Source organism: Aotus nancymaae, unplaced genomic scaffold, assembly GCF_030222135.1.
Source record: "Aotus nancymaae isolate 86718 unplaced genomic scaffold, 86718_ANA_hifiasm-v0.15.2.pri h1tg000040l, whole genome shotgun sequence".
NCBI classification, from domain to species: Eukaryota; Metazoa; Chordata; class Mammalia; order Primates; family Aotidae; genus Aotus; species Aotus nancymaae.
The window spans coordinates 41,380,248-41,503,150 of record NW_026988454.1 but is presented as its reverse complement, the minus strand read 5'-3'; the positions used below and the strand labels follow the sequence as shown (position 1 = coordinate 41,503,150).

At 38.1% G+C, this 122,903-nt stretch overlaps 2 protein-coding genes across 4 annotated transcripts; both read left to right on the top strand.

Moving 5' to 3' along the window:
- Positions 1-6,902: 6,902 nt before the first annotated feature.
- Positions 6,903-35,978, top strand: HINT3 (histidine triad nucleotide binding protein 3). 2 transcript variants are annotated; one of them, XM_012475727.2, is made up of 5 exons: positions 6,903-7,278; positions 16,981-17,098; positions 21,951-22,020; positions 24,526-24,652; positions 35,895-35,978. In XM_012475727.2, exons 1-5 carry the CDS (start codon positions 7,078-7,080, stop codon positions 35,934-35,936), a joined length of 558 nt encoding a protein of 185 aa, XP_012331150.2. In that variant the 5' UTR covers positions 6,903-7,077; the 3' UTR covers positions 35,937-35,978. The 2 variants fall into 2 exon arrangements, with proteins under 2 accessions (XP_012331150.2, XP_012331151.2); XM_012475728.2 differs by lacking the exon at positions 35,895-35,978 and adding an exon at positions 27,620-29,916.
- A 148-nt stretch (positions 35,979-36,126) lies between these two features.
- Positions 36,127-86,247, top strand: TRMT11 (tRNA methyltransferase 11 homolog). 2 transcript variants are annotated; one of them, XM_012475722.2, is made up of 13 exons: positions 36,127-36,230; positions 42,786-42,851; positions 44,979-45,052; positions 47,185-47,266; positions 47,349-47,441; positions 47,674-47,808; positions 48,565-48,721; positions 57,462-57,542; positions 60,336-60,500; positions 62,175-62,247; positions 62,362-62,493; positions 68,951-69,071; positions 85,678-86,247. In XM_012475722.2, the coding sequence occupies exons 1-13, from the start codon at positions 36,159-36,161 to the stop codon at positions 85,807-85,809; spliced, it is 1,383 nt and encodes a 460-aa protein (XP_012331145.1). In that variant the 5' UTR covers positions 36,127-36,158; the 3' UTR covers positions 85,810-86,247. The 2 variants fall into 2 exon arrangements, with proteins under 2 accessions (XP_012331145.1, XP_021531408.1); XM_021675733.2 differs by lacking the exon at positions 36,127-36,230 and adding an exon at positions 36,370-36,384.
- The last annotated feature ends 36,656 nt before the right edge of the window (positions 86,248-122,903 follow it).

Sequence of the window (122,903 nt, the reverse complement as noted above, 5' to 3'; positions counted from 1 at the left end):
ATGGTTGAGGATCTTTTCGGTAATTGGAATGAAATCTTCTTTATATGTGACAACTGTTTCCATATAAAACCCTTTTGGGGGCTCAGATAGTTCACTGGGTAGTTCACTTGTTGAGACATCCTTTTGTTCTACTTCAATACCTGGAGGCTTCTCCTTTTTCTGGCCAAAGTAAAACATTGAACCCTCCAGAGTCCAGGTGCTGATCGCCTAGACCACAGACATCTGACAGTACCAGGCCGTGAACTGGTTTTGATACATGGGGATGCCAGGGAGGGCCTCGATCTTCCTGAAGTTGTTTACTGCAAGAGACTTCGCCTAAACAGAATGCTACAGCATCTCAGATTAACATACCCCAAACTGAATGCCTGATCTTCCCTGCCCAACCCTCAAACTGCTCTTCCCACAGAGTTCCCCATCTTGGTGAAGAGCAGCTTCAACCTTCCAGTTTTCAGATTAAGAATGTTAGAATTGTCCTTGATTACTCTCTGAATCTCACACTCCACATAGAGGCACTGAAAATACGTTGATGAACACAGTAGACACAACAGATAAAAATTCCTGTTGTGATTCCGTTCAATAGGGATGAAGCAGACAATAATGAAAATGAATAAGCATAGTAAGATGAATATGAGGACTTCAATATATGTAATACATATTACTATATAATATTAAATATTTAAATATGTAGAAGTTAATGCACGAGTTGGAAAAAACAGAGCCAGTTAAAGGGGAAGGGAGTACCTGGGGTGAGAGTGAGGGTATAGGTTGTGAGGGTTGTCAGATTCACCTGATTGAGACAAACATTTTAGCAAAGACTTGAGAGCTGCGGAACTTTTGGCATGTAATGATTCTACCCAAACCTCTACACTGAGAGACGACTAAACTGCAGCTTTGCTTCTAGCAGCATAAGACCATGTCCCTAACATGACCCCACCACCCCAATTCTCCTCACAAATGCCTGAATTACCAAGCCCAGTGCTTCCAGAAGAATTTACTGTGTGTTCTAGTCCACTCCTAACGATAGGCCCTTGGCCTTTCTTTTTAGAGCATTTACTTTAAAGGGCTCACAATGGTGAATCTGTATCTCCTGTAACTCAGAAGTGTCTTTTTCAAGGACTTGACAGCCATTTCTTTGCAATGTAATTATCAGGAGGGATAGGGTCTGATATGGTTTTGTTGTGCCCCCACCCAAGTCTCAACTTGAATTGTATCTCCCAGAATTCCCATGTGTTGTGGGAAGGATCCAGGGGGAGGTAATCGAATCATGAGGGCTGGTCTTTCCTGTCCTATTCTTGTGATAGTGAATAAGTCTCACGAGATCTGATGGGTTTATCAAGGGTTTCCACTTCTGCTTCCTCCTCATTTTCTCTTACCACCACCATGTAAGAAGTGCATTTCGCCTCCCACCATGATTCTGAGACCTCCCTGGCCATGTGGAATTGTAAGTCCAATTAAACCTCTTTTTCTTCCCAGTCTCGGGTATGTCTTTATCAGCAGCATGAAAACAGACTGATACAGGGCCCCTGTCTCCCAAGTCTCTGTGAGGGATAGAACTGAATTTTGATAATTGTCAGCCAGCAGGCACAGTTGGCCTAATCCCATTTACACTGACCAACCCTTTGTAATTTTTCTCTTCTCTGACTCTTCTTTAACCCTCCCATTCCCCCCATTCTCTCTTCTAAACACCCAATCCCCTCTGCATAAATCAGAATGGAGCTCAACTCTATCCCTTTCTGTCAGTAGTTACTGAATAAAATCTGTTTTTACCAATTTGGCTAATGTCCAGTTGTGCTTTATCTTTCACAGACTTGAAAAAGATGAGAGGAGTAAGCCATATGACTAGTGGTAGAAAGAGTGTTCCAAGCAGAGGGACAGCCAGAGGGAGCCCTCTGCAGAAGCTCAAATACAGGAGCATGCCTGGCCTATACAAATAACAACAAAGAGACTAGTGTTGCTGCAGCAGGGTTAGCGATGGAAATGCTGGTGGCAGCTGATGTCAGAATGTAAAGGGTGGGCAGGTGGCATACACAGTAGGGACTTAATAGGCCCTCATAGGTAAGTACTTCGGCTTTTACCCTTGTGGGCTAGGGAACTATTGGAGGATGTTGAGCAGGAAAATGACATGATCTGGCTTACATTTTAAAAGGATCACCCCAGCTGCTGTGCTGAGACTAGATAGTAACGGCGTGTGGAGGGTAAGGTTGGAAGTAGTAAGACTAATTAGGAGGTTGACAAAATGATTCATGTGAGAGGAGACGGTGGCTCAGTCAAAAGTGATAGTAGCGATAACAGCAATGCCTAAATGTACTTTACAGAATTTCTTTATGGATTGGCTAGTAGTTAAAGAGAAGTGTCAGGAATGATTTCAAAGTTTTTGTCCTGAGCATTTGGAAGAATGGTTTCCCTCAGCTGAGATGGCAGCAGGTTTTGGTGGGGTGAGAGAGGAGCTCTCCCCATAGTAGCTCATTCAGGCTCATTCACGACATTTACTAAACATGTGTATGGGGTGGTTGAATAGACAGTTGGATATTTAAATCTGAAGTTCAGGGGAGAGATCTGTACTAGAGATTTAAATTTGGGAGTTATTGGCAAATATTTGGTCTTTAAAGCCACTGACTGCATGAGACAACCAAGGAAGTGAGTGTAGCTAAAGAGAAGAAAACCGGCGGGCAAGATGGCTCATGCCTGTAATCCCAGCACTTTGGGAGGCTGAGGCAGGCACATCACAAGGTCAGGAGATCGAGACCATCTTGGCCAACACGGTGAAACCCCCGTCTCTACTAAAATACAAAAAATTAGCTGGGCATGGTGGTGGGCACCTGTAGTCCCAGCTACTTGGGAGGCTGAGGTAAGAGAATCACTTGATCCCAGGAGCGGGGAGGTTGCCGTGAGTGGAGATTGTGCCATTGCGCTCCAGCCTGGTGACAGAGAGAGTCCATAGCACAGGAATCTCAGAAGGAACAGCCAGTGAAATAGGAGGAAAGCCAAAAAACAAAAAAAGTGTGATGCCCAGGAAACCAAGAGAGGAAAAGTTCGTCAAGGGAGAGGGCATGACCAACTGTTGCTGAAAAGAAAAGACGAGGACTTGGAAGTGACCATTAGATTTAGTAATATAGTCACTGATGACAATAGTAGTTTGGACCAAGTAGTGGCACTAAAAGTCTGATAGGAGGCAGTGTGAGAGAGAAAGAAGACAGATTGGGAAGCAAACAGATACCTTTTTTGAGGAGTTTTGTTGCAAAGAGGAGCAGAGAAATAGATCCATGAGTGATGGAAAAAAGCGATGTTCGAATTTGGCCCTTAAGAGTTTGTTACTGATAACAATAAGATTTATATACATATTCTAAATTACTTTCAAACAAGGTGATATCTTGATGTGTCATTCTGATGGTGGCAGGAGGCAGACAGGTTTCTAGGCAGGAAGGGGCGGGTCCCGGGTGAAACCTCAACTTATAACCAGTGACAAGCCAGCTGGGGCTTGGACTGCCAGCTCTGGGTGAAATCCATGACTTGGAGTAAGGGCTACTCACTACAACGCTTTCTGCTGAAAGCTGTTCAGTTGCCCAATAAAGTTCTTCTCCACCTTGCTCACCCTCCAGTTGTCCACGTGCCTCATTCTTCCTGGACATGGTACAAGAACTTGGGACGCTCCGAATGGCAGGAGCAAAAGGAACTGGAACACTTTCCTGGCCAGCTCACTGAGCTGTGGGTGGGAGCTAAAGGGGCTACAACACTTCCTGGCTGGCTTGCTGAGCTGCGGGCAGTGGCATGGTACTGGCTGTGAGAGTGAAGCATAGCAACTCTTCTGGGGGCCCAGACCTTGAAAGTCCCTGTGCCAGAGCTGTAACACTATAGCCTTCCTGCCCTCTGCTGGCACCAGGTGGCCACTCCATGCAACAAGAAGCAGTGGCTGGGCGGGGCCAGCCCAGGAGCCATGGGACTGAAAGAGCCTTTATACAAATGGACTGAAACACACCCCACCTGAAACATGAACCCCTGCTTGCTGCACTGTAGTGGACGAGGAGAGAAGAGCTGTGGCCCTTCTTGGAGCATGGACCTTGGGGCTCCCTGAGCCAGGGCTGTGACACACTATAATGCCCTCTTTGGGGCTTTGTGGTTCCTGGCATCTCCAAGATTTCTGGTGCCACCATGTTCCCCACATCCAGATGCTGGTGCCTAGAGCAGAAGCCACTTGCAGTACGTCTGGTCCAGCTGCAGCCTTATATGGAGTCAGCACCTGTGCAGGTGCCTGGAGCTGCCTGCCCCACTGCAGCAGCCAGCATGCCTAGCTGTGTGCAGTGGTCGAACCCTGCACTCTCTCACACACCCCTTGCGGCTTTGCACCTGGCTTGCCTTTGGCAGACGTGGGATCCAGGCCGGTTGTGTGAGCCGAGCACAGCCTGCTGGTCTGAGTGGGTGGAACAAGCCCAGTGGGCATGAGCAAAACTCAAGCAGAGGGGCCGCTGGCCACAGAGGTTTCCAGATGGCGAAGCGCTACCTAAAGGATCCTGTGACAATTCTACTTGCAACACGATCATGCATTAGGCATCATTATTATCCCCATTTTATAGACGAATGAACAGAAAACCTCAGCACAGGAAGATAAATAATTTGTCTCAGCAGAGAAAGAAAAATAACATAGCCCAAGTTTTCACAGATGGTAAATTGTAGTCTGACTCCAGAGCCTGCTCCGAAGCAGGGCTCCTGCTAGCCCATATGGTACTCCTGTGAAATTAGCAAACAGCACTTGATTTCACAAACAGATTTAAGTTAGTATATTGTTATGGAACTGGAATGGCTGTCCCCCAGGAGGGTTATCCAGAATACCCATTGGCAGTAGTCCTGCCTGCTTCCAAAAAGAACACATCGTCTACACAATTTTCAAGTACTTCATGTTCCTCCCCTCACTTCCAAGGTGGGCAACGATATCAAGTTCAAAGTTGAGGAATGAGAAGCAAGCCTTGGAAAGTGCCAGGTAAGTGAGAAAAGCAATCCCAGGTGTCACTAGGAGTGCAGCCAGAAGATGCAACTTATGCAGGTGTGTGTCCTAGTATGTAGGCGAATGGTCTCCTAAGTGTGTGTGGCCATATGTACACAATGGGGGTTTATATACACATCATTTCTCCACTGCTCCAGAATTTAGCCTGGAATCTTCAGTTCTGTCTGTGCTTTTCTGCAAGTTAATATATGTGTATGATATGAATCAGCACACTCTTATCTGGGGTATCCTTGCACATTGTGCAACCTGAACACTCTCATGCAGTGACCTTGCTACTAACCATTCTTCATTAGAAAATGGTTAAACATCTACCTACATGCACAACACTGTACTAGGCATTATGGAAGATGCACACACCCATTCTTGTTGTCAAGAAACATAATTTCTAGCAGGATAAATATGTACATAAATAGCTATAAGACACAAAGAGACAAATTCTACAAGAGAATATACAAATTCTATAAGAGAAGATCCAAAGAGACAAATTCTACAACAGAACCTGTTATATGAATTCTTCAGAGGATGTGCTTATTTCAGCTTGGCTAATTAAATAAAATTTCATGAAGGAGGTAGCATTGGAGGGGTGTCTGGGAAGGTAAAATTTGAAGTGAAGAGGTGAAACAGACTATTTTAGAGGGAACTGTGTGAATAAAAGCAGAGTGGTGTAATGGTGCAGTAAAGGCATGGAAATTGTGAATACTAAAATTTGGCAAAGGTCTAATGTATTGATTCTGAACTCTGCCTTGGGCAGCTGAGGGTCAGTGAAGCTATTGTAATGGTTCCACAAACTAGTGGCCAACTATAAAAAGGAATTAAAAATGTCTTGAATGAATAGGTACAACAATTCAAAAACATATAAACCACTTTTTATTACTATATACATTCATTAAAAATCATCACTGAATTCCCAATTGGTTTGTTATGTATTTTCCAAATCAGCAAATACCAAGGGTAAAATTACTATGGAGAGCTAGTCCAAGAAATTTTTCGGTATTAAAAAAGGAGTTCTGTGTGTCAAAAGGTTGGTGGGTTTTGGAGTTAGACAAATCTTGATCTTAAACTCTGTCACTATTAATTAGTTGTGTGGGACTGGGCAAGTCTGAATTTGTTTCTTCATCTCTAAAAGGGGGGTTATAAAGCCACCCTTGCTTGTTTTGACCATTAGAGAAGTATATGGCATGTTTTAGATGCTCAGCAAGTGTGAATGAAGAATCACAAAATGAAAAGCTGAGGTCAGACAAGAAACTGGTAATTTTTCTTTGAGCACATAGTTACTGAAGGTTTTTTCTGAGTGACAGGAAAATCAAGAAATAGTTAGAAGGTGATTGCGTTGGTCTAGGCATTGAATTTCAGGGGTATTTCAGACTATTAACTATAGGACTCCACATTTACTTGTATATAATGAATGTGAGATTTTTAAAAAGGTCACTATTTTGATCTAGCTGTGCTGTTAAATACAATAAAAAGTCCAGAGATGTAAAGGTCAGTTTTGGACATTTGCAGCAAAAACGCCTACAATTACCATGGTTGAAAATGCAGCAAACATGATGTCTGCTGAAAACAAGGCTCTAGGAATTTTCTTCATTCTTTAAAAACATACGAATTTTAAACATCAAACTTTTAAAAACTTTTTTTTTTAAAACGGCAGCGTAATACAATATTTGGATACGCTGTGCTTGCGTAATACAATATTTGGATACACTGTGCTACGGACTTTGAAGAAAGCCTGTCCGGAATACCCAACATCCTCCATTAAGCCGGACGCTCCCGCGCCTCGGTTATGTCACCACGACGCGCGACGCACTCTGCGTCTCGGCGAACGTTGTGCAACATTACCAACGAGGCGCAGGGGGCGGGACGACTCTCGGCAGCGCCATCGCGCGCCTTCTAGTGGCAGCCGGTTTCGAGGCCAGCCTCAGGCTTTGAAGCTCAGCACCGCGTCTCCTTCCCCGCTCCCCTCAGCCTGGCTCACTGCACCGCGCCAGGCGAGAGGCGACGCCTCGAGGTAAAACGGAGGAGGTGCAGGACACGGAGCCTGCGAGGAGAGGCCGAGGCTCTAGGCTGCGAGGGCGGGTGCGATGGCGGATGAACAGGTGAACCGCAGCACCGGCCTGGCCCCAGACTTTAAGGCCTCGGAGACTACAGAATGTACGGCTTCTTCTGTGGGGACCTGCGAAGCCGCCGCCAAGTCACCGGAGCCCAAGGACAACGACAGCACCTGCGTGTTCTGCCGGATCGCAGGGCGGCAGGACCCGGGCACCGAACTCCTGCACTGCGAGGTGAGCGGCGGCGACGCGCGGCCGGGGGTGGGTGAGGACCTGGCGGTCCCTCGGAGCTCAGGCAGAGAGGCCTCGCCGGGCTGGACCGGGTGCGGAGGATCCCGACCGCTTCTCCGCTGGCCGAGGCAGGGCTGCTCTGTGAATGGAGGTCGGTGAAGCGGGGGATACGCCCACCCCAAGCCTTTCTGCGGGGGCCGGGTGCTGAGCACAGACGCTCTGCCAGGGGACGGACGGGCCGTTGCTCCAGCGGTGTCTTTGCTGTGCCGGGGTCAAAGAGTGAATGACAGGGCTGAATACTTCGGCCTGTATTTGCAGGTACTCAGGTACTTGGTATAAATAGCATTTTGTGGCCTCTGCTTTTATTACAAGGATTCTCGCCCACCTTCAAGATATTGATTTGAAATCCTGCACACTCTAATACCGTTACTGATGAGAGAACTAGTAGAAAATAGGTAATGATAATTGTGAAAAGCTGTTTGTTAGATTGGCGGAAGATAGTCTGGAGGGAGAGGGTCTGAGGTCAAACTATTACTGAATTGCCTCTGAATTTCACTGTCAGGTCGGATGCGTGCACATTTTCAGAGCATGAAAACTTTGCCCAGATATTTTTAAACGGGTAACTGGTACACACTTTATTATGCTCGTTCTACTTGTCCATGTAGAAACAACTTTTTGAGAGAATTAGCTCCAAAGATTGTGTCTTTTGTAGTAATCATTCCTTTATTTGTTAAAAATAAATAGAATTCCTTCTAAGCACCTTGTTTGGGAGGTTGGTGAGCAAGATAAGGGCCAGACTGTGTCCAGATTTTACAGTCCAAAGGGCGGAATGTATACAGAGGAGGTAGTCAATTACAATGCCTCCTGCTGTGGTCGGGTGGTTCTACAGTATTTTGCAAGCTGGTGGTAGGGGCATCTAATCCAGATGTGAGGCATTAGGGAAGGCTTCCCAGAGGAAATGAGACATGAAGAAATAAGTAGCAGTTGATCAGATGAGGAGTTGGAGAGAATAGTGTCCCAGGTAGAGAGACACCCCCACACCGCCCAGAGGTTCAGTTTGTGCAATACAAAAACTAACAGAAATTGTCTAACTGGTACATAGAGTTTGAGAGGATGATTAGTGAAAGACAAGGCTGGAGAGGTAAACAAAGGGCCAGATTATTAAGTGTAATGGAATTCACAGGAAGAAATTTTGTCTTTATCTGAAGAGCAAAGTGAAGCTTCACAATGTTTAATGGTGGGTTGGGAGGATGATGTTGTGGAGTTACAGGAAGGGGTTTGATTTTTGAAAGGTCATTGTGGCACCGTTGTGGAGAATGATTTGGAGGAAACCAGTCTGGAGGTATGGAGACCTGTTAGGAGGCTATTGGCATAATCTACCCTGATGATGGCCTGAAATGAGAATGTGGTAGAGGAGATTATGAAAAGTGTATCAATTTAAGAGATATAGTATGCAAGAAGTAAAACTGGCAGGACTTGTTAGTGGATATAGGTCAGTGATTCTCAACTGGGGGCAATTTTGCCCTCCCAGGGTACATTTTGCAATGTCTTAAGATACTTTTGATTGTAACAACTCTGTGTGGGATGTTGCTTCTGGCACCTTACTAATGAATAAAAGCCAGAGTTGCTATTAACATGGTATGGTGCACAGGACAGCCCCCGCTCCGACACACACACACACACACACACACACACACAACAGATTTACGCAGCCCCCAAAATATCAGAAGTGCCAAGGTTTAGAAACCCTGATTTAGATATAAGAGAATAAAGAAAAGAAAGAGGGGGAAGTCAAAGATGATTTCTAGGTTTCTGGCTAGGGTAAACTGGTAGAGGTGATATCATTTCATTAAGACTGGGAACATGGGAGGAGAAAAGATGGCCAGGGGAGTAGCAGAATGATGAGCTCAGCTATGGAGTCGTGGAGTTTGAGGTGAGTTCGAGGCATCTAAGCAGAGATGTCCTTTAAATGGTTGAATGGTCTAGCGCTCTGTAGAGGGATCTGTATCTCTAACCCAGATTACAGGAACTGTCAGTTTATAGATGGAAACTGAAAAAGAAGGGAAGCAGTGGGAACACCCAGGAGGTAAAAAATGAAGCGGAGGTCTATACAGAACTCTAAAGAACACTAACATCATAAGGGACAGGCAGAGGAAGAGGACCTGAAAAGGGAACAGAGAAGGAACAGAGAAATGGAAAGATGGGAAAGCTAAGAGAAGGGAGTATGTCAGGAAGAAAGGAATTGTCAGCAGCAATATCAGCCTGCCTTCATCCCCAAATCTGGGTTAGGTGACCCTTGTATGTCCTTGCAGAGAGGCCAAGTCAGCTCAGGACTGGTTGTGTCCCCAAAGTGATGTTCACTGACCTTGAGTACAGCAATTTCATGAAGCTGTGAAGCAAAAGGCAGATAGCAGTTGATTGAGAAGAACTTGGGGAAGGAAGGAGTGAAGACAGCAAATACAGACAACTCTCGCAGGAATTTGGCAATCTAGAGGAGAAGGGAAAGGGAATGGTGGCTACAGGAAAAGTTGAGGATTAAGACAAAGCTTTTTAAAACAGTGAAGACTTTCGTGTGTTCAAATCCCAATGGGAAGATGCCTATGGTGAGAGGTTTAAGATGGCCCAGGGGGTAGAACGTTGCTCCTGGGAAAAAGGAAACTCATTCCTCAGTGGATGTTTGAATGAGTCTGTGTGCCAGGCACTGTTGGAAGCATGGGGATACAGCAGTAAATAAAACATGCAAAACTCCTTGGCCTTATGGAGCTTACATTGTAGTTGCAGAAAAGGATAATAAGCAAAATAAGTAAAATTTATAGTTTATTAGATGGCAGAAAATAAAGGGAAAGGGGATGTAGTTTTAAAATTTTAGTCAGGAAAATCCACACTAAGCAGATGACATTTGGGTTAAGCTTTGAAGGAGGAGAAGGAGCAGTCATGTGGTTATTTACAAGTAAAAGGTTTGAAGTAGCTCCTCTGAAGTCTGGTAGAGAGAATTAGGGAAACAAGGATTATTGTACAGTGGGTCAGGTGAGGTTGAGGACATTCAATTTAAGGTCATAGTGGTCTGCTCGGTTGTGTGATTTTTCTGTCCCCTTTCCAGCAGCAGCTTAAGGCTGAGAGATTACACAAGGTAGGCATTTGGACCCAGAGTTGGGGTCTTGCCATGTGGGTGTTATAGAAGTGTAGTGGGACATAGGTAAGAAGTTATGGCAAGCAAGTGGCTGAAGTGATAGACCATGGAATATATGCTGAATAGGAGAAGGCAGTAAAGACAGCACCCGATAGAGAGAAAGAATACGCACATCAGTTGTCTGTTTGCGGACCTCTGTTGGACTGACCCAGAGTCAGAAGGGACCTAGTTCTGCCTCTTCAGTCTCCCTTTATTATACTAAGTATAAAAGTAGGCTAAAGAGAGGTAAAGTTCATTTTTAAACTCAGAGTTCAGTATCTGGTAGATCCTTAGAAACTGCTTTTAAATTTTACATTCTGCAATTCCAATAATGAAACTAATAGAAAGTAGATGCTAGTAGCTGTAGAAAGCTTTGTCTAAAAATAGTCATCAAAAGGGATGAGATCCAGACTTCTATCACATCCAAGGTGAGAGTTTTTCTTGGTTAAGAACAAAGCAAACAATATGAAGAGCCTGTGGATATTTTTATGGTGGAAATAAGACATGTTCAGTACTTTTGACTAATTTACATCTAAATTAGGGAAACAGGATGAATATATACAATAGCCCATTGTCAGTGGAAAAACACAAACTGTGCTTTTTTTTTTTTTTTTCCTCATTCAACAACAGCAATCAACACAGAAGACTTCTGTGACCAAATGTATGGAGGTTTTCCCACACACACCAAGCAAACAATAAGTTTTGCAGGGGACACCAGCTGCCTGTCCTCCATTTCAATTCTTTCACTATCTACCTGGAGATAGCATCAGATCCCACAGGTTGAGGACTCAGTCCCCAAGACTGGCCTGCCCTTCCCACCAGTTGCAAGTCTAGGCCTCTGGAACTTCTGACCGACCAGCTTGAAGTTCAGGATCCTATGACCCCGTCTTTGGATTCAAAAATTTGCTAGAGTGGCTTACAGAACTCAGGGAAACACTTAGGCTTACTGGTTTATTATAGAGGATATTCCCAAGGATGCTGATGAAGAGAGGCATAGCCCAAAGTATGGGGAAAAGGGTGCAGAGCTTCCATGTCGTCCGCGGGCATGTCATCTCCCAGGAACCTCCATGAGTTCAGCTAGCCAGAAGCTCTCTACGCTCTATTCTCTTGGGCTGTTTATGGAGTCTTCATTGAATAGGCTTGACTGACAACTCTGTATTAATGTGACTGGACAAAAAGGGTATGATCTAATATTAGTAGACTAAGTGTGGAAACCCAGCAAGGCCTGTCCAGATTCTTCTTGGCTTCTCTGTGCAGCATTCCTTCCTCCAAGTTATAAGGCAGAATCCCTTCAGAAACGAAGGTCTCATGACCCACAGTCAGAAAGGTCGGGAAAATTACAGTCCTTCCTTGGGCAGGTGAGGGGAGGACAAGAGAAAGTCAGAGAGATTGAGAGAGAGATTCTTTTTCTGAGACCTGAAGTGCCCCAATATGAAAACAAAAGATTGTAACAAGGACGTTGGGAGTTATGAGCCAGGAATCGTGGATGGAGACATATATATATATATATATATATATGTGTGTGTGTGTTATATATATAATCACATCCATATAATACAGAACATAAGATACATATGGATGTATAATAGTGCTCCCAAAAGTTGTGTATCTTTTTCAAATTGAATTAAAGATGACTTGATATACAAGAGCTCACTCATTAAAGGGTAAAGATTAATCTTTTTAAAACAAATAGTTACATAACCTAATTTGATGGTTTACATTATACATTCACATGTTCATTTATATATTTTAATTGTAAACATTTTGAAACTGTTGGGTTTATATAAAGCATAATTCAAGTACAAAAGATAAAAATTTCCGTTTTGAATAATTGGCGTTAACAGCATCATGAGGGGTAGGTCTGGAAAACCTTTCCAGCAAAAGCTATAGAAGATTCTTCACTCCATAAACGTCCATATGGTGTTGTCTAATTGTATGCTGCAGATTTAAAACTAAGCAAAGACTGACGCATGCCTTCTCAGTGGGGCAGATGACACTCCCAAGGGGGTGAAAATTCGTTCTGGGTTGTGGGGGGACAATATCTTACTCTTTTCATGTATAGGCAGAGATATATATAGAGTAAACAGAGTATAACTGTGGTATTAAAATCTCTTGGAAATGGGATTAGGGAAAAAAAGTCTTAAAAGCCTCATTAGATAAGCAATAATGAAAACGTATTTGAGAAACACTGGACTAGAACTTACCTTGCTTGGGACTATACTGAGGAAGTAACTCAGTGCCAATTGAACTTGAACGTTGTCCCCCTTTTTAATCAAATTTTGCCTAATGACTTAGATGACATGATGCTGAAATGTTTTTTCAAATGTTATTCTAAAAATTTGCTTTAGATATCAGTCAGGGTTCAGTTGCTGGAAAAAAAAATTCTAGTTATTGAAAGCAGAAATTGATTTAATGTAGGGAATCATTTGCTTAAAAAAAAAATCATTAGAAGTCCTGGTGGAGCAGGTTCTAGAATATCCTTCAGGAATGACACCCAGACCAGCACTGCAGAACTGGTTTCTGGGAGGACTGCTTTCCCTGACGCAATGAGGAAGGCAGGAGTCAGGTAGCTGCCATTAGAACTTTAGCCTCAGAAAGGTGCTTCTTTAGGTGTGATTCAGAGATGAAGAAGCAATGTGACTGCTATTTTTTAAGTGATGTTTCCAGTGAAAATGCTATTGGCATTTTGTATAGGACTTTTGTGGGACTGTTTCTCCCTTTGCAGGATGGTTAGCATCCCTGATCTCTGTGCACTAAATTCCAGTAGTATCCATGATCAAAAGAGCACCTACATATTTCCACCTCTGGTTGAGAAACACTGCTTCAGAGCCACACTCTGTCTGCTGGGTCCATGCTGACAGCTTTGTTCCAATAAAAAAATGGATATCTCACCATGCTTTGATATTTGTGAAGCTAATGATAAGGTATTCAACAGGGGGAGGGGGAGAAAGATACAAGAAAGAAAAGAAAAACTTGTCTTTGTAGTCTTAGAGCTGGCCAAGTTTGCTACATGGATAACAGAAGCAGCAAAATCATGGCTTTTTGATTGGCAAAATCTAAATTCTGTCTGAGATTTTTAGCTTTTTTAGTTCTGCATTACAGAAAGCACAGAAATAGTTAGAATGGAGGTTGAGTGCCAATCTGCCCTATTTGGGTTTTCAGATTTAAAGAAATCTGAAACAGTTTTACGTTGTATTTAAATTGATGGTTAGAGTCAGTGGTGATAATGAAGTCAGGATAGTCTAGCTCTTCCTCTAATCTACATTTTACCAAAAGGGATAAAAGTTGGTTCTTGCCTGGAGCGGAGCAGAGGTGGCAGGAGAAAAACAATTTTTATTCTTTTAATCTGTAAAGCATAGATATACCATACAGAACATAAACATATATACAGTATATATGTGACATTAAAACATCATGGGAAGGGGCAATCAGAAAACATCTATAAAAGGCTCCTTAGGGAGGTGATAATGAGAAAAGGTTGAGAAATACTGATCTAATTCAAAAATGGCCACAATTCCAATTTAAGATGGGGTTTTGCAAGGAGAAACTGAAAGATCATGGAAAACCCATCTCTGTTCCTGGAAAAAGCCTGAAAACCCAAATGACACAAAAACATTTTTAAGGGGTAGAGGAGGGTGTATCAGTAACTTTTATCTTCTATCAAGTGTCTGTCATTTATTTATTCAGCAGTTTTGCAGGCATACTTTGTGTTACTCACTTGGAGTTCAGAGATGAATATGGCATGCCCCATACTTGAGGAGGTTTCCTATGATCTGAATTGAGTGCAGGAATGAAAATGCTCTTTTAGTTGATGTCATTAGAGATAGATAGTCAAAATACTGTATCTTTAAGTCACTTGAAATCATTCTTTTCTTTGAATGGAATGATTATGCTACCAACATGACATATAGTTAGGTTCATTTATTTTTGTTTGTTTTTGATTTTTAGGGACTGTTCTTTTTTTCTTGTAAAGTGTGAAATATACACGTTAAATATTTACATGTTTTCAGAATCAAAATTGTAAAGTAAGGTACATTTGGAGAAATCTGACATCCATTCTCTTGTCATCTCTTTCTCCATATTCTCTTTCTCCATAAGAAACTTAAAATCTTTTTGTGTATCCTTCTATTTTGAGTAAATAGGTATTCATATGTCTGTATTTGTATTCTTTTTTCTTACACACAAAAGATAACCTAACCACTCTCTTGCTCCTTGCTATTTCTTTTTTAAAGTTGAATATATCATAGAAATAATTTCATACATAGATGAAGATCATCCTCACTCCTTTTTACAGCCACACAGTACTTCATTGTGTGGATTTGCCATAATTTATTAAACCAGTCTTCCAGATGCATTATGAAGATTTGGTTTATTTTTCAGTCTTTTGCTATCATGAATTATGTTGCACAGAATATATATATAATTTTATGTTTTTTTTGCCTGTGTTTTATGGAATAAGGATCATTTTTCTTAAGATGAAGCATGTAAAAGATGCCTAGATCAACAGGAATGGGAGAGAGAGTGACATCAGAGCTAGTTTCAATATTTCAGAAAGCTTAGTGAAAATCTAATTCAGTCAGGGTGTAGGCTAACTAAAACTTCAAGTTTCTTTATTTTTCACAGGAATTTTATCTATTTCTGGTGATGAGAGTCATGTTGATTGGTAGTTTTTATTAGGATTAGGATTGGGAAATTAATTAAGATTGGGAAAATAAATTATTTATATGTGACAGTAAACAAAACCTTTTAATATAGAGGTTAGAAGACAAAACTAAGCATTTTGGTTCATTCTTATGGCTAAGTTTAGTATGAGAGAGCAGATTTTTAGGAACCTCTTTAGCTCCTGCTAGCCATTAGATTGGCACTTGCTAGTTTTATTAATCTAAAGAAGCTTCATTCCTGCTGTGAGGTAGAGTTCAACTACGTCATCTCAAACTAGTTCTAACCAGGTTGTATTCTGTACCAGAAAGAATTACATCTGGATTTTAAAAATTTAATGTCATAACTGAGGGGAAATACAGATATATAACATTGTTGTGTTATGAATCAGTCTGGGAAGTATGATTGTGGCAATTTTCTTGTACTAGATTTGACCCCCAATTTTAATTGCTTCTGAGCTGGAAGCATTAAAGAAATAATGGTAATCCCAGCACTTTGGGAGACTGAGGCAGGAGGATTGCCTAAGTCCAGGAGTTTGAGATCTGCCTGGGCAGCATAGGGAGACCCCATCTCTACGAAAAATATACATATACATGGCCTGGCCTGGTGGTGTGCATCTATAGTCCCAGCTACTTGGGAGGCTGAGGTGGGAGGATCGACTGAGCTCAGGAATTTGAGGCTGCAGTAAGCCTTGAATGTGCCACTGCATTCCAGCCTGGGCTACAGAGAGAGACCCTGTCTCAAAGAAAGAAAAAAAGGAAAATTTTAAACAATCAAAAACATTGTAGTCCTTGACCTTATCCTTTTCTAAAACATTCCATGGATATCAATTTTTAATTTTACTACTAGACAGAAAAAATCATAATAAAAATGATAAAAATGGATTCAAATTGATATGTAATTGTCATGTTTATTATCTTAGATAACAAGAATTACGGGAATGGATGTGAGGCACTTGTTTGAATTAAATCTTAGCTCTTGGAATAGAGAACTATTGAGCAGCATTGCATTCAGGGATTTTTTTCTAAGGGTAATTCTGCTTCTACTGATTTTAATTCATTTTTACTTTAAATTAAATAAAAATGAATTAAAATCAGATACTGAATAATTTATTCACTAGTAGATATTTAATAGGGTTATTTAGAGAATATAGATTTTCTCTTAGGAAAGTTTGAAACTCAAATGTTAATAAGGTTGAAACACTCTCTTCTTCCTTTCCTTTCCTTTCCTTTTTTCTGTAGATTACTGTGTGGAGTAATATAAACCGGAAAATGCCATACATGTATTATAGTGGGCCCATAAATTAGTACAATATACTGGAATTTGATTCAGCATTTCAGTCTTTTTAATACTGTAAAGTGGCAAGTAAAAAGTATTTGGATACAATTACTTTTAAAATGTTTAAAAAATGCAGTCCCTGGACATGTACATGCTAGCTGATGTTCTTTTTATAATTGAGGAAAATGCTGCTTTGAGAAAAAAATTAAATGTAGAAAAGAATTTATCTTGCTGTGATTCTGCAGCCAAACCTTTAAAAATATGTATTAACAGTGAAAAAAAACCTTAGAGTAGGGATGGAGAAATGTGTAATGAAATAATAAACTCTAAGATTATTGGTAATGAAGTTTTAGTGAACTTTACTCATAATTGTTTCCCTGAAATTGCCTTTTGTGTCTTTTTATTCTCTAGAATAAATGAGCATCTCATGAAGGAAGCATTATGAACTTAATGCATAATTATAAAATTGCCCAGTCGAGCTTAGTTGTAACATACGTATCATTTCTCTGTCAGACTGAGATTAATGCTATTTAAGTCATGCCAGAACACCATTAAGAAATTCTTTTTAAAAATTCACTAACAAATGTTTTTCTCTTTAGAATGAGGACCTAGTTTGCTTCAAAGATATCAAACCAGCAGCGACTCATCATTATCTTGTGGTGCCAAAGAAACATATTGGAAACTGCAGATCTCTAAGGAAAGATCAAGTAGAACTGGGTAAGATGGTGGCAGTATTCTTCATGTTTATGTCATCTTTAGTTGGTATCAGTGAGGTAGTGAAGATTAAAAAGAAAAAGTCTAGTTAAGTACTGTGAAAAAGGAGCACTATGACTTTTTGAAATTTTCACTATAAAGAATTTTAAATTCATACAAAAATAAATAGTATAATACTCATGTATTCATTACACAGCTTCCACATTTAGTAACTCATGGAAAATTTTTAAAAATATATTAACCTTCTCTCACAGTGATTTTGAAGCAAACACCAGACGTCATGCTATTTAACCTTTAAACTCTCCAAAAGAGAATATATTTTCATGACTTTTTTTTTTTTTAGATGGAATCTCGCTGTCACCCAAGCTGGAATGCAGTGGCGTGATCTTGGCTCACTGCAGCCTCTGCCTCCTGGGTTCACGTGATTCTCCTGCCTCAGCCTTCCAAGTAGCTGGGATTACAGGCACGCACTACCGTGCCTGGCTAATTTTTGTATTTTTAGTAGAAACAGAGTTTCACCATGTTAGCCAGGCTGGTCTTGAACTCCTGACCTCAGGTGATCCGCCCACCTGGGCCTCCCAAAGTGCTGGGATTACAGATGTGAGCCACCAGGCCTGGCCTATTTTTATGATTTTTTTAAACTGATAGACTTTCTTGACTCTGAAATGAAAGATACTATGAAAAATGATAAACAACTTATAACATGACAAATTAGCTCATATTGCCTTATAGTGAGATCATGTTGGTACCCGCCTTATAATCTCCTATGAAGATGAATTAGCACCAAAATTTAATTATGAGTTTTTAGTGATGAACTTCTAGCTTCTGAAAAGGAGATTCTGAATCTTGTCTATTGAGGGTGATCCTTTATTTTCCTACTCATGCCTTCTGTGACTTGTCACTTATCATTTTCTAAGATATTTCTAACCTCACTTCAAATCTGCCTTAAAAAATAATTTCAACTTATATCTTAGATTTGGGGGTATATGAGCAGGTTTATTACGTGGGTATATTGCATGGTGCTGAGGTTTGGGATGCAAATGATCTGTTACCCAGGCAGTGAGCATAGTACCCAACAGTTAGGTTTTCAACTCTTGCCCCCATTTCTCTCTACCACTTTTAGTAGTCCCCAGTGTGTATTGTTGCCATCTTTTTGTCCATGAGTACCCAATGTCTAGACTCTCCTTATAAGTGAAAACATGGAGTATTTGGTTTGCTGTTCTTGTGTAATTCACTTAGGATAATGTCCACCAGCTGCATCTGTGCTTCTGCAAAGATGACTTCATTCTCTTTTATAGCTGCATAGTATACATGGTATATATGTACCACATTTTCTTTAGTCTACTGCTGATGGGCACCTAGGTTGATTCCATGCCTTTGCTATTGTGAATAGTGCTGTGATTCACTTACAAGTGGATGTGTCTTTTTGGTAGAATAATTTGTTTTCTTTTGGTTATATACCTAGTAATGGGACTGCTGGGTCGAATGATAGTTCTATTTTAATTTTTTTGAGAAATCTCCAAACTGCTTTTTATAGTGGCTGACCTAATTTACATTCTCGCCAACAGTGTATAAGTGTTATATTTTCTCCTCAGCCTCACCAGCATCTGTTATTTTTTTACTTTTTAAAAATAGCCATTCTGATTGGTGTTGAGATAGTATCTTATTGTGGGGTTGATTTGCATTTTCTGATGATTAGTGGAGCATTTTTTCATGTATTTGCTGTTCTCTTGTACATCTTCTTTTGAGAAGTATCTGTTTATGTCTTTCACCCATTATTTCATGGTGTTTTTTGGTTGTTTAATAAGTTATTTACAGATTTAGGATTTGCACCTTTGTCAGATACAAAGTTTGCAAATACTTTTTCCCATTCTGTAGGTTATGTATTTTCTCTGTTGATAGTTTCTTTTGCCATACAAAAGCTCTGTAATTGGGTCCCACTTGTCAGTTTGTGTTTTTATTGCAGTTGCTCTTGAGGACTTAGTCATAAATTATTTCCCAAGGCTGATATCCAGAATGGTGTTTCCTAGGGTTTCTTCTAGGATTCTTACAGTTTGAGGTCTGACATTTAAATCTTTAATCCGTCTTGTGTTAATGTTTGTATATGGGAAAAGGTAGGGGTCCAGTTTCATTCTTCTCCATATAGCTAACTGGCTATCCCAACACCATTTATTGAATATGGCGTCTTTTCCCCATTGCTTATTTTTGTCAACTTTGAATATCAGATGGCTTTAGATGTGCAACTTTATTTCTGGGTTCTCTATTGTGTTCTGTTGGTCTGTGGGTCTGTTTTTGTACCACTATCATGATGTTTTGGTTACACAGACTTATAGTATAGTTTGAAGTTGGGTAATGTGATGCCTCCAGCTTTGTTCTTTTTGCTTAGGACTGTCTTGGCTACGTGGGCTCTTTTTTGGTTCCATATGAATTTTAAAATAGTTTTCTCTAGTTGTGTGAAAAATGGTGTTGGTAGTGTTGAATCTGTAGATTGCTTTGGGAAGTATGACCATTTTAACTATTGATTCTTCAAATCCATGAGCATAGGATGTTTTTCCATTTGTTTGTATCATCTACGATTTCTTTCAGTGTTTTGTAGTTCTCTTTGTAGAGTTCTTTCACCTCCTTGACCAGCTGTATTGCTAGATATTTGTGTGTGTGTGGCTATTGTAAATGGGATTGTGTTCTTGATTTGAGACTCTCAGTTTGAATGTTTTTGTGTTTGGAAATGCTACTGATTTTTTTTACATTGATTTTGTATCCTGAAACTTTACTAAAGTCGTTTATCAGTTCCAGGAGCCTATTGGTCTTTAGGGTTTTCTAGGTATAGACTTATATTGTTGGTGAAGAGAGATAGTTGGACTTCTTTTCCTATTTGGATGCCTTTTATTTCTTTCTCTTGCCCGATTGCTCTGGCTGGGACTTCTGATATCTGGAAAGCCTTTGTTATGAGGGTCTGGGATTAGTTTGATCAATATTTTAAGGTAGCCTACATGATAGATCAATTGGGCTAGATTTTTAAAAGATGAGTAAGAAACCACTTTGATGGAAAACCTTCATGTGTAGTTCATTAATGTTTAGGCTAGTGAATTAGCCTTCAAATGACTACAGCAAAGCGCTTTAGTCATTTGAAGTTCTATCAGTACATTTCAGAACATACATGATTTATAACTACAGGGTAGCATTTGAGCTTGTAGCAGTTAGATCCAATTTAGATTTACCTGATTGAAACATTTCATTTGCTTATTAAAAGTTTCTATTTTCATTCTTGTAGTTATTTCTTAGATTTCACACTTTAGCTTTTTAGGAATTTTTCAATTTATCTTCAACAAGGTAAAGAATAGAGGCTGTTGTTATAACTAGTTTTTATAACTGTTGCAAATCAAATGTTGCTAATTTTGAAGCAGCTGGTAGGTATTTAGGATTCCATTACATTTTTCTATTTGCTTTTGTGTTATATTTGAATATTTACATACTAAAAGTTGTTACAAATTAATAATTTTGATATAATCTATAAAGCTGAGAAAACAATAAGCATATGGAAGAGTTCAATAACACTATTGAGGAATATGACTGTAGTTTACATTTATAGATCTTTTCTTAAATACAGCATACATGTTTTTTAAAAAGCATATGTTCACCAAAGTTGACCATATTCTGAGCAATAAAATGTGGCTCAAGACATATCAAATGATTGAAATCTTATAAATATGTTTTCTAAAGACAGTGGAATTAAATTAGAAAAATAACAGATTACAAAAAAATATATAGTCTGGCTTGAAACAGTTTGGAGCTTTTTTTTGGACTCTTTGGTACTGGCCTAGTCATGGAAGGCTGGCAATCTCCTAGCTCAAGCCTGAGTTAAAGAAGTAAACTTAACAATGATTTTGTAAGTTTTAATATATCATCTATCCTTTGTAGATTTTTTTACTTCTTTCTCTTTCAAACACATGATTACACCATTTAGAAACTACAGAGGCCTAACGTTTGGCATTGAGCTTTGAGGATCCCAGGTTACCAAAATTTTTCTGATGGGGAGGTTTATTCCCACCTGAAGGCCATAAAACACCAAGAGAAGAGAGATGATAAAGCAAATGGAATTTGGAAGACAGAATCGTTACACAAATCTTTGGCTAGTCAAGGATAGGCTGTCTGGAAGGGATACCATATCCTTAATTTGGGCTCAAAGACAAATTCAGAATTTTCTTGTCTTACTGAATAAAACAATTTCTGTTTAATTACTTGGTCTTCTTACAATCAGAGTTAGTCCTCATATGATCAGATGTCCTAAACAGCCACTTGATAATACTTTTAAACAGCTGTCCCAAAATCTCCCTATTTGTGAAATTTTGTAATAGTGATGTTGCACTGGGGCTCAATTTGAAACTTTATTTGAGTTGCTGATAAGCAGACTTCTTAGTGACTTAAAGCTACAGAATGTCTTTATTTTATTTATTTATTTATTTTTGAGACAGAGTCTCACTCTGTTAACCTAGGCCTGAGTGCAGTGGCACAATCAGCTCAGTGCAGCCTCAACCTCCTGGGCTCAAGAAATTCTGCCTCCACTTCTCAAGTAGCTAGGACCATAGGTGTGCACCACCATGCTTGGCTACTTTTTAAAAATTTTTTTTGTAGAGACAAGGTCTTGCTTTTTTGCCCAGGCTGGTCTCAAACTCCTAGGCTCAAGTGATCCTCCTGCCTCAGCCTCCCAAAGTGTTGTGATTACAGGGGTGAGTCACTGTGCCTGGCCTGAATGTGTCTTTAAATGTTTACCCATTTGCCACTGAGTGAAGATCAATGGCAGTTTGTGAACTTAATATCTCCTCTAGTGTAATGTTGTGTCTTTTCTGTTTTACAGTTGAGAACATGGTAACTGTTGGAAAAACGATTCTTGAAAGGAATAATTTCACTGACTTCACAAATGTGAGGTGTGTATACTTCCAGATGGAAACCAATATTATACATTATTGACTTTTTTTGAAATGTTATTTCTTCATGGAAAATGGAAACAGAGGTAGCAGTTTGTGATAAATATAGTATTCCTGAAAGTGAGAATATAGTTCATTGGTAGTATAAATTTAATGAAACTTCCTCTTGTGTCTCAATATCTTCCAATAATTTCCACTTATAGTTTGGACAGACAAGTCTATATGAGCAGTGGGGTAGGTAAAATCATTACAAGTCTACTTTTCAAAACAATTTTTTTGAGACAGGATCTCATTCTGTTGCCCAGGCTAGAGGGCAGTGGTATGATCATGGCTCATTGCAGCCTCAACCTCCCAAACTACTATATCCTTCTACCTCAGCCTCCAGAGTAGCTGGGACCACAGGCGAGTATTACCACACCCAGCTAATTTTTAAATTTTTTATGTATAGACAGGGTCTCCCTATGTTGCCCAGGCTTGTCTCAAACTCCTGGGCTCAAGTGATACTCCTGCCTCAGCCTCACAAAGTTCTGGGATTACGGGTGTGAGTCACCACAGCCAGCATGCCTACTTTTCTTTGTTCAATATGTGCATTCCTATAAAACTGTGTGCAAGTTGAATTTTCTTGTAAATTTTTATATGATTTAAAAACATTATTATAATTCTAACATTAAATTAACTTGAATTTGTTGTCTGCTAAACTCTGGCGCAAGTACATGATGTTCAAATTATCAACTTTTTTTTTTTTTTTTGAGACAGTGTCTTGCAATGTCCTTCAGGCTGGAGTGCAGTGGTGTGATCTCAGCTTACTGTATCCTCCGCCTCCCAAGTTAAAGTGATTCTCCTGCCTCAGCCTCCCACATAGCTGGGATTACAGGCACATGCCACCATGTCTGGCTAGTTTTTGTATTTATAGTAGAGACAGAGTTTCTCTATGTTGGCCAGGCTGGTCTCAAACTCTGGAGCTCAAGTGATCCACCCGCCTCGGCCTCCCAGAGTGCTGGGATTACAGGCATGTGCCATCATGCCAGCCTTTTAAAATGTTTTAATTTATCTAAGTAATGTTTTTCTTTTTAAAAGATTTATCATTTTGCTTCTGTGACACAAGCAGGTATAATGGGGATTATTTCTAACTCTTCTGACCTAGAATTCAGAATAGGCTTGAATTCTAGTGCTGTCCATGCTACTTGTGGTGTACTCTTCTTACACTGTCTGTATTAGTTTAGACATGCCATTTTAGCCTCTCCAAGATAATACCTGCTCTGTCTAATGGTAGGCGCAAATGAGATTCTCATGTGAAAAATCCTCTGAAAACTGTTAAGCATTACCAAGTGTGATAATGACAAGGAGCAGATGTTGTTTGAGACCCTTTGGCCAGAAGCCACACATTTCCTTCCCAGTCATAGGATGCTTATTAGAAGAATGAACACTGGACAAAGAATCAAGAGCTCTGAGTCTCAGCCCCAGCTCCACGACTATCTAACTTTGTGACCTTGGGAAATATTTTAAACTTTCTGGATCATGGCTTCCCCATCTTTAAGATGAAAAGATTGAGTGAACCTTTGAGTTGCTTCAAGCTTCCAGATTACTTGATTCTACATTATATGCCTTTTTCACAGAAGGAAAACCTAGTCTCCTCTTCTAGGTGGTGGTGGAAATTTTACAGTATGTACTGCATATCTGGCTCCACATTGCTAGTCCCAGAGGATCACTGCTACAATATAGCACTTCTCTTACGTCTCACTTCCACACTCCCACTCACTGATAGCTTGAACAGGCAAATATTTCTAGGCTTTGATTATTGTTACAGGTGTGCTTTGCTCTGCTGAGCATAGGTGGACTTGCACAACTTTTTGTAAGCTTATTTTTAAGAGTTTAAATCATATTTTTAAAACTTTTTAACCATTTAAAGGAACTCTCGTGTATTTTTTAGAAAGCATATAATTATAATTATCATCTAACTAATTTTAAGTATTAAACAAGAAACCTGGGTGATGATGACAGTTTTTTTATGATGACATAATTAATCTCACTACTGAAATACTGGTTTGGTAGGAAATGTCTGAGTACTTTATTAATGGAAAACGTATGCCATCTACTGGCTGTGTATTGAATAAAGGAACACTGCTACTTGACTGTCCAGTGATGTTTTAAAAAATTCATTGTAAGAGCATATTTTAAGAGATTGAAAGCTTAAGATGATAAGGACTGAAGTGATAAGGCATTATGCCAACTCAGAATTCATAAAGATTATACTGAGGCATAATATGCTGTTAAGGCCTTCCTTGATGATGAGCTTATGTTACTATGAACTTCAGCATGAAAAGAAGAGGAAGTACGTTAATCCTCTGAAGTGCATAAAGAGAAACAGGAAAAAGATTTGTGACAGTCTGTTTACCTTAGGTACTTATTTTGGATCTCATTAATATTTACGTGTTTTCGCCTGAAAAATGGCTTTAAACTATTGTAGAACTGGTTTGTCAATCATCTCTTCCTTTTCTGTTTTAGGATGGGTTTTCATATGCCTCCATTCTGTTCCATTTCCCACTTGCACCTTCATGTTCTGGCACCAGTGGATCAGCTTGGCTTCTTATCCAAGTTGGTTTATAGAGTCAATTCCTATTGGTTTATCACAGTGAGTATTCTTGTTATGTCAGCAGCATACAAAAATATTTAAAATATGTGTCCTTTTCATTGTAGTTTTTTATTCTCAACAGTAGGCACTTAAAGCTCTCATAGGCTTGATGACCTGTTTTAACATACTACTTGCACATATCCAAATAATATTTTTAATTTGGAGGATTTTCAAGATCATCAGTCTGTAGGAAAAAAAGCTATGGCTAAGTCTTTCTCATTGCAGGTAGCGGATACGATATAAGAGAACCATGGTATTCAAAGTTCTGACTTTTGAGTCAGATCCGGATTCAAATTCTGGCTGCATTGCTTACTTGAGGGTCCATGTGAAAGTTGCTTACATTTTTTAAGGCTCAAGGTCTTTATTACCTGTGCATAGGTAACAGTGCCTACACCTAGGGTTGATAAGACAGTTGATGAGATAACTTACATGTAAAGCACTTAAAATGGTACCTTGCAGTAGTAAGTAGTCAGGAAATGTTACCTGCTACCTCTATTGTTATACCATCATTATTGTAGAAATTAAGTTTTTGTGTTGTTTGATAGTTTAAACTCCTTGAAAAAGAGTTGTAGTAGTAGCATCACCTATCAGATCTGTGGTCAAAAAAAAAAAACTTTTTTTTGAAATGGAGTCTCATTCTGTCGCCAGGCTGAAGTGCAGTGGTGTGATCTCAGCTTACTGCAACCTCTGCCTACCAGGTACAAGCGATTCTCCTGCCTGAGCCTCCTGAGTAGCTGGGACTACAGGCGTGCACTACCACGCCCAGCTAATTTTTTTTATTTTTAGTGGAGATGGGGTTTCACCATGTTGGCCAGAATGGTCTTGATCTCCTGACCTTGTGATAGGTCTGCCTTGGCATCCCAGAGTGCTGGGATTACAGCATGAGCCACTGTGCCTGGCCCAAAGCTTTAAGTGTAAAAAATTACAGCATTCTGCTTTGCTAAAGCAAAAGTGGAGTAGAATTCTGCTGTTTATACACCTGTGGTCTGAAAGTCAACCCTTAGCTATTAAGTGACTCTGGTCCCTCTATGACCAATTGACCAGAAACTTACCAGGGTGTTATTTTATGTGTCCATGATGACGAAGTGATCTATAGTTGCCATATAAGAATAATCATCAAATAGTATTTATTTACCATTAGTTAATGAATGGTATCACTTAAGTATCCAATTTCTAGAAACTTCATATTTCAAACATATCATCCCTTCTTCAACTTGTTGCCTAGATGATTTTATTTAAATCATATAAAAATACAAATATTAGCTGGGCATTGTGGTGCATGCCTGTAGTCCTAGCTACTTCAGAGGCTAAGGTGGGAGGATAGCTTCAGCCCAGGAGGTCAAGGCTGTACTGAGTGATCATGCCACGGCACTCCAGCTCGGGTAACAGAATAAGACCCTGTCTCAAAAAAAATTAAAAATTTAAAAATATATAAGATACATATATATGTATATATACATGTGTGTGTATGTATTTGAAATTTTAAAATGTGGGACATTCTGCATGACAGTTGGTTTGATTTTTTTTACAAAGTTAGTGTAATAGAAAAGGATTTTTTTCTTATTTTTATTTCTAATTTTCCATAAGAGCTACACCTTTATAATAAAAGATGAACAAAAATACATCTTTGTAATGTTTTGACTGTATTTTCTTACATGAAAGACTTTTTAACTTGGAAAACATCAATGTACAAAATTATAAGATATGTTGATGTGGTTCATCCTGAGAATCTGAACTCTTCTTAAATCTGACTTTGTTAGTGTATCTTATGAGACTTTGAAAAAAATCAGGATAAAGATATTGAAGTTTATTTCAAAATCTTATTTAATGATCCAGATTATATAGTGTGATTGAGAAAAACACTGAAATGATGTAACTCAAAGACTTTAGTTTACAAAGTTTTTTTTTTTTTTTTTTGAGACGGAGTTTCGCTCTTGTTACCCAGGCTGGAGTGCAATGGTGCGATCTCGGCTCACCGCAACCTCCGCCTCCTGGGTTCAGGCAATTCTCCTGCCTCAGCCTCCTGAGTAGCTGGGATTACAGGCACGCACCACCATGCTCAGCTAATTTTTTTTGTATTAGTAGAGACGGGGTTTCACCGTGTTGACCAGGATGGTCTCGATCTCTTGACATCGTGATCCACCCGCCTCGGCCTCCCAAAGTGCTGGAATTACAGGCTTGAGCCACCACGCCCAGCCTACAAAGTTTTTTAAAAAAAAAATTGACTTTTTTTTTAGAGTTGATTTAGGTTCACAGCAAAATTGAGTAGAAACTACAGAGCGTTCCCATGCACCCCCTCCCCCTCCACATGTACAGTTTCCTCACTATCACATCCTACACCACAGTGGTATATTTGTTACAATTGATGAACCCCATTGACAAATTGTTATCACCACACTCCATAGTTTATTTTAGAGTTGACTCTTGGTTTTACATTCATTGGTATTGACAAACGTATAAGGACATGTATCCACCATTATAGCATCATACCTAATAGTTTTACTGCACTAAAAATCCTCTGTGTGCTGCCTATTCATCCCTCCTTCCCCTCTAACTCCTGGCAACCATGGATATTTTTATTGTCTCTATAGTTTTGCCTTTTCCAGAATGTCATATGGTTGGAATACTACAGTATGTAGTCTTTTCGGATTGGCTTCTTTCACTTAAAATATGCATTTAGGGTTCTACTTTACTTTTTAAAAGTTTAGTGTTATATTTATTTTCCTTTTCTTCTTGAAACTTGTTAATTAATTTGCAATGTAGGCAACAATCTGCCTATTTATATACAATGTAGAATAATTGTATATAGATATTATATTATACCAAGAGGTTTTTTTCTAAGATATTTTTAGGAACAGAAAATGTAGTACTCAACTCTTCTAATGTGGCATATTATAATAGGGATACTAGTAGAATTATTTGATAGAGAACGTGATATCTAGAATTAAATTTTTTTTTTAATTACAGGCTGATCATTTGATTGAAAAACTAAGAACATGAAAATGTCAGCAGTAGAAGATTATTCTAATTTTGGCTCAGCATGAAGTAATGTTTAGGTTCCTTTTAAGTCTAATTGCAATTTTAAGGTTTGTTGGGTTTTATGAGAGGCTATTACTGAGTGGCCTTAAATCTTTTCTGAATGTCTATTTCCTGAGATCTGTGTTACAGTTATAAGAATATTTTGTTACTGACTTCTTTGTTTCAATGATTACTTCTTTAAGGATTTTATATATATGATACTATAGATAAAATCCTATTTAAGATAAATTCTGTTAATCAAGAAGGGCTCTGTATTTTTTTAAGTTAAATATTTTCATTTCTCAGTAGTCAATTATAATAGTGATTTATTTATGAAGAATAAACTACTATAGAAAGTACGTTATTAGAACCTTCATTACTGTGAAGGAGAAAAATAACTTAGCTATTTCTTGACAGTTCTATAGTTTTACACATAAATTTTCAAAATAAAGAATACCATACTACACAATAATCTCTGATCTTGTTGAGGGAAGGAATTATATATTTGCCACTTTTTCCTCAAATTTCAGATGCCAGTTTTCACTTCTTGAAGCTTTGAATCTTTTTAATAAATCTATTCTGAAAGCTATATAATATATATAATTTCTATCAGTGAATTTACAACAACTATCAAATTGGCTATCAGAATTCACTGTAATGGAATTTGCCTGTAATAACATAAAGGGGGAAGAAACATAAAGTGGTTCTCTTAATAGAACTAGCAGAAACTGTTGCTTTATGGCATGTTTTTGTATCAAAGAGAAATCAGAATAAAAAGCGGTTAAACTTTGCTTTTATCATGAAAAAGGCATTTGAAAGTAGAGATGGGCTTAGATGAGAAAATTTGATAACACAATGCTTATATTATTGATATATCATTTTATGAGGCATTTTTGTTAGAAATTGGTTTTTTGGTGCTAATCTGCAGTCACAATAGTGAATATGAATTAAGAGTATGAATGAGTGAAAGTTAATCCTACATTGTGCCAATGTATAATAGTACCATGTATGTGAGTATGAATAAATGAACGTGAGGATTAATGTAGTGTTGAAAATAGGCTGAGATACTAGTTTTCTTTTTTAGAGGGGGCATGTATTAAATACAGTTTTAAGTAACAAATTACTTATTACAAAGTTACAACATGTGGAATCAATACTGTTTCATTTGTTCATTAATTTATTCATTCAGCAAACATTTGTTGAGCGTTTAATGAGTACCAGACATTGCCTGGATCAGGAGATAAAGAAATGAAAACAGACAATTCAGCCTGCAATTGCTAGTACTGGGGTCAAACAAAGTCAGTGATTAGAATTTAGTGTGTTAAGTGCTATGATGCCACAGAAGAGGCTGTGAAGGGAGAAACACTTCTGAGAATGGGTGGTAGTAGAACTGAATATTTAAGACTGAATGTTAGTTGGGTAGACAGTGACTGGTTAGGCTGAGAAACCCACATGTATTTTCCTTGAGTTCTGCTTCCACTGTTATTTACTTTACAATGGATATGAATGTCCAGATTTCATCTTATTTACTGAAGGTGGAGAAAGGATGTGGAAGTAGGGGTTATGGGTTCCAAAAGTGGATTTAGAGGTTTTTTTATCACCGTTTTGTGATATAGTTCACTGAGCACTTATATAGATTAACAGTTACAAGTTTCTATAAATCAGGTAGAATATAGTCATTTGATTCTAAATCAGTTGGAATACAGTCAGTTTCAGGGAAGGAATTTTCAACAAGTGCAACCTTTGATTGTTTTACTATGGGAACTTGCAGTGATATAATTGACAATATTATAGCAATAACAGGTAAAGTATGTAAGGAACTCTCAAATGCTGTACGGAACTCTTCGAAAATGTGGTTAGCCAATTGATTCAATTTTTATAGGTTTATATGCTCTCATGTAAACCAATTTTTAAAAACCCTTGGAAACACATTTTTTAGTAGAAGTTCTCATTTACTTATAAAGATAATCAAATTACTACAATTAATATCCATTTGGCCTTTTCAGTTGTCTGAATATCTAGCCATGTATAACACTAATTCATCTAGCCAATTCAAAACAAGGCTAATTCATAACCTGTCTTAAAAATGTTTGAAGTAGTATCAAGAACATTGTTTATGCATGTTATGATACTATTTGTGGAACTGTAAAATTATTATCATGAGTATTTTAAACTGTGCTTACTTAGCTAGAAGAAAATGAAATAAAAATGAAAAAATACTGTCAAATTTTGCCTCTCTGGACTTTTTAAGTAGTACTAAGAACAGAAATTCAAATGAAAGGTGATCAGTGCATGAAAGGTATACTGTGGTGATGTAAACACATCTCTTTCAGATAAGGAATCCAAGGTTAAGAGCACAGCCTTTATTATTCACTTATAACTTATATACTTTTAGATTTTGATATGAAAAAGCCATTTACAAAAGCTGGTGCCCACAACTTTCATTAATTTTTTTAGTGTGCACTAGGTACAAGTACTCCAAGTCACTATAGTGAAACTCATATTTGTTGATTCATCTGTTTATGAATCAGCTCTTATTCTTGCAATATAAATACAATAGATCTGACTCAACTGAAATCAACTTAATAAAAATATCTAAGTCCTCTTCTGATTGAGGAGAATGAGATCCTCATTATATGATTAGTTATTTAAAATCACAAAAATAGAGATGGATTCATAATAATCAATCATGCATTATTTAAACCAATCCTTAAGCCAAATATCTTTTAAGTATAATATTTTCTATTCATATGAAAATATTGTGGTTTCAACATAGTGAAACACTGTCTCTACTCTGAAGCTTAAAATGTTCCTCCTTCTCAACCGGTTCCTTTCAGTTTTCCCCGTCTTCATTAATGGCAACTCCAATCTTTCCATTGCTCAGGGCAAAAATCTTGGAGTCATCCTTGAGTCCTGTCTCTCATACTTCACAAATCTAACCTATTAACAAACCTTGTTTGCAGTACCTTCCAGAATTTCAAATCTAACCTATTAACAAACCTTGTTTGCAGTACCTTCCAGAATTTGACCACTTCTCATCACTGCTGTCACCTTGGCCAAGTTATCATCATCTCTTACCTAGATTGCAGGGGAAGCTTCCTATCTCCTCGCTTTTGTCTTTTCCCACCCTATTGTCTTCTCTCAACACATTTACACATTCAACAAACAGAATACGTATGGTTGAGTGTTCTGTCAGACCCACAGATCCTAAACACTGCCCTCAGATACATGCAAAAGTTTTAGCACCAGGTTGTACCCTTGAAGGGGCCTGAAACAGAAATCAGTTCATTCTTTTCAGTGCCCAGTGTCTCTCTTTGCAGATACTCATTCTCTCTTGCCTTTGAGTATTGCTAGAAACTCCTGACTGGATTTCATGCCTCCAGATGCTCCCTTTTTAACACAGCCTTGTTCTTCCTAAATACCTAAAATTACTAAATTGATCATGCAATTTTCTTAAGAAAATTTTACCATTTACCCTGAAGATAATTTATCAGCCTTTTCAGCTTTGTTTCCTGCACTTACACCAATGTGCTAGCCACTTTTACTGCTACAACTAAACTGGGCACAGCTTTGAAAATCTGTTCCCATTGCCGGATGCGGTGGCTCACGCCTGTAATCCCAGCACTTTGGGAGGCTGAGGCACTTGAATCACCTGAGGTCAGGAGTTTGAGACCAGCCTGGCCAACATAGTGAAACCCCGTCTCTACTAGAAGTACAAAAATATTAGCTGAGCGTGGTGGTGTGCGCCTGCAATCCCAGCTACTTGGGAGGCTGAGGCAGGAGAATTGGCTTGAACCAGGGAGGCAGAGGTTGCAGTGAGCTGAGATCGCACCATTGAACTCCAGCCTGGGCAACAAGAGTGAAACTCCATCTCAAAAAAAAAAAAAAAAAAAAAAAAAAAGAAAATCTGTTCCCATTAAAGTCCAGGTTCAAATGTTTCCTAATCCATGAAGGCTTCACTGAAACTTCTTATCCTCAACCTCAGCAATATTGTTTCTTCAGCTTCAGTTCATGGTATTTTGTTTATCTTCCTAGAATAGACCTTATACAATGTAGCCAAGATGTAGTAAGATATTTCTTGCTACTGGATTTTGAGCTGCTTTGCGGCTGGGGGATTTATTTTTAAATTTGTCTTTGCATCTTCATTGCTTTAGCCTAGTGACTGACTCATATTTCTGGTAAGTAAATCTGTTTTAATCTCCTGAGTTCCCTAAAATGTTACCATAACAAACCAAAATCTGATTGAAGACTCTAATTTCAGGCAACTGGCATTATGTCCTTCAGGTTAATATCCACCACCTATATATAACTCAATTGTGAAATTTCTAAGTTTCCAAGAATTCATCCACACTAGGTATTTCAAGCATTTAATAGCCAAACTTTTTAGGGCTATATAGCTCCTACCATCTTCCTTACTGTCTTCCTCTACTTCACTCTTTGCTTTTGGAACACATTTCTCTTACTTCCTCATTAGACATGTTTTAACTTTCTCTGAAGCCCTAGTTCTAGCCAACATGCCTGACCCATAAGAAATCACCTAACTTAAGTAGGATTATTCAAGATATTTTCTCAGCTAAAAGGATTCTCTCAAGATTAATTATCAATCCAGCTTGTAAAAGATTTTCTTGTTACATCTTCCTCTGAGAAAAATATTTGCAACACTTTGCAATTTATCAGATAAATTCACTCCTCAAAGGCAGTTAGAAGACAATAAAACATGCTATTTATCTGTGGTATCTGAGCCTCCTGGGATTTAAAGCACATCCAGCCATCCTTCTTTTCCTCAGGCAGTTACCTTTAAACTTTCATGTGCTTCAGAACCACTTGGTGGGCTTCTTTAAAACAAACTCCTAGACCTACTCCCAGAATTTCTGACTCAGCAGGTTTGAGAGTTGGGGAGGATTCTGTATTTCTAAATGGTTTCCAGGTGATACTGATGCTTTCTGTCTTAGGACCACACTTGCACAACTCCTGCCATAAGTGGTGCTTAAATTTGGCTGCACATAAAATAAACAACTGGGGAGCTTTTAAAAATCTTTATGTCAAGGCCACACCCCAGCCAAATAAAATTTGAATCTCTGGGGATAGATTCCAGGCCTCAGTAATTTTTTAAAAAACTTTTCAGGTAATTACAATGTACACCCAAGTTTGAGAACCTGTGCCCTACAGGATTAAGTAAAATTCCCCTTTGGGCCTTGTTATGGTAGACTCTCAAGAAAAGCCCTTTTATGGGACCTGAGACTATCCTATATATTATAATTTTCCTACTCATGAGAAGCAAATAGGAACAAGAGATGGGGATTACTGGGAATTGTGCTTAAACAAGAATCTGTGTGATTTAACAAGCATATAGAAGATGAGAGGCATACCTACTTTAAATTACTTGCCAGAAGCCTTTCTTTGTTTAGAAATCATGATTGCTTCTGATTTTAGGAAGAAAGGGAGGACAAAAGACATGGCTCAGATGAGGCAAATGTGCTGTAATCTTTTGTTACCTCTGGTTCAAATGTTCTGCCAAGGAAAGTGATAAATGGCATACCATTCAAAGACTTCTTGAGTTTCCAGCCTGTTTCCCTTCACATTTTTTCTATGCATAGAAACTACTTTACAGGTAGCAAATTAGAAAGCATAGTTTGTAGCGAGGAATTCAAGTTTGTTTTGGGGAGTCTTTTGACCAAAGGATGTGATCTACATTTCTCCACTTCTGGGGATCTTGTTAGAAATTTGACCTCAAGTAGCTGAGTCATACTTAAGTCAACTCCAGCTGCTTAAGTCTGAATTGGTGCCTCAGAATTCCAACTCATACAGGTTTATTTCCTTAGAGTAGGCAGTATTATTTCTCTCTTTCCAAAATTATTTTCATTTAGATTGACAATAGGGGAGACCCCCTCTGGGACATCAAGAAATTCAAACCTCAGTAATGCTTTGCTACAGTAAATTCTGTACAATTCTTATGTAACCTATTCCAATAAAATTTTATTCTCCAAACTAATCAGAAGCCTCTTTTTACTAATTGCAAAAATCATAGTCTTAATACATACGAAGAGAACTTTTCTCTCTCTTATTGGTGTACAAATCCCTATGGTTCTTTGTGATACCTAGACCCTTTTCAAGTGTTAGATGTTCAGCCTGAGACAATGAGACAGATGCATTGGCAGTTTTGATATTACATATAACCTCTGCTGCTGGGACCTGTTAACTTTCTATTTATTTCTCTGAGTGTGTCCTACTATCCTCAGTACTTAAGTGGCATATTAAAACCAAAACTCAAAATTCCCCTTTCCAATTTCTGATCCTTACTTCCCTGGAATGCCCTCTGCATTTTTAGTTATAGGGAGCCTATACCAGAGGCTTTACTTTTTGCACAATAGCTGTCTCACAGAAGGAGCCGGGTTCTAAGAAGTCTGCCCTAGAAGATGTAACATGGATGGAACTTCGGATCAGTTCCCAGAAGTCAGACTATGAACATCCTTGCTCCTTACAGTTAAAAAAAAAAAAAAAGCAAGTCTCTGGATGCTAGTTTGACCACCAACTTCCAAAGTCCTTACTCTCTCCTGCTGCACTCTTAAAAGCTCAAAGACTTTGAACAGGTCTTGCTGTGGGTCCTAGAAAGGCAGTTTAATTGATGTCACAGTAGTTCCATACTAACTTTAGTGGCCTATGCAAGGTTAATCTCTACTTCCCCAGACCATGTATTCAACAATTTAGATTCGTGATGTAAATACTCACCTGCTCATTTCTGAGGCAGAGATTTAGTATAGATTTAGTCTTGAACTGTAGCACAAAGGCGCTAGATGAAAAATCAGTGACATCTGATTTCATTTGGGTTCTCCAGGCCTTGTAGTCTCATTTGTTGCCTCAATATGGCATTATATTAATCCAGGCATAAAAATCAGCAATTCTTTGATATTCTCTATAATGTTGCCCCCATCAAAATACCATACATTTGGTAATTTTGCTGAAGATTTGACAAGTTCTGGGGATGGGGCATATCAAGCACTGCACATCATTCCCCCAACATTTCACTGGTTTTCTGTCCCAACCTTAGCCTCTCTTCTCAAATAGTAAACAACTTTCTTTTCTTGTCTCAAAGTACTTTTATCCCCTTTTCTGAAGTTTTGGGGTCAAGAGACATCTATGCTTCTGAGGGTGACTTAGCACAAGTGAGACATATTCCTAACAAAAACAGATCTCTTGCTGACAAAAATTCTCATGTGATTTTCATAAGAGAAGAAAAATGTCCTCAAGTGCCAATTATTGGCCCCATTCACTATGCCAGATGTTATATTCAACACTTTATGAACATTATTCCACTTAATCCTTGTAATAGTCCTTTGCAGGAGGCAGTGTTTTTCCATTTTTAGTAAAACTCAGGCTCAGAGAAGTTAAAAGGATATAGGTGGTAAATGGTGGAAATGAGGTTTGAATTTAATATTGACACCACAGCCTGTGTTCTTAATCACTACACTACGCATCAACTACTTTTCTGGCACATGCTACTGGGGATATGCCAGATACTCTTTTGCATCTTGTGCAATACCACAGAGGAATGCGAAAGAAATAGATCTCAATAGGGCAGAGGGCTCAGTACTCTAAAAAGCAGAAACAGCCCGGAGGGAGGGCTTGAGCCTACAATTCTAGTACTTTGGGAGACTAGGGTGGGAGGATCCCCTGAGCCCAGTTCAAGGTTACAGTGAGCTATGTCTGCGCCACTGCACTCACCCGGGTGACAGAGCAAGACTCTGTCACAAAAAAAAAAAAAGGCAAATATATACATAGAATATGCAATTAAAATATATTTTATAAACTATCTGTTACTATGAAATCTGTGCCAGTGTGAACTTTCTCCAAGTTTTAATTTATGGTTGTGAATTTAGCCTTAGGTCTAACAAATAACACAACCTAAGAATTATTCCGTACTTTGAGGAAGATATTCTTTTGGTTTTTGTTAAGGATAGAGTGAACCATAAGAGATTATCTCAGACCACATGCCTTATAACGCATGTGCTCTCGAAAAGTCGTTACATAAATACGAAAAGTATACTAAGCGTTAAATGACCAGCTAAATCAGTGCCCGAAGGCTGTGCTGGTTAGACGAGTCTGCAAGGAAATGGTGAAATTTCAGTCCAGTTTTGAAGAACAGGATTTGAAGGGTTGTAGAGAAAGCTAGAAGTACACTCCAAGTGGGAAGATCACTGGGAAATATACTGTCTTATTATCACAGGCTTCTTCTGAAAACCACGCGGCCCCGCCCACCAGCTACTAGCGCTGAACTATCGCAACCACCTGGCACTCCCAGGTGAGGAAGCGCCTCTTAACAGCGACCACGGTTTCGTACTCCGCGCGCAAGAAACGCACAGACAGAGCCGGCCTCGCCGAGCTTCCGCTTCCGGCCCTTCAGGCTCTGTCTCTGTGGAGACTCGGCTTTGGGAGGGAGAAAGAGGTGGGACCTCGCGCGAGCCGCGCAGGCGCACGGTGGGCAGCTGCAATGGCGACGCCGTGTACCCTTAACAGGTATCTGCTGCTCATGGCGCAGGAGCACCTGGAGTTCCGCCTGCCGGTGAGTCCCAAGCGCCCTCCGCAACTTCCGACGGGAGTGGACGCTGGAGTGGAGTGGATGTGTGGGTGGAGGTGATCTGCATAGCTGCAGGGTGTTGGGATTCTGGGGTCTGCGCTGGTCAGGGCGGGTCACGCGTCCCCGGTCCTCGGGCAGGGTGAGTTTGGCGGAGGGAGTGTGTGACAGAAGTCCGAGACCAAACCCCTCGGCTTCCTTAAACGTTTTCATTCATTCTTTTGCCGGTGTGCCAAGTACCGGAGTTAGGCAGGTGAATAAGACCGGTCCTCTTACTCCCGGAGCTCTTCGTCTAGCGGAGGATAGAGACATCTAACAAATGCTCAGGCTGGTGTTTTAAGTATCATAATCTGCGGATCAACTCATGGAGGGGTTGGTGGTGGGGATTAGATGATGGAGAAATTGAGAAGAGTGTTTTATTCAAGAAACGTTTCCAGGGTGCACGTAGTCGAAGATGCGTACGCTGGGCTTATAAAGATGACGTAAACAACGTCTGCCCTCTAGGAGCTTACTGTTTAGACTAAGGGCTGAGCACTTCGTCGAAGAACAAAATAGCGTTGGTAAGAATTAGAATTACAATTATTATTATTACTGGATCACTAGATATGTGGCAGAGAGTGGTAAGAATAGGACAGGGGAAGTAGACAGGGGCCAGAAAATGAAAGCCTTGAATACCCTGGAACTTTGGAAAGGGGATTTATTGAAGAGTTTTAAGTAAAAAAGTTACCAAAAAATTAAATCAGTTTGACAACACTATGGAGGATGGATTTGAAAAGAATAAGACTTGAGCCAGAGACTAGTTAAGAGTCTGGGGCCGGGAGTGGTGGCTCACACCTATAATCCCCAGCACTTTGGGAGGCCGAGGCGGTTGGATCACGAGGTCAAGAAATCGAGACCATCCTGGTCAACATGGTGAAACCCTGTCTCTAGTAAAAATACAAAAATTAGCTGGGCATGGTGGTGCACACCTGTAGTCCCAGCTATTCGGGACGCTGAGGCAGGAAAATTGCTTGAACCCAAGAGGCAGAGATTGCAGTGAGCCGAGATCGCGCCATTACACTCCAGCCTAGGTAACAAGAGTGAAACTCCGTCTCAAAAAAAAGTCTGTTGGCAAGTCTTGTTAATCGATTAAGAAGGTCTGACCTAGGTTAAGAGGTAAGAGGATGGGATAGACTAGGAAAATATTTAGGCCATACAGTCATTAGGGCTGAATTGACTGAATGTGTGGGAAAGGGGCACCAGTCAGGTATGACTCCTGGGTGGATATAGGTAGGAGTGTCTCCATTTAAAATAGAGAACATAGGCAGATGTAAGATTTAACTTCTGTTTACACTGAATTTGATGTGCTTGTGTAACATCAACCTGAGATGACCAAGAGGCAGTGGATATATGAATATGCATAGAGTATGGCAGAGTGATCTGGACTACTGATAAATATTTGGGAGTCTTCTGCATATGAAAATTAGGAGAGGGGATGAAATTACTCAGAGGGTAAGGTCAAAAGAGTGGTGGGCCAAGTATAGGTGCTTGGAAGCATTGATATTAAAGGAAAGACAGAGGAGGCCACGAAGAAGATGGGCAAGTGCCAGAAGGGTGTGAGACCACAGAAATCAGAAGGGTAAAATTTTAGGAAGCAGGGACAAATGATAATGTTGAATGCAGTTGTTTTTTAGTTAGAAAAGAATGAAAAAATGTTCATTGATAGTCTCAATTAGAAGGTAATTAATTGGTTAATTTTGCTAAAGCTGGTATGTTAAGTTTTAGTGGGAGAAGCCAGATGGCTTGGTTTAGTGGTCACTGGAAAATGAGGAAGGGGAGATCGGTTAGACTGAGTGCCCTTAGCTAGAGCATAAGGGAAAGTAAGAAATGACTTAACAGTTTGAGGGGACCTATGGTGAAAGGAGAATTCTCCCCATGAAGAGAATGAGTTTGAGCAGAGATTGAACTTGAGTGTATTGGTAGGCTGACGGGAAGAGAGGGGTAAAGGGGCATCTCTTTCAGTAGGAGGGGAAATTGGACAAAGAAAGTTAGGGTGGGTGTAGAGTAGTTACCTGAGGGCCTGTTTTCTAGGTAATGAATGAGTGGAAGTTATTTCTTGAGAGATGATGGGCCAGCAGTTGAATGGGGAAATTGAGACAAATAGTAAAACTTGAAATAGTCATTGAGAGCAAAGGGGAGAGTTGACAAAGAGTAAAATGATTGAGTGGAGAAGAACATAGGTATTAGAGCATTGGTGAAAACCAGCTGAAGGTGAAGTTTGTAGATCTGTAATCATGCTAAGATTCTGTGATTTTCTTCAGTTGTGTTGAACTCATTGGCCTTAGAAGTCATGAAGGAAGATTGTGGCATTGATTCAGTATTAATGTTCTGAGTTTCATGGAGGAAGTAATTTTTAATTAAGTCTTAATTGACAAAGGATATGTTCTGTTGGTGAAGAGGATTGTAAAGACCACTTCTGTGAGAAACAGAAACAGACTTAAAGGCACAGAGGTGTGATTGGTTATGAGGTTTGGGGAGGGAGGATGAAGTAGTGGGCATTGAGGCCAGAGAGGTGATAAGATCTAGACTTGCACATGTTTTGACACCATTCCAAGGAGTTTGGATTTTCAGATTTAATGGGCAGCCACTGCCTTTTTTTCATTTTAAGCCAGGAAGTGACAAGATCATTTGTGTTTTAGAAAGATAATTCTGAAGTACCAGAGAAAAGATCCCACTTATATACTGGAGTAGAACTAGAGAGGCTCAGGAGTGTGACTGCCTAAAGTAAGGCAGTACAGTGACAATGGAGTGGTTGGACTGTGGCCTCCAGAATAACAACCCGACTACTTGGTGATTTTTACTTTTTCTTTCCATTGTAAACTCTTCTTAGTGCATTACGGTTGTGCCAGTTTATTCTTCCAAAAACTCTGTTCTGTCTTACATTCTCGTTCTTCTTAAGATGAAAATCTTTAGTTAGGCATTCCAGGTCTAACACTGCATGGTTCCCTCCTTTGTGCTTTTACTTCCCACCTAGTCCTTAGTGCTGCCAAAATAACTCATTATTCCCTGAATTCCTGCTTTCACTTTTGCTCCCTGTGCTCCCTTTAGTCTGGTTTGGGTCTTTCCCATTCTTTGATCTGTTGTTTCTTACATAGTAAGTATTCCTTTAGAGTTAAGAACATATTTATTTCTTTTAGCTTTATATGTTTTACATGATTCTTTTTCAGATCCGCAATTTCCTTTTTGTAGTTTTTCCTCCTCTGCCAAAATTTTAATTTTTTCTTTAATCCTCTTCAATATGGAAAGTGTAATTACGTTAAAGTATATGATAAAAGGGATCCTTTGGGTCTGTTTCTGTTGTTTCTTTTGGTTCTTTTTCATATGTGTGCTGGGCCATTTTTTAAATACATGCCAGATGTTGTATTTGAAAATTTATTTGAAAAAATAATTGGAGGTCTGGGATGATGTACATCCTCTTGAAGAAGATAGGAACTCATAGGAGCATGAGGGGTCTAGGATTGGTTTAACTCATTCTCAGGCGCTGAGCTCTGTTTGTATTCTGATTCCCACATACCTAGCTTTTTGACATCCTAATGTAAACTAGGTGGTTCATCAAGTATCCTTTTCTCCCCCTGGGTGGCCCTTTTTTCTTTTTCCCCTTTCCATCCTGCGAGTGCCTGTTTTCAGATTGGTAAATGTCTCAGGGAAAAAGTGACTCCACCTGGGAATTTTTGCCCTCTCCTGGATGTTGGTTTGGTAATTTTTGTTATCTTTCTATGCTTTCAGTTACATGGCCAACTTTTATAGTTCTTTGCAGCAGGAGGCTTTTACCTCTTTTGCCATCCCTGCAAGTTGAATTCTTCTGTCATTGAGTTAGATTTTTTTCAGGGATTAAGTCAGTTTCCATGAAACTTTACTTCTCAAACAGAAGTAAACTTTTACTCGCTTGTACTCTAATTTTTTTTTGCTTTTACCTCTTTAACAACATGTACTGTTTTACACTTTATATTTCAGTTGTGAGGTTGTTTTGTTGATTCTACTAGACCTTAATTTCCCTAAGATAAATGTGTATGTATTTTTACATAATTCTGTGACCTGCACATATTAGTGGCTTAAAAAATTTTTTTTCTTTTTTTGAGACAGTTCTCTCTCTGTTTTCCAGGCTAGAGTGCAATAGCATGACGATCACTGCAGCCTCAAACTCCCAAGTTCCAGTCATCCTCCCACCTTAGCTTCCTGAGTAGCTGGGACCACAGGTGCACCACTATGCCTGGCTAATTTTTAATTTTTTTGTAGTGACTGGGTGTTGATCAGAGACTGAGGGTGAGTGCGGGCGGGGCATCTTGCTATGTTGCCAGGGCTGGTCTCGGACTCCCGGTCTCAAGTTACCTCTTCGCCTCGACCTCCCAAAGTGCTGGGATTGCAGGTGGGAGCCACCACACCTGGCTGCTTAAAATACTAAAATCAGTGCTATAGGATCCCTTCTGAGGAAGGCAATCAAAGGACAGTCTACACTTTTGGGTCCATCTACTGCATTAGAACTGATAAGCAAGGAAGCTCTAATGAATGACTGCCTTTATGAATTAAAATGAGAGATTAGGAATATAAGTGTGGTCCAGTTTTACCTCTGATAGAGTTAATCAGGGCCAATTATAGTTGGCAGCTACTTAATATAGTACTTATTGTATTAAGTAATGTTTGCTAAAGGTAAAACACCTGGTTTTATTGCTTGTTCTGAAGCAACCTTTTAAATGAATGAAAAAGCAAGTAGTTGAAATAACAGAAAAGCTCATGGAATTAATGCATCACACCTGCCCCAGATCATGCCACATTTCTATATCTGATGTTCTATATAAATTCTTTTTTATTCCTAATGTAGAAAGAGTCTCAACTGGAAAGTTGAATTTGCCATAAGACTAATGAACATTTTGTGTTTTGCTTTTTCCAAGTAGGTTGATGAAGTACTTTAAACATGCTTTGCTTTTCAATTTGAAACTCATGTTATCCATTTATTCACAGTTTTAGGTGACTGCTTACGTTTTGGGTAGTAGAGATGATGCCATGCCATAAAACTTTAATTTTTCACTTTTTTCCCCCACCTAACTCTTAGGATCTTTGTGTTTTAGCCTGTTGCAAATTTTTAACAGTATATTTGGGAGCAGCAAACTTTGGTGTTTTAACTTGGTTGTAGTTGGATGTTTTAAATGTAAAGGTGACTTTGCAATATGCTTTAATATAGAACAAACCACCGTCATGCAAGATCAAGTAACTTAATCTATAACTTTATTTTTTTCTTTTAAGTGTTATAACTCTGTCAGTCTTGGTTGACTTCTTGATTCCCTTAATAACTGCCTAGTTTCTGTGCTTCTCTCTTTAAAGTTCACCTAACCTGATGAGGTAGCTATGATTCCTGTTTTACATTTGAGGGAATGAAAAGTTGGAGGATTTAAGATTCTTGTATAAAGCCACATCGCTAGTATTTGGAAGATCTGAAAATCAGATTATGGTCTATTTGACTTCTAAGTCTCATGATGTCTCATACTCAGATTTGTATTTTCCGTGTTGCAAAATAACCTTTGGACTGCCTTCACTGATTTGCCAGTAGTCTGTGATAGTTCTTGGTCGATCCATCTGATTGGACTCAATTCAGTCCCTTCTAACACTAAATTAAAAACAATGATTTGTTGCATAGACAAAAAAAAAATAGAAATGGCACTAGCAGCTTGAACTTCTCATTCATTTTGATCTTGGAGTGGGAGACTTGTTGGTCTGGGTATATTTTCCCTTTTGATGTCTGTACCTTATAGTGGGCTTGGTGTTAAAGGCTCTTCCTTCTGGTTGGGAGGAAAGGGGATAGTAGGCAGCCAGCAGTAGGATACTTACCTCTCATTAGGTTACGTTCTCCATAAGACCCATACAGAGGAGTGTGATTCTACCTGTTTTATGTGATTTAAGGAGATAACTTGTTAGTCATACAAATTGTAAAGTTTGTTTAATTATTTGGGTTTATCAGTACAAAGTGATTGCTTCAAATAATATAAACACTCTCTGGACAGATTTCAACTTTGCATGCATTATGCTTTTAAAGTTATCTGTTATGTTCTCTTTCTACTTCTGTAATTTTATGCAGAAAGGCGGAGGATAACTTGGCTTATTTGTGGTTAATGAATACACAGTGATATACCCTGGCCGATTATTTTTTAATTTCCAAACATCTTCAAATGATTTGTTTAATTTTCATTTTAATTTTGTTCATCAAGTATGAGACTTACTAATCTGCACTTTGTGTAATCTGTTTTTTTCCTTTTCAAAATCAGGGCATTTTCTAATCAAGTGTTTGGTAACCCTTCTATTGTCTAAAATTTCTCAGAAATTACTTACGGTTTTTACTGTTAGATTTTTTTCTGAATCCTAAATTGTAATTGTCTGATGCTGAAGCTTAAATGCCTCAGTTAGATCATCAACCTATGCCTTTTTTTTTAAGTCATGTAATTACTGTCTCCCTTAGTAGATTTTTAGTTCCTTTTGTTAAAATGTATTTTCTCTGTAATATTTTCAATATAGGAAATAAAGTCTTTGCTTTCACTTTTTGGAGGTCAGTTCGCCAGCACTCAAGAAACTTATGGAAAGGTAAGTTAAATTTTCATTAGACCATGTAGAGTATACTTAGAAATAGAGCTTGGGTTTGAAAAGAAGAAGTGCGTATGTTAAATTTATATTTGTGTAGCTACTTGTATTTGTTTTAGAGGCAATGGAATAAACAGGATATTTTGGGAAAAATTGTGGTTTTTGTTAAGCAATTTAGATTTATTTCTAGTTTTTTATTTGTTTTAAATTTTCAATCAACAGTTGGTCATAATTTGTATCTGTCTTTTCACTTAAAAAAGGTCTGTCCTCCATTGGTGAGTTGTGTTTAGAATTAGAATTTAGCAGAATTTTGCACTCATATTGAGAATCATTTTAAAATTTGAAATTGTGCATTGTGTAAGACTGTGAATTTATAAGCTTTGTATTTTGCATAAAACTGTAGTTTATCAGTGCATTACAGAAGTTTGGAAAACAGAAAAAGAAAAAATAATTTGCAGTTCTTCCGTGACGTGACTTAAATTTTGGATGCTGCCTTCCAGTCTTTTTTTCGTGTACTCTTTTCCCCCTATTGTAATTCTTCTGCAGCTTGTGTTTCTCACCTGATAGTGTCAGTATAGGCGTAAGTTGTACTTGGCCTTTATCTCTAACATAGCTACATGATATTTTTCATTGATTAGCTCTACCATAATTAATTTAACCATTTCATTTTATTCAGGTTGCTTTAAAAATTTTCCCAATAAAAGTAATACTAAGTGATAATATTTTTTCCTGTTTGGATTATTTTGAATTTTTCTGTTGGGGAGGGTAAATATTGTAAGAAAAAAGATGGGGTATATACCGAAAGTAATGTAAGTCGTTCTGTTATAAAGATACATGTACGCGTATGTTCATTGCAGCACTATTCACAATAGCAAAGCATGGAATCCTTCTAAATGCTCATCACTGATAGATTAGATAAAGAAAATGTACGTATACATCACAGAAGCCACTAAAAGAAACGAGATCATGCATACTGTGCAGCCATAGAAAGGAACGAGATAATGTTGCAGGGACATGAATAGAATTGGAAGCCATTATCCTCAGCAAACTAATGCAGGAACAGAAAACCAAACACCACATGTTCTCACTTATAAGTGGGAGCTGAATGATAAGAACATATGGGCACGTCCAAGGGAAGCAACACACACTGGAGCCTTTTGGGGGTAGTGGGACCAGGGGAGGGAGAGCATCAGGAAGAATAGCTAATGGATGCTGGGCTTAATACCTTGGTGATAGGATGATCTGTGCAGCAAACCACCATGGGACACATTTACCTATGTAACAAACCTGCACATCCTACACATGTACCCCTGAACTTAAAAGTCGAAAAAAAAAGACTGGGTGTGACAGGAAGGATTTCTTGCAAAAGATGAAAGAGCTTAAGTTGAAAGTCTTGTGGTGTTGGACTTTTATTCCTAAAGGACTTTCACTTAGGGGAGGAGGAAAGGAAGGAGAGTTCGGATATAATTGGCTAAAGGTGATGAAATGAGGTCAGGATGCTTTCGGATTTTTGCTGTGTTCTGGCAAGAGGTTATCTGGGTGCAGCTTACCAGTGTCTGTAATCTTGGGTGTTGGGATAGAGAACTGGGAAAACACCCTGGATGCACTGGGAGCTTTTTTCCCCTAGACAAAATATAAAGTAAAAGTTAATGAGAATTTAATAATGTAAGATTTTCCATCATAGTTGTTTCAAAGGACCCCTCCACCCCTCAGATGGCCACAACTACCTAGAAAAAGGTCTAATTTAGCAACTAAGAAATGCATTACTTGGAAATTAAAAATACAATAGCTGTATTATAAGGAGTGATTAGCCATGATGAATTTCAAGATTATACTTTGGTATATAATATGCCTTAATTCCTTTAGTAAAGCTACGTAAAAGGGCAAATACAAAATTAATCTTTTAACTTTCAGATATATTCGTTTATAGGGTCATTCTAAAAACATTTTTACCATATTATTCTACTGTACTTTTTTACTACTGGAATGATTTTTGTTTTGGTTGCAGTCAGACCAGTATTCTTGCATGAAAGTAGCAAACAGGCGCTTCTCTTTATCGACTTCTTGAATAAAAGCGTATGAGGCCATGGAGCCACTTACAATTAAGCTGCATATTGTTATTTCTTTCAGTCACCTTTTTGGATTCTTAGCATTCCCTCTGAAGATATTGCAAGAAATTTAATGAAACGGACAGTGTGTGCCAAGTAAGAGAAACTTATATTGTCCTGCATGAATACACTGGTACTTCTGTTAACTACTCTGTCCTACTTTTTGCTACATTGGCATATAGTGTGGAGGCTTAGTTTAGCTTGCAGTTACATACAATCGCCACTGGGTGGCGGTGGGGGACCAGAGGAGACTTACCTGCTGAAACCGAGGAGGAAAGAATCTGGGGAACTGCAGACACATTTGTTTTAGAATAATTTTTTGACCTTCCATATTATGTAGGAGTATAGTATGAGATATAAACATTATATTCTTACGTAGGATAAATGCCACATATAATTATAACCAAAGAGCTGAAAATCCAAAAATGCTTTTCTCTTAGATGATTTTTAATTTGATGAGCAGATTAGTGAAGTGTCGGGTAACAAAAAGCGAGGACTGCCGTGAAATATGTTATACCATTTCAGTTGGTAGAGAAAAGAATTGGTAGAATATCACATCTTGGTATGAGTTAATGTGATGATGCTGTTCATTGTTTATCCTCAGTGTTTCTAGATTTTATCATTGGCATCTGCTCTTTTATTCCATTTCTTTTTTTTTTAATTGGAAAATTTTCTATCATCATATTTGAAAATTAAACCGTATTTTTAACTAATATCTTAAAGATCAAACAGCTCGTGTTATCTTTAAGCTCCTTTTTCTTCCTGAACATTTTGGCAGATTGCTGAAAACTTTCTTTTCCTTAGAGATTGCATTTGCTAATGCAATGCAAATAAGAACTTACATATATCTAGTTTTATTAACATGGTTAGCAATGTTTTATATAGTCATGTGAATTGCTGTATTATGGAATCGAATACAACCCTATGTTTAGTTAACTTCATCCTATTGAGAACTACCTGCATGCAGCCTTTAATCTTTTACAGTGACGCTTGTTAACAGGTCTTATGAAATAAAAATGACTAGAAAACAGAAACATAACTTAAAAAACTCTTTGAACAATTGCTTGTTAGGTTTAAAATAGCCACTGGAATACTAAGAACTTGTATGCTTCTTTCAAAACTCTTCTAATTCATATATTTGATTAATGGTACATTTAACAATTGTATAATATAAAATTTTTAATTGCTTTTTACTATCTATATTTTGTGTAGCTGAGGTATACTTTAAATGATAGCTAAGTGAGATTAGTATGATTGTAGAAGCATTTTCTCTGTAAATTCAATAGAAAAGGAAGAATTCATTTGCAAAGGGTAAGATTCACAATTTAATTGTACCAGAACAAAGATACACTTTTATAAAAGCATAGATTCAAAATCAACTTAAATTCAGATTTTTCTGTGGTAGAAGGGGATTGAAAGTTAATATATTTTTAACATGAAATATTTTGAACATGCCACAAAAAGAGTGAAAAATATAACAATATACCTTATTAGATCTCAACATTTTGGGTAACTTAGTCACTAAAATTGTATGTGTGTCTGTGTGTGTCCCTGCGTGTGCATGCGCATGCACAACAGAGTCTCTTGCCCTGGCTGGAGTGTGGTGACATGATCATGGCTCCTTTTAGTCTCAAACTCCAGGGCTCAGCTGATCCTCCCACCTCAGACTCCCAAGTAACTGGGACTACAGGTGTATGCCACCATGCCTGGCCAATGTTTTGCCTTTTTTGTAGAGACAAGGTTTTGCTACGATGCCCGGAGCTGGTCTTGAACTCCTGGGTTCAAGTGATTCACCTCGGCCTCCCAAAGTGCTGGAATCACAGGCATTAACCACTATGCCCGGCCAGCTAAATATTAATAACATTTATATCTGATCATTAGTCTTTGTATTATGGAGAAGACATTGGGAAAAATTGGCTTTTCTGAGGCTTTTTACCCACTTATCTAAAATAACTGAATTTAGTGTATCATTTGTTCTAGTCTAAAAATATGAAAACTTGGAAAATATCCTGACTTATTGAATTTCCATCTTTCCATGTCAAGTTCAACTTTATGTGTGATTTGGCTTAAGTTATATTTGTTTCCAGGATACATAGTTTTCATTTATACTTTACAAAACATAGGCAATAATTAGTGGAGTGGGCATAAAGAACTAGTAAAATGACTGTATGTATTACTGTGTGAACTAAGTTCTTTACTGAGGTTAGTACCAATCATTTATTTCCTAGGTCTATATTTGAACTATGGGGTCATGGACAATCTCCTGAGGAGCTGTACAGTTCTCTTAAAAATTATCCTGTGGAGAAGATGGTGCGTAATAAAATGTGGTTTATATAGGCATGTGTGCAGATTCTGTAGAGCTACAATGCTGAAAAAACTTATTTCCTTTTAGGTTCCATTTCTACATTCAAACTCTACATATAAAATAAAGATTCATACTTTCAATAAGACATTGACACAAGAAGAGAAAATCAAGCGAATAGATGTAAGTAAATTTAGCAAAACAAAAAACCTACGTGATGAATGCAGTCTAGCCGTTGTCGTTATGTAAGAATACCCAATGTTTGTTAAGTGTTTATTTTGTACCACATTTTGTGCTAAGTGCTTTTCGTGTTTTATTTAATGTTGACTCCAGACTTACAAGGTAATGTTATTAGATAAGCACTATTTTTCCTTGTAAATTTTTATAAGACATTAGCATTTCTTTTATTTTTTAGGCACTTGAATTTCTGCCATTTGAAGGAAAAGTAAATTTAAAGAAACCACAACATGTATTCTCTGTTTTGGAGGATTATGGTTTGGACCCAAACTGCATCCCTGAGAATCCACATAATATTTATTTTGGTAGATGGGTGAGCAAGTGTTCTTTCTACCTATGTCAATTTATTTTTTTAGAAGCTACATATTAGGCCTTTGTATTTGACTCATATGTGGAGTATAAAGCAGCTAAAGAGTACTGTAAACTAAAGAGTCAGAATCCATAAAATTGGTGAAGAGTGTGATTTTGTTTTGTTTTGGTTTTTCCCAGAGATCTTATGGAGTGCAAGAGGCTTGTTAGATATAGGGAGGAGGTAGTATACCTGGAAATGTTAAAATAAGACTTACCAGAAAATCTGGACTGATTTTTTTTTTTTTTTTAATCAGAGAAAACACAGTGCTCTGGTAGTTGAGGGATCTATTTGTGGAGATTTCCAATCTGGGTCCTCCATTCCAAAAGAAATGAAATTACTGTAGAGCAGTTCTGTTGACTTCTCTGAGGCTTTAAGTGGGTGATTGGAAGCTGTGAGTGAAAGTTGTGACTTAATGTTAGAGATTATTGTTATGTAGGAGAACAAAGAAATGGACATACCTTAGCAACTACCTCTGGAATAATTGCATTCGAATTCAGTTCATACTTGTTTTGAAAAGACAAAGTAAATGGAATGACATTAAGAAACAAAAGGTTTTGTCCATAACTACCTCAATTACATTATTTTAAAGAAATAAGTTTAGAGCAGTAATAAGTGGAAAGAAGTTCTTATCAGCAAAATACAATGGTCTTATTGTGGGTGATTATCTTAAGTCTGTTCTCTATGACTGTACTAACTTGAGAAATATCTCTGATTTAGATTGCAGATGGACAGAGAGAGCTTATTGAGTCATACAGTGTCAAAAAGAGACACTTTATTGGAAATACAAGTATGGATGCTGGTTTGTCATTCATTATGGCTAACCACGGAAAAGTGAAAGAAAATGATATTGTCTTTGATCCATTTGTTGGAACAGGTATTTTTATTTAACTTTTAAGTTAGTGTAGAGGTTTTGCTTATTTATATTAGTGAAGATCATGGTCATATTTTTGCTAAAAGAGTAAATGGATAATCTTTTAATTATGTTTGGATAGTGGCCAAAAGACAACCACATACTTGTGTATTAGCTAGTATTTAACCCTTTCGTCACTTCAAAGATGATGCTGATAGAATTGTATGAGTTTTATTCCAGATAAACTGCTAGTGGGGAACATCCATCTAATTTTTTTGTAGGAGAAAAATTTGCAATACCATACATTGTAGAAACACCATAAAGCCGTATAGTTTATTTAAATAGGAAAGCCCTTGGTGAAAGACAGACTTGAATGACAAGATCAAAAAAAGTATTCATCCATGTTTAAATTAATAACCATATTTATGGATGGAGAAAAATAGTTAATATATCCTATCTTTGAGTTGGTTTGTGGAGGTTTATAAGTAAGTGAAAATAAGAAAAGTGTCTTAAGTATCAATGGGCTAGAGCCTAGTCGCTATGGCAGTGACCTTGGTTTTTTGTGCATATGACTGGGATAATTTTATATGGAAGTCCTAAAACTCCAAGTGTACTTCATCTGACTCTGTGCAGACTTTTTCCTACTTCCATTCAGTTTTGCTTGATCTTACCCATACCTAGCAAATACTTGTATTTAAGTTTGGCCAAACTCATTTTATGGCTCAGTTTGTGGTTGGAGCCTCTCCCTGTAGCCGTCTTTCCCCATGAGCAGTGATAATGCAGAGCTGATATTTATTGAATAGTAAATGTGTCAGGTGCTATGCTGGGCACTCTGATGTTACTATCTAGTTTAGTTCTTAGAACAACTAACATGGAGATACTTTAAACATTTTCTTGAGGAAATTATGGCACAGAGAGAGGTGAATGGCCAAGGTTATACAGTATAGACCTCATGCTCTTAACTTAGAGCTGCCTCTCTGCATTAGGATCTGCCAACCAACTATTACACCATGTACTAACTTAAGGAATATGACCACGTATGCTTAGAAAGAAGTAGTAATCAAGGTCAAGAAATTTCTAACTGATAACATGACTTTCTCTGTTTGTTGTTGAGTTAATTCACTGGTGAGTCTTTCTGTGCCAGTTTCTCCATATCACTCACCCTCAACATACTTTATATCCTTTTCTTCCTCACCCTCATTATCCTAAGTACCTCTCCCCAAATTTTAAAATTTTTATTGGAAATAATATCAAACTTTCAGAAAAGTTACAATAATAAAAGTAGAACAAAGAACATCTGTGTATCCTTAATTTAAGCTGTTGTTTACATTTGGCCTCATTTGCTTTATTATTTGTTCTATTTGTTTATATTTACATAGTATTTTCTTTCCTGCATCATTTGAAAGTTGTATCCATCATATCCCTTTACCCGTCAAGTACTTATTTCTCAAGAATAAGGCTGTACTTATTTCAGTACTGTTTTCAATGTTAATAGATGTATTAATATAGTACTTTGATACTCATATTCCAGTCTTGTCAGTTGACCCAATAATATTAATATTTTTGATAGCATCCTTTTCCCCTTCCTGGCTAGGATCAGGTATTATATTTTGTTGTTAATATGTCTTTGATGTCTTTGATTTGGAACACAGCCAGAGTTTCTTTTTCTTTTATGAAATTTGTACTTTTCAACACGGTATTTCTCTTCCCTTTATTTTTTATGTAAATTGTTCCTTATTTTGGGTTGTTTGGTGTTTCCTCAAGATTAGAGTTAGGTTATACATTCCCAGCTGGACCGCTGCATCAGTGATTTTTGTGTCCTTTTCGGATGTGTACATGATGGCATTCTGCCCTGCATGGGTATTGGTAATTTTGATCATCTGGTCAAAGTGGTGTTTGATTTTTTTCACTCATAATCATAAACAGTGCAATTACTGTTTTTTGTTTGTTTTTCTTGCTATTAAGCAATCTGTGGAGAGACACATTAAGACCGTGTAGTATTCCATTCCTTATCCAAATCTCCTCTCACCACTCAGATTACCAGGTTTAGTAGCCATTGATAATTTTTTCCTGAACCATTCTTTACTTGGATGGTTTGAAAGGGATGATTTTCCAACTCCAGTGCTCCCTCCACAGTTACAAGTCAACATTCATTATTCTACTGTAAGCAGGAACCCTTTCCTCTCTTCCAGGTATTTGTTTTTCCATGAACTAGTGTGTTCCCCTTTTTAACCCTGAGGGTCTATAATTCATTACATTTCTTAAGTTTCTTAATTACTTTTGTTGCTCAAATTGTGATTTGCCCAGTGAGAGCTCTTTCACATTGAATCTGTATTTGTGACATGTTCCTATCCATTTTTCTTTTGAGTACATTCTTTCTTTCTCTTCTATTTGTTCAAACTCTGATATCAATCATTTCTCCAAGGAATTTTTGTTTCTTTTAGTGGGGAGATGAGATCTGGATTATAGATACTTTCAGTGGACAAACTAGAAAATATATATGCATATGTACACAATATGCACGTAAGTGAATATGCAAATATACTTGTATATGTTCCTATGTACTCTGTGTAATGCACATACACGGGCATATACATATTTTAGACACTGTGAATTTGTACATACACTATAAATTGTAGTCAGTCTTTACAGATTTCTTTTTGACTACCCTATTCAGTGTGTATATGCACCTTCTTCCACAGTGAAAACCCTGGTTCTTATCTACATCAACACATTTACTCTTTTTCTCATACCTATATCTGAAATAGTTTCACAGTTGTTTTGCCTATGCCACTTAAAAAAATCCTATGAATAAGAGTTCAGGATATGTTTTCAGTTCTTCACCCTAAGATGTGGTAAACTCAAATATTGTGCCTGCTTTTTCCCTTTTCATTTAAAATTCATTTGGGTTAATTTGTTCAGTTTGCCCTCTGTTTTAGGTTTTTATCCCCCATCCCACATTCCTTGTTGACTTACTTTTATTTTCAGATATGTGTAAGATGAACTTGCTTCCAAAAAGTCAGAACTATACAAGAAGTGGTACTCAGAGGTGTCACTTAACTTTTATAACCCTTCCAGCCTGTTCCTCCCACCTCTCCTAGGTGACTAACTTCATTGTTTTCTAGTTGATTCTTCCTGTGTTTCTTTTTGTAATGATAAGTAGATATATGTACATTTTCTTATTTCCACTACTTTCTTACACAAAAGGTAGTATGTATGTTTGTTTTAACTTTGCTTGTTTCACTTAATAGTATTTCCTGGAAATCATGTCCTGTCAGTTCATGGAGATTGTCTTTATTCTTTTTTAGTTTTGCTCCATGAGTATATGTACTGTAATTTATTCAAACAATCTCCTATAGTTGAACATTGGTAGTTTTCAGTATTTTACAGTTACAAATAATGCTTGTAATGACTAACCTTATGAATATATACCTTTGTAATGTTGAAGACGTAGCCCTAGGGCAAGCTCATCCAACCCGCAGCCTGTGGACCACATGCAGCCCAGATGGCTTTGAATGCGGCCCAACACAAACTTGTAAAGTTTCTTAAAACATTATGAGAATTTTTGCAATTTTTTTTTAAAGCTCATCAGCTCTCATTAGTGTTAATATATTTTATGTATGGCTCAAGACAATTCTTCTTCTTCCAATGTGATCCAGGGAAGCTAAAAGATTGGAATCCCCTGTCCTAGGGTAAATTCCTACAAGTAGGATTTCTGGGTTGAAGAGCATATGCATATGCAATTTCATTAGATATTGCCAAATTTGTCTCCATTATACTATTTTGGATTCCTACCAACAATTGTAGGAGAGTCCCTGTTTTTTCACAGTCTCACCAGCAGAGTATATTTTCAAGCTTTTGAAGTTTTGCCTGTTCTGTTGGATGAAACATGGTATCTCAGTGTAGTGTAAATTTGTATTTCTGTGGTTATGAATGAAGTATAACAACTTTTTATATTTTAAGGGCCATATGAGTTTTTTTGAATTGTCTTTTATGTCTTTTGCCCATTTTTTGGTAGCATTTTTGGTCTCTTCCCCCTCATTTTTCAAGGTCCTTTGTAAGTTTGGGATACAGCCCCCTCGTACTCCCCCTCTTTTTCTGTGATGTATGTGCGAGTATTTTACCTTAACTTGTCATTTATCTTTTGACTTTGCTACTAATTGATTTTTGCCATGCAAACGTTTTCCCCACACTCAAGTTATAGAGGAATGCATTAGTGTTTTCTTCTAGTACTTTTGTAGTTTTACACTTTTTCTTTTTAGATCTCTGGTTCATTTGGAGATTGTTCTCTCGTATGATGTGAAAAATGGATCTAATTTATCTTTTTCCAAATGCGAAAGCTTTTATTCTTAATCTTGGGTTTTAAAAACTTTTTCTGTCAATTGAGAAGAATTCTTTTAGCTATATACATGAACAAAATGATTAATATATATACATACACATAGACTAGACCACAGAATTGAAAAATATGGTTGCCAATATGGGTAATATTTTTTGTTGAATAGATGAGGCTAGGTATATTTTGAAATTATCTTCACAGCTGTCAATATGTGGACCATTTGTAGTGTGTTGAGGGGCAAGGAGACCTGTTTCTGTTTCCTTTAGGGCAGCTTGTCACAGTGGGTGGTATATTTGGATCATCTGACTATTCATATAAGACAATTAATGGAAAATGAGAGGAGGATCTTTGCAAAGGTGCTGCTAAAACACATTTTATTAATTTGTGTTTGTAGTTTAAATATAGCTTTAGGATGTCAGTCAATTTTTGATGCTTTTGTTTTGAAATGTAATAACCAATAATTGTGAATAGATACAGGTCTTAAGCAGTTTGTCCTCTCTTGGGCCTTTTGCCTCATTGATGGGTAGTACCTTCTGAAGGACTGGAGAAATATGTAGCTCTGTGCCCTCCTCCATGGCCATAGTTTTCACAAAATATTTGTTGATATTTTTTCTTTTGGTTGCCTTTTTAAATAGTTTTTTAAAAAAATACACGTCTAATCCCCTTCTTAAAGGTACAAAATTGAAATGTATGTAGTTTCCCAAATGCATTGCCCACTTACTACTCATAGTTTGTGATTTTTCTCAGGGATATAGAGTAGAGTAGAAAGCTTCTAGGAGGCTGAAAGGAGAAATAAAGCATTTTCCTGCCTAAATACCTTTCCTTTTTTCTTTTAGACTGTTTGCTCCTGTTTAGAATGACATTATGAGTATCAGAAACACATTTTTCTTTCTATTTTAATAAATGCATTGTTTTTCATTTTAGTAAGATTTTTTTTTAATTGTGCGTATGTGTCTCCACTTTCCCAAAGGGGAAGAGACATAGCATTGTGTCAGCTCTCAGTTGTTAGGAATTGCTACTATTCTGTTGTGAGTTTGGCTAAAGGAATGATCAGCATGAATTTACTGAATACCTATTAATGGCACAGCCCTGTCTGTGATACAGTACAACACTTGTGAATGGCATATATAGCATTCTTATTAACAGAGTAGGTAGCTTCACTTAATATAATTTGTTTACTAACATACTTTGCTTTTGTTTATCTAATTGGTGAGTGAATATGTATTTACTTCAATTGGTGCCAATCCCAAAGGAGGTAGTATGATATAAAGAAAATAGAGCAAAGTTGAAATCTTTTTACCAATTAGTATGTGACTTTGGGCAAGATTCTTAACTTGTCTGGGTTTCAATTCTATCATTTGTAAAATGGTAATGCTAATATATTGTGAGGATTAAGTGAGGCAATATGCATATGTAATATTTCTAGGAAGTTGCCAGACACATGGTAGACAGTGAACTGTAATGGTTATCATTATTACTTATCAATTATTATTTTGATAAGATTTTAGATGCCTTTTTGGTGAACGATGTTAGATGTAGCTGATATTAAATGGTGATGACGAAGAATTTGACCATGAACTCATTTTTTAGTATTCTTTTTGGCTAATTTCAAAGATACTAACAATTTGCAAGTGTTGGCAGGGGATAGCAGCAGACAGGGACATTGAAATGTAAAATTATAAATGTCTAATTCTTTGTTTATAATTAAAATAATATGTACAAGTATATGCCAGTTGCTTTAGGTAGCGCAGAACTCTGCAGCCATAGTTCTGATTCCCTCTCATCCTCTCTGTCAAGTGAGTCAGCTCCTCCAGTAATGACAGTTCACTGGGGAGACTAATGTATACTCGTTGGCCATGTCTACCTTCAGATGACCCATAGGTGTAAGGAAAGTAGTGTAGCTCCTTTTGAAATTTTATCATTGCAAAATAGTGGACACCGGAATCAGGTGTTAGGAAACTGACTATCCTGGTTCTAGGAAGAGAAAATGGGGAGAAAAAGAGAAAGTTAGGAGAGTGAGGTAATGGATCTCTGTAGGTTTGTGTAATACTCTGTTTCCCATTTTTTCCCGCTACCCTTTGTAGTCCCTCTTCCTGGAATCTCATGGTTTGTCTAGTAGGAATCCGATTGTCTAGCAGTATTCTCTTGCTCAGCCTGCTAGTTTAATTTATTTAAGTAGAATTCTTTTTTTTGAGAAAGATAAAATAGATGCAATAATATTGCCATTTTTCTTTCTTTTTTTTTTCTCTCAGCAAAACCAAAGCCCGGTCTCTCATATTTTCCACATTTGCAAAGCTTTCCACTTAGTTCTCTAAAGATGAAAATCATGAATAATTTTTTACATCTTAGAATAAATTCCAATTATTCTTGTATTCTTTTGCCTGTAAGATATTACTAACCTTAAAGTGCTTACAATTTAAGTAATGAGAAATTGAAACACTGAGTTGCTAGTATACATCACATAGGCAGTATTTTTACTTTTCAAAACGTAAGAAGAAATGGGTGAGTCATGTTACTTGCCTCCTTGACACTTCACTCTCCTTTTTAGTACCCCTTCTTCCACCAAAAAGCCTCCCTCAAAAAACTCCCACTGAGGTATAACTAAATGTAAAGAGTCCTTCAATTTAATCAAAAGAACAACTAGATGACTACCAGTGATTAGCCAGTGACCAGTTCAGAGAAGCTAATTTATTATGATTTAATTCTTAAAAAAAGCTTAAAAGGCACGAAGTTAACTATCAGTTATAGTCTAACAGATTATTCATCTCCTTTCAGCAGTGTACTTGTAAATTGGGTCTTCTCAAAACTCACTCTAACCAAATGGATAAGGTTCTGTTTAAGGAAGCACAGGAAAGCTTTTCTGTTCCCCTTGACAACTAGTTCTTCTAGGTGAGTATCTGCCTTAATTGGCAGAATTGTAGTACTTCCTTGTAATTTGGGTGAAGTGACTTTGTGAGTATTCCAAGTAATCACATATGCTGCCTTTCCTAAATATGGAGTGTTCCATTTCCAGAGTAAGAATTACGAGGACTTTTTAACCTTCCTTCTCACATGAATGTTTTTTGTAGTTAGTATGAGAGGACCTAGGTTTTGGTTTCTGCTGTACTTTTAGTCTTTCATGTCTCTTCTTCATGGATTCCAATAGGAACTAGTCAGTTATAATTTTCATGAACAAAGTATTTTTAAGTCCATGCTATTAGACTATGTTTTAAATAGCTGTGGAAGAACACCATTAATTTATGAATCTTGATCCTCCAGAGGCACTACCCATCTTAGTTTTAGAGATTACATCTCAAAAGGATATAAAGGAAAGAGCCCTAGTTTTTTCCCCTTGTCCAAGTCTGTGCATATTTTGTAGTCTAAGAATATATTTGTGATTTCAGCTTGACTAGCAAACCTTCCTAGAGTAAAGCTAATTAAAACTTGCCCAAACACTAAAAGCATTTTAATTTGAATGATTTTAAAAAGTGAAGTTAATTGCAAACCACATTGCCATGTATGTACCTATGCAACAATCCTGCATGATCTGCACATGTACCCCAGAACTTAAAGAACAATAAAAAATATATATATATAAAAGTGAAGTTAATTAAAAGTAAAATTATTAAAAGTTTAATTTTGTACAATTTTTAAATTTAAAAATACCATTATCTTTTATTTTAAAGAGTTTCATTATTATTTTAACCTTTATTAAGATTTCTTTTCATGTGTGAGCTGGTCACATCTGTCACGTTACTTTATCTAGTCAGATTATATTGGGACCGTTGTTCTTACTTTGGTCACAGCACTAATAAAAACAGTTAATTATTTTGTGCATGCTTGATAATTGTTATTCAGAAATTCATATTTATAATTTAAAACAAAAGATAATTACTTGATTGGTTACAGGAGTAACTGTATATTAAAATAGTTAATTCTTACAAAAATTAAAATATATCCTAACCTTTTAATTTCTGTAAGAACTAATGTCTCACATATTAATTATGCCCTCTTTATTCGTTTGAAACTCTGACTTCAGTGGGAATCGAGCCCAGTTGTCAGAATTTATTATATTTATTTCCAGCTCTTTGTGAAAATAGCCTTATATGCTCATTTTTAAGAAAGGAGCAAAATGCTCTTGTGTAGAGCTCTCAAAATAAGATGAAAATGTCTAAATATACATTATTTTGACCCCAAAAAAGATAATTTTCCATAAATAGTGCATCATTAAACTAATGATGCCAAGGTATACATTAATTTCTTCACTTTGTAATCAGTTTAGTGAATATAGCTTAGGGTTTTGTTTTTTTAGTCCTGAGGTTTATTAAATATGTTATGACCAGTGTCATTCCAGGATACTCTGCCTGCAGCTAGTTTCTAAGACTAGATGAAATTAAATAGGAATACACAGGAGTTTGGGACTTACCGATTTGTGTGACTTTTCAGGTGGCCTCCTGATAGCATCTGCTCATTTTGGGGCATATGTATACGGGACAGACATAGACTACAACACAGTTCATGGCTTGGGTGAGTAGAGATTATAGACAGTATTGTAGTCTTTGCTGTTGTACCAAATATGCCTTTAAAAAAGTAAAATACAGTTGACCCTGGAACAACACAGGTTTGAATTGCACAGGCCCACTTATACTCAGATTATTTCCATCTCTGCCACTCCCGAAACAACAAGACCAATCCCTCCTTTTCCTCTTCCTCCTCAGCCTACTCAACCTGAAGATGATGAGGATGAAGACCTTTATGATGATCCACTTCCACTTAATGAGTAGTAAATCTATTTTTCCTAAAGTAAGTAAGTATAACACTAGGCTATTAGTAGTTAAGTTTTTGGAGGAGTCAAAAGTTATATGTGAATTTTTGACTGTGTGAGGAGTTGGCACCCCTTACCCCCCATGTTGCTCAAGGGTCAACTGTAGTTTTATATGACATTATTTTAATCTTCAAATACAAAATTGTGATGTAATTTCACTTGTTTTTATAAGATTTCATTGGGTATTTTATAAGATTATCATTGGATAATCTTTAAAGTAAAGATTCTGCCTTAAACTGAGGGTACTTGAAACAGTCATCTGCTTTACTTTTCAGGTAATTATGGAAAATACTTTAAACTCTAGAAGCTTCAATAATGATGTGTGATTGGATGTAATTGAATCAAACTGAAAAAATGTTTCCTTATAGCTTAATGGTATTAAAAATGTGATTTTCTTGATAATTTCGAGATTATTTGTGTTTATGTTGGTATTCCATTATAGTAACTGGGATCAGCCCTTGTAATAATCTTTTCCTTTTCCTCACCCAGTATAAGTTATTGTATTGGTGAGCATTTATTATACTTTATTTTCTTTTGCTGAAGTAATTTGATATCTTGTACTGATGACCTGTGTCTTTCCCTACCTTGACTGTAAAGAATTTGGTAACCTTATTAGGAAAATGAGTTATCATTTATTAGGTGTACGTAAATGGGCTAGCAAGAAAAAGATATTCTTTATCTGAAATCTGTTTTAAAAAGTACTAAGAATTAGGCCAGGCACCGTGGCTCACGCCTGTAATCTCAGCACTTTGGGAGGCCGAGGTGGGCAGATCACCTGAGATCGGGAGTTTGAGACCAGCCTGACTAACATGGTGAAACCCCGTCTCTACTAAAAATATAAAAATTACCTGGGTGTGGTGGCAGGTACCTGTAATCCCAGCTACTCAGGAGGCTTGCTTGAACCCAGGAGGCGGAGGTTGCAGTGAGCTGAGATCATTGTACTCCAACCTGGGCAACAGCGTGAGATTCTGTCTCAAAAAGGAAAAGTACTAGGAATTATTACAGTTTGCTTTTAGTAGAAGCAGTATATTTCCTTTGAGAAAATTGTCTTGTATAATTTACCTGAATTTTTATTTATTAAAGTTACATTTGGAAACTTACGTGGTAACCTTCAATCTACTGGGGTAGAATTCTGATTGAGGTAGAGTTTCCTTAGAGCTGATCCAGGATACTGTTAGGTATGCTCTCTGTTTCTTATGGTTCTGATCTCTTACTTTATCCTGAAATATTCTCGTTTCTCCTGTTTTAAAAGTATACAACTTTTTTTTTTTTTTTTTTTTTTTTTTTTAGCAAATCTTTAGAGGCTTTCTAGCTACCACTTTTTTCTTCCATTTGCCAAAATACTTCTTGAAAAACTGGTATTAACTTGCTGTCTCCTCTCCTTCGTCTTTCACTCTCTCTTCTTCCCATTATTTTCCAGCTTCTGTGCCTGTCATTCTGCTGAAAACACATACTAAGACCACATTCTGCTGAAAACACATACTAAGACCACAGATTTATAGCATTTGACAATGTTGACCTTCATACAGCTTCCTTGACAGTGGTCTCAGCAGGTGGTACCTCTACTTCTTTGTTTCTTCTCAGTCTACTTGAGGCCCTGCAATTTTCTTTGATTTCTGTTTATATATTATTTTTTCCAGGTGTCTACCTATCTTTGACCACTTCTGTCACATTGAATGTTTTTCAGAGTCATGTCATTCTTTTTTTGATTTTATAAGAATAATTATAGAGCAAATATGTAACTACTTCCTAAGTTAACAAAAAAATGTTATTCAGTCTTACGGAGTCAGTTTGATTATATTACTGACAACTCCCAAGTATGTATCTTCTGGCCTTCAACTACCTGCTGCATGTCTCCACTGCATATCTCTTTCTGAATGTTCTGCAGGTAACTCAAGGTACATCAGGATTGATGTATCTCAAATGAATCCCATCTTTTTTCTTAAGCTTGTTTTTCTTCCTGGTTTCTCTGATATTAATCACTGGTGTCATCATCCTAAACTATCATGTCTCCTAAACAAGGAACTTACGAGCTTCTTCTTTCTTCCATCCACGGTCACTTTAACTTTTCATTAGTTAGCAATGTCTCCATTGTCTCCCTTCTCCATGGTCACAACTGCTGCATTTCCCGAGTTAGGTCTCTTCATTTCTGTTTCATTTATCTGATTCATCACTATCTCTACACAGGACTGTTTACTGCAGGAAGGAAGGAACCATATTCTCTTCAACTCTATCATACTTGAAGCTATCGAATGAGTGTTTTAAGGCAGTTTTACTTGAAAAGTGACAGAACAAGATAAGTTAGACATCAGTAGATTTTACTGTTATGTTGAAATTAAAATATATACTTGTATACATAAAATTAAGATTTTAAATGAAAGCCAATTTTGAATAAATGTAGGTTTCAATGAGTTAAAACATTACTTTTAGCTAAATGACAGGAAATAAGAATACTCTGTTTAATATATTCTCTCTTCCTTTTTCTTCCCCTCCAGGAAAGGCTAGTAGGAAAAACCAGAAATGGAGAGGACCAGATGAAAACATTAGGGCCAATCTTCGTCAATATGGTTTAGAAAAGTATTACCTCGATGTCCTGGTTTCAGATGCATCTAAACCTTCCTGGAGAAAGGGCACATATTTTGATGCAATCATTACTGATCGTAAGTTTATTTTTATACAAAAATAGGAGTAGGACTAGTTTTGTAAAATCATTTACATTTAAAGTACAAAATTTACCAACACATGCACAAAATGCCAACTTGTCGGTATTTCTCCCATCCACCCCCAGCCTCCTCATCTCGTTATGAAGGTAGCGTGGATTCCAAACTTAACTACGGGCTGGGCATGGTGGCTCATGCCTGTAATCCCAGCGCTTTGGGAGGCTGAGGCAGGCGGATCACAAAGTCAGGAGTTTGAGACCAGCCTGGCCAGCATGGTGAAACCCCGTCTCTACTAAAAATACAAAAAATTAGCTGGGCATAGTGGTGGGTGCCTGTAATCCGAGCTACTCAAGAGGCTGAGGCAGGAGAATCGCTTGAAGCCAGGAGGCAGAGGTTGCAGTGAGCGGAGACTGTGCCACTGCACTCCAGCCTGGGGGACAGGGTGAGACTCCGTATCGAACAAAAACAAAAACAAAAAAACTTAAATATGTTGTTAAAGGTTTACTGTTTTTGTTTTCTAAACAAATGTATTGACTTGCCATCCACTTTTACATCCTTTTATATTAACTTGTCACCCGTTTTTCCCTTCAGTTTATTTTTTTGAGGCATATATTTAATATTTGTTTTTGTATTGAATATAATTAGTGGTTGTTATACCAGTTGGAGCTCAAATGTCATTTGCAATTATGGTGTCAAATTTTGAAGAAAAGAGTTTCAGATATCACACATTTCTCTATGTGTATTTGTGTTTTTGTAGTGCCTGTTTTCACTGGCATTGCCTTTCTAGTATTATAAGAAATTTGGGGTTCTATGGAACCACTGGGCCTGTGAACCCACTGAGCTTCAGGAACGTGCATGAAAATTTATTTTCCCATGCTTCATGAGGTCGTGAGCTTTTTAGGCAGCCTGTCTAAGAAACAGTCTGCCTTTTCTATAGTATTTGACAGTAAATCTGTAAATAGTGGCAAAGTTGAACCCTTCTATCTCAGCTGTCTTTAGTTCTTTGCTAACTTAGATATTTTCAAATGTAACAAATGAGAAATTGTCAAGGCATTATGGTTTCAGTGATGAATATACTTTATGAAAATTTGGTGATTTTTTAAAAAAATTAAGTTTGCTTTATTATTTGCTCTTTCACTCTGTGTTTACTTATATAAAATACATATATATTTATTTTTCCTGATCAACTTGAGAGTAAGTGGCATACACTGTGGCCTTTTACTCTTATACTTCAGTGTGTATTTCCTGAGAATATAGGTAGTCTCTTAGCAAAAATACAGTTATCAATTTCAGTAAATTGATAAAATAATTTCATCTGCAGTTTGCCATTCAGTTTTGTCAATTGACTCAGTAGTATCTTTTATGGCATATATTTTCCCTCTAGGACAGGATCTACTCTAGAGTCAGGTTTTGTATTTAGTAGTGATATCTTTGAAGCCTCCTTTAATTTGTAACACTTCTGCAGCCTTTCTCAATAACTTTTATAACATCAACATGTTTTAAGAAGACAGTCACTCCTCCCCCAAGTCATTATGTTGTACATTTTCAGTTGGAATTGTGCATTGGTGGTGTTGTGTCCTTCTTAGGGTGTCACATTTGAAGGCAACATGTCTGTTTGCCCTTCAGTGATTTGATGACTTTTGACTCTCTGTGTTACCTTTGTTTTCTGTCTAGCTCCCTATGGTATCAGAGAGTCTACAAGAAGAACAGGTTCACAGAAGGAAATACCAAAGGGAATAGAAAAATGGTAAGTGAAATTTAAATATTTTGTGTTACTACTTTAAGAAGAAGCATGTTGCTTCTGTAGTTAACTTAGCAGTCTTAAAATTTTTCACTGATTTTGAAATTTTGTTTTGTGTAGTCCAGAAAGCCATGTTCCTGTTTCCTTAAGTTACCATCTGAGTGATATGTTTCTTGACCTATTAAACTTCGCAGCTGAGACCCTCGTGTTAGGTGGAAGACTCGTCTATTGGTTACCAGTGTATACGCCAGAGTATGTAATCTTAATTTTATTTTTAATTTCATTTTTCTTACAATGTTATCATATCTAGTATAATTTTTTCTTTCTCTCTTCTTGCATTCGGGGCATCTTTGTATTAAATTTGTAATAGCCTTTATTTGCCTTCAAATGTGTATAAAGTAGTCCTTTTATTTGTTTGTTTTTTTGAGACAAGGTCCTGCTCTGTCGCACAGGCTGGAGTGCAGTGGTGCGATCATGACTCACTGCAGCCTTGACCTCCCAGGCTCAAGTGATCCTCCCACCCCAGCCTCCTGAGTAGCTGGGACTACAGGCATGCGTCACCATGCTCAGCTAATTTTTTAAATTTTTCGTAGTGATGGAGTCTCACTATGTTGCCCAGGTTGGTTTTAAACTTCTAGGCCCAAGCAATCCATTACCATGGCCTAACTTCAGTTATGCTTATCGTTATCAGCCAATAAGAGAGAATAATACATTTGTACTCAGATCCGTTAACACTGAGTTTGTTTTGTTGCTAATGATAATCTCATTTAACCTCTTTTAGAAATGAGGAAACTTAATTAAGGAGTGAAATGACCTGTCTAAAATTAAAATCCAGCGAGCTAATTTGTTTCCTTATTCCCAGTGCTGTATTCACTTATTTCAACATCCTGCCTGATCTCCTATACTTAGTACATGAAATGATAGGTGAGGGTTTATTAATATTTTCAGATAAGAGTATATTTGTTCATGTCTTTGCAAAAATGGTTCCTGCCTTAGACAAACTGAATTCTAGCAACAAGCTACTTACTTTTTGTTTTAATTCAAGTTGCAGGGCTAAAAAAAAAATTATTGTAAAATAATTTCAAACTTATAGAAGTTTCAAATACAATACAGGAAACTCCCATCTCTACCCTTATCCAGATTTTCCCAATATTAACATATATCTACCTCCCGCCCACTCCTGCACATATCTATTATCACTAATCTTTTTGAAATTGTTTGAGAAATTGTTGGTTTTGGTGCCCTCTTACCCCTATATACATCATGGTATTTTTTAGAAACAAGAACATTCCTATCTAACCATGCTCAGCCCTCCAAGTCTGAATGTTAGCATTGATAACAGTGTTACCATCCAGATCATAGACCCCATTCAAATTTTACCAATTGCAATCCGTGTAGGAAAATGTGCTGTAATCATCTATCTTATCTTTTTTGGTCTTTTCCGGTCTGGAACTGCCAAGGACACACATATCTTTTGTGTCCTTGGCAGTTTTGTAGAGGACATGGCTTATATTCTGAAGGTTGATCTTCAACCAGGGGCAATCTGATATTTCCTCTATACCCAGACTGAGGTAATGCTTTCTTGGTAAGAAGATCACAGACATGATCTTTTCAGCACATCATAGGGCACACAAAGCCACTCCTCCTGGTAATGTTAACTTTGATTGTCTGGTCATGCTCTTCTCTGTCAGATTTCTCCTCTCTGAATCATCACTTTCTTCTTTGATTTATATTTTATGGGAAAATATAACAAGATTACACTAATATCTTGTTTTTCATCAGATCACTACTCAGATTGATGATTCCATTGTTGACAGCCACTGCTGTGGTGGTTGCCAAATGATTCTTCTATTCCATCATTTCTTCTGTATTTGGAAGTTGGTATTCTATAAGAAAGAGCTTTTCTTTCTGCCCCATTTATTTCATTAATTTATAGTGGTATGGAGTCATGGATTCCTATATTATTGATTGGGTTGTAATTCATCAGTAGTATTATTATGTTGCTCAAATTGTCCAAGATTTGACCAGTGGGAGTTTTTTGAGCTGGCTCTTCTGTCCTTTCGAAAATATCCTCAGTAGTTTTTTATGGAATTCCTTCCTTTTTAGCATATCTGACTGTTGATTGTTTTGTAGTTTATTGTTTAATAATACTTGAAATCATATGTGTTTAAGAATTTATTTTGGAGTTCTTTTATTCTTTTATAAATATAAAGGAATATTGGAGGTTCTTTAAACTTAATATATTTCTAAAGACTTTAAAAAGTGGCCACTGGATATTTCTGCAATGACTTCTCTATTTTAGTAATTTTATACAAAGGAAGATTTCCAAACATATAACCCAAGTGATGTTTTAGAAATAGAAAAAGGAGACATGTTTTACTGATTTTTTTTTGTCTTAGATGTTTTATCAATGGATGGATTTCTTCGTTATTGGCTAACACATGTGGAAAGACTACGGTGGCATTTATTTCCCTCAGTTTTTGGCCCCTGGAGAGTTATTTTCAGATCCCCTGATGTTCACTATTAGACCTCAATTGTCTTTTCTCTTTAAGCCTAAAGTGATCTTATTAATTATTAATAGTGAACTAAATTTGTCTTGAGTTTATGCTAGAAAAAATGAACTGTTTTCATATCCAAGATCTTTACTCTTTCGAAAATTCTTTACTGTTTTGAAAATAACACAGTATTAGGATGAATTTGAGTCCAAAGTTATCTGTAAAAGTTTGAGATAATGTTCTGGTGAATAAAAGTTTAGAATTCATTTATTTATGTTATATTGAAAATGTAGCTTTATATTGGACCAGGAGTAAAAAGGAATTCAATTTACAATTGTACCTTAGCATAGTTTAATTTTAAGACTTCTGTATTTTTAGTGTAGTAAATGTAGGCTATTAGTTCTATTATTGAATTAATTTACTCTCAGCCAAATCCTGTTATATGATCCAAGTTACATTATAACCAAGTCCAGGTATTATTTTAACCCAGGATCAATTGAAAAGTAAAAGACATGAAAGCAAAATACTGTCTAAAAGCTTAGTTATATATGGAAAATTACGAGAGCTAACAATTGAAAAGATTTTTCTCACTGTTTGACTATTTAAATTGTAGCCAGCATCAGGATGCTCTGTGCATTTTATGTCTTTTCACCTTTATTTGTTCTGTTTCCATTGTTTGAGATGCCCTTTCTTCTTTCCTCAATTGGTAAAATTCTAGTCATTTTTCAAGGCCTGGCTTAATTGTCAACACTTCTGTGACACCATCTCAGACACATCTCAGCAGAATTAATCAGTGTTTCCTCTGTGCTCTTATAGTAGCTTGTTTTTACCACTTACAGAGACTTAACACATACAACTTCTGTAGACTGTTGGTATTTGTGAGTTTATTATTTACAATTTTGACTGCTTGGAAGTGACCCAGATTATCTGTGTTACAATCATGTGTACAGGGCATCAGTCCAATGTGTACACATACAATCCATGTGTGTTTGATGTCATAGGAGTCAGTGTGCTACTGAGTGAGTGTAGCTGTTTGCCCAGGCTCCACATATCCATTTAGCTTTATCTAATTTCATTGTACATAGATAACTCTTGAAGTGATTGGAAACAGCGTTTCTTTATAAAAGATGACCTTTATGGAAATCTAACTGCTAGTGTTAGTGATAACATGACGACATTAAAATATTGTACCCCCCAAATATATACAATTATTTGTCAATTAAAAATTTTTAAAAGGGTGAGAAAGAAGCTAATAATGTGCCCCAAAGTAGGACTTGGAGATAAATTTTGATCATAGTAAGATGAACTTTGTGGTGGCTATAATTAGTGAAGAGAACATGTTTTTCATCTCTTAGGAAAGAGGAAAAAGTGATTTCTTAAGCTGTTTTCAGTAAATGTTTAATCAATGCAAAATCTGTTTCACAAATGGGAGCTGAAATTCTAGTGACATTTGGAAAGTAGTTGAAGCATGACGATTCACAGGAAAATGAGTGACAGTCAAAATTGATTCATGGAAAATCTAAGGGCCTATGTACACAATTATTATTTTTTAAAATTGAAATAGAATTTGTATACCATGAAATTCACCCTGTTAATGTATACAGCTTCAAGTTGTGTGATCATTACCACTTGGTAATTCCAGAACATTTTCCTCATACTACCCCCCCAGCCCCACCCCAGAAGTACTGCATAGGCATTAGCAATTACCATCCCCTACCTCTGGCAACCACTTGTCAATCTCTGTGAATTTGCCTATTAAGGATGATTTAGTTTTTAAATAGATAACTTGGATTGTAGGGGGATGTTAATAAAAACAAGGAGTTAAGATAGGATTTGGTACTGTCATAATAGTCCAGGCAAAATATAGATTTATGCCTTCTGCTTAACCATTTGCCAACAGTCCTTTGGAATGAAATATATTGGTAAATATACAGTGAAGATTGTTTTTTTTTTTTTTTGAGACAGAGTTTCGCTCTTGTTGCCCAGGCTGGAGTACAATGGCACCATCTTGGCTCACTACAACCTCGCCTTTTAGGTTCAAGCGACTCTTGCCTAAGCCTCCCAAGTAGCTGGAATTACAGGCATGCGCTACCATGCCTGGCTAATTTTGTATTTTTAGCAGAGATGAGGTTTCACCATGTTGGCCAGGCTGGTCTCAAACTCCTGACTCCAGGTGATCTACCCACCTTGACTTCCCAAAGTGCTAGGATTGCAGGCAAGAACTACTGCACCCAGCTGAAGAATGTTTTAACTGCTATTTTTAATCTTTTTAGTATGGTACTTTGGGAGCATATTGTTAAATTGATTGGCTCATTAATATAATAGATTATATTAATTAATAGATAAATGGCTAAAAATGAGTTAAGATTGAGTCAAAAAAGATAATATAAAACATGTAAACATGCTTTTCTGCTCTTAAACCAAATGTAGCAGCTTAGTTCAGCAGTTTAGCATCACTCATGTCATAGATGTTAATTAAAATTGTATTGGTTTTGTACTCTGGGATTTGATTTATAAATTTGCTTTCAGGGTTTTATAGTTAGGGTATAAACATAAAGAGTTTGTATCTAATGTATGCTTGTACTTATTTAAGTGACATTTTAATAAAAATACTTTAAGTCAGTTTACCTGGAACCAAAAGATTTTTTTCCTTTATAAAAGAGTATATTACTTAGTTTGACACCCACAGTTTCCAGCATCTATATATCCTGCAGTTTGTAAGCTTAAGGTCAAGGCTATATCTTCTCTCCATTAGCACTTTTTATTTTAGTCTCAACTATGGTGTAGAATATATTCTTTCTACTGCACACCAGCCTGGGCAACAGAGCAAGACCTTGTCTCTGAAAAAGAAAAAAAAAAATGTATTCTTTCATGTCATAAATGCGTTGCATAAAGATTCAAAATTTGATGTCAGTGTTCTAAGGAGTATGACATTTCTGGCTATGCAGTGAGCATTAAGGAATTACTAGATGAGGTGAAATCTGAAGTGCTCATTACTTGTTGGAAAGCTTTAGGAAGAAGTCAGAGAATGACTTCAAGATAATTCTTTCCACTGAGAATAAATTCTTTCCACTGAAGTGCATTATGAATGATGCTTGGGAAGTGGGTGATGATGGGTTTGAGCATATGGTTTAGGTAATAGGGATAGCTTGTTGAAGGTCAGTGGGACCTGGAAAAGTTCATGAATGAGTGGTGATGAAAACAGTATTGATGCATTAAAACAAGTAGCTGAGATTGTGGTCCTTTACATGAAAAGCTAATCAGCACTTTTCCTATTTTGGATGAGACCTTTAAGATTACCTGTTTAACAAATGTGTGCAGACATCATCCAAAAAGGCATAAAAAATTGCAAAGGAAAAATAAATACTGGCAACACAGTGTTCTTAAAAATACCCATGCCTAGTGAGTCCCCTCCCTTGCTGTTCTTTCACATTCTGTTCCATAGCTATCTCCCCACCTCTGTTATCTATTTCTTTGGCCAAAATTGATGCTAACAACCTGTCAGATGCCAGATTCTGAACTCCTGCCCTTGACCATCCTGCTTTCTAGACATTGTCATTATCTCTATCCATGTAGGACATGTGCTGTACAGCAGCAGTCTCCACCACTCACTGGCATAGTTTCCGTTTTATTTTTTGGTTCATATGAGCAGAAGATTGATGTAACCTGTAGTGTCTATTTTAGTTGTAGTTTATTTGAATAATTTTATAAATAACTGTAGTTCTGTATTTCCAAACTTAATAGAGTTCTCGAGATGTTATTAAAATTTTACAGAGGTATTTCATTTAGAGTAAAGTATATGCTGTAGTGGATTTTATACTTCAGGAATTTATAAAAATCTGTGGATGAATCAACCCTTCATGAATGTCAAGGGATGATTTTGAGTGTATTTTTGTCCATCTTCTCTTACGTAATTCTGTAGGGTGGAATTATCTTGTACTTTTGCAGTTTGAATGTTTGGCATTCTTCAACAAAATGTACTTAAAATATTTCTCTCTTATTCTATAGGTAAAAAATTAAACTGCATTTTTGAGATATGATAAAATTAAGATACTTTGTATCTTATGGTAGTTTATGGATCATATGGAAAGTTAGCATATGTGGGAAAAAGAGCATGTAGTGGAAGGACATCCCACACCACACTGGGTGATCCTCATGATTCTTTGTGGGCCACACATGTGAGTGTTCCTAACAGTCAGCTGCTCTTTCTGCAGATACACTGAAGAGATGGTGCCTTGGCACCCTTGCCTGAAACTCATTAGCAACTGCGAGCAGAAGCTTTCCAGTCACACATCAAGGCGCTTGATCACAATGGAAAAGGTGAAGAAATTTGAGGTAAATTGGTTTAGTATTTTTGGCATAAATTCTGAAAAAATCAAAAGTAGTTGTTTCTAAATAGTTTTCCTGTGATTGAGTTTGGAAATGTTAGTCCTTGATATTTAAAAAATTACAGATGAATTTAGCAAGAGGCAGAAGTTGAAGAGATTTGTGGCATCTGGTTAGGATTGAAGGGTAGGAGTTGGATGTAGGCATAGACATTGAGTAGAGTACAAATAAACGTTGACCCTCACTTCTCAGGCTTTATTTGACATCCTTATTGCTAACTCAGTTATAAAACAGCATTCTTAAACAACTGTTAGCGAATTAACAATGTCCTACTTACCATTTTTCTCCAAAAGCAGAACCTACTTGATTTCAGACTGTAATGAAGATAATATGTTGCTTTATAAAAGAGGGAAAGTAAATGTCCCCAGTTTGTTAGGGTCCAACACATTCTGTCTCTCTTTGTCTTTCTCTCTCTCTTGCACACAAAATTTATTTAAGCTTAAGAAGGAACGAAATGTCTGTTATTTCATGCCCAGACCAGAATTGACATGAATAGTGCCTCGTAATGGAGCTTAATTAAATCTACAAAAGCTCTTTGGGCTGTACTTCTGTCGACTGACAACCAAATCTCTCTCAAATTCACTAGAAACTTGGAAGACCCCCCATTCTTGCTTTGGACCTTTAGGGTAAGCAGAAGAAAGGTGGTAGTGTCTGAAGATTTCATACCCATCTCTAGTCTGCATTTGATTTGCTTTTATATAGTTCCCATCTTATGGATTATTTCATAGTAATGAAAACTAATATTTGCGCAGTGTCTTTTGCATATATTATTTTATATCATTGTTTTTGACCTTTTTATTTTCATTTGCTATCTCTAATTTAGGCCCTTATTACCACACACCTGGCTTAAGTTCAGTCTCCTAAATGATCTTCATACCTCTAGTTTATATGTTAAATCAATCTTCCTAATACACTGAATTCATTATGTCACCACCTAATGCAAAGTCTTTTTTTATAACTGAATAATGTTCAGAATTTTCAGTGTGACATAAACTGTCATCTGTAATCAGGCTCCAGTATCAGGGCTTTTAAGAAAGCTAACCTATACATCTATATTAGTAGTTGATTGGTGTCTACTACGTATATATATATGGTTATATGTGTACATACATATAAGCATGGATATATAGGTATATGTGGTGTAATTAAAATGAAAATGTATGGCAGTCATTTTTAAAACAAAAATTCTAGAAGTTTATATTCAGATTACATCCTTGGAGTGGAATCTTTGTACTCATCTATTTCTGTCATAATTTTTCAGCATGTTCTTGAAACTTACCTTTTAGATTTGTCTCTAAAGAAGTATTTTTATATTAATCAGTTATTTTGCTTTGTAGTAACACCTTGCTTTTCTTCAAATGATTTTACTGGTCTTTGCTGCTCATATTTTATACCAGACTAATTATTTAAAATTGTTTTTGGAAATCAGATTCGGTTTCAAAGATGATGATTTGCCATTAAACATTTAAAACATTGCAGATTCAGAAATTCTACAAATGGTTTCCAAATTGTTTGGCATCATTACAGCTTTCCAGAATGAAAATTTAAAATGACTAACATTTATTTGGATATATAGTAGAAGCCCTCTTATCTAATCCATTTCAAACTCTGTTGATTAACCAATACTGGCCATTCTTTCTTTAAAACACACTGCCTGATGCAATAATATGTTGTATGTTGAATACTTTCAGCTGGTGAGTTGCTTGATCTCTACTATATTTATGTACAGTACTTCTGCATCTATCAGCTGAATTATCTGTTTAACAAGACTCTCTTGTGGTGTTCTCAGAGCTGTTTATGCCAGTTATATTTGTTATGGTAATTATGTAATCTACTTAAATACTAGTTAGACTAGTGAAATATTTATGTAAGAATAAAGTTGTAATTTCTATAAAAACTAAGTTGAACACTGCCACATATGCACCTATGCAACAATCTTGCATGTTCTTTACATGTACCCCCAAACCTAAAATGCAATAAAAAAAAAAAACCAAAAAAAAAACGAAGTCGAATGCTTTAGAAAGAACAAAGTGAGTTCCTTAAAAAAGACTCTTGAATTGAGAATGGGTTGGAGAAAAAGTAATTGCAATCTAGGTTTTTGCACCCAGATTGCTTTGTAAGTTCTTGCATCATTTTATAGAAGCCCAAACTAGAATTCTTTATAGGTCTTGATTCTGCATGAGTATATACATATGAATATCGGTTTTTTAAGTTAAAGTAAGTTTAGTGTGTTTACAAAGCATTTTAATTTCTTCCTGCTTTTATTTACTTTTACCAATTAACTAACCATATTAGTGTGCTTGGGCTGCCATGACCAAATACCACAAACTGGGCAACTTAACAGAAATTTTTTTTCTCACAGTTATGGAGGCTGGAAATTCAAGATTAAGGTATCAGCAGACTTGGTTTCTTGCAGGTTTCCACTCTCTTGCTGTCCTCACAGGGCCTTTCCTTTGTACATCTGCACTTCTGGTGTCTCTTCCTCTCTTTTAGTTTTAGATTTAGGCAGTGCCTTACTTTGCCACCCAGGCGAGAATACGGTGGCATTATTATACCTCACTGTAACCTCAATCTCCTGGGCTCAAGCCATCCTCCAGCCTCATCCGTCTGTCTTCCTCTTCTCAAAAGAATGACAGTTCTCGCCTGTAGTCCTAGTACTTTGGGAGGCAGAGGCGGTCGGATCACCAGGTCGGGAGTTCAAGACCAGCCTGGCCAACATAGTGAAACCCCATCTCTACTAAAACTACAAAAAATTAGCTGGGCATGGTGGCGGGCACCTGTAATACTAGCTACTCAGGAAGCTGAGGCAGGAGAATTGCTTGAACCCGGGGGGGCAGAGGTTGCAGTGAGCTGAGATCATGCATTGCACTCTAGTCCAGGCAACAGTGCAAGACTTGGTATAAAAAAAAAAAAAATGCCAGTTCTCTTGGATTAAGGCCCCACCTTTATGACTTCATTTACTCATAGTTACCTCCTTAAAGGCCCCGTCTCCAAATACAGTCATATTGAGAGTTAGGGCCTCAACATATGAATTTTAGGGTAGAACACAGGTCATTCCATTACACTAACCATTACCAATATCCATCACATTGAATAAGAGGTGTCTGTTGTATGTTAGAGGATGCTTTTTTTCCTCTTCTAGTCACTTATTCTCATGTATACATTTGTCTTTTAGTATTTTAAAGGAAGTAAGGCATTTTGATAATTCAGATGGTAATGTTACAGCTCTTAGAAATAATAGCATTTAATGGAATCATTTGAGTTAGTAATATAATAGTAACTAACATTTATGTGCCAGGCACATGAGTAATATATGTAAAAAACAGTAATTACCTGTAGATTTTGCAGTTTTAAGTCGTGATATTAGAAAGTAAAGTAAATGGCATTAATATTCTTTATTGTGTGGCATACATAAATAGTATTCCAAAGAATTAGGAGAAGGAAGATGTGGAGACTCTTGAATAATTCATGCAGCCACATAATAAATCAGCCATTCTATTTTAATTGAAAAAATTAAAAATTAAGATCCATTGTGAACTAATTTTTATACTTGCTTTCTGCTGAGTTTTATTTGTTTAAGAAAGTCTCATATTTTTTTCCCAGATTTATAGTATTTCTTTAAGCAAATTTATTTGAGACTCAAAGAAAAATGGACTTCTGAGAATTTTTGTCTTATATTAAAATGATAAGTGAGGGTACTCACCTTTGGTATTTTTAAACCTGTAAAGGCAATACTTATTTTTTGGGGGTTTTCTTTTTCTCCATTTACTATGTTCTTTTCAAATTGATTTAAAAAAACAAGGCCTTGTAATTTTTTGAAATGGTCTTCCCTATATAAGATTGAATTTAACTAGTGAGTTTTTATTAGTATGATGTTTACTATAACCGAAAATACTTTGTCATGTTAAATTAATCATGTTTGGTTTTTAATTAATTACTTCATTTCTACCTTTTGTTTGTGTGGAGAGGAGTGTATATAATTGTAGCAGGATCTCAATCCTTTATAATGCAAGTGATGACATAAAATTGTCAAACAGTTCTCACACACGTCTAACAAATTATTCTTGGGCTTGTTCAGCATTGTTGATTTTGGCAATGGAAGACTATCAGTTTTAGATTTTTACACTTTTGTATACTGTGTCTCTTCATTTTTGATTTGTCACTTGTTAGGTTTAACTTCAGTATAACTTTTGGCCCACTTGGTATGTTGTTATATTCTCCTTTTCCCTCTTTTAAAAATGTAAATGTAAGTTACAACAAAAATCGTCTGAGGAATATTGATATTTTATAAAATGTTGAATCCTTAGACTATTGGCCATAGTTTTTAGACTTGCTTATGGCACATAAGTAGTAAAGAAGAAAATTCTTGACAACTGTATTAAAATTTTGAAGTTGCCTGAGAAGAAGGGCCAGGTTTTCTTCATTACTCTTTGTTGATAAATTCTGAAAGTCAAGTGAATGATAGCACTTTTATGATGCATTATTGTTTGCAAAACTTCCGTATCCATTTGACTTTATTAATTTCCCCATTTAGAAATGAAGAAGAGTTGCCTGGGACTATCCCAGTTTGCTTAAATAGTAAGTGGCAGAGTTGAGACCAAAGCTCCTCTTTGTACTTGAAATTCTGTGTCCTTTTTTCTACATCTTGTTGCCTTTCTACTGAAACATATTTCTACCTTTAGAATATGCCAAGATTAAAAGGTAAATATTCTTGAATGACATAGTACTAGTTTTTTTTTTTTTTACAGATAGTCTTTCCTTGTCCTGCTGTTTAGCTAGTGTTACTTTTGGGGCCATGGTAGAGTGTGGTTTGTTTTACTAGAACTCATTGTCCCTCTTAACACGACATGTAGTTGATGCTGCTATATGTGGTTGTAGTCAAGTGGTTACTTCTATAAAACTTTTTTTTTATAAGAAACATATAGGATAAACATGCTGATTTCCAGAGTTGTCACAAGAGATTGAGGTATAATAATTATGTTTTCAATGAAAGTCACTTAGCACAATACTCTCTCAACCTTTTCCATAGAATCTACTTGAACAGATGAAAGAGTACTCAGAGTAGCCTTTTCAAGATTTCCTTGAAATCGTTTTTAAAAATTCATGCAACTTTTATTGTCTACTCTATAATATACATGATTAAATATAAAAAATTATTTTAAATTACTATTGCATTAAGTGGGCCATTATGTGCCTTATTCATTTTGTGGCTTGTTTACCTGACATGCTACCTTATGTTCCTAGTGGTTTGAGAAGCATTGAAGTATAGGTAAGTTTAATTCTAGATATTACATGGCTATTGATTTAGATTAAAATTGTAATATGTGTAAATCAGTTGTCTTTTTTTTAGTAACAACATTGTATAGTTTATATTATTTAAAAGAGGAATACTGGAAGGTCACAGTGGCAGTTGATGACAGTTTATATAATTTTTTTTTTATTTTGGATTGAATGAAAGAGTCCAGTAACATGAAGCTGATGAATGCATTAATCAGAATGGAGTGTGGCCAAAACTGTGGGTTTTAACTAAAGGACTGAAAGATTTTGAAGCTATGAAGGACAAAAGAACCATTAACTTTAAACAGTGTTTTTTTAAACAAATAAAGGAGAGAATAGACAGTGAGGTCACTTGAGAAAATGACTTATAGATGGCTTGAAGTGGAAGAAATTAGTCTTTATGATAAATAGTTTACATATTAGAATGATAGTAGTATTGCTAATCATAAATTCTGACATTTTGCTGACATAAAGCTGATGCCTGTTTCCATTACACATTATCCTTTGTCACGATTACTGTTGTAGTTGTGTTTTTCTTTCACAGCTATTTGAATTAAAGTGGGTCTCTTCTGATTGGCTTTTCCTTCTGAAATATTTCATGGTTTTTGCCTATCTCTTGCCAGTACTGTGGGTTCCCTTTTGATTAGAGCTATAAAAGATTAGAGATCAGGTATGAAGCATTTAAAACAAAGGGTAAGATATAGGTGATAACCTCATTTATTGGTGAGAAAAACAAGGCATGGTGACACTAAAGACATATTGGACATAAACTCGTTGTAGGTCTTAATACTTTCCAATACTTATCACCATGAACATGTGTGTGTGTATCAGAGAGAGAGTCTTTTTAAAAATTATTTTGTATACCAAGTCAGAAGGAGACCAATTTTCATTATTTATAAATTATGACTTAACTTGAGGTACTTGAAAAAGACTCAGAGAAGCAGAAAGCAGCAAATGCTGCATATCATGCTGCCTGAATTCTGTTTTCAGGTTCATGTAGTCCACTTAGTTCCAAATGAATTTTCTTTTGCTTTTGGTGGTACTTTTTCTTGAGTTTACATCATGGAAGATCATTTTTCTTTTATACTTCTACAAATAAAATGATTTTGTCAAACTGGATTTTTTAAGTTAATGCTATCACAATCGTTTTATCAGAAACTACTGTTTCTGATAACTAAGAGAAGGCAAACCTCTCTTCCCCACTAGCTCCAGGAAAGCAGGCATTTAAGATATCTAGATCCTGCATCTTTTGGTTCTGTTTAGATAGAACTATTTTACTGGCGGAAATAAGCAGTTCTCTGAAGACAGAGAGAACATATGTCTTCATGGTTCCAGCTCTAATGTTCATGTTTTTAAGCTATGCCAGTAAAACAGTTTTTAAAGTACTGGTGTTATAGAATCTTAGGCATAGTTCAATCAAAGTATAAATATGATTCAGGGATTCCAAGGTGTGAATGATTTAGAGAAATGGAAAGTTTCTATGTAGAATCAGTATAATCCTTTGGAGCTTCTTTTATAATTCTTGCATGAGTGACAGATTTTCCTCATTGTATATTTTTGTAGTTTTCTTATTTATCATATGGCTATTTAACTTAGAATTATCTTTCTGGTGTTTTTGAAATTCACATGTAAACTTATGTCCTCTTTCTACTTTATGATCTTCTAAGAATCAAACCCTGAGATTTTTAATGTGTATTTTTCACTTAAGACATAAATATGCAACTTAATAAAGTGAGCATCCATGTACCTGCCACCAAGGTCAAGGTTATAGAGTAATGTAGCTCTCCAGAAAAACCCCTTTTTGTGGCTATTGTTGATCATAAATACCTCCCCCTGCAATGTAACCACTAATCTGACTTTTATGGTAATCATTATCTTACTTTTCTTTTGTCATATTACCACTTTTGTCATATTGAATTCATCCCTAAGCAATGTAGTTTTGCTTGGTTTTGATCTTTGTATACATGCATATTCATTTTTGTTAATTTTTCTTTTAATGGATTATGGAAATTTAAAAAACTCATGTAGGAGAGGAATAGTCTCTTCATTTATATGTGCATGCCTGCACGTTTTGTTCTGCTACTCATTTATTGCTACTTAAAAAGGTGTTAGTTTTGAATTTTATAAAGTATAGATTCCAGTAGATAGCATATAGAAAGTGTTAATACTTCTGTGCTGTCAGGATAAGGACTAATATCCCCAATGATTTTTTTAATAATTATTAAGAAATTACGGGCTGAGTGCCAGATGTCAAAGTTTAATCATTGTCACTCATTTCGAGAACTCTAGATATGAAGATTTTAATACATATTAAAATACTTTCATAGATTTTAGGTAACTTACTACCTTGTAGTGAAATTTTTAAAAAGTATAGATTGTATGTAAATACCTAATTAAAGGATGCAGATTTCCAGTGGTACCTTGTTCTCATTAGGAATAATGCTAGAGGTTTCTCTTAATAGTATTGGATGCCAGACTTTTGACCTGCTTGTCCTTGGTTTGGGAATGGCCTAGTACTGTTTATAGTTGTATAACTTTAGCACAAGTGGTTTCTATAGCTACTGTCCAGTACCAGATGTAGAACAGTGGGAAGCTTTGATAAGGAGAGCAGGATTTTTAAACAAAAGCCGGACATGGGTAATTACCCTGAAGCTGAACTGAGCCCCATTATATTCAGCACTGTCATTTACATTTCATTTCACTCTCTACTGATTACAAGAAAATAAACCACCCATTGTTTTTCTCTTCCATCTCTTTGCCTTCTTCCTTACACCTTATTTAAGAATGTATATCATAGCTTTAATCTGTCCCATAAATCTAAAAAGTTTTCCCCCACAAAATTAGATGAACACTGCCAGTTTGGTGGCTCCACTATGGTGACAGCATCACTGGTTTTCACTTATCATAGAATAAATTTCATAAGCCATTTGTATTCAAGCGTTTGCAATGAAACTGCTGTTTTGTATAAACTACTGTCACTTTGAGACTATAAATGACTTAAGGTTAATACTAGTGAGGTAGAAGAAATCATTATCTCATTATCAGGAACTGCCAGTGAGTAAAAGGACAGCTTAAACCTGACCTACAATTAAAATAGAAGCCATTTGGTTTTCTGCTGAATGACTATAGCACTCTGCAACTTCATCCTCTGGAAAGTGGAAATATCTTATTTTTAAAGAATAGTGATTTTATAAATTGATGATCATCGTTAGATTTTTTCATTGAAGTTTTAGGAATTCTATTAAATTAACTCTTGGCAATGAAGGGACACCAGGAGAGAATTTTGACTTTATCATTATATTGATAGGGAGTGGTACAGGAGATGAGACTTTACAGTGAAGCAAGTAGGAGCCAGGTTTTAGTAGAGGATGGGCATGGTGGGTGGGAAGGAGGTTGAGGAAATTCATATCTGATAACTGCTGTTTGCTCTGTTAAAGAAAGATGTAAGTTTTTGCTGGGAGTAAATAAGCAGATATTAATGTAAGAATTGAGGACAGGTGAACTTTTAGAAAAGATCTTATGAAAAATAGGAAAATAAAAGCTATTTGCCTAACAATTTTTAACATTCATATACTTTTCCTATTTTTATATATTTTACTTTCCTTACTTAATTCCCTGTTCCTTGAGGGGAAGGCCTTAGTTTTCATCACGCAACATGTGTTTATGGGATCATTCATGTCAGGTGTTGAGGCTGAACAGACTAAGGCTTCTTATCCTTAGAAAACTTGTACCTCAGGAGAAATGGTCACTCACACTGTATTCCAACATAGCGTGTTGTGTTCTGTAGTGATCTGTGAGAGGTGTTGTGTGAACATAGAAAAGCACCTGCCTGAGGAGATGGTGCTTGAGGGAAGAGAGGTGAGGAATTTGGTTGGAAAGCCAATTTAAGCAAGATACAGAAACATGAGAGGCTTTGTGGTACCTGCAGGGAACCCTCATAGCTGGAAATATTGAGCAGTCGGGGAAGAATAGCTGGAGATGACCTGGAAGACTAAAGAGAGGGATGCCCAATGTTCAAGGACCTTACCTACTGAAAAGTTTCAAGTTTATCCTGTTGGTAAGGGCAAGCCTATAAGGGGCGTTAGGAGAGTGGCAGAAGCTCTGTGTTCTGTGAAGGTCATCCTAGCTTCACTGTGTTAGTGAACTTGGACTGTGGAAAGATATCTGTGATACCACTGAGGAGGCCCCTGGCATAGTCAGGCAAAGATGGTGAGGCTGTAAACCAAGGAAGAATGGAGGTTGTAGAGGACATGGTGGAATTGAGAGTTTTGGGGGAGGTAGACGTGGCAGGACTCGGTGACTAATTGGATAATTGGGTGAGGAAAATGAGTTAAGGATGATGTTTCAGAAATCTGGCATGAAACAACTGAGTGGGTGATTGTTTTCTTGTATATGTTTTTATTTCCCACCCCTACCCCCAGGACCGTGGTGCAGTGCTGTTTTCTTAAGCTGCTGTAATAATCTACTAATTTCTCTGCTGCTGCAGTTTCTCCCTCCATGCATCTCCTACATGGTGGCCAGAGTATCTTTCAGAATATAAATAGATAAGGAAACTCCCCTGCTTAAATCTCATCAATGGCTTTCTGTGGAATTAGAATAAAATTCAGAGTCCTTTACGTAACCTTTATGTCAGCCTGATCTACTTCTGGCCTGTCCAGTCTCATCTTGTGCCACCTTCCCCTTTGCTTGTCAGTTTTTAGCCACCCCGGTCTTCTTCTTTCAGGTCCCAGAATGGACTTACCTCCTTTTAGTCTCAGAGTCTTCTCAAACACACTGTGTTTCTTCTTTCTAGAATGTCTTCTTCCCCTCTTTTCATATGAGTAAATTTAATTTGGCTGGGCGCATGGCTCATGCCTGTAATCCTAGCACTTTGAGAGGACCAAGGCGGGCAGATCATGAGGTTAGGAGTTCGAGACCAGCCTGACCAACATGGTGAAACCCTGTCTCTGCTAAAAATACAAAAATTTAGCTGGGTATAGTGGCACATGCCTGTAATCCCAGCTACTCAGGAGGCTGAGGCAGGAGAACCACTTGAACTTGAGAGTCAGAGATTGCAGTGAGCCGAGATGGCGCCACTGTACTCCACCCTGGCAACAGAGCGAGACTCCATCTCAAAAAAAAAATTGTAATTTATCCTTTAGGTTTCAGATAAATGTCACTTCTTTAGAGAAGCCTTTCTTGTCCTTTCCCTTCACACCTTCTGAATAGGTGATTCTTCTGTTTTTACTGTGCTCTTTTCTTCCCAGTGTTTAATCACAGTTTGTTAAGTATATGTCTGGATGTATATTGTTTAATGTCTGCCTTTTCCACCACTATACAAGCTCTGTGAATTCACAGACCTTGACTCTTTTGCTCACCATGCAATAAATATTTATGGAAGGAATAGTAACTTTTAAGTTATTACTCTGGGCCGTTCTAGAATAAAAACAATCATATCAGTGGTATTTAAATCATCCATTTGAAGGAAGAGTAAGAACAGATAGTTATAGCTAGCCAAAAGTTTTGTGTTTGAAAATACATTGAATTTATCATGACCCTGATACTACTCTTCAAAAATTAGTGGGACAAAAACATTTTAATCCTATGATCCCTAGGCCTCATTTCTCATGAGAAGCAAACCAGTAAAGCAACTGAATTGACTTATTGTGGAAGATTATAACACCTTCCCTTTATTTAAGGAGGTGATAAAAGAAAATAGCAAATTCCTGGGAGAAGGCAATCAGGAGGATAGTTTTATCTAAGTGGAATTCTCAATGAAGAATCTTTGTTTCTTTGAAGTCTGAGCAGTTTATGATGGTCAGTTTGAGAAACATTTTTTATATATGTATTCTCACGGTGTAATCCAGAGGGTCATGAGTTCCATTTAAAGCAGCAGTTTCGAATGGGACTATAGAACATACAGCTTGATTTACTTTCTTGATAATGAATTCCCCATTAGATTAAAATTTATTGTAAATGACTGAAATACTTTTAGCATCTGTTTTGGTTCTTTTTAAATGCTGTATTTTTGATGTATAGTTGTGAAGGTAAAGATTGACCTGAATAAAGTCACGTTTATCTACTTTTTCTTTCTTATTCTAGAGAGTAATTTGGAATTTTAGGTTGGACACTGAGACAGTGTTACACGTTCGACTCACTGAGATGAATATGTATTTCTGCATCATTCTTTAAAAATGAAGTGATGTGAATAAATGCTATCATTCCCTGAGGAAAAGGCCAGCTTGGTCACGTTGGGACTGTGGAACTCTAGATGTTTACAGCAATCTAGGACTCAGAAGCAGCTATTACAGCAGGGTGCTCCTGTCAGATGTATGGTCCACTATGCTGTAAACTATTTCAGTCCACATCAGGAAATACTATAGAGAAGGACTGCTGTGCTCCAACCAGCAGAGGGTAGTGTACACATAAAAGTCAACTACCAATTTGTAAGCCTTTCTTTGGTTTCTTTGGCAAGTGTGTTAAAATTCCTCGAGTGGTTTATGTTTAGAATTAGCAGTACTGATAGGACAGGAAATTGGCTGGGTGGGACAGTGGTTAAAGGAGTCCTGCCTAAAAGTTTAGATCTGAAATATGTGCTACCATAATATTGCCGTTCAGTGAGGAATGTCTTCTAAATGTCAAACTCTATTTTGAGTGACCCACTAATCTGCCATGTGGGAAATTAACTCTTTAGCCATTGTTTTGATGTAATTTCTACTGAAAAAAAGAGAATTATAATGGGAAAAACATGAGCTTTGAAGTCTGATTTAGGCTACAATTCTGGCAATGCTACTTACTAGCTGTGTGATTTGTGGTAGATTATTTAAACTCTTTAGCCCCCTTGTGTCCCTGTCTGCAAAATTTAGATGATACTCTTCTGTAAAAAGATGCAGAAAATTAAATAATTATGTAATAACACATATTTGGTAGGAAATATATCTTCCTTTTTTGAATCATAACTTGTATATTATGATGTTTGCAATTGCTGATTGTCTTAAAAGGATAAATAATAGGTCTGAATGCTATTTTATATCCCTTATATAGCCATTTGCGGGTAGCACAAATTTACCTACAGAAACTCTTCTGATTATAAAAAATGATAATAGTATAATCAATAGTCTTAATATTTTATTTATATCTTCTTAATTACTACCAATGGTTAAGAAATTTGGAAAGTATAGTCATTTTATCACCATAGTCTTCTCTCTTGCCATTTCCTAATTCTTTGTGTGTTTTTATTTTCCACCAAGTAGGTTTTTCTTACTAAACATTGGCAGAACTCGGGTTTTGTGATATGTAGATGATATCACAATGGATAGTGGTAGATGGATTTGGAAATGTTAGCAAAACCAAAAGTCAAACACTGGGGCGAGCTTGAGTTAGTGAGGGAGATCAAAGATTGTGTTTGGTGAGGACACTCTTCTCTTTTTAAGTAAGCACTTTGGCCTTTGAGATACTGTGCTGAAAAAAAATTTTGCAGATATTCCTGGTTGAGATGTGCAGGGAATGTGAATAGAGAAGAGTCATGAAAAGGTGATGAAAAATATGTAGAGTTGAAGAGTTGAGTATCATCATCTCAAATGTAAGCCCTGGCAAACTAAAGATAGGATGAAAGAGAGGTAGAGAGAAGAGAGAAAACAAAAAATGAGTTTGCTGTTCTTTTCAGCATTAAGGTAATAATATAAATTCTGAATGCTTCATAGAATATAGTATATTTCATATGGGTCTGGGTGTATTTTAGTTAAATGTGTATTGTTCCCAGGTATGTGGTATTTACATGTATGATTATATGTAATGATATATGTTGGACCACAGACATACCAAGTGTTTCGTCAGAACATTTTATGAACCGTGACCTTTGCACTTAAGTAAAAATAGTAGCCAAAGTCCTTAGAATGTCTTACTCTGAAGCAGGACTTGTGCTGCTAGGTAATAGACCGGCGCCTGCCAGATCTCTGGCTGCGTAAGGGATTTGGAGCTTTTGGGTTTTCCAGAGTTTCTGTTACAAATGATAAATGTTCTGTTTTGCAATCTGGAGTCATTTGATATTCTAGAAAGGGACACTTTAGCACAGAACCCAAACATACACTTCACACTGATTCTGCTCTACTACCTGGGAAATAAGAAAATAGGATTTCCCCCCAGGAGTTGCATTTCTAAGGTTAATGATCTTTCCCAACTTCTCAATTAGCATATATGTGTCTTTGTCACTGTGTCCCCATAGCACTGAATGGAACACATGTTCTGTTAAGGGCTTACTTTGCCTTTACTTTATTCTGAGGGGCCTAAACTATTACAGTAAAGAATGTCTTAAGTGGTAAATGTTTACTCAGTAATCGTTAGCATACATTTTAGTAATCACTCGTGGAGTTTTCAGGCTTCTGCTGTTCATTCCCAGTCTCTGACTCTAATCTTTATATTCTCTGACTTTATGACCAATACTTGCCTTATTTCTATCCCTGTGGTCAAAGACAAACTATTTTATTAAGCCCTTCCTTTGGTCCCTGGAGGGAGCCCATCTTCCATTATGCTTTGGGCTTTGTCTTCTGCCTCCCTTTTGGGAGCTGCATAACCATAGATTAGGTCAGCTAGGCACGCTAGTAACTGAGCCTGGGTCAGTTTGCTGGAATCATGTTTCTGTCTTACCTTAGCCTCCTCAATCCACAGTGCAGTTTGAGGGGTAGGTGATATTGCATGGCCTACAGGGGCCATGAGGAGAGAAGAGGACAGGAGGGCAGAGCTAAGGAATTACTTTATGGCCTGACTGCATTCTGATTCCTCCTGTACAGCAGAAAGTAATATGTCATTCTGCAAAGTGATAAGGAATTTAATGTAAGTCCCAAATGTCAAGGGAAAAGCCTGAGAATTATGGAAAATTTGAACTCATTTGGATTTTAGACAAGTGGTTGGCATATTAAATTTGCATTTTAATAAATTAGGCTTGGTCTCAGTATGGAGAATACACTGGAGAAGAAACCACTAAAGGCAGGGCAGCTGGCCATTTAGGGAAAAGAGAGGAGGGGTTGAGGAAGGCCTACATTAAATATTAGAATTAGGAGTAGAGAGAAGTGGATTTGAGATATTCAGGATATATAAGCTAAGATTTTAGGACTGACCAAATCTGAGAAGACACATCTGACCCAGGTTTCTGATTTTGATGACTGGATGGGGAGCGATGCCAAGAATTGTGAGGATCAACATAGTAGCTGAAAAGATGACAGCATCTAGACATAACTTTAAAATAGAACCAAAGAAAAACGTTCTGCCAGGATTGAGCTAACATAGCTCAGGAAGTGGTCAAGTTTTCTAGTGATCTTATTGACATAAGGACAGAATTTTGAATACCTGGAGGAGTAGTTGATGGACTTCAGTTAGACTTTTGATAAAAGTTGAAGTAGTTGACGTTAAATGCTGGAACATTGTTCTGTGTTGCCACTGTCCTGGCACAGTCCTGATATGTGGACCAGACTTGAATCCACCCGTGAAGTCACCTGTTCTTTCGGGGTTTTGTTATCCTTCAGCTTCCCTGTGGCTCTTTGTACCTCCTCTTGGTATGAAAACTCTGTGCCATTGAAATATGTCCTTAGTTAATAGGACTTCATTAGTAAGACCTCTTACCCATTTCTACTCCTTTCTTGGTGGGCAGCTCAGCTGTCATAGCCTCAGTCTATCACCTATATTCTCAGAGTTTCTCCTGCTTCTTGAGTTGGGGAAAAAGATAGCTCTTTTGGAGAAAACCTCATTACCTTGTAGTTAAGGGTAAATAATTAAATAATTCCTCATCTTAAATAATTCCTTAAATAATTAAATAATTCCTTAAAAATTCCTTAAATAATTCCTCAAATAATTCCTCATCTGTAAAATGGTGATAGTAGTGTACTTATTTCTTAGAGCTGACAAGTTTTATTAGGTAGTACATATAAAGCATTTAGTATTGTTTTTAGTCTATACAAAATACTCAGCAAATGTTACCTTTCATTTGGTATCTTTAGTTGTATACCTACACCTTGACTATCTAAAATTTATCTTTTTGGGGATTGTATGTAGCCTAAAGTTATTACTAGTAACCTTTGACGTGTTTTCATGTACTTGCAGGAATTTGGAACTGTAATATACTTAGTGCCATAAAATTTCAGTAGCCACCTATTTATCTTTGGTTAATCAGGAAATCTGGGCATGTTTAATTTTTAATAATCTGGGGTTTTGGTGTGATTTTAAAAATATATGTGGCAAAAATAGTTTCTGAATAAACAAATCCGCCAACATTATTTTGGCTAAACCTGGATTTTTATTAATGCTAGAGCTGATGGAAAGATAAAGGTACTCATTTTACACAGGCAAAAATATTTTTGCAAAAGTGCAAAAATATTTTGAGGATTGTTATATTCCAGATATATTTTTATATTTTTAGCAACCATTTTGATACTGAAATCAGGATAAAAAATTATGCTTCATGTTTTCCATATAAGTCTCTACACCTGTCCTCAAAATCACGTTAATCCAGGTGTAATTGAATATGAATTTATAGAAGTACATGGGAAATAAGATTTTATGTCTAATTAGATATTTTTCTTAGCTTGGAATGGTTAGTGAAGTTGGATGAGAAGCCAGTATTTCAGTGTTTCCTGCCAGGAACCTCAATTTTCTAAGCCAAAATATGTTTGACATTCTAACCCAGGTTGATATTACCATTAGATGTCAGTCTGAGCACTAGTCCTTACTTCTCTGTGAAGTCTGCAAGTACGGAAATCTCTTGTTTAGCCTGTATCTTCATCTACTGTGTTCACTTAAAGTTGCCAGGAATTATTTCATTAACTGAATATGGAAATACCCCACACAATTTTGTGTATATGTATGACCTCACACAAATGCATTATTTTGTCGGTTCACAACTTTTTCTTGAGTAGAAGCTTCCTTGTTTAATAATTCTTATCCATAGGCACAGATAACTTCAGTGTGTGCTGAACTAGGAATCAGAAGAAAGTTATAGTCTTGACTCTGTTACCTGGAACCATTCTCTTTGCACTGTCTGAATTTCAAAAAATAAACAGAAAAAAAGAAAAGAAATGTGTCCTCTGTGCAGAGGACTTTTATGAGGCTTAACTGAGGTAAAGTAAATGAAAACACTTTGGATATCCAAGCATGATAAGGTAAAGTGATGGTCTATTTCTAATTCAAGTAGTGAAGGAAAATAAGTATGCCCTAGAGAGTAAGATTTTGCTTAAGAAAATAAATGACAGCTTTGGGACAAGCTAACTAAAGAAATTGTTTTTATATTTTGTATTTTCTAACCAAACAGAATCAAGACCAGTATTCACATCTGCTAAGTGATCATTTTCTGCCATACCAAGGTCATAATTCCTTCCGTGAGAAATATTTTAGTGGGGTAACAAAAAGAATTGCCAAGGAAGAAAAATCCAGCCAGGAATGAAAATTAAGATTTTGACAATGAAGAAAGAATAAGAATTTGATAGAAAAGACATCTGGATGTGAACTTTCATATATGATCCAGGAAATATGTACTGCTTTAAAATATTTTACATAAGAAAGCTACAAAGTAAATTGAGCAATGCTTTAAAAGTTATCTTTGTTTTGTAGCCTTTTTTGTTGTCTGATTTACAGTCTTTTTAATCTTATTTAATGTATATTTGTACTTTTAAGTGTTGATGGAGATGGACTCAAAACAGTTATTTTTTTATAATTTATCTACAAGGGAATTAATATTGTTGACTTTTAAAACATCTGCTGGATATATTATAAGCAGTTAATAGTAGTTAAGAATTTATTCATTTGGTAGATGTGTTTATTTGGTTTTTGATTGTCATCGATTTACATTGCCACTAATAAACCATATTGAGAATTTCTAAAATAGTGTTGTATCTAGTTGTTTTCAGTGGGGGATGTGATGAGGGAAATAAATTTTTATTTAGAAATTCCAGACAAGGAAGTCATAATGCTAATTGTGATGATAAGAAAGGCTAAGACCTAACAACCTAAAAAGATTCTAAACTCCTTAACGCCTGTCTACATTTGAAGCTCTTTTGTACCTTGGATTTGCTCCTGCATTCCTAACCGTTGACTGTTGGTCAAGTTAACTACCCACAATTTTTGGTTTAGAAAGTAACTGATAGTTAAAAGCAGTAACAACAACACAAATCCTTGATGGTTCCCTAATGGTATTAAGCCTAATCAGTGCCCTTTGAAATAGAAGCTATATTTTTCTTGAAGGAGAAACTTTGCTGAGTCCACATGGTGTCCATCATGAAAATATCTTGTTTGAAAACCACTATACCCATTAATTCAGGATGCTAATAGCTTTCTTGCCTTTGGTGGTCAAATGTACCTCAGCAGGGCGGCAGTAAACGGATCCTCTCTTTCTAACCAGAGCCTATATTATTTATTATTATTTTAGTGTTACTGCTGACTTTTATGGACTCAGGGTATTAATGTGCATGGCTTAGGACCTCCAAAAGCCCAGTGCTGCTCAAGCAAAGAGACATCAGGCTATCTGCTTTGGTCTCTCCTTTTCTTGTCTTGTAGCTCAGGATTTCAGCAGCATATCTCAGACATTTCGGTGATTATTTTGTTTGGGTTTCTGGATGTGATTTGTGGTACACTGGGGGAAATCTAAAAGTATTCAAGGATGATTTATTTTCAGTATTTCTGTTGTAAACCATCTTAATTTAAAGTGTTTTGAGGTTATATGGCGGGGTGCGTTTGAAACTTTGTCACTGACTCAATTTGGAATACGAAGTTTTAGCTTAGCCCCTTTTTTGGGTGGTCGCAAAAATTAGTCCAAATAGTTCTGGAAAGTTGCAATATTAATTTTAGTCACACTGTTCTTAAAAATTATCCAACACTTTAAAATATATTTCAAATTATTTGTTATTACTACTAATTGAGGTCTTCTAAACTATAATTCTTATTATGAGGCTTATTTTCGTATTAATCAGGAAATTTAGTTTCCCATTCCTGAAATGTCACTAGGCTCAGAGTATACATTTGTTTAGTTGGTACTCATAAACAAAAAAAGAAACCTAATTACTTCCAAATCTCAAGCCCTCTTAGTTTAACGAGAGAGCTTTATTTTTTGGCATTGGGATCTTGTTACTTTCAGCGTAAGTTAAAGCAGATCATTTCCAGAATTGCCCTGGTTTTCTGTGTTACCACTGTATTCCTCGTGTGCTTACAACAACAGTATCACCTAGCAAATTGCCTGCATTTCAGATACTTTTGTAGTTTGGATTTACAGTATAATCTGTGAAGGAACGCTAGGTGGTCTGTGGACAGGCCTACTTTAATGTTTATAATATGACAAAATCTGTAATTTTGTTTCTGGCATATATTAAATATCCATAAAATCCAGACAGTTACCTTGGTGGCATTTCATCAGAAGTGCCTCCTTCCTGTCTATTCTGGTGAGTACTTTTTGCTGTGATAGCTGGGAGGGAATAGTGGAGTAGGTGGTCTTTGTGTTTAGCCAAACTGGCCAGCAGATTTTAAAAAGTTTAAAATCTGCTACAATTTGCTCAGCCACTTCCTGCCCAGAGTGACCCAGCTTTGGGCCAGCTTGCCACTGACTTCCTTGTGACTAACTCTTTAAATACAAGAATTAAGCAATAAAACATTTTCAAACGGTTTAACCTCTGGAAGGTAAGTCAGTATTGCCACTATTTCCTTGTTGAGAAAGCTCACTCAAATATTGAGATTCCCTACATATTTAAGAAGAATGGCAATTATAAGTTTAAAAGAAAACACCTTATTTCAAGTTTTGTAGGGGAAAGTAGAGTATGTGTTAACATCACAGGAGGCATTGTAGTGGGTGTGTTTATTTTATTGGGTTAAAATTGTGCTTTAAAAGTTTGAGACACGGCAATAGCTTTTAAGGTAATATGTTTTATACTCGTAAATTAAGGAAGCAGAGATTTGACTTTTTTTCAACACCAGGAAATTAGATGTTGAGGTTGTGTTATATAGATGCCAATATAAGCAACTCTGGCTCTTGAATAAAAGTTCTTAGTCATTTGGTGTTAGAAGAACTGCTGACATCTTATGCTGGAAATATTATCAAATGTTGCTTATCCAAAGAGATACGGAATAAAACATAATGTTTCTCTGTTGAAAACTGAAGGTGACTTTTTTTGGAAATGACCTTCTTTTCCATCCCATTTTAATAAATCTCCCTTGAAAAAGCATAGTGGAACTAAGCTCATGTTAATAGTTCTAATAGGAAAAAAATTCTTTGTAGATAAAGCAGGGCATAAATAAACTCATTAATGCATTGCAGTGGTGGAAATGGAGGTGGGTGTTGCCAAGACAATTGATGACCTTATTGTTGACCTGCTTGACCAGAGGAGAATAAATTACACCAAAATAAGAACCTTGGCTCTTTCTGCTGGGTTATGGTTCTGTTCCATTATAAAGTTATTTAGACAACTAAACACTTGAAGAATCTTTGTTCTTAGAAGCATTGTATTCATAGAATAAGTGAAGTCTACTTTCATTTCCAACTTACCCACTCCCATTTTTCTCAGATATTTATCAAGTAATGCGGTTTGTAATCCAAACAAAAAAAAGTGCCTTAATCCAGAACATACACATGGAGACAATAACAGTAGACTGATGGTGTTTGTACTTTACTAAAACATTGAGATCTTCTCTAAAACAGAGTGGTTTGAAAACATAACGTCTAGAGTGTAAAGAATTGTAATGGAATGATAAACATACTGTGATCCTATCTAGTCATAGAATCATAGAGACCAGCACATTCCTGTCTATCCTTTGGGGTGAAAAGCTAGGGAACCTGACCCTTTTCCCTTAAAAGAGATCTGCCTTAGGATGTTCATATGTTTCACTGTGTGGGATAAGCAAGTTGACATTTAGACATAACTGAGGCCAACCTGGAATTTGGCTCTTATCCCTTCCTTTATAAGCCATTGTAGACAGGGCTCTTTAGGGGATGGAGGTTTAATTGTAATGGCAGTCCCTTAAGAAGCCTGGGTCATGGAACAAAATAGGGCTAAATAGATGAATGTTAAGATAAGTCAGCTTCCCTTATGTAACAGCTAGCCCTATTTCTTGGGATATTAGGATGCACTTAGTATATTTTTGTTTTAAAATTTGGAGGTTCTTACTAAGATAATCATGTTGCAGTCGTGCCAAACTGAATTGCCTAAAAAGGAACCTGTTTTGACCTTATGACTTTAAAATCTCTCCTTTAAGCAAGCTTCCCTGGCTCTCATCGGAAGAACTCTATTTTGGCTAACATGCAGCAGTGAAGATTAGCTGGGCTTATGTGTGAAGTTAGTCAAATTAAAAGAAAAGGAAAAAGGCTGAGGAGAAAGTTAAAATTGAAAATGTAAATGGTCTTTAGGATATTGGAGCTGTGCTTTGATGAACTGCCAAAGTAATGTGTTGTAAGTTGGTGAAGTGGGTCAAGATTGGCAGAGTTGTTTTTGGTGAGTTTTAAAATCTGCAAGAGTTCCTTAATATTTGTGTATAAATCATGGAGTATTTCACCACAAGTTGGAGTGGCTTCTGCACAAACAGCAAAATTGCCTTTGCATTTTTCCATTTTTCTACAATTTATACCAATTGAGAAGCAATTCTCCATAGATCACTTGCATTTCTATATGTTTTTCTAGGGAAGACACAGACTTCTTGTGTCCTGTACTGTTTTTTTGAGGATATTTGTATAATGAGCAATCTTGGAAGATATGTCTTTTTCTCCCCTGTCTCACCCTCCCTTTTAACTTCCAGAGCAGAGGTTTAAGTTTGTACAACCTTGGAAGATAGTATCTTCCCCCAGAGTAAAGGCATACTTACTGCCCATTATAAAAGATTGGGTTCCCTAAGTTTAAGATTCCTCCCTTGTAATACAACCTACTGTATGTACAGATATCCATCTGGGCCTAACCTGGTCACTTTTCTGGGACTTGGGTATAAGGAAGAAATGATTTTTAAAATGCTTACTATCAGGCCAGGTACAGTGTCTCATACCTGTAATCCCAGCACTTTGGGAGGGTAAGGCAGGTGGATCACCTGAGGTCAGGAGTTCGAGATCAGCCTGGCCAACATGGTGAACCCCCATCTCTACTAAAAATACAAAAATTAGCTGGGGGTGGTGGTATGCACCTGTAATCCCAGCTACCCCAGAGGCTGAGGCATGAGAATTGCTTGAACCTGGGAGGCGGAGGTTGCAGTGAGCTGAGATCGTGCCACTGTACTCCAACCTGGGTGACAGAGTGAGACTCCATCTCAAAAAAAAAAAAATGTGGATTATCATGCTCTGCTTACTGTACCATAAGTAATAAAGTTCTTTGTGACCTAGGAGTCTTATGTCTTTTACTAGTGTCCATGAATATGGCATCCTAACTTGTTAGATTGCAATAGAGCAAAATCTCAGACCCTTCACAGTTCTTGATGGTTTTTGGTCATGAGGATGGGCTTCTGACAGACACATAGCTTTCTGGAAGAGGAGGAGGGCTTTGGGGCTCATTAACCGGATTCAAAGGAAGTCCTTAGTAATTGCCAGCAAACATGTTGACCAAATTTCATGATCAACCTGATGATACATGGTCCTCAACTTCATTGCCTGTTAATGAGGAACAAATGGGGCAGTGATTGCAGGCCAAGTATCAGAAAGTAGGTCCAGTGATAGCTATCCAAATGGTCCCTTGTTTCTTGCTAAACCCTTTTCTGGACGTGGATAGAGGTATTTCCTCACCAGTCTGCCAGTTAGCTTCAAGTCCATCCCACTATAACAATTAGTACTAAGATATATCCTGGGTGGGCTGAAGGGTATACCTCCTTAGACAATAGGTGAATCATTAGAACTTTGGCTGTTTTGCTTGGGACATATGGTGGCAGGGCACTTCGTGGTTGTTAAGGAACAAGGGCAACAGGTGGGCTATTTTATGGCTCAGCCCCTCCTGGCATTCTGTCATGCCAGACTTAAATCCATTCAAAGAAAATAATAATTTTTTTTTTCCATTAGGTCTTGGTTACTTTCAGAGAGCAGTAGCCTCTCAGGGATATATCCCTGAGACAAATTCCTGTGAGAAGGGATAGAAGAGGCATTAACTAGTATTTGATCTTTTACCACCCTGGGTTTAGTTTACTATGTTGATGAAGGTGACCTACTGAAGAATGAGAAACTGACCCAGAGAGTTCTGGATAAATTTCTTGCAGTTGGCCCCCCAACCTTAGAAAAGTGCTCTACCTTTTATGTTAAAACCAAGCCAGAACTTAAGAGATGTTTCTTGGTAATGGTGCAGATGCTGTTAATTAAGATGAACTCCTAAAAAAGAAAAGAAAAATGTCAATGTGAGTCAAGCTAGAGTCAGGCAAAGGGCACAAACCCAGTGGCTCCAGTCTGAAGACCATGTGCCCATGGTTGCTGAGTCAAAGGGTCCCCAATGCCAAAATATTGTCAGATCTTGCTTGGTTTTGGGGACCAAAATCATTGGAATTTCATTTATTTGAGCTCCCAGCAGCTGCCATACTACTCAATACTAAAAGTAGATGTAAAGCCTTGTATGCTGGCATGGAACCTCCTACCCCCACCCCACGTTCCCTCATTTCTCCCTCCACCTTTAACCTGACCTGAGCTGCTTTAAGGAGAAAGTTGATTAGGGATGGGGCTCAGGTCTCCTTATCTCAAAGGAGGACCAAACAGCACATGTACCCATCTGAATATGCTGAGGGGCTTTATAGAAGAAAGGGGCTCAAACTTTTATGGCTGTGTTGAATACAGGTGACCAGTTTACCATCTTACACAGTCCTGTGGGGAAGGGGCCACTCAGATTCAACTGATGGGGTTTGGGCAAGGTTCATAGTAGGAAAGGAAAGTTAACATGACCTTTTGGGTATGGCCTGTTGAACCAATTCAATGCACTGTTGTTCTTTTTGCATCTGAATACATAGCAAAAAGTGACATGTTATATACTTGAACTTTTCTGCCCCATAAGTGCTACAGCCCAACCATAAAGAGCCCCATTTAGATAGGTACTGGTATCTTTGAGGCTACACAAACCTAATGATACCTTTGAGATACAAAACATGCTGTAACTGATTACTTTGCTGATTGGAGACCCTGGTAAAAGGAGACAGCCTTCTTCCAGAGATGCCATTGAAGTTTTGGATGCTTGGACTCCTCCTTGACATGGCTGGCCAGGTACACGCCTTCTGAAAAACAAAGTATTAGCTACTACTGATACGGACAGGAGGTAGGGAAATACTGTGTAGAAGAGGGCGGTGCCCTGACAAAGGCTCCACCCTCAAGCCTGGAAACACGCGGCCCTAATTGGGAACAGGTATTCCTGGTTTTGTGCCCAAATGTTGCCTTTTGGCCTGCCATGCCCCCTTATCCTGTACCCATATAAACCCTAAACCCCAGGCTCCACAAGCAGAAGAGTGCCAGAGAAGGAGAGGAGTGTCTTAACGTCAAGAGGGGTTTGGCTGGAGATAGAGAAGAGATGGGTTGTGGGACAGGTGAACTCCAGAGGAAGATCATCTTCCCACTCCATCCCCTTTACAGCTCCCCGCTGAGAGCCACCTCCACCACTCAATAAAAGCCCCACATTCACTCTCCTTCAACTTTGTGTGTGACATGATTCCTCCCGCATGCTGGACAAGAACCCGGGTATCAAGAGGGCAGGGTGTAAAAGGCTGTCACCCTGACTCTCTGCTGAGCTGGTTTAACACTTAGCTCTCCCCAGACAGCGACTGATAAAAGACCATTCATTGTAACACACCCCTAGATGCAACCGTGGGGGTGAAGCCCAAAAGAGTTTGCTCTGGCTCCTGTATCTGCCTGTCTGCCTGTTCCCCTTCCCGTGGGGCTCTTGTCAAAACTGAACACTTGAGCCCTCCAGCCTGCTGTTCCCTTTTTCAAGTAGATCAAACAGACCTCATGACTACTAGAGTGGAAAGGGCCCAACTAGCCTTGCTTGTCATATAAAATCATTATATGCAATAATCATTAATGCAATAGACCTAGCCCCAGTGGCATTTTGGATTGACATGAAAAAGTCGCAGCTAATCCTTTGAGGAAAACTTTATCACCCATTCCTTTGGCTGAAACAAAGCTCCTGGCTTAGCACCCTCATTTCATAAACGTTACATGTAGGGGCTTTAAAAATACATTTAGATGGCATTTAGGAGTTTCCTCGAAATGCCTGTTGCTTCTTTCATTGACAGACTGGTTAAGCTGAAAACCAGTGTTGTTTCAATGGACTGCTATGACTGTTCAACTTCAGTGCCAGGTATGCAGAACTGAAAATGGATGTAGTTGATTTGGTCATTAAGTAGAATTCAAGGCCGTTCTCAGAGCTCCGACCAATACCCTCCTTGATAAGCCTTGTTATGTTTTTACTTACTGTTAGGCTGTTGCTAATGACCTAAGGTTTGATCTGCTATTTGGAAGACTACAAATTTGCAGATTAAAGACATCCTTCCTTAGGAGCTCCAAATAATGGAAACAGATTGTGACTGCTGATAGAACTGCTGGAGTCATTCATATTGATCTCCATCATAAAGTCTCATTTTCTGATGAGACCAACTAGAATCACTCGATTAGCTAGCACCACCGAGATGACCATCATTGCTGCCTGGATCGATTTTTGTACTGGACATGGCAACATATCTGCTGTTACAGACAGGACATATGTAAGATACTTGATGTTTCTGATGCAAAGGCTACCATTTGGTGCTAGACTTGGGACTCCTGCCAAAAGTTGACCTTGTTGCCTCTTGGTAAGGAAGACCACACGGTATGGAGTGTTGTCTCCACTGCTCCTGGCATATTGATCACCTCAGACCTTCCTCCACCCCTCTTTAGAGCTGTTGGTTGTTCATCAGTGCTACTGACACTTTCTCAGGTTACAGGGTTGCTGTTCCAGTGCAATCATTTGACTCCAGCCACACCACTTTGGCCCTTGAAACTAATTTGTGTCACATGTTTGGCTTTCTGGACCATTTGGTATGACAGTGATACACCTTTTATTGCAAAAGCCACTCAGTCATGGGCTACAGTCAAGACATTTGACAGGCTTTCCATACCTCCCACCATCCACAGGCATCTGGAATTTGTGAGGTTTGGAAATTTGCTCTACATTCGTTCTATATTTTCTCTGACAGGCTTTTACCAAACCTTCACAGAAAGGCTCAGCACATTGCTTCAAAGTTACGTCTCAATAGGGCAGTCTTCTGTCCTTTGCGAGATGTGTAAGTCTTTTAATTGATGGTTTTAACTTAGACAATTGGTAATTAAAAGTTTGAGTCTCGGGCTGAGAAGATTTTCCAAAACCAGCGCCCAAAAGAGTTATAACAATCAGTTGAAAAGGAACACTTTACCTAGTATGCTTTATTATTGATGTTGAAGCAGGCAAATCAATATTCTAACCGACCTATTATCTTTAATTTTCTTTCTCTTTACATTTTTCTATAGAGTCTAAGAGTGTTATTCTTTTCCTATTTTATTTTAATGTCAATTATTGTTCCTCTGTATTAGTTGTATGTGTTACTTTTTTTTTTCCTGTAATGCATGTTCTAAGGCTTGTCTATTGGTGATCGGTTGATGCTTATGGGAGTTCCATGTACGGGTTTAAGTAATGTCAAAGGAATTTACAGTCGGGTTGGGGTGATGAGACCTACACATAAAAAGCCAGTTAACACAAGGCAGAATGAATTAAGTACCCAGGAGAAGCCTCAATGGAGTTTGGAAGGATGAGAATTTTCTGTAGAGTAGAATATTTAATAAAGATTTCACAGAAGATGTGGTACTTAAACCAGAACATTATAAATTAAAAAAAAAAAGTAGAGAGAGGAAAGAAGCACATTTCAGACTGAGGTGTGTACATGAATAGCGTGAGGAAAGTTCAAATGTGAGAATGTGTGCGGCAAGTTCAGAATATGATAGGGACTAACTAGACTAACTAGAGGGAAGGGTTCATGTGAATGATAGTGGGAGAGGACTTTGAGAGAGGTAGGCTGGGGGTATGTTGTGAAAGATCTTGAATGTCAGTCCAAAGAATTTGTATTAATAATTATAGTGAGGCTGGGTTCAGTGGCTCACACCTGTAATCCCAGCATTTTGGGAGGTGAAGGTGGGCAGATCACTTGAGGCCAGGAGTTTGAGACTAGCCTGGCCCACATGGTGAAACCCCATCTCTGCTAAAAGTGCAAAAATCAGCTGGGCGTGGTGGCATACACCTGTAATCCCAGCTACTTGGGAGGCTGAACCAGGTGAATCACTTGAACGTGGGAGGCGGAGGTTGCAGTGAGCTGAGATTGCGCCACTGCACTCCAGCCTAGATGATGGAGTGAGACTTCGTCTCAAAAAAAAAAATAAAAAAGAAAAAAAAACAATACACAATAGAAAGTTGTCATGGGACTAAAGATTTGAGAATAGGAACTGATTTCAGAAAGGTGATTTGGGGTGTCGAGTGCAATGGCTCATGCCTGTATTCCCAGCACTTTGAGAGGCTGAGGCAGGAGGATCACTTGGGGCCAGGATTTTGAGACCAGTCAAGGCAACATGCTGAGACCCTGTAATTACAAAAATAAAATTGGCCAGGTGTGGTGGCACATGCATATAGTGCCTAGCTACTCGGGAGGCTGAAGTGGGAGGATCATCTGAGCCCAGGAGTTCACGGTTACAGTAAGCTATGATTATGCACTCCAGTGTGGGCGACAGAGTGAGCTGTGGTCTCAAAAACAACAAAAAAAGTGATTTTGGCAATGGAATGCAGGATGTACTTGAGACAAGCCAGAAGGTAAATAAATAGTCCACGTGAGAATCTCAACCAACAATGGGAATAGACAATAGAGACAGATGGGAGACATGTTCATTCATTGAACAAATATTTGTCCACCTTGGTATGCTAGGCACTGCAGTGTCAAAGATAAGAAATGATAATCCCTGCTCTGAAGAAGCTTGGAACCTTCAGTAGTTGTAGAGAGAAATAATCCTAGCAAGGCATTGAGTGCAGGCAAGGAATCCAGCCTGCCCTGGGGCTGGGGGCGTGGGAGGTGGTTCCAAGAGGAGGTGTTTCCTGAATTGCCTTTAAAGTTTTTATATTGAGTTTAATAACTTTATTGTGAGAGATATTATTTATACCAAAGAGTGCACAAAGCATAATTATAGTTTAATGAATAATTATACAGGGGCATCCCTATAGCACCATCCCTGAAGTGAATTTTGAAGGGTAGGTAGTAGTTAGTCAGGTTCAGTTGGGGAAAGATATGGGAGCAGGTAACAATGTATGAAGCAGAGGGCATAGCAAAGGAATAGAGAGCATGGTGTGTAGGGAAATGGCATGCAGTTCACAGTCGCCGAAGTGTGAACTGGGGGTCAACAGTGTAAAGTCAGAGTAAGGCAGAAAGGGCTTTGCATTTCTGCTTGATTATCTTGGGCACACTACCCACTCCCCCTACCCTGGATTTTTCACTGGGGAAGCCATAGTATCAGACTTAATCGGGCCACCACTCTGATGATAGTGGTTTGGAATGGAGGGAGATATGAATAGAAGCTGGAATGCTGATCAGAAGATTGATGCGATCATCCAGGTTAGAGAGTGGTGGCAGTGGGGATTGAATGGAGAAATATTCAGGAGGTGAATGAACAGGTAGGTCCTGGTAGTTGGGAACCAGATGAGGAGGCAGGGATGATATCTGAGCTTCCAACTAGGGCACTGGGTGGTTGCAAACTGGAATAGATGATAACAGAAAAAGGATGAGTTTAGGTTTGGACATCCTGAACAAGAGGAGTCTATGGTACAAGCCTGAAGGACTGCGTAGGAGGCTTTTGGGTATCCAAGACAAAGTCAGGCAATGATTACTTATGCAAGAAGCAGAAGATCCCTGTATGGGACAAAAAAACCCACTGAGTCAAGATACACTGTACAGCTCTAAGATTCCTTCTTTGCCATTTTTGTTCCCCAGCATGACAGATGTGTTTGGCAAAAAGAACTGACATGACCCAATACTCTTGAGACTGAATCAGGCGATTCCAAGTTTATTACAAGAAATTTATACTCAAATTACTTAACGAGATGAAATTTCTCCATCGCGCTGCTTGAAGCCGCTGAGAACAACAGTGGCTTCAGGTGATGTGCCTCTGCCCAAACTGGATGGGTGGATGTGCGCCATTTGCTGTGTAAGTTAGTGAGCTACATTGCAGAGTTAGGACGTAAAGAAACTGATAAACTGTTGTTAGTCATCTCTAAGAAAAACCTGCTAAAGACATACCCAGGCCACCACTGTTTGGACTTTGGATGTAGAAAAAGAAAAACCCAAAGGGTTTTCCTCTCCTCTCATCCTTTAAAATTAAAAATACTTCCCCTTCCTTTCTCTTATTAAGTAACTACATAATAGCTTTTGGGCAGCAACATAAAAATTACAGAGTAGGCCAGAATATGGGGAAATTTTTAATTAAATCTGGGGTTTCATTTGTTTTTTTCATTTATTAAAAAATGCTTGGCCAAAAAAAATCCGAATTTCCCTCTGCCCCCCTTTTTATATATCCTTATGCATTTGGCAGAGTTCATGACAGCGTCTTTCCAGCTGTGGACCAGCCAAAAGCCTTTTCTGAAACTCCTACTAATTTGGATTAGACTGACTGGTTAAAAGCTTCACACAGAAATGCTGCCAGGAACGTCATGAGGTCTGATGACATTTAAGTCTACAGTCTTATCTTTTGGACCAAAATAAAGGAACAAAGATTTAGTTTTTGCTTTTGCATTTGTTCGCTTGTTTTCTTTCTTAATTTCGGAGAAATAGATCAAGAACCTGAAAACAGCAGAACTGTGTTTTTGCCTCCAGTCTGGCTTTGTGAACCCAAGGAGAAGATCTTTCACAATCCTAAGTGGATTCCTAAGGAAACAAGAAGGGCAGGACTGGTGCTGTGTGATGAATCAGGGTTCTGGGGGAGACGTGACCCATTTCTGTTAGGTGTAAATGGCCCAGGAGACTTGCTCCTAAGGCAGGGGTGTCACTTGATACATTGGAACCTAGGGCTAGACCTTGAAATATATCAAGTTGATCCCTATATGCTTTCTTGCCACTCTCGACAATGAATAAGACATAGTTCTGGCCTCAGTGAGCTCATGGTCTGGAGGATGGCAGCGGTATGAAACAAAGAGGTAAGTAGTCAATTAAAATAGTGTGATCTGTCTTTCCGCAGGGCAAGCCCAGGGTGAGTCTAAGAGGAGCGAGCGTCTAGCCACTTCTAACCGTGGTAGTGGGTTAACCATGTGTTTCTGATATTTTGACATCTGGGGCTTTGCTGACCCTAGAGAGACCAGAACCAGCCAATCCTAGAGATAAAGGTTTCACCTCCCTTCAAGTGTGTCTTTTATACGAATTAACCAGTCCAGAGTCCACTGACTCTGTTTCCTCTTTTATACAGCTTTTACACTTTGGGTCACTATTTCTCAGACCTAATCACTTTCAGGCCAGGTACCAGGTAACTTAGGGACAGCCCCTATAACCCCACAGCCTGCTGAAATTATTCAAGCTACCTAATCCTTTGCCTGTTTATCCTGCCTCACCTGTTCCTTCCTCTGGAAACCACAGTAAAGGCTCTTGTCCACATCTGCCCTCCGCTCCCCACCCATCCTGCCTCCTGAATGACCCTGGTGCTTCCCCACATGGCCCCGCATGACCTGATGTGTCCTCTTCTCTTGGGAACTTCAAGGAACAAACTGTCTTTTCAACGACAATTGTCTTCTCATCTGTTGGCCTCACCATACTCACATAATAATAAAACCTACATTTAAAAACATGTGTGAGATGGCGGTGGTGTGAAACAAAGAGGTAAGTAGCCAGTTAAAATAGTGTGATCCATCAAGGAAGAAGTTTGAGAGAAGATGACATGTAAATAAACCCCTAAAAAAGAAGTGGGAGTGCCAGATCGTGTCAGGGGGCAGAGGTGGGAAGAGGGATTCCAGGCAGAGGGAATAGCATTGGAAAAGCATATTTGGGTAACAGTTCAAGTAGTTGGTGTGCCAGGAGGTAAATGTGTTAGCCGAAGAGGAGAAATGAAGCTGGACAGGTCGTGAGAGCCAGATCCTAAAGGACTCATATGCCCTGCTGCAGAATCTGCACTTGATGCTGGGAGAAGCCCACTCCCTATGATCTTCTCTCTCTAGGGATGCCAAGGCTCTTCGGGAAGCTTCGACTTCTTTCAAAATGGTGTCCTTGGCTGAAGTGCTTGAATTCCTTGACAAAGGGTGCCTGTGGAGACGAGTCTGTGGCTTTGCCTTTGCTCCAGGGTCTGTTTCTGCCTTGGTTCTAGGTCTCAGTTAATGCTCTTTTCTGAGCTGGGTGAGTTGCACAGCTGAGGCTACCTGAAGCAAGGCATTGCCACCGCCAAGCTTCCATTTCTCCATCTATAAAGCCCTCTTAGGTGCCCAGTTACACTGCGGTAAGAGATTTCCCAGATAAATACAGCAGAAACCTCCCTGACCCTGACTGACAGATACTTGCTCTGGAGCCAAGAAGCAGTCTCATGTTGGCCTCCTGCACCAAGGGAGAGGATTTTTATTGATTTCGCTCTTCACACAGTGCTGACGGTGGAGGCTTGCAGAAAAGCAAGCTGATGAAAATAAAGATTGTGGGTTGCCAGCTTGTGTTTGTCCTTATCTCCAAGGCAAAACACAAACACTGTTTCAGGGAGCTGCTTCTCCACTCCAAGACAAATGAGCTGTTGAAGTGTCATGATTTTAAAATCTGGTGATACACATAAAGGATATTTTACTGATCAACCTCAAGGAATCTGTCATAAATAAAAAATGGTTTGTGATTCAAGCACTGTTGCCTATTTCGGAACTTCACCTTGGAGCCCACGGTGCTGTCTTCAGGGCGCTCCCCGAAAGAAAATAGAACTCCCAACACTTCTCTTTCGCATCTTTCCTTGAAGATGCTTACCAACAGCAACCAGCCTTTTTGAGTCATCGTATGCTGATGGACATTTTTGTTGTTGTTTTTTGAGACAGTGTCTGGCTCTGTTGCCCAGGTTGGAGTGCAGTGGTGCAACCTTGGCTCACTGCAGCCTCAAGCTCCCAGCTTTAAGCAGTCCTCCCGCCTTAGCTTCCTGGGAATCTGGGACTATAGGCACATGCCACTTCACCCAGCTAATTTTTATGTTTTAAAGGGACAGGGTTTCTCCATGTTGTCCAGGCTGGTCTTGAACCCCTGGGCTGAAGTGATTCTCTTGCCTTGGCCCCACAAAGTGCTGGGATTACAGATGTGAGCCACTGTGCCTGGCCTTTGATGACCTTTTAAAAACCCATTACTAACGAGGAAGAGAGGAAGAACAGGACGGAATCCTCTAGCCCTGGCTTGTGGCCCGCCTGACTTTCTGTAACATTCCCTGCCTGCTTCTCCTTCACCATTTACTGTGTGCCCGGCATATGCCAGCCACCAACCACTATAAACACCAGATGAATAAAAGATACATTTTTCGTGGTGCAAACTTATACATAGTCCTTAGTTAAACTAATTGTTGTTAAATTGTTAAAAAGTCATATTTATTCTGAGTCCTAAACTCTGGCACTTAAAAAACAAACAAAAATAAACAAAAAACAAGGCTATGTCACTCTGAATACACTGTTCTCTGGATGAGGTACTGAGTGCGATTGGGAAGGGCAAGGGAGGTTTGGTGAGGTGCAACAGCCGATCATGAAGGAATTGACATTTTTTCCCTTTAGGATATGTGATTTCCTTGTATGACTCAACCCATTTCTTTAAGTATTTGTGTTTCCTCCCATAAAGTTCTACAGCCATCTTTTTCATACTTCCTCAGTGTTCTATAAAGTTCTACAGTCCATTTTTTAAAGCTTTTCATGTAAATATTTGAATAGGCAATAAATTTACATAGTTTAAAATTCAAAAACAAAGTTCAAAAGTGTAAACCCAATGAAAAGTTTCCCTCTTTCTTCTCCTTCCCGTGGGTCCCTGAGACATCCACTCCCTGCCTTGAGACAACCACTGTCACAGACGGCTTAGCTCAATGTCAAACAATACAAGAGAGTCCCAATGTGAAGCCATCATTGCAGCACCCATGTGGAACAATGGCAAAAACAAAGAACCGGGGGTAAGACGGCCCATCCCAGTCCTCCCTGAATTCTGTGCCTTATTTTGCACTGTTAATGTAAGAATAATAACCTTTCCTTAGCTATCTCTCTTGGAATGAGAACTGTTGGGATGATTTGTATGAATGCATTTTGAAAAATTTATAAGGGTTATAAAGACTAAGGAAGAGAAAACACAGAGCCTAAAACTAAATCTATTAGGCAAGGAGTTGAGTCATGGTAAGGAGTCAAATTATTCAAGATGTTGCCCAAGAAGACCTTTTATTTATATATGTATTTATTTTTATTTTTGGAGACGGAGTCTTCCTCTGCCGCTCAGACTGTAGAGCAGTGGTACGATCTTGGCTCACTGCAACCTCTGCCTCTGGGGTTCAAGCGATTCTCCTGCCTTAGCCTCCTGAGTAGCCTACAGGCACATGCCACCATGTCTGGCTAATTTTTTGTATTTTTAGTAGAGATGGGGTTTCACCGTGTTAGCCAGGATGGTCTCGATCTCCTGACCTCATGATCCGCCTGCCTCAGACTCCCAAAGCGATGGGATTACAGGCATAAGCCACCATACCCAGTGAAGATCTTTGATTTAATTTCAAAGCTTCCATTGCCGGGATGTGGGGAGACTATTGGGCCAATAGGGAAAGATACAAGGTAGATTTATTTTCTGTCAGTTTTCAGATCCTCTCTTGAATTCTCCCATCCCCTAGCCAGAAGCAGCAGCCTCTCTTAGGTGCATACCTAAGCAAAGAATGCGACACCCTTTGCAGCCTCCTGATTGGCCACCTTTGGGGTCAGCTGAAGCTTATTTCCTGGGCTACTCAACTCCTTTCTTGGGTTTGTAGAGTGGTTTCCCATCAAGTAAAGATATGGGCCAGGCATGAGAGTGGGGAGAAAATACAGACTGCTGCAAGGCTATTACTTCAGGACTGATGTCACCATCCTCCTTGAGGCAAAGCTTGCTATTTACTTCAGAGGAAGTTGTGCTTGGGAAGGAATGCAGACTCTGATGTGCAGTTAAATGTGCATGTGTGAAGGGGAACTGGCCTGATAGCCAGGAGCTGGAGCCCTTCTTTATCCACAGAAGATAGGAAGCAAAGAATGGTGATAACATGGCTTTCACTTCTGTGTGCCTGCACCTGGCCCCAAAGCTGTGTCTAGTGAGATAGGAGCTGTGAGTCGGGCCCACTGAGGCTTTCTTGGTACAGTAATTATGGAAAGGATCAATGTCCTTCTGTTCAGTGAACTCCGGTGCAATTTTATCAAAGGAACCCTAAGCCTATGTCTTTTGTATGCTTGCTTCTTCCTTTTTTAACTGACAATTATTTATTTGCAGAGGCTCAATAAATAATAAACTTGTTCTGAGCATTATTTTTCTTTTACAAAGCGGCCTGAACAAAGCTGCAGGATTTCTGGGAGAGTGTTCAAGGTTGGCAAGCCTTTGCGGCTCTCCTCTCTCCCAGTCCTCCGTGGCAAGAAGTAATCTGATGGTATCTATGGTCGTCTTGATTTTCTGATGCCAGGAATTGAATTGAATTCTTATGTCTTAGATTATCTTTGAAGCTACTTATCTACTGTATTAGGAAAAAAAATCAGTACTTTTTGAAGAGTGTGTTGATGAATTATGGTGGGATATCTGGGTGGAGGCGCTGATTCTATCAGCTGCCCTATCAGGGGATATTTAGAGAAACTTCGATTACTCCATTGATTGGAAGGGATTAGTGGCTTTTTGGTCAGTGTCTAATATAAATCATAGTTCTGAACACTGTAATTCTGTAATTTGAGGAGAAATCATTCTGTCCAATGAACCAGACAGGCTTGGTTAAATAAGTTGCTTAAAATTCACTGAGACCAGGAGCTTTGTAATAGGTTTGGCAACCATTAAAATAGTTAAAATGCTTCTGCCTAGGCAGTTATTAGTCTTCAGGAAAACACAGAAAATGTGTCACTGACACCATTGCCTTCAGTCCGTCAAACCCGGCGTCTGCATGTGAGTTGGTTTTAGCGTTTTGACAGCACTGGGACTCAAAGAACCTAGGTCAAGACCTAAAGGCCTAAGAGATTACCTCCTCATTGCCTTGGTCTTCAGAGTCTTCCTCTTAGAGCAGCTTTGCTAAAGGGCTGGCATGGATTGGAGGGCTTAGCTAGACAGCTCCATTCCCCAGTGGTATTTCAAAAGGATAGGGCCCACAGAGATGACTGAACCGGTTGGATTTTTTTACCGTACCTCAGAGAGGCCTAGGAGCCTGCCTTGGGTTATTCTCTTGTACTCCCCTGGAGACTGAATCGAAGAATGAATTGGCTCCTTGCACCTCTGCTCGCTCTCTCTCTCCTTTTTTTTTTTTTTTTAAATTGTAGAGATGGGTTCTTGGTACCAGGCTCGTCTCAAAATCCTGGCCTCAAGTGATCTTCCCGCCTTGGCCTCCCAAAGTGCCAGGATAATAGGCATGAGCCATTGCACCTGGCCTACCTTTACTCTTTATTGGGACACTCAGACTCCCTGTTGATGGGCAGGAGTTGGAAAAAATAACAGCTTTACCATATTTTGGGTTAGTTACTAGATTTCTGAGTTCTGTCCTCTCTAAGATTCTAGACCCAGAAAAATACCAGGGTTGGTGCATGCCAAGAGCAAATCACACTATTCAGGGTGGTCCTCCTTACTCTACTGATATATTTTGGACCTGGCATTATTTAGCCGAAAGGAGTATCTATAGCAGCTTTTATAAACAGAACAAAAACATGAATAGCAAGAAAAGCAGTCCAGGAACAGAAGGCAGAGGCTGGGAGCGAGAGATTCACTTAGCTGTAGTACTTCTATTAATCATTACTAATATATGCTAAGTATCTGACATTGTGATAAGTGCATTTTATATGATGTTTAATCTACATCACCATTTTATGCCCTAGGAGTTTTTATATCAATTTTATAGATGAAGAAATGGAAATTCACAAAGCTTAAGCAACTTGAGCTGTTTAATAGTGAGTAATATGGAGGTGGGATTTGAACCTACATCTGACGGATGAGATCTATGCTTCTGACCATTTTACTCTACTATCAATAGCAGTTAGCTCTCATCTCCTCTAGACAGTAAGTATGTTTCTCTAGGATAAAGACCCTGGCCCATCCATCTCAATGCCTAATCACTGTGTCTGGTTGAAGGAAATTAAATCCTCTTTCACAAAATCCTGAGGCTTTCGTTGGCATGGAACTGCATGTCACCATATCCAAAAACAGCTCTGAGGAAATACTCAGAAAATTTATCTGGAGGAAAAGAAGGATGAAAATCATGGTCAATGGAAATGTGGGCAAGAACTGATTCTACTGATCGTGACGTTGTCACGAGTCTGCGATGCGCCAGCATTCTAGTGAACATGAGCTGTCAAGAACCAGAGAAAGAGTATATAAACCCTATGGTTTTACTTGAAAAGCACGTTTCCTCTTTAGGAGCAGGTTCTGTTTTATTCTTCCTTTCTTCATGCTGTGGACCTGGTTGCAGGATTTTTATTAGACTTTTTCAGTTCAGAATTTTAGGTCAAGCACTCAAATGTCAACATTAAGGAATGTTTTCTCGTAAGTGTTAGCTGCCCTATTGCAGTCTCTAAAAATAATGTTTCACCTCAGAATCTGACATCCGCTGTTTCTTTTTTACTTTTATCTTATCACAGGCTCTCTGGCTCAAGCTGTCCAGCAGAGAAGTGAAAGGCCAGAGGGGCCATGCAGTACCCCCACCTCTCCTTTAGGCAACTCTCTCAGACTGAGGGTACTCTAAGAGCCCTGTTGACTCTGCCCTCTCTCCAGAGAGAATAGGCCATTCACGAATGGCTCCATCACTCAGTGCGTCTGTGACATGATGCAGATCAAAGGGCGTCATAGCACCCAGAGAGTCTGGGTTGGCCCTGCTCACAGGATGTGGCTAGTCACTGTTGGAGGTGAGGACAGGGCCTGGGCTCTGTCCAGAAGGTACACAATAGCTTAGTTTCAAAGTTTCTTTTTTTTTCCTTTTGATCAAGAAATGAACCCCCCAACCCTGATGACAGACAGTGCCCCATTTGGAGGACTGGGGGTAAGTCACTATATTAGATTTCTGAGTCTCACAGCATTTTGAGAACATAACATAGACTACTTGTTGTTTGCTTTTTGATCAGAGGACAAATGCATTGTTTATGTAGTTTCTGTGCTTGGGGACATGGGATCACTGGCAGGAGTGAAATACACAAAACTTACTGGAGTGGACAGTTTCAACTTCTTTCCCCACCAAATCTTTCTAAGAGCTGCCAAAAGGCAAGTAGTTTCTAGGAACTGTAAGTGCTGATGAGAGCAGTACAGTGGCTGAAAGAGGGCCCGTATAACAGAAGGGGCGAATCACAGACCCGCACAGAAGCAGAATCTCAGTTCTCCTGTTCTTGGCTATTCGAAGTGTTGACTATGGACCAGCAAATCCAATGCCCCAGAGCTTGTTAGGAATGTAGGATCTCAGGCCCCATGTCAGACCCGCCAAATCAGAACCTTTATTTTACCAAGATGCCCAGGCAATTTCTATGGATGTTACAATCTGGGAAACATGGTTCCCAACTCAAAACAAGATACCACATATGCTACAGCTGTTGTCTGCTGGTAGAGAAGACAGATAGCTAAAGTCATTAATACAGTTCTTAAACTTTTGTTATTTAGGTGAACTACTTGTTCATTTAATCGAAAATGGCCTGCTTTCTCTGAAATCATTTATCGTGCCTCTCAGTAAATTGCTGTTTTAAATTCACAGGCTTTCTTTTTTCTGCTTGCTTGACAGTTATTAGAGTGAACTAAGAATCAGTCAATATTTTTTTAGCTATTAATAACTGTAAACAGATCAATCTGACATTTAAAAAAGAATTGGCTGTTGCTATTATCTGCCCAGGTACCTATTTCTCCTTCATTTGGTAATGGCACCTTCCTCGTTAGTGGCCTGAAGGCTGGTGGAGCTGTCACGCACAGTCCTCTCTCCTCCAATGGCCCCTTCAAAGTAAGGTCAACTGCACACCCTCTGAGGAGACTGAAGCTCATCTGCTCTGTCATACTAGCTGAAAGGACCATTTCCTGCCTAGATCCCAGAGTTTCCAGATCACTATCCTGCCCAAGACTTGGCTCTTCAGCTTTTCCTTTATGCTAGCCTATATCCAGTCTTTTTCAGTTTTGAGACAGGGTCTCCCTCTCTCACCCAGGCTGGAGTGCAGTGGCGTCATCACAACTCACTGCAACTTCCACTTCCTTGACTCAAGGGATCCCACCTCAGCCTCTTGAATAGCTAGGACTGCCGGTGCACGCCACCACGCTTGGCTAATTTTTGTTTTTGTATTTTTATTTTTGGTAGTGATGAGGTTTTACTATGTTGCCCAGGCTTGTCTCTAACTCCTGGCCTCAAGAGATCTGTCCACCTTGCTCTCCCAAAGTGCTGGGATTACAGGTGTGAGCCACCATGCCTGGCCAATATTGTTCATTTTTATTTGCCTAAGATAGCCAGGATCCTTTTCTGTTGATTCAAACCAAAGAATCCCAGCTGAGCAAAGGAATCAAAATATAGTTCATGTTGTGGAAAAATACCAATTTTGTTCTGAAGACAGAGAGAGGGCACTTTTGAATCACTACAACTTTACACTTTGTGATTATTCAAATTTTATTTACAGGTTTTCTCCCTTACCTTGAGGTACTGTATTATAATATGTATATATCTATGAAAAGACTGATATTGATGAATAATCATCAGGATATGGGTAGCCTACTTTTGTGGCAACTTCAAACTTAACTTTGGTGTGGTTTTGTTTTAGTTTTTAAACCTAGGACTTAGGCTTCAGGTGCTTTTAGAACATCCAAGTGTGTTGAAAGCCCCAGAACAAAAAGAACACGTGAATAACTTATCAATCTATCATATGGAAAACAGCAATGTTAATACAGGCTAATCCACTTAATGACTGTCAAAAGATATTACTTAGCTGACAGGTTTTTAGTTTTATCATTCGTAGAGCTGCATAAAAATTCACACACCGTTCCCATAAATGTGTTTCTTTATTTTTAGCGAACATAAAGAACTGAAGGTGATATAAATTTGTTAAATGACTAAATAATACTACCTTATAAAATAAAAAATAAATTGAATCAAGCCTCAAGAATAACCAACATATAGCTCCTATCATATTTTCAAAATACCTTTGGAAAAGGATGGAAATGGATTCTGGTGAAACACTGGCTGATTTAATATCCTGTCTCATCAATACTCTTTAGCCATTAAACAATATTGTAAATTAATATTTATTGGACATGTTTCATAATAGGTAAATAATAAAGAGTATATATCTTTTGATCACATTTGATAATCTGTTATTTATAATAATGTTACATATAAGCAAAAGTATTCCAATGTCTTATAGTAGTTATCTCTGGGTAGTTTTGCTTTATTTTATTTTATTTTATTTACTTGTTTATTTTATTCAAGTGTATGTAGTTTATAATTTTTCTATCAGATATATTTTACTTTTATAACATGAAAAAAGGAAAAGGCTATCTTTAGTTAAAAATAAAGACTCAGTGAGCTTTGTGCGTCAATTAACATGAGAAGATATGTTAAGATTTAGATATCTAGACTATACCATGTTGTACCATGCAGAATACTATAAAAAGACTAAATTTCCCTATGAACATGGGAAAAGTCTTATTAGCTTTTATTTTTAATTAACCAAATTCAATGGAACTTAAATTAATAAAATATTTCTATAACAGTTCTGTTTGATTTTGTAAAGAGATCTTACAATTGGAGATTTTTTTTAAAAGCATAGATTAAACTTTGTGTTTCAGCAGACATTTCTGCTTTCTAGACCAGAGCTTCTCAAATGTGAATATGCAGACGAAGCCCCTGGGGATCTTGAGAAACTACAGATGGGTCTGAGGTGAAGCCTGAGATTCTCTATTTCTGTCATGCTTGAAGGTGAAGCCAGCTGCTGCTGATTCATGGGCCATGCTTTGAGAGGCAAGGGCCTCTAGACATAAGTTGTCATTCTTAATGACTTTGTAAATCACTTTGAGCCAAGGAAAAATAAACAATCAGTGAGCAAAAGCTTTTACAGCCCAGGGTAGACATCTGGGAGGATCTGAGCCTTCTGGGTCTGGAACTTCAATGTGTCATCAGAGTGGAACTGAAGGCAGAGACCGAGGAGCAAGAGTGAGGCATTGGATATTGGATCAAAACAGGGAGGTGAGCCGAGGAGGGACCACAGGAGGAGCAAGGCCATGTCACTGATGTGGCTGTGTCCTACAATATTGTTTGGCATGTTATGCTCCTGAAGTTGTCATTGTAGGGTGCCTTCAGTCAATGGATTAGAAGGAGCTAGAAGTTGGCAACCTTTGGAGAGGAGAGTTAGGAGAATGGTGGGCTTGTGAGCATTGGGGGAGGGAGAGAAAAGATGGTGGTGAGCTCTGAATGTTGGTACCGACTCCGTGAGCAAAGGTGGGTGTGCAGCATGCAACAGTTTGGGACCCTTGACCTCTGGTGTTTCTGAGGGCAGCCCAGGTGTCTCTGAAAATCTGCCTGTGTGCTGACTGATACCCCGGATTTAACCACAGCTCTGTGGACCCCCTTTTTAAAGCACTTAAAAACATCTCCAGAAGGATTGGTACCTTCTATTCTCAAAATAGGATTCAAATAAAAGTAATACACAGCTGCCAGGGTAGCCAAGAGCCATGGACTCCTGAATTGAGCTGTGCAGAGGAAAGTGAGGCAGGAGCTATTAGATCACATGTCCTGACTGACTTGCATTCTGAAGCTGGAAAGGCAGTCTCGCAGAAAAAAAAATTAATTTGCTTCCAAGAGGAAAAAAAGACACCATGAAAGATTAGAGACAATTTTGAAACTGTGTTTAATAACTGTGACAATTTATGGCAAGATAAAAATACTCAAACCATAAAGTGCAAATTCTATTTTGAGAGCCAATACCAGGTCAGACACATGATTTCTGCAGGCCAAAAACATTCACATAAGTTAGGTCCAGATGCACAGGAGAGGGAGCCGTCTCGTAGGCTGCAGATTTATCATAAGGTCCATGTTTATTTAAAAAATCTGTGATAAGTAGTTCCACCCAGAGGTGGTTTTGTCTTCTGTTCCACCTCTTCATCATTTGTTTAGCAGCCTTGTTTTATGTTTGTTTAGTTAGAACCTTCTGGTGTGGACTTGCTCTGAGTCTAGGGGCATTTCCATTCACAGCTGAGTCCTTATCAGCAGAGGTATATAGAGCCATCTCTCATGCTAGAGGACTGAGACAATACCAAAGGAGAAAGAAGAGGGAAGCTTCATTTCTAAAGATAGAAACCACTGGGTAATATCCCACTCACAGAAATGTGAACTATTTGCCTATGAAAAGGAGAGCTAAAAAACCAAAGAACTGAATATGACATTTTTTATTTTATTATTAGGTAAATAGTTCAACAAGTCTACCTACTAAAAAGGGAATATGTTAGCTAGAGTCGTGTAAAGGAGAGAAGATAATCGGTCAAATAAGCTTGTTCTATCACATGTCCACTGCTGGAGGACTCCCAAGAGGCAGGGCTGGAGTGGGAGCTGAGTCCTGCAGGCTGAGAGGCAAGCACAGAAAGCCATGCCTTCTGGCAGCATGTAGGATACCCTCTTCATGTTTCACTCACTGGTAGTGACCTGCTTTTGGTACATCTGGAGATTTCAAACTTGAAAACCTAATAACCTACCCTTTAACTCTGGGCAACTGCTGGCTAAAGCTTGTGGTTAAGCAACCTTAGTTAATTTCTTGATTCCTTCATTCATTCATTATTACGACCTTGAGAAAATGAGAATTTCTCTGTGCCTCCATTTTCTTAGTTGTGAAATGGGAATAATAGAAGTACTTATCTCCTAGGATTGCGGGAAGAATTATAAAACGAATACATGCAAAGTGTTTAAAACAGTGCCTGATAGACAGCAAGTACTCAATAGATAATACTTAATAACAGAAATTATATTATTATTATTATTTAGCTGTATTGTCTTGGGTACGTTGCTTTCTTTCTCTGAAGTTGTCCTTCAGACAAGATCGGGAGCGTTCAGGGTGGTATACTGTAGATCAAATTGTCCTTCACATGTACAATAAAAATAATAGTACCTATCATGAATGTATCATGATCGTCAAAGGACAGATGCTGAGATAGATGCTCAGACTCTCAAATGCTGCTGGACAAAGTTGGGAATGCCCTGGGTGCCTGCATAGCTATTTATATTTGCACGGGAGCAGAAGCTTCTTAGGGAAAGGAACTAGGGTTCAGACCCTTTCCCTTGTTTGATGGTTGTGCACATGAGCTTTTCTTTAACTTGTATTATAGCTTTTTACTCATTTAATAATACTGTCTAATAAGCAGAAGTTTTCATTTTTGTTGCAGTTAAACATTATTTTTCCGTTATGGTGAGAACCTTTCTGTGTTTTGTTTAAGAAATACTGTATTCTCCTGACTCAGGTCATGAAGTTATATTTAATCTCCTGTGTTATCGTCTAGGAAGTTTGTTGTTTTTCCTTTTATGTTTGTTTAGATCTGTTGTTCATTTGGAGGTGATTTTAGTGTGTGGTGTGAGTTAGGGATGTCAATATCATCCATGCCCCACTGCTTGGCAATGCTATCTTTGGCATAAATCAGTATCAGTTTATGCATGCGTCTGTTTTAAGGCTTTGTTTCTTATTCCATCAATATAATTGTACATCTTTGTGCCAATATAACATTATTTTAATCATTGTAACTTTAGATGTAATTTGATATTTTATATCTGTCTAAGCAAGTCATCCTACCTTTTCTTCTTTTTCCTTGTTTTTTTTTTTCCTTCAAGAGAATATTGACTGTTCTTAACTGTTTGCATTTTCTTATAAATTTTAAAACCAAGTCCCACAAAAATATGTTCAAATTCTGGCTTTCTTCATTCCACCTTTTTTTCTTTCCAGTTTTTACTAAGTGAATCCCAAAATGATGATTTCTTCTTACTTCGTGGGTGACAATATGCCAGGTTTACTAAGTTCAGGTGCACTCTAGAAATGATGGCCTGTAACAGTAGTCCAGCACTGGTTTCTGTAGGAACCAGCTTTTGGGCCAGCAGTTGTGGAGTTGTCTGTCTTGTGAGCCATCTGCATTTCTGCTCTATGAGGTAGGCCATGACTAATTCAGATGAGTCAGGATATCTGGGGATTCTTGGACACATGAGAGGGTGACTCTAGGAAAAGGCGAGAGTCTGCTAATATGGTAAGTCGGAACTTGGAGTCTTTATAATTTAGGGTACCAAGGTATGTACCTTAGAGCTGAGGAAATCCAATCATTTTGGTTCCATGATGATTGAAGGAATGAAGGATATGTAAGAGCCCCAAACAATACCAAGAAGATGCTTAGTACATAACTGACCTCCCTCCCTTCCCTGGCTTTGCCCTAACCACCTGTAAGGTTGTGCTTGACTAAGCACACAGCCAAACCAGGCTATGTTGGGCCGCAGTAGACCAATGGCTTGGGAGTTTGTGATCAGGGATAGGAAATTCTTTTGGCTCTGCTATGTTGTCCATGATACCAAAGAGACAAAGCTGTAAACACCACCAGAACAAATGTCTGTTGACTGTGCCTTGCATTATCTTTACTGTTTTGGGGCAGATTCTGAAAATATCCCCAAAGCAATAATCATTTTGGTGTCTCTGGTTTCTATCTAGTTGTTTTTTTTTTTTTTTTTTTTTTTTTTTTTAATGAAGTTGGCTTCTCAACTAAAACAACAGAACTCCAGAATTATGCCTGGTTTTGCTGTCAGACCGTTGTCCGAGCCGTGCACTTGGAGACAGCCATCAAGCTGTGAAGCTGCGTGTTATCCTAACTCCCTTTGGTTCACAGCCTCATGTTGGCCCCTCTCCAGCTGTTGCCGCCAGCAGAGTGTCTCTGTTTCCAGAGCCTGTCATCTGGGACTTGCCAGCCTTCAGAGGCATCGTCTTCTCTGGTTATTGGAGACTTTGAAGGAACCCTTTTCCTTTTGTTTTTGAAGGCAGTAACCGTGGACATGATGTAAGAGGTTGACAGTATTGATACTTTTGGTTTCTGTAGATGGAGGTGGTTTTTTTAAACTAGGTTTATTGAAACAAATGAGAATCTGTCAGAAATGTCCTTTAAAATCACCCTTACTCTTGAGAGTCAAATAGAAGAGTTAAGATATGGCTACTTTCCAGTTGGTCCCCTGGGGAGGGTTTGGAGCAGTTAGAGGGTCCTGTGAAAGCAGAAAGATATGAATCAAAAAGAAACCAAACATGCAAATGACACATTAAGTAGTAGCCATGGGCTACCTTTCCTTCTCTGATTTCTCTGGATAGAAACTAAATGCAGGCAAGAGACAAGTATCTGGAGACAGTGCTTGAGGTGTGCTTCCCATCAGAGAACCAAGGAATTTTCACTTCTTTAGCTTTCTCTCTGGGACTCCCATATCAGGGCCAAGAGACAAGTTGGTTCCTTAAGTGGTTTCCAGTTTGCTGTGAGTGGTGAGAGTTCACTGCCAGACTTGACTTTGCAGCACAGACACCCTCTTTTCGTCTTTCTTTTGACCCCCTCCCATGTACCTGGCATTCTCACATATTCTCTTTCTCCAAATTTGAATAAAAATGATTTTCAGATTTTACATTCATCCTAAGGGAGAAATGTTTGCAAAATCAGATGGACTCATGAGATCAGAAACCTGAAATAAAGAAGTAAAACTCCATAGGCAGAATTCCAGGAATCGTCCAGTCGGTGAGAGAGTTTTGAATGGTTTTCTCTCCTTCCCACTCTTTTCTTCTGCCTTTCTTTCCTATAAAAAAAGTCACAGACCTACTGCTTATTCTCCAGAAACTCACATCTAGTTAGTGACACCATCCTACATAAACCAAATATGAGCAATGATGACAATATAATAGCACCATGTATTCAGCATTTACTGAAACATTGTGCCAGGCAACTTACATATGTTATCTCATTTAATTCTGAAAATAACAATTCTGTGATGTTAGTAGTAGTGTTCACCATATTTTTACAGATGGGGAAACTGTAGTTTAGAGAGATTAAGAGCTTGCCCAACAGCACACACTTACCAAGTGAAAAGTCGGACTGGTCTGACTCCAGCCACTATGCTAGCTCAGCATCACATAGTGCCTGGCAGGCCACAGTGATTTTGATTGTAGGAAAAGGAAATAAAAGGCCAGTGAGGGAGGCTTTGCAAAGTGATGGGACTTGAGCTGGTCATGGAGGACATGTGGAAGAAGCGAGTGAGTGAGCGTCATGTACGGCCTCCTCCCGCCCTCCACTCTGATCACAGAAGTAACAGTTCTTCTTCCACACATGAGCCTTTGGAGTGCAGTAGTTTTCCACTCACAGTGGAAACTGGTTATCATCAATCACGGCCTGCAGCCCTATTTCCTCGGGTGGTGGGGGTGCTTCTTTTGGACGCTGATAAATCTTTCTAATTAGCTGTAAAAATCATGAAAAGTCGACGTCATGTTTTAATCATAAGTCACTTGGGCCATTGGCGTTCATGTCCTTACTTGAATTCTTTTTATTCTTTTTTTGTTGTTGTTTACCAAATTGCTTTGAGTTTATGACATTTTTAGATCTCCTGTAAGTCCAGAGAAGTTGGGATTACAAAAGCTATAAATCGTTTTCAGTAACTCAATCAGAGCAAAGCAAAGCAAAAAAAAAAAAAAAAAAAAAAAGCATTGACCAAAAAAAAAAAAAAGAGGCATTGACACATTGTCAGTGGTTTATTTTCCCATGTGTTGTTGGTGGAATATTAAAGACCTCCGAGATCTTTTTAGATAATTCAATGCAGGCCTGGTTCTAAGAATAAAAGCTGGCACGATGATCAGTGAGAGAGTAAATGGGTTTGATTTTTTTTTTCTTCTCAGAAGCTAAAGTGAACTCTTTCAAGAATTGGGAAGAAAATGTGGGATTAGAAGTCACACGATAATTGGCCTTTAGCTTTGAGTTGCAGTGTCAGAACAGGTTCAGAAAATCAAGTCTCAGCTAAAATCTCCTCCATGACATGGTATATCAATGATACTCAAACTTCAACATGGATCGGAATCATCTGGAGAGGTTTTTACAACACAGATAACTATGCCCCAGCTCAGCGTATCGGAGTCAGTAGGTCTTGGATGGAGCCAGAGATTTGCATTTCTGACAAGTTCTCAGATGATACTGATGCCACTGCTACCAAATTTTGAGAGTCTGACTTCAACCTGAGCTCAGTGCTAACCAGCTGTGTGAGCGCTGAGAGCCACTGTGACAGTTAACAGCATCTACTAGGATCCCAGCTGATAAAAATCTTTACTCAGTGTCCCTTCCAGTTTGAGTGGGATTTACTTTGCCTGAAATATTGGTGGGGATTTTCTATTTCTGGGGAGCTCTGAAGTTGAACTAATGTTGCCCTTTAGCATAAGGTCATAGAACACATGCTTCTGAGTCTGATCCTTCTATGAATGTAGAAGCTCCAACACTGAGCACAGCATATTGTGGCTTGATATTTTCTTTCAGCACTTGTATTATGAAAGGAAATCACTGTTATTTCTGCAAATCTCATGCTTGTGTTGTTATCTTTGTGGATTCCACAGCACCTAACAGAATGTCTTGAGTATGGTAGGTGTTCAAAAAATGCTTACTGAATGGAAACATTACAATTTAAACTTGATACCAAGAGCTCATCTGTAAGATAGTATATTTTGAGTATATAAAAATAATCAGAACGATTACATTTTATATGTGTATCTTAGTTCAGTTCAGGTTGCTGTAACAGAATATCACCTACTAGGTAGCTTAAATAATACAAATTGATTTCTCACAGTTCTGGAGGCTAGAAAGTCCAAGACCTAGGTGCTAGCAGATCTGGTTTATGGTGACAACCCTCTTCCTAGGTTGCAGATGTGTCTTATTGTGTCTTCACATGGCAGAGAGCAGAGATCCTCTCTCTTATGTTTCTTCTTATAAGGACACTAATTCTATTCATGAACATTCCACCCTCATGATCTAATTACCCAAAGACCCTCATCTTCAAATACCATCACATTTGGAATTCAGACTTCAACATATGGATTTTGGTGGGGAACACATTCGGTCCCTAGCAGTGTGTCTTAGGATTTCAACAGAGCTGGAAAACAAATACTTGTCTTCTTTCATCTTCACAAAAGTTACATGAAATGATAGAATCTTTAGGATTCAGATTATGGAAGATCCTACATGAGTTTTAGTGTTCCCCTAACCAAAATTTCTAGGAGCAACTTTCTAGCTCCATGCCCCTGTGGAGGGCATTTTCCCTGTAGGTGTCGGTGGCTGGGTGTCAAATGCAATTGGAAATGCAGCTTTATATTATAGGAGATACACTGTGAGCCCAAGTTGGGTACCACTACGGAGGGAGCATTGCTCATTCAGAGCCCAGGAGAATGAGTGCTCTCCCACAGTATCTGCTCTCCTTATGACTACTACAATGAGAGACCACCAAAAAAGAGAGACTACTGAACACTATTCTCCTGGAAAATATAGTCTGAATCATTGAATGCAGCATGCCAAATACATATTGATAATTCCATTTTCAATTTTTAAGTGTCAGGGAAAGTTACTTTTTTTAATAATAGAGTTCATTAATGGGAAATTATGTGTGACCCGCTCTTGTTATCCATTCTCAAGTGGATATTTACATCACAAAGTCACAACATGAAACCACTTTGGAATAGTTACTTGTCTAGTAATCAAACAATTCATGTGACATGAATATTAAATTGTTCCTAGTTTTTTTTTTTTAGTCTTCTATTATAGTCAGTGGATATGAAAAAGTTGAGTAGTTATACAGTAAGCTGAGATACTTTTTTGATTCTTATAAGTATGTTTATTATTTTTCAGTGTCTTAAGGAGGACTCTGTGTATTAGTCCGTTCTCATGCTGCAAATAAAGACATACCCAAGACTGGGTAATTTATAAAGGAAATATGTTCAGTTGACTCAGTTTAGCATGGCTGGTGAGGCCTCAGAAAACTTAGAATCATGGTGGAAGGGGAAGCAAACCCATTCGTCTTCACATGGCAGCAGCAAGAAGTGCCTAGCAAAGGGGGTAAAGCCCCTTACAAAACCATCAGATCTCGTGAGAACTCACTATCACGAGAACAGCATGAGGGTAACCGCTTCCATGATTAAATGACCTTCTACCAGATCCCTCCTACGACACGAGGGGATTATGGAAACTGCCAATCCAGATGAGATCTGAGTGGGGGCATAGCCAAATTATATCACTCCTGGAGATTCTTTTGGATATTAATATTAGGAATATCAGTGTTTCTCCTGAACAAATGGTGTCTTTTAATAGTGAACAATATGAAACATGTAGCTAATCAACTTTCTCTTTTATAGTAGCTGTTAGGCAGTGTGGACCAAATTTGTAACTCATCTATCAAAAGTGTATTTATGGAATATGGTTTTGAGATTTTTGCCTTTGTATGTGTGCATATATGTTCCTACTCCTTTCACACCTACTTTATAAAAAAGACTTTATGGTTGTAAAATAATGCATATTTATCCTAAAATATTTGGAAGCTATAGAAAAGCAAAAGCAAAACCAAAAACCAAAATCAACAGAACCCAGAATATTTTTGCAGTCTTCTATGTGTATATACATCTCTCTATTTAAGTAAATTGGCATATAGGTGTGTTGGTGTGCACCTGTAGTCCCAGCTACCTGGGAGGCTGAGGTGCGAGGATGGCCTGAGCCTGGGAGGTTGAGGCTGCAGTGAGCTGACATTGCACTATGGCACTTCAGCTTGGGCAACAGAGTGAGACCCTGTCTCAAAAAAAAAAAGAGAGATATAAATAAATTGGCATATAGTATGTGGCTCTGTTTTACCTGTGTTTTTCTCTAAATAGTATTCCTGTCTTATCACTCTTAATTTACACCGTTTTTCTGTTACTCTTAATTTATACCATTCTTCTGTGTTTCATTTGTTTTGTAAACTACCTAGAAATTCTTTTAAAACAAGGGAGGCTATGTGCGAATAATCAAACATAAAACAAACAAACATGCATCTGGTGACTTGATGCAGACTGATAAAGGAGGGAGAGAAATCAAATGAAAAGTGAAAAATTTAATGAAAACCTTTGTGATTTCCGTAAGCAATGATCTTTGTGATGGGGAAATAGAGAAAGTGTGTACCTGTCTTACAGATATATGCCTCCTTCATATCAAAATGACGGTGACCTCCTCTTCAGAAAATATGGCCTCTAAGTGTTTTCATGAGAGTGGCAGATCTGTACAAATCTAGCCATATTTAGGACACAACTTGGTAAAGGTCCACTCCACAGTCAAGGACCAGGAGGCAGCTCACTGAACCACACAGAGTTTAAGTGCAGGTTTGTTCTTATTAGTCATCAATTAGTTCAACCTGCAGGTCATTGCCTGCCTAACTTCTGGCTGGCTCTCTTGGGGTTCCTGACAGTCTTTGCAGGAGTAATAATGTGAAATGCCATATCTCAGATTCATGGGATGAACTGATGGGAAATGGAAGTTCTCAAACCAAAGATTCATGCAACATCCCGTGAATGTTCCTTCTGAGAAACAAAGAACAATTTACTCAGTTGTAAAATCATGTCTTTTGAAAACATGTTTGATGAGCTGCCAGTTGGCTTCAAATAGATTCCTGAATATCCTGATTACATAAGACATGCAACCAGATATCCTCCTGGCTTTCTTTCCCTCTGCGCTTGAGCTCTCTGCCTGGAATCCCCTTCTCTTGCATTTTCACCAGGAAGGTTGTCCCTGAGGACAAGGGTGGGACATCTTTTCCTTAGGGATGCCTTATCCAACTCCTGTATGTGTCTCTGTGCTTAATGCTCTCATAGCACTTCTTATTACCCGTAATCGCTGGATAGCATGTGCTCCTTTGGACTGAAGCTTTCTTAAGCACAGGGCACAGGTTTTGTTTCGTCTGACAGGAACATGATATTTGTTGAATGAACAAGTTATATCTAGACTTTTCTCATCAAGGTAGACTTCTTGGGGTAGGTGTGGAATGATCTAAGCTCAAATACTTTAAATACTACCTAGAGCTAAGAAAAATTACCAAGAAGGCCATTCAAACGGAGAGAAAAGACACTAGGGCCTAGGAGTTAGCTAGTTAGGCCATAGGGCAATATCTGCTTTTCTACTTTCTTAGTGTAAAATATCTTTCACTAGCTTTTTTTCTTAAGAATTATTTTTTATGTGTTATTTTCCTCAATCAGATAGAACATGCATCCTAAATGACAGAGTCTTAATTTTGTATTTCAATGAAACTTATGTAAATAGTAACTTACTTAATTCACCAGAATCCTCAGTGAACTGGATCCTGCCTGCATCAGACTATAGGAAAAAAAGGCAAATTAAAAAAACAAATAATTAAATAATTATTTTCAAGACTAGCTGCCAGAAAAAAATCTAAAAATCAGTATTCATTAAGTCCATTTTTTAATTTATTGAAGTATATAGAAATAATTGATTTTCACGATTATCTTCCATCAGCAAACGTTTTATTAATTTTTAAAAAATAATAATTGATAAGATAAATAATTCATTTTAGAAAAGTTCTCAGAAGACCTCAAAAAAATCATTTTAACACAAGCTGAACATCCTTTTTAGGGTGTCAAGTTTCTGCTATTGTGTTCTAAATGCCAATTAAGTGCTCTGTGTAAGGAAAACACATATTGCTGTAAATTAATCAGGAATACATATGCAAGATACCTTGAAACAACTGCTTTTAACTCTCTTATTAAAGGAAACTGTCAATGCAAGAAGTCTTTACACTGAAATGACTATGCGAGATCCATAAATAAGGCTGTATCTAACTGCTAGTTCTTAATCGCTCTGCAGGGGCTGTGAAACAGCTTGGATTTCTGTCCCTGCCCAAATCTCATGTTGAATTGTAATCCCCAGGGTTGGAGGAGGGGCCTGATGGGAGGTGATGAGATCATGGGATTGAATTTCCCCCTTGCTGTTCTTGTGATAGTGAGTGAGTTCTCAGGATATCTTATTGTTTAAAGTGTGTAGCACCCTCTTCCCCATCTCTCTTCTCCCTGCTTCAGCCACGTAGGACTTGCCTGCTTCCCCTTCACCTTCCTCCATGATGTAAGTTTCCTGAGGCCTCCCCAGCCATGCTTCCTGTACAGCCTGTGGAACCAGGAGCTAATTAAACCTCTTTTCTTTATAAATTATGCAGTCTCAGGTAGACCTTTATAGTAATGTGTGAATGGACTGATACAGCCTGCTGATAAATGGTAATATTGTATTGAAGGTAATTACCTCTAGCTGCTGCAACAGACAAATCCCCAAGTTTCCCCCCAAAATAAAATAAAGTTAATTTTTGCTTATGTGGGTCCAGTTTGGCCATCCATCTGGACCATAGATTATCCAAGGTCATGGTTGCAAAGGAGAAGGAAGATAGAGAAGGCACATGGCCTTTAATTGCCTTAGCCCAGAAGTGACATGTGTCACTGTGGTTCAGAGTATTTGGCCAGATCTAGTCAAAGGGTTCCAAAGAACTGCAGGGAAGGCTGAGAAATGGTTGGTGAACATTAACTGCTTCTGCCACTATATTTTTGACAATTAGAATTGTATGCATCTCCCTTTTCTGCTTACTGTGCTAGTAAGGTTAGTAGGTTGTGGGGGGTTGGAGGTTGGAGGTAGAGTGAAACAGGATACAAGCATATATGTAGTGATGTCTTCTATCTCTTCTAGTAGCGGAACCCACATTTCCTTTTAAGAACCATCTGTCTCCCAATTACAGCTCTTATAGTCTGCCTTGACTATTCCCTTTTCACTAGAGCTGGGCATATGTCCTATTCCTGACAAATCAGAGATCACTGTAGGACACATGAGCCGGGCCACATCTGCCTATGGTGACAATAATTGTGCCCATATAGGGCCATCAGTGAATGTGTCTTTTTGAAAATGAAGCCAAATCAAGAGACCACTGAGCCAAGGGAAAAGAGATAATTTGAATGGCATTGATAGACAGATAGAACCTTTGGATCAAGCACTGTCAGTTCCTATGTTGACGTCCTCAATTATGCCAGCCAGGTATTCCTTTAGTTTAAGCTAGGTTGAGTTGGGTTTCTGCAACTTGCAAATGAAAAAGATGAGCTAGCGGTTTTTACTCCACAAAACTTCAAAACATAATCCTTTTAAACCTTTGCCTCTAAACCTGAGTAAATACCCATTGCCTAAATAAGCACTGATAATTATAACCTCTATCTTTTAATCATAGAATTGTTGCTTTTATGGTACAGGTACCATATAAATGAGAAGTGTTTAATGTCCTGTGTGTGTGTCTCTCCTGCATCAGTAGAGTGTTTTTTTTTTTTTTTTTGAGATGGAGTTTCGCTCTTGTTACCCAGGCTGGAGTGCAGTGGCGTGATCTCAGCTCACCGCAACCTCCACCTCCTGGGTTCAAGCAATTCTCCTGCCTCAGCCTCCCGAGTAGCTGGGACTACAGGCTCGCACCACCATGCCCAGCTAATTTTTGTATTTTTAGTAGAGACAGGGTTTCACCATGTTGACCAGGATGGTCTCGATCTCTTGACCTCGTGATCCACCCGCCTCGGCCTCCCAAAGTAGAGTTTTTATAATTAGCAGTTGGCTAATTACTACTTTAATCAAAATGGATTTAATTTTGGCAGCTAATCATTTCCACCTGTGAAGAGTCAAACAGAAAAATCAGCTTGTAGAATACTGAGGGAAAACCCCCTCTCTGTTCTGATCACCTCCACAAAAATCAGACTATTAGTCAATAGATGGTTTTGCAAATATCGAAAGTCAATCTGAGTAATCTTTTCTCTGGCCATGGTAGTGTAAAGACATAGATCTCACAGCCAGATGCAAACTCTGTGGAGTGTTTCAGGAGAATTTGGCTCAGTTGCTCTATTTAACCCAACACTTCACAAGAAAAGTCTGAAAGAAGATATGCAGTAACTTTCTGGTGACCCAAACTATTGCAACCTCTGTCTCTAAATCACATGACATTTGTTTACTTTCTTTCCAATGGGCTGATTAATTATTTGTCTTTATTTAGTGTTCTGAATCAGGAGCCAAAAGAAGTTGGAGCAGCTGGGGCCAATTTTTGCATGTAAAACTAACAGAGCAATTTGGCTGCTGATGCTGAACTGAAGAGTGACTTTCCTTTAACTTTGTCATCACTACAGCATCCAACCTGCCCTGTTCCAGATTTGCAACAACTGGGCTTTGAAAGAGTGTGACGAGGAAATCAAACAGGGCACGTGGACATATAAAGGAGATAAGAGGCTCCAATAGATTATGTTTCTTTCTGTGTAATTTCTTTTATCTAGTTCTGTCAACATTTACTGGAAACCTCTATCTGGAGCACAAAATCCTTTCTCTTTTACAAGCAAGGCAGTAAATGTAAAGAAAGTTTTATTGTCCAAGATAATTCATAGAAATAGGAATCCACATGAAAAATTCCCTAAATCTTTCCCCATAGAATATTTTTGGGTAATAAGTTGAATTAAACCAAACTCCTCTTACTGCCTGGATAGAAAGTATTACTGGCCCTAGCTGGGTGGGTGCCCTGGAGAAATGAAGATTTCTTTTCTGGCTGGGTGTGGTGGCTCATGCCTGTACTTCTGGCATTTTGGGAGGCCAAGATAGGAGGATCACTTACGTCCAGGAGTTTGACTCCCTGTCTCTACAAAAAGATGAAAAAATTAGCCCAGTGTGGTGGCAAGCACCTGTAGTCTCAGCTACTCTGGAGGCTGAGGTAGGAGGACAGCTTGAGGCTGGAAGGTCAAGGCTGCAGTGAGCCATGGTCGTGCCATTGCACTTCAGCCTGGGTGAAAGAACAAGACCCTGTCTCACCAGGCATGGTGGCTGATGCCTGTAATCCCAGCACTTTGGGAGGCTGAGGTGGGTGGATCACTTGAGGTCAGTAGTTTGAGACCAGCCTGACCAACATGGTGAAACCATGTAACTACTTGAAAAAAAAATTGTTCTTCTAAGATAAATATATTCTAATTATATTCTTATACATTTCCTTTATTCCACAGTGGGGCAGATTTTCCTTCAACACATATAAAGTAAACATTGTTTTCTTCTGTACCTTAGAGTGATGATTTAATGACTCAGTGACAATATCAAATGACAATAAATGATACACAACAACTTTGGGAAAGGCTAAGGTTAAGTTTTAAGTAGGAATATTCAAGGAGAGAAGGAAGTTGTCATTTGACTACTAGCTTATTCATCATCATCATCTTCTTCTTCTTTTTTTTTGTGACAGAGTCTTTCTCTGTTGCCCAGGCTGAAGTACAGCGGCACAGTCTTGGCTCACTGCAACCTCTGCCTGCCAGGTTCAAGTGAGTCTCCTGCCTCAGCCTCCAGAGTAGCTGAGATTACAGGTGCATACCA

What these genes read in the sequence shown, in the direction of transcription:
- TRMT11 (XM_012475722.2), top strand. Translation starts at nt 36,159, where the DNA reads ATGGCGACGCCGTGTACCCTTAACAGGTATCTGCTGCTCATGGCGCAG. An exon ending in CTCAAGAAACTTATGGAAAG is followed by an intron (nt 42,852 to 44,978) that starts GTAAGTTAAATT and finishes TATTTCTTTCAG; the next exon opens with TCACCTTTTTGGATTCTTAG. An exon ending in ATTATCCTGTGGAGAAGATG is followed by an intron (nt 47,267 to 47,348) that starts GTGCGTAATAAA and finishes ATTTCCTTTTAG; the next exon opens with GTTCCATTTCTACATTCAAA.
- HINT3 (XM_012475727.2), top strand. Translation starts at nt 7,078, where the DNA reads ATGGCGGATGAACAGGTGAACCGCAGCACCGGCCTGGCCCCAGACTTT. An exon ending in GAAAGATCAAGTAGAACTGG is followed by an intron (nt 17,099 to 21,950) that starts GTAAGATGGTGG and finishes TCTGTTTTACAG; the next exon opens with TTGAGAACATGGTAACTGTT. An exon ending in ATTCCTATTGGTTTATCACA is followed by an intron (nt 24,653 to 35,894) that starts GTGAGTATTCTT and finishes TTATTATCACAG; the next exon opens with GCTTCTTCTGAAAACCACGC.